This window comes from Pleurodeles waltl, chromosome 7 (genome assembly GCF_031143425.1).
Source record: "Pleurodeles waltl isolate 20211129_DDA chromosome 7, aPleWal1.hap1.20221129, whole genome shotgun sequence".
Taxonomy (NCBI): Eukaryota; Metazoa; Chordata; class Amphibia; order Caudata; family Salamandridae; genus Pleurodeles; species Pleurodeles waltl.
Genome location: NC_090446.1, coordinates 523,344,410 through 523,488,588, shown reverse-complemented (window position 1 = coordinate 523,488,588; position 144,179 = coordinate 523,344,410).

Sequence of the window (144,179 nt, the reverse complement as noted above, 5' to 3'; positions counted from 1 at the left end):
TTTTGCAATCTATTGTAAGTTTACACTGCTTGCATTGCTTCCTTTTGCTATTACTGCATATTTTTGGTATTGTGTACATATATCTTGTGTATATTTGGCATCCTCATACTGAAGGTACTCACTGAGATACTTTTGGCATATTGTCATAAAAATAAACTACCTTTATTTTTATTATATCTGTGTATTGTGTTTTCTTATGATATTGTGCATATGACACCAGTGGTATAGTAGGAGCTTTGCATGTCTCCTAGTTCAGCCTAAGCTGCTCTGCTATAGCTACCGTCTATCAGCCTAAGCTGCTAGAAACACCTCTTCTACACTAATAAGGGATAACTGGACCTGGTACAGAGTGTAAGTACCCCTTGGTACCCACTACAAGCCAGGCCAGCCTCCTACATTGGTTGTGCAGAGGTGGGATAAGTACTTGTAACTACTTACCACTTTGTCATTTTGTACTTTTCATGAGAGAACAATATACAAAACAAGTTCAGTGTATGTACACCTAACCAAAAAGTTTTGCTTTTCTTCTCTTACACTATTTGCTAAGTGCTGAAAAGTACTCTTAAACTTTCAAAAAATTTGAAAAAGTTGAAAAAGTTTTTTTCTTCTGTTTCCTTAAAAAGTCCTGAAACTTTTTCTCTCTTTCATCTGTCCCTAAACCTTTTCTATCATGTCTGATGTAGGAACTCCTCTTAATTTGGTCAGCACAGGTTATGACCACATTAACTTTAAGGGCCTAAAGAGTCTCTGCATTAATAGAGGTTTAGTGGTAGGAAAGAACCCCTCTAGAGAATTATTGTCTAACATGCTTATTGAAAATGATAAGGCCTTAGCTGGCACTTCAATTGAGAAGTTAGGAGATAGCTCACACTCTGACTCAGGGGAGCCACTAGTAAGAGTGTTAGAGGGTGCCCTTCCTAACCTGCCCCTTAGCAGACCACCTAGCATAGCTGGTAGTTATGGAAGCTCCCATCACAGTAGTGATGTTTTTGTTCCTGGAGGCCAGGTTGTTAGGGTGCCAACTGTTAGGGACAGTGTTCATTCACATCATTCTTCTGTGTCAAGACATTCCCAACCCACCCACCCTGATGACAAGACGTTAGAAAGGGAACTCAATAAGCTGAGAGTGGAACAGTCCAGACTGAAGCTTAAACAGCAACAGCTGGCTCTAGACAGGGAATCCTTAGACTTAGAAAAAGAGAGACAGAGGTTGGGGTTTGGACCCCATGGTGGCAGCAGCAGTATTCCAGATAGTAATCCTGTGAGAGAACATGATTCTAGGAATCTGCATAAGATGCTTCCCCCTTACAAGGTGGGGGATGACATTAACAAGTGGTTTGCTGCACTTGAGAGGGCCTGTGTGGTACAGGGGGTCCCTCAAAGGCAGTGGGCTGCTATCCTATGGCTATCTTTCAGTGGAAAGGGTAGGGATAGGCTCCTTACTGTGAAGGAAAGTGATGCCAATAACTTTACAGTTTTTAAGAATGCACTCTTGGAGGGATTTGGCTTAACCACTGAACAATACAGGATTAAGTTCAGAGAAACCAGAAGAGTCCTCACAAGACTGGGTAGACTTTGTTGACTATTCAGTGAAGGCCTTGGATGGGTGGTTACATGGCAGTAAAGTTTCTGACTATGAAAGCCTGTACAATCTAATCTTGAGAGAGCATATTCTGAATAACTGTGTGTCTGATTTGTTACACCAATATCTAGAGGACTCAGATCTGACCTCTCCCCAAGAATTGGAAAAGAAGGCAAACAAATGGGTCAGAACAAGAGTAAACAGAAATATTCATACAGGGGGTGACAAGGATGGCAAGAAGAAGGATGGTAAGTCTTCTGACAAGGGTGGGGACAAATCTAAAAATGAGTCTTCATCAGGCCCACAAAAACACTCTGGTGGGGGTGGTGGGCCCAAATCCTCTTCAAATCCAAACAAAGAAAAGAAACCATGGTGCTATTTATGTAAAATAAAAGGCCATTGGACAACAGATCCCAGTTGTCCAAAGAAAAGCACCAAGCCTCCTACCACTACAACCCCTGCTGCTACACCTAGTGCCCCTAGTAATAGCAGTGGTGGTGGGACCAAACATACTAATAACCAATCCAAGGGAGTAGCTGGGCTCACTTTTGGTAACTTAGTTGGGGTTGGTCGGATTAGGGAGACCACAGAGGCTGTGTTAGTCTCTGAGGGAGCTATTGATTTAGCCACCTTGGTTGATTGTCCCCTTAACATAGATAAGTACAAGCAACTACCCCTAATAAATAGTGTTGAGGTTCAGGCCTACAGGGAAACAGGTGCCAGTGTTACAATGGTAATAGAGAAACTGGTCCACCCTGAACAACACCTACTTGGTCACCAATACCAAGTAACCGATGCTCATAACAACACTCTTAGCCACCCTATGGCTGTTGTGAATCTCAACTGGGGGGGGGGGGTTACTGGTCCAAAGAAAGTTGTGGTTGCCTCAGATTTACCTGTAGACTGTCTATTAGGGAACGATTTAGAGACATCAGCTTGGGCAGAAGTGGAGTTGGAGGCTCATGCAGCAATGCTGGGCATTCCAGGACATATTTTTGCTTTGACCAGGGCTCAGGCCAAAAAGCAAAAAGGACAGGGTGACTTGGATCCTGGAAGAATGAACCAAGTGCTCCCTAAAGCTAGGGTTAGTAATGGTAAAACACTACCTACTATCCCTCCCTCTACAGTGGATTCTACTTCTGAGGAAGAAGAATTTCCACCCTGTGCAGAACCTATACCAGAGGAGCTGGAAGCAGACACTGCTGAGCTTTTGGGTGAAGGGGGGCCTGCCAGGGAGGAGCTGGGTGTGTGTAGGAGGCTGGACTGGCTTGTAGTGAGTACCTAGGGGTACTTGCACCTTGCACCAGGCCCAGTTATCCCTTATTAGTGTATAGGGTGTCTAGCAGCTTAGGCTGATAGATAATGGTAGCTTAGCAGAGCAGCTTAGGCTGAACTAGGAGACGAGTGAAGCTCCTACAGTACCACTTAGTGTCATATGCACAATATCATAAGAAAACACAATACACAGTTATACTAAAAATAAAGGTACTTTATTTTTATGACAATATGCCAAAGTATCTCAGAGTGTACCCTCAGTGAGAGGATAGGAAATATACACAAGATATATATACACAATAGCAAAAATATGCAGTATAGTCTTAGAAAACAGTGCAAACAATGTATAGTTACAATAGGATGCAATGGGGACACATAGGGATAGGGGCAACACAAACCATATACTCCAAAAGTGGAATGCGAACCACGAATGGACCCCAAACCTATGTGACCTTGTAGAGGGTCGCTGGGACTATTAGAAAATAGTGAGAGTTAGAAAAATAACCCTCCCCAAGACCCTGAAAAGTGAGTGCAAAGTGCACTAAAGTTCCCCTAAGGATAAATAAGTCGTGTTAGAGGAATAATGCAGGAAAAACACAAACCAACAATGCAACAACGATGGATTTCCAATCTTGGGTACCTGTGGAACAAGGGGACCAAGTCCAAAAGTCACAAGCAAGTCGGAGATGGGCAGATACCCAGGAAATGCTAGCTGTGGGTGCAAAGAAGCTTCTACTGGACAGAAGAAGCTGAGGTTTCTGCAGGAACAAAAAGGGCTAGAGACTTCCCCTTTGGTGGACGGATCCCTCTTACCTTGGAGAGTCGTGCAGAAGTGTTTTCCCGCCGAAAGAACGCCAACAAGCCTTGCTAGCTGCAAATTGTGCGGTAAGCGTTTTTGGACGCTGCTGTGGCCCAGGAGAGACCAGGAGGTCGCAAATTGGACCAGAAGATAGAGGGGACATGGAGCAAGACAAGGAGCCTTCTTAGCAGCAGGTAGCACCCGGAGAAGTGCCAGAAACAGGCACTACAAAGATGTGTGAAACGGTGCTCACCCAAAGTCGCACAAAGAAGTCCCACGTCGCCGGAGAACAACTTAGGAGGTCGTGCAGTACAGGTTAGAGTGCTGTGGACCCAGGCTGGACTGTGCACAAAGGATTTCTGCAGGAAGTGCACGGAAGCCGGAGTAGCTGCAAAAGTTGCGGTTCCCAGCAATGCAGTCTAGCGAGGTGAGGCAAGGACTTACCTCCACCAAACTTGGACTGAAGAGTCACTGGACTGTGGGGGCCACTTGGACAGAGTTGCTGGATTCGAGGGACCTCGCTCGTCATGCTGAGAGGAGACCCAAGGGACCGGTAATGCAGCTTTTTGGTGCCTGCGGTTGCAGGGGGAAGATTCCGTCGACCCACAGGAGATTTCTTCAGAGCTTCTAGTGCAGAGAGGAGGCAGACTACCCCCACAGCATGCACCACCAGGAAAACAGTCGAGAAGGCGGCAGGATCAGCGTTACAGAGTTGCAGTAGTCGTCTTTGCTACTATGTTGCAGTTTTGCAGGCTTCCAGCGCGGTCAGCAGTCGATTCCTTGGCAGAAGGTGAAGAGAGAGATGCAGAGGAACTCGGATGAGCTCTTGCATTCGTTATCTAAAGTTTCCCCAGAGACAGAGACCCTAAATAGCCAGAAAAGAGGGTTTGGCTACCTAGGAGAGAGGATAGGCTACTAACACCTGAAGGAGCCTATCAGAAGGAATCTCTGACGTCACCTGGTGGTACTGGCCACTCAGAGCAGTCCAGTGTGCCAGCAGCACCTCTGTTTCCAAGATGGCAGAGGTCTGGAGCACACTGGAGGAGCTCTGGACACCTCCCAGGGGAGGTGCAGGTCAGGGGAGTGGTAACTCCCCTTTCCTTTGTCCAGTTTCACGCCAGAGCAGGGCTAAGGGGTCCCCTGAACCGGTGTAGACTGGCTTATGCAGAATTGGGCACATCTGTGCCCAAGAAAGCATTTCCAGAGGCTGGGGGAGGCTACTCCTCCCCTGCCTTCACACCATTTTCCAAAGGGAGAGGGTGTAACACCCTCTCTCAGAGGAAGTTCTTTGTTCTGCCATCCTGGGCCAGGCCTGGCTGGACCCCAGGAGGGCAGATGCCTGTCTGAGGGGTTGGCAGCAGCAGTAGCTGCAGTGAAACCCCGGGAAAGGCAGTTTGGCAGTACCAGGGTCTGTGCTACAGACCACTGGGATCATGGGATTGTGCCAACTATGCCAGGATGGTATAGAGGGGGCAATTCCATGATCATAGACATGTTACATGGCCATATTCGGAGTTACCATTGTGAAGCTACATATAGGTAGTGACCTATATGTAGTGCACACGTGTAATGGTGTCCCCGCACTCACAAAGTCCGGGGAATTGGCCCTGAACAATGTGGGGGCACCTTGGCTAGTGCCAGGGTGCCCTCACACTAAGTAACTTTGCACCTAACCTTTACCAGGTAAAGGTTAGACATATAGGTGACTTATAAGTTACTTAAGTGCAGTGTAAAATGTCTGTGAAATAACGTGGACGTTATTTCACTCAGGCTGCAGTGGCAGGCCTGTGTAAGAATTGTCAGAGCTCCCTATGGGTGGCAAAAGAAATGCTGCAGCCCATAGGGATCTCCTGGAACCCCAATACCCTGGGTACCTCAGTACCATATACTAGGGAATTATAAGGGTGTTCCAGTAAGCCAATGTAAATTGGTAAAATTGGTCACTAGCCTGTTAGTGACAATTTGGAAAGAAATGAGAGAGCATAACCACTGAGGTTCTGATTAGCAGAGCCTCAGTGAGACAGTTAGTCACTACACAGGTAACACATTCAGGCACACTTATGAGCACTGGGGCCCTGGGTTACCAGGGTCCCAGTGACACATACAACTAAAACAACATATATACAGTGAAAAATGGGGGTAACATGCCAGGCAAGATGGTACTTTCCTACACAACCCCCCCCCCAAACGATGGACAATAAGACTAGCCATGACCTGATGAGTCTTCATTGTCTAAGTGGAAATATCTGGAGAGTCCATCTGCATTGGAGTGGCTACTCCCAGGTCTATGTTCCACTGTATAGTCCATTCCCTGTAGGGATATGGACCACCTCAATAATTTAGGATTTTCACCTTTCATTTGTTTTAGCCAAAGTAGAGGTTTGTGGTCTGTCTGAACAATGAAGTGAGTGCCAAACAGGTATGGCCTCAACTTCTTCAGAGCCCAGACCACAGCAAAGGCCTCCCTCTCTATGGCAGACCAACGCTTTTCTCTAGGGGTCAACCTCCTACTAATAAAAGCAACAGGTTGATCGTGGACCTCAGAATTAAGTTGTGATAGGACTGCCCCTACTCCTAATTCAGATGCATCAGTTTGGACATAGAATATTTTTGAGTAACAAGGGCTTTTCAGGACAGGTGCAGAGCACATGGCCTGCTTCAGCTCCTCAAAAGCTTTCTGACAGTTTGCTGTCCATAATACCTTTTTAGGCATTTTCTTGGATGTGAGGTCATTAAGAGGGGCTGCAATGGAGCCATAGTTCTTAATGAACCTCCTGTAATACCCAGTGAGGCCTAGGAAGGCTCTCACCTGAGTCTGAGTGGTAAGGGGAACCCAATCAATAATTGTTTGGATTTTCCCCTGAAGTGGTGCAATCTGTTCCCCACCAACAAGGTGTCCCATATAAACCACCTTACCCTGCCCTATCTGGCACTTTGAAGCCTTGATAGTGAGGCCTGCCTTTTGCAGGGCCTCCAAAACTTTCCATAGGTGGACCAGGTGATCATCCCAGCTGGAGCTAAAGACAGCTATATCATCCAAACATGCTGCACTGAAAGCCTCCAGCCCTTGCAGGACTGTGTTCACCAACCTTTGAAAAGTGGCAGGTGCATTTTTCAAACCAAAAGGCATTACTGTAAATTGGTAATGGCCTCCAATGGTTGAAAATGCAGTTTTAGGTTTAGCATCTTCTGACAATTTGATCTGCCAATACCCTGCAGTCAAATCAAAAGTGCTTAGATACTTGGCAGATGCCGGTGTATCTATAAGCTCATCTGCCCTGGGTATAGGGTGAGCATCAGTTTTGGTTACCTGGTTGAGACCTCTATAGTCTACACAAAACCGCATTTCCTTCTTTCCATCTTTGGAATGGGGTTTTGGTACAAGTACCACAGGAGAAGCCCATAGACTTTCAGAGTGCTCAACCACTCTAGTTATAACATTTTCTGCACCTCTTGCTTTATGCAGTCCCTGACATGGTCAGGCTGCCTATAGATCTTACTTTTGACAGGTAAACTGTCTCCAGTATCTATAGTGTGCTTACACCAAGAAGTGGTACCTGGCACAGTAGAGAAGAGTTCAGAGAATTGATCTAGGAGATTTATGCAATGGTCTTTCTGCTCAGCAGTAAGACAATCAGCCAAAACTACACCTTCCACAAGAGCATCTTGTTCTGTGGAAGAGAAGAGATCAGGTAGAGGATCACTGTCTTCTTCCTGTCCCTCATCAGTTGCCATGAGCAGGGTGAGATCAGCCCTGTCATAGTAGGGTTTCAGGCGGTTTACATGGAGTACCCTAAGGGGACTTCTTGCAGTGCCTAAGTCAACTAAATAGGTGACTTCACCCTTTTTCTCAACAATTGTGTGGGGTCCACTCCATTTATCTTGGAGTGCTCTTGGGGCCACAGGCTCCAAGACCCACACTTTCTGCCCTGGTTTGTACTGAACCAAAACAGCCTTGTGATCATGCCATTGCTTCTGGAGCTCTTGGCTGGCCTGAAGGTTTTTACTGGCCTTTTTCATATACTCAGCCATCCTTGATCTGAGGCCAAGTACATAATCCACATTATCTTGCTTAGGAGCTTTTAAAGGTTGTTCCCAACCCTCCTTTACAAGTGTGAGTGGACCCCTAACAGGGTGACCAAAAAGAAGTTCAAAGGGGCTGAAGCCCACTCCTTTTTGGGGTACCTCCCTGTAGGCAAAAAGGAGGCATGGTAACAGGATATCCCATCTCCTTCGGAGTTTTTCAGGGAGACCCATAATCATGCCTTTGAGAGTTTTATTAAATCTCTCCACCAGTCCATTTGTTTGTGGATGATAGGGTGTTGTGAACTTGTAAGTTACACCACACTCCTTCCACATGGCCTTTAAGTATGCAGACATTAAATTGCTTCCCCTGTCTGATACTACTTCCTTTGGGAAGCCCACCCTAGAAAATATTCCTAGGAGGGCCTTTGCCACTGCAGCTGCTGTAGTGGTTCTTAAAGGAATTGCTTCAGGATATCTTGTGGCATGGTCCACTACCACCAAGATAAACCTATTGCCTGAAGCAGTAGGAGGGTCAAGGGGGCCAACTATGTCAACCCCTACCCTTTCAAAGGGAACCCCAACCACAGGCAGTGGAATAAGGGGTGCCTTTGGAGTGCCACCTGTTTTGCCACTGGCTTGACAGGTTTCACAGGACTTACAAAATTCCTTTGTGTCCTCAGACATCCTAGGCCAATGAAACAAGGGGACAAGTCTGTCCCAAGTTTTCATTTGTCCCAGGTGTCCAGCTAGGGGAATGTCGTGGGCAAGAGTTAGGAGGAACTTTCTGTACTCCTGAGGAATCACTAATCTCCTGGCAGTTCCAGCTTTAGGATCCCTTGCTTCAGTGTACAAGAGGTTGTCCTCCCAGTAAACTCTCTGAGAGTCATTGACATCCCCATTAGCCTGTTTGACAGCTTGCTGTCTTAGACCCTCTAATGTGGGACAGGTTTGCTGTGCCACACTCAGCTCCTCTCTAGCAGGCCCCCCTTCATCCAAAAGCTCAGCAGTGTCTGCTTCAAGCTCCTCTGGTGTAGGTTCTGCACAGGGAGGGAATTCTTCTTCCTCAGAAGTTGAATCCACTGTAGAGGGAGGGATAGTAGGAAGTGGTTTGCTTCTACTAGCCCTAGCTTTAGGGAGCACTTGGTCCATTGTTCCAGGATCCAAGCTTCCCTGTCCTTTTTGCTTTTTGGCCGGAGCCCTGGTTAAAGCAAAAATATGCCCTGGGATGCCCAGCATTGCTGCATGGGCCTCCAACTCCACATCTGACCAAGCTGATGTCTCCAAATCATTTCCTAGTAGACAGTCTACAGGTAAATCTGTGGCTACCACAACTTTCTTTGGACCAGTAGTCCCCCCCCGCCAGTTGAGATTAACAACAGCCATGGGGTGGCTAAGTGTGTTGTTGTGAGCATCGGTTACTTGGTACTGGTGACCAAGTAGGTGTTGTTCAGGGTGGACCAGTTTCTCTATGACCATAGTCACACTGGCTCCAGTGTCCCTGTAGGCCTGAACCTCAACACCATTTATTAGGGGTAGCTGCTTGTACTTATCCATATTAAGGGGACAAGCAACTAAGGTGGCTAAATCAATAGCCCCCTCAGAGACTAACACAGCCTCTGTGGCCTCCCTAACAAGGCCAACCCCAACTAAGTTACCAATAGTGAGCCCAGCTACTCCCTTGGATTGGCTATTAGTAGGTTTGCTCCCACCACCACTGCCATTAGTAGGGACACTAGGGGTAGCAGTAGGGGTTCTAGTGGTAGGAGGCTTGGTGCTTTTCTTTGGACAACTGGGATCTGTTGTCCAATGGCCTTTTACTTTACATACCGTATTTTCCTGCGTATAAGACGACTTTTTAACCCCTGAAAATCTCCTCAAAAGTCGGGGGTCGTCTTATATGCCGGTATATGGTGTGCTGAAACTTCAGGGACAGGCGCCCTGTAGCTGAGCCACCGTGCGTTGCATTTGGAAATCGATTCCAAGCGTATGATGGGTTCCGCATCCCACAAGATTCAGCTACTTGTGGACACAGAGCTGATTGGTCAACCGTGAGTTGAGCTGTCCTTACCGTGTGCCGCAATCCTCGCTGGCAGTTGTCTGGACAGGCACGTATTCCTGCATGTGCTCCAGGCTATTCCACTTGCACTGTTTTATGTTTACATGTTTGATGACAAACAGCCTTCTGTTTATAAGTGACAGTTTTCCTACTAAGTACCTGCATGTCATAAGCATTTGAATTAAAATTACCATGTTAAAATCAAATCGGATGTTTTAAAAATTTTATTTGGTGTGCGTTGGAAGAGGGGTAGTCTTATACAGCGAGTATAGCCCAAACCCTATATTTTAACAGGAAAAGTAGGGGGTCGTCTTATACGCCCAGTCGTCTTATACGCCGGAAAATACGGTAAATAGCACCATGGTTTCTTTTCTTTGTTTTGATTAAAGGAGGATTTGGATCCACCACCCCCACCAGAGTGTTTTTGTGGGCCTGATGAAGACTAATTTTTTGATTTGTCCCCACCCTTGACAGAAGAGTTACCATCCTTCATTTTGTTGCCATCTTTGTCACCCCCTGTATGAACTTTTCTGTTCACCCTTGTTCTGACCCATTTGTCTGCCTTCTTTCCCAATTCTTGGGGAGAGGTCAGATCAGAGTCCACCAAGTACTGGTGCAACAATTCAGACACACAATTATTAAGAATATGCTCTCTCAGGATCAAGTTATACAGGCTGTCATAATCAGTAACTTTACTGCCATGTAACCACCCCTCCAAGGCCTTCACTGAATGGTCAATGAAATCAACCCAGTCTTGTGAAGACTCCTCTTTGGTCTCTCTGAACTTTATCCTGTACTGTTCAGTGGTTAAGCCATAACCATCCAGGAGTGCATTCTTAAGAACTGTAAAATTATTGGCATCACTTTCTTTCACAGTAAGGAGCCTATCCCTACCTTTTCCACTAAATGATAGCCATAGGATAGCAGCCCACTGCCTTTGAGGGACATCCTGTACAACACAGGCCCTCTCAAGTGCAGCAAACCACTTGTTAATGTCATCCCCCTCCTTATAAGGGGGAACTATCTTATGCAGATTCCTGGAATCATGCTCTTTTGCAGGATGACTATGGGGAATACTGCTGCTGCCACCATGGGTTTCTAAACCCAATTTCTGTCTCTCCTTCTCTACTTCTAAAGTCTGTCTATCCAAATCCAGCTGTTGCTTCTTGAGCTTCAGTCTGGTTTGTTCCACTCTCAATCTATTGAGCTCCCTTTCTAACAATCTGTCATCAGGGTGGGTGGGTGGGACATGCCTTGAAACAGAAGTATGGTGAGAATGGACAGAAGGAGACCTGTCCCTTACAGAGGGCACCCTAACAGCTTGGCTAACAGAAACATCAGTACCACTGTGGTGAGAATAAATGCTTTTGCTATGATGTGAGACAACACTATTTGTATGGTGTGGCTCTACATCATTACCAACTATGCTAGACTGTCTAGTAATGGGCAGGCTAGGAAGTTTATTTCCTGAATCTTTTCCTGGGGGAGTCCCTGGATCAGATTGGGAACCATTAGCTACTTTTTCAACAGATGGGGCACTTCTAGCCTTATCCTGTTCTCTAAGCATGTTAAGTAACAATTCCAAGGAAGGATTCTTCCCTACACTCAAACCTCTCTCTACACAGAGACTCCTTGCTCCTTTCCAGCTAAGGTGGTCATATGCAAGTTTGGACAGATCCACATTTTGGCCTGTGCCAGACATTTTTAGAGAGAGTTAAAGTGATAGTAAAAGATAAAAACTTTGTCAGAGCTTTTAGAAAGACAGAGAAAAAAACTTTTTAAACTTTTTAGAACTTTTTAGAATGTTAGAAGTACTTTTCAGCACTTAGAAAAGAGTGAAAAGAGGAAATGCAAAACTTTTTGGCTATGAGTATATACACTGAACTTGTTTTGTATATTTTTCTCTTATGAAAAGTACAATGACAAGAGTGGTAAGTAGTCTCAAAGCACTTATCCCACCACTGCACAACCAATGTAGGAGGCTGGACTGGCTTGTAGTGAGTACCAAGGGGTACTTGCACCTTGCACCAGGCCCAGTTATCCCTTATTAGTGTATAGGGTGTCTAGCAGCTTAGGCTGATAGATAATGGTAGCTTAGCAGAGCAGCTTAGGCTGAACTAGGAGACGAGTGAAGCTCCTACAGTACCACTTAGTGTCATATGCACAAAATCATAAGAAAACACAATACACAGTTATACTAAAAATAAAGGTACTTTATTTTTATGACAATATGCCAAAGTATCTCAGAGTGTACCCTCAGTGAGAGGATAGGAAATATACACAAGATATATATACACAATAGCAAAAATATGCAGTATAGTCTTAGAAAACAGTGCAAACAATGTATAGTTACAATAGGATGCAATGGGGACACATAGGGATAGGGAAAACACAAACCATATACTCCAAAAGTGGAATGCGAACCACGAATGGACCCCAAACCTATGTGACCTTGTAGAGGGTCGCTGGTACTATTAGAAAATAGTGAGAGTTAGAAAAATAACCCTCCCCAAGACCCTGAAAAGTGAGTGCAAAGTGCACTAAAGTTCCCCTAAGGATAAAGAAGTCGTGTTAGAGGAATAATGCAGGAAAAACACAAACCAACAATGCAACAACGATGGATTTCCAATCTTGGGTACCTGTGGAACAAGGGGACCAAGTCCAAAAGTCACAAGCAAGTCGGAGATGGGCAGATACCCAGGAAATGCCAGCTGTGGGTGCAAAGAAGCTTCTACTGGACAGAAGAAGCTGAGGTTTCTGCATTCCTGATAATTAAATACATAACACACACACACACACACACAAATATTTTCAATGAAAAAACAAAGTTTAAATCTTTGTCATAGTTAGGAAAACTGTAATTCTTCTTCCTACACAAACCAAGCTTAAAATACATAAACAAAACAAATTCTTCAGTTATAGTTATACATTGCATTCAGAATTTACACACCACCTTAGAATTTAAATAATTTTAGTTATTCTTTTACTTTAAAGTGTATTCAACTAGTATAACAACAGGAGACTTAAACAATGAGGGCTGTTCAGGCACCAGCAAAATAGCCAAAAGGCACCTTTCAACTGTACTGTGCCCAGAGCAAAACCTTTGCTTGGAGAGGAATTTCATTTTGAACAAAACATCATATAATTTGCCTGAATGGGGCCTATCTGGCGAGTACCACCTCAAGCCACAAACATGTCCCAATGACAGGCATAAACAGTTTCTGTCGAGAAACGCCTGGCTGCCAAGATGACATCAACCACCTCCGATGGAAGATTGAAGGAGTTCAGCTGTTTCTGCTCAATCTTCAAGCATGAATGTGACGGTTGTGAAGAACTGGGTGCAGTACCTTGCTGTGACAGCAGGTCCTCTTGGAGGGGCAGCCTGATTGAAGGATAGATACTGAAGCCCAGAAGTCCCGGATCCCAAATTCTCTGAGCCCAATCTGGAGCTACTAGGATGACTTGGAGCAGGTCTGTCTTAATGTTCTTGAGATCTCGCGACAGGAGTGGTATCGACTGAAAGAGTTCCACTCGAAGAGAAACTTGTGTCCAAGTGAGAGACACCTTGGACACTCCAATGTGGAGAAGTGGTGACACTGTGGCCCTCATTACAATCCGGGCGGTCTGTGTTAAAGCGGCGGTAATACCGCCAACAGGCCGGCGGTAAAAAAATGAGATCACAACCACGGCGGAAACCGCCAACACAGACAGACACTTTAACACTCTGACCGCCACGGCAGTAGCAACACACACTGCAGCGGTATCCGCCAACAGACAGGCGGAAGACAATGTACCGCCCTCCCCATCACAACCCGCCAATCCGCCATCTTTTCCGTGGCGGTACCAACGCCATCAAAAGCATGGCGGAAACAGAACACAGAAGGGAAACCACTCACCTCTCGACACTCAACGAAGAACCAGGACGCCATAGAGCCCGAGCTGCACATACTGCCCATGCTGGTCTACCTCCTCATCTATCAGAATACGAAAGGTGATGGCGACGACCACGGTGAGTACTGCACCTAGTACACAGGGGAGGAGGGGAGGAAAAAAAGAGTGACACGCAACACGCAACACCCCCACCCCCACTCCCACCCTCACCCACAACACCATACACACAAACACATGCAGCAACATTACATTAACACCCCTTAACCCCCCTGGAAGAACACAGGGACAAAAGGAATAGAGTTAAACAGTGATATTTTAGAAATAGGCCGATATACGTAATAAATAGAAAAACAGTACATAAAAAAATATACAATATGTACATAAGACGGTACATTGTCCATTCAAAATGTCCGTGGGCCGCTGGGCCAAAAATCATGGGCCAAGCCCCCACTTGACTCCTGCCTCAATACGGAGAGAACACTGCAGGGGCATCAGGTCGAAAACACACAGGCACCTCAGGGGGATGGGGAAGGGGGGCACCTCAGCCGGAAGAAGGAATAACGCTACTGCTCCTCGAGGGGGCACCATGCCCATTGCTTGGTCCTGAGGAGTGCAAAGTCACTGTCTCACAAGTCTCTCAAGTGGGTGGTTTGCCCACTGCTTGGTCCTGGGGAGTGCAAAGCCACAGTCTCACAAGTCTCTCAAGTGGGTGGTTTGCCCACTGCTTGGTCCTGGGGAGTGCAAAGCCACAGTCTCACAAGTCACTCAAGTGGGTGGTTTGTCCACTGCTTGGTCCTGGGGAGTGCATGGCCACAGTCTCTCAAGTAGATGGCTTCTTCCACTGGTTCTGGAGGGGGCCTTGTGCCCAGTGTGCTTCATCCTGCCAAGGATAGGGTGAGTGGATGCATTTCTCCACTGGTTCTGGAGGGGGCCTTGAGCCCAGTGTGCTTCATCCTGGCAAGGATAGGGTGAGTGGATGCCTTTCTCCACTGGTTCTGGAGGGGGCCTTGTGCCGAGTGTGCTTCATCCTGCCAAGGATAGGGAGAGTGGATGCATATCTACACTGGTTATGGAGGGGGCCTTGTGCCCAGTGTGCTTCATCCTGCCAGGGATAGGGTGAGTGGATGCATATCTCCACTGGTTCTGGAGGGGGCCTTGTGCCCAGGTGCCCAGTGTGCTTCATCCTGGCAAGGACAGGGTGAGTGGATGCATATCTCCACTGGTTCTGTAGGGGGCCTTGTGCCCAGTGATGCAACACTTGGAGTGTGGCAGTTCACAGTCCCTCACCTAGGTGTCTGAGGCACAAGATTTTCAGGGAACAGGTTGCATGATAGTCTATGGAGGCAGGGCTAGACTCCATCCTGCGGCGGCTAAGGGTGCAAACTGTTGGTAGTGCCGGTGCTGGTGGGGGTGCTGCCAGTAATGGTGGGAGGCTCCAGCCCTTCTCCTGTAGCCTCGGACGGCTGCCCACTGGGGCTGCTGCTGCTGGTAGTGGTCCTACTGTCAGCGATGCAGGTGGCGGTGCTTGCAGCGGGGCCTGTGGCGGAGCTAGCGGCGGTGCAGGTGGCAGTGCGGCCAGAGGTGGAGGGAGGCTCCAGCCCTTCTCCTGCAGCCTCGGACGGCTGCCCACTGGGGCTGCTGCTGCTGACAGTAGTGGTGCTAGCGGCGGTGCAGGTGGCGGTGCTAGTGGCGGGGCTGCTGGCGGTGCTGGCCGCGGTTCAGGTGGCAGGGCTGGCGGTTGTGCTGGTTGCCACCAGGCCTTAACCTGCAGCCTCCGACGGCTGAAGTGCCTTGCCTGGTGTTTTCTGCCCCTTCCTCACCTTGGCAGATGGTGGTGTGACCTTGAGTCTGGCAGCTGGAGTTTTTGAGGAGGCCTTTCCCGGTGGTTCATGGTCCTTGGCCTTGCTGCATGCTGTCCCCCTCTTCACCTTGGCAGGTGGCGGGATGGTTTTGTCCTTTGCAGGGGTTGGTGGCACACTGGCTGGGCTGACGGCTGCCCCCTTTGAGCCTCTGTGAGTTGCAGGTACCACAGCGGACGTCGACTTGGTGGCTGTGGTGCTGGCCTAGGTTCTGAACACCCTGGTCCGAGGGGAAGGAGGGGGGTAGGGGTAGGGAAAAGATCAATGTTTGCCAGGAAAAGCTTCTTAGACACACTGGGGCGGGAAGAGGGTTTGGGAGTGGAGGAAGAGGGAGTGGTTGTAGGAGGTGTCTGTCTGCTGTGTTTGGGTGCAGGTGCAAGGGCTGGATGCTATTGTGAGGTGGATGGCTGTTGGGTGTGTGGGTGCTTACGTTTGTGTACTTTGGGAGGAGGGGTTACAGACACACTGGGAGAGGACACAGAGGACTGTATGAGTGGAGACGCTACTGGGAGGGAGGTGGACGAGGAGGAGGAGGAGGGGGACACAGTGGAGGCAGTAGATGTTGGTGTGTCTGCATGGGAATGGTGCTTGTGTGAGTGCCTGTGAGATGAAGTGTGGTGCTAGTGCCTGAGCCACTTTTGTGTGGTGATTTGGGTGAATGCTGGTCTGAAGGTGTGCTTGGGATACGCTGGGGTTGAGGGGATTGGGTCTGGGTAGAGGAAGTTGGAGGGGGGAGGCTAGTGACAGGTACAAGGGCTGCCATCAGGGAGTTGGCCAGAGCCTGAAATGCTCTCTGCTGGGCCGCCACACCAGAGTGAATGCCCTCCAGGTATGCATTTGTTTGTTGAAAATGCCTCTCGACACCCTGGATGGCATTCAGTATGGTTGACTGCCCAACAGTGGGGGATCTCAGGAGGTCAATAGCCTCCTCACTGAGGGCAGCAGGGCTGACGGGGGCAGGGCCTGAGGTGCCTGGGGCGAATGAGATGCCCACCCTCCTAGGTGAGCGGGCACGGGAAGCACGCTGAGGGGCTGCTGGGAGGGCGGTGCTGGTACGGGGGTGGCAGCTGTACCTGTTGTTGGGGAGGGCACAGAGGTGTCCGCCACCACCAGGGAGCTTCCATTGGAGGAGGAGTCGCTTTCTGTGGTCTCCCCTCCTGTCCCAGTCATGTTGCTCCCCTCGCCCTCCGTCCCACTGGTGCCATCACCCTCAGTGGATTCGGCCTCCAGGCCCATGAGGGATGCAGTTCCCTCCGTTGCCGGTGCCTCTGCTCCACCACCAGATGATGCTAATGCACACAAGGACAGGGTGACAAAACAAAAAGGGGGGGGAGAGACAGAGGATACACTTGGTCAATGCCAGCAACACCATTACCGTTGGCATACACAACACACAGGGAGCAGCCCTATGCACTAGGGGCCAGATGTAGCAAAAATCCAAATTGCGACTTGCAATTTGCAAGTCCCTGCGACTCGCAAATTGCAAGTCGCTATTTGGTATGCAGAAAGGTGTCTCAGACACCTTCTGCAACTCGCAATGGGGTCGCAAAGACCCACCTCATTAATATTAATGAGGTGGGTCGCAGTTTGCGACCCCATTGCGAGTATGGGCTCTCACGGGGATGGTGGCCTGCTGGAGACAGCAGACCACCATGTCCGTGACTGCTTTTTAATAAAGCAGTTTTTTTTTTCTAAGTGCAGCCCGTTTTCCTTAAAGGAAAACGAGCTGCACTTTGGAAAAAATCCCAAAACCTTTTGTTTCGGTATTTTTCAGGGCAGGTAGTGGTCCATTGGACCACTGCCTGCTCTGAAAAATTATTATTTTTCCAGACACAAAGGGGAAGGGGTCTCATGGGGACCCCTTCCCGTTTGCGACTGGATTACCATCCACTTCAAGTGGATGGTTACTGCGCTTTCATTTGCGACCGCGAAATGAATAGAATTGCGAGTCGCAAGTAGGAAGGGAACACCCCTTTCTATTTGCGAGTCGGAAATGCATTTTGCGAGTCAGATCCGACTCGCAAAATGCATTTCTGCATACCGGAGAGGCTTTTGCGCTTCGCAAATGGCGTTTTTCGCTGTTTGCGAGGCGCAAAACCCTTTCTACATCTGGCCCTAGGCCATGTACTACCAGTTACTAAGATAGTTACCAGCCCATGGGGTACAATGCCTACCGCCATTAGCTGTGCACCTGAAACCCACAGGACCCTGCCCAGTAGTAGATGCCCACTAACACTATTGGGGTAGGAATGATTCTGAGCCTACCCAACAAGGGACCTACCCTGCCATCTTCGCCCTGGTCTAGGGGCAACCATAGCCCACATCCCCCACCAAGGTAACTCTTAATGCGTGCAAAGTCAGAATTCAGAATCTGTACTCACTCCCTTGTGGCTGCTGTGATGCCTTCATAGGAGGCTGGACTGGCTTGTAGTGAGTACCAAGGGGTACTTGCACCTTGCACCAGGCCCAGTTATCCCTTATTAGTGTATAGGGTGTCTAGCAGCTTAGGCTGATAGATAATGGTAGCTTAGCAGAGCAGCTTAGGCTGAACTAGGAGACGTGTGAAGCTACTACAGTACCACTTAGTGTCATATGCACAATATCATAAGAAAACACAATACACAGTTATACTAAAAATAAAGGTACTTTATTTTTATGACAATATGCCAAAGTATCTTAGAGTGTACCCTCAGTGAGAGGATAGGAAATATACACAAGATATATATACACAATAGCAAAAATATGCAGTATAGTCTTAGAAAACAGTGCAAACAATGTATAGTTACAATAGGATGCAATGGGGAAACATAGGGATAGGGGCAACACAAACCATATACTCCAGAAGTGGAATGCGAACCACGAATGGACCCCAAACCTATGTGACCTTGTAGAGGGTCGCTGGGACTATTAGAAAATAGTGAGAGTTAGTAAAATAACCCACCCCAAGACCCTGAAAAGTGAGTGCAAAGTGCACCAAAGTTCCCCTAAGGACAAAATAGTCGTGTTAGAGGGAGAATGCAAGGAAAACACAAATCAGCAATGCAACAACGATGGATTCCTGTCTGAAGGTACCTGTGGAACAAGGGGACCAAGTCCAAAAGTCACAAGCAGCTCGGAGATGGGCAGATGCCCAAGAAATGCCAGCGGTTGGTGCAAAGAAGCTCTTACTAGGCTGAAGAACTGTGAATACTGCAGGAACGACAAGGGCTAGAGACTTCCCCTTTGGAGGATGGATCCCCCACGCCTTGGAGAGTCGTGCAGAAGTGTTTTCCCGCCGGATGGACGCCAACAAGCCTTGCTACACGCAAATCGTGCGTTTGGCGTTTTTGGACGCTGCTGGGGCCCAGGAGGGACCAGAAGGTCGCAAATTGGACCTGCAGAGAGAGGGGACGTCGAGCAAGACAAAGAGCCCTCACTGAAGCAGGTAGCACCCGGAGAAGTGCCAGAAACAGGCACTACGAGGATGTGTGAAACGGTGCTCGCCGAAGTTGCACAAAGGAGTCCCACGTCGCCGGAGACCAACTTAGAAAGTCGTGCAATGCAGGTTAGAGTGCCGTGGACCCAGGCTTGGCTGTGCACGAAGGATTTCCGCCGGAAGTGCACAGGGGCCGGAGTAGCTTGCAAAGTCGCGGTTCCCAGCAATGCAGCCCAGCGAGGTGAGGCAAGGACTTACCTCCACCAAACTTGGGCTGAAGAGTCACTGGACTGTGGGGGTCACTTGGACGGTGTCGCTGGATTCGAGGGACCTCGCTCGTCGTGCTGAGAGGAGACCCAAGGGACCGGAGATGCAGCTTTTTGGTGCCTGCGGTTGCAGGGGGAAGATTCCGTCGACCCACGGGAGATTTCTTCGGAGCTTCTGGTGCAGAGAGGAGGCAGACTACCCCCACAGCATGCACAAGCAGGAAAACAGTCGAGAAGGCGGCAGGATCAGCGTTACAGAGTTGCAGTAGTCGTCTTTGCTACTATGTTGCAGGTTTGCAGGCTTCCAGCGCGGTCAGCGGTCGATTCCTTATCAGAAGGTGAAGAGGGAGATGCAGAGGAACTCGGCTGAGCTCATGCATTCGTTATCTGAAGTTTCCCCAGAGACAGAGACCCTAAATAGCCAGAAAAGAGGGTTTGGCTACCTAGGAGAGAGGAAAGGCTACTAACACCTGAAGGAGCCTATCACAAGGAGTCTCTGACGTCACCTGGTGGCACTGGCCACTCAGAGCAGTCCAGTGTGCCAGCAGCACCTCTGTTTCCAAGATGGCAGAGGTCTGGAGCACACTGGAGGAGCTCTGGACACCTCCCAGGGGAGGTGCAGGTCAGGGGAGTGGTCACTCCCCTTTCCTTTGTCCAGTTTCGCGCCAGAGCAGGGGCTAAGGGGTCCCTGAACCGGTGTAGACTGGCTTATGCAGAATTGGGCACATCTGTGCCCAACAAAGCATTTCCAGAGGCTGGGGGAGGCTACTCCTCCCCTGCCTTCACACCATTTTCCAAAGGGAGAGGGTGTCACACCCTCTCTCAGAGGAAGTTCTTTGTTCTGCCATCCTGGGCCAGGCCTGGCTGGACCCCAGGAGGGCAGATGCCTGTCTGAGGGGTTGGCAGCAGCAGCAGCTGCAGAGAAACCCCAGGAAGGGCAGTCTGGCAGTACCAGGGTCTGTGCTACAGACCACTGGGATCATGGAATTGTACCAACAATGCCAGGATGGCATAGAGGGGGCAATTCCATGATCATAGACATGTTATATGGCCATATTCGGAGTTACCATGGTGAAGCTACATATAGGTAGTGACCTATATGTAGTGCACGCGTGTAATGGTGTCCCCGCACTCACAAAGTTCAGTGAATTGGCTCTGAACAATGTGGGGGCACCTTGGCTAGTGCCAGGGTGCCCTCACACTAAGTAACTTTGCACCTAACCTTTACCAGGTAAAGGTTAGACATATAGGTGACTTATAAGTTACTTAAGTGCAGTGTAAAATGGCTGTGAAATAACGTGGACGTTATTTCACTCAGGCTGCTGTGGCAGGCCTGTGTAAGAATTGTCAGAGCTCCCTATGGGTGGCAAAAGAAATGCTGCAGCCCATAGGGATCTCCTGGAACCCCAATACCCTGGGTACCTCAGTACCATATACTAGGGGATTATAAGGGTGTTCCAGTAAGCCAATGTAAATTGGTAAAAATGGTCACTAGCCTGTCAGTGACAATTTGGAAAGAAATGAGAGAGCATAACCACTGAGGTTCTGATTAGCAGAGCCTCAGTGAGACAGTTAGTCACTACACAGGTAACACATACAGGCACACTTATGAGCACTGGGGCCCTGGGTTACCAGGGTCCCAGTGACACATACAACTAAAACAACATATATACAGTGAAAAATGGGGGTAACATGCCAGGCAAGATGGTACTTTCCTACACAACCCCCCCCCAAACGAAGGACAATAAGACTAGCCATTACCTGATGAGTCTTCATTGTCTAAGTGGAAATATCTGGAGAGTCCATCTGCATTGGAGTGGCTACTCCCAGGTCTATGTTCCACTGTATAGTCCATTCCCTGTAGGGATATGGACCACCTCAACAATTTAGGATTTTCACCTTTCATTTGTTTTAGCCAAAGTAGAGGTTTGTGGTCTGTCTGAACAATGAAGTGAGTGCCAAACAGGTATGGCCTCAACTTCTTCAGAGCCCAGACCACAGCAAAGGCCTCCCTCTCAATGGCAGACCAACGCTTTTCTCTAGGGGTCAACCTTCTACTAATAAAAGCAACAGGTTGATCCTGGCCCTCAGAATTAAGTTGTGATAGGACTGCCCCTACTCCTAATTCAGATGCATCAGTTTGGACATAGAATTTTTTAGAGTAACAAGGGCTTTTCAGGACAGGTGCAGAGCACATGGCCTGCTTCAGCTCCTCAAAAGCTTTCTGACAGTTTGCTGTCCATAATACCTTTTTAGGCATTTTCTTGGATGTGAGGTCATTAAGAGGGGCTGCAATGGAGCCATAGTTCTTAATGAACCTCCTGTAATACCCAGTGAGGCCTAGGAAGGCTCTCACCTGAGTCTGAGTGGTAGGGGGAATCCAATCAATAATAGTTTGGATTTTCCCCTGAAGTGGTGCAATCTGTTCCCCACCAACAAGGTGTCCCAGATAAACCACCTTACCCTGCCCTATCTGGCACTTTGAAGCCTTGATAGTGAGGCCTGCCTTTTGCAGGGCCTCCAAAACTTTCCATAGGTGGACCAGGTGATCATCCCAGCTGGAGCTAAAGACAGCTATATCATCCAAATATGCTGCACTGAAAGCTTCCAGCCCTTGCAGGACTGTGTTCACCAACCTCTGAAAAGTGGCAGGTGCATTTTTCAAACCAAAAGGCATTACAGTAAACTGGTAATGTCCTCCAATGGTAGAAAATGCAGTCTTAGGTTTAGCATCTTCTGACATTTTGATCTGCCAATACCCTGCAGTCAAATCAAAAGTGCTTAGATACTTGGCAGATGCCAGTGTATCTATTAGCTCATCTGCCCTGGGTATAGGGTGAGCATCTGTTTTGGTTACCAAGTTGAGACCTCTATAGTCTACACAAAACCTCATTTCCTTCTTTCCATCTTTAGAATTGGGTTTTGGTACCAGTACCACAGGAGAAGCCCATGGACTGTCAGAGTGCTCAACCACTCCTAGTTCCAACATCTTCTGAACTTCTTGCTTTATGCAGTCCCTGACATGGTCAGGCTGCCTATAGATCTTACTTTTGACAGGTAAACTGTCTCCAGTATCTATAGTGTGCTCACACCAAGAAGTGGTGCCTGGCACAATGGAGAAGAGTTCTGAAAATTGTCCTAGGAGATTTATGCAATTATCTTTCTGCTCAGCAGTAAGACAATCAGCCAAAACTACCCCTTCCACAAGAGCATCTTGTTCTGTGGAAGAGAAGAGATCAGGTAGAGGATCACTGTCTTCTTCCTGTCCCTCATCTGTTGCCATGAGCAGGGTGAGATCAGCCCTGTCATAGTAGGGTTTCAGGCGGTTGACATGGAGCACCCTAAGGGGACTCCTGGCAGTGCCTAAGTCAACCAAGTAGGTGACTTCACCCTTCTTTTCAACAATTGTGTGTGGACCACTCCATTTATCTTGGAGTGCTCTTGGGGCCACAGGCTCCAAGACCCACACTTTCTGCCCTGGTTGGTACTGAACCAAAACAGCCTTCTGATCATGCCATTGCTTCTGGAGCTCTTGGCTGGCCTGAAGGTTTTTACTGGCCTTTTTCATGTACTCAGCCATCCTTGATCTGAGGCCAAGTACATAATCCACAATATCCTGCTTAGGAGCTTTTAAAGGTTGTTCCCAACCCTCCTTCACAAGTGTGAGTGGACCCCTAACAGGGTGTCCAAAAAGAAGTTCAAAGGGGCTGAAGCCCACTCCTTTCTGGGGTACCTCCCTGTAGGCAAAAAGGAGGCATGGTAGAAGGATATCCCATCTCCTGCGGAGTTTTTCAGGGAGTCCCATAATCATGCCTTTGAGAGTTTTATTAAATCTCTCCACCAGTCCATTTGTTTGTGGATGATAGGGTGTTGTGAACTTGTAAGTTACACCACACTCCTTCCACATGGCCTTTAAGTATGCAGACATGAAATTGCTTCCTCTGTCTGATACTACTTCCTTTGGGAAGCCCACCCTGGAAAATATTCCCAGGAGGGCCTTTGCCACTGCAGGAGCTGTAGTGGTCCTTAAAGGAATAGCTTCAGGATATCTTGTGGCATGGTCCACTACCACCAAGATAAACCTATTGCCTGAAGCAGTAGGAGGGTCAAGGGGGCCAACTATGTCAACCCCTACCCTTTCAAAGGGAACCCCAACCACAGGCAGTGGGATAAGGGGTGCCTTTGGAGTGCCACCTGTCTTGCCACTGGCTTGACAGGTTTCACAGGACTTACAAAAATCTTTTGTGTCCTCAGACATCCTAGGCCAATGAAACAGTGGTACCAATCTGTCCCAAGTTTTCATTTGACCCAGGTGCCCAGCTAAGGGAATGTCATGTGCCAGTGTTAGGAGGAACTTTCTGTACTCCTGAGGAATCACTAATCTCCTGGCAGCTCCAGGTTTAGGATCCCTTTGCTCAGTGTACAAGAGGTTGTCCTCCCAGTAAACTCTGTGTGAGTCACTGACATCCCCATTAGCCTGTTTGACAGCTTGCTGTCTGAGACCCTCTAATGTGGGACAGGTTTGCTGTGCCACACTCAGCTCCTCTCTGGCAGGCCCCCCTTCACCCAAAAGCTCAGCAGTGTCTGCTTCCAGCTCCTCTGGTGTAGGTTCTGCACAGGGAGGGAATTCTTCTTCCTCAGAAGTAGAATCCACTGTAGAGGGAGGGATAGTAGGAAGTGGTTTGCTTCTACTAGCCCTAGCTTTAGGGAGCACTTGGTCCATTGTTCCAGGATCCAAGCTTCCCTGTCCTTTTTGCTTTTTGGCCTGAGCCCTTGTCAAAGCAAAAATATGCCCTGGGATGCCCAGCATTGCTGCATGGGCCTCCAACTCCACATCTGACCAAGCTGATGTCTCCAAATCGTTCCCTAATAGACAGTCTACAGGTAAATCTGAAGCTACCACAACTTTCTTTGGACCAGATACTGTAGGAGGCTGGACTGGCTTGTAGTGAGTACCAAGGAGTACTTGCACCTTGCACCAGGCCCAGTTATCCCTTATTAGTGTATAGGGTGTCTAGCAGCTTAGGCTGATAGATAATGGTAGCTTAGCAAAGCAGCTCAGGCTGAACTAGGAGACGTGTGAAGCTACTACAGTACCACTTAGTGTCATATGCACAATATCATAAGAAAACACAATACACAGTTATACTAAAAATAAAGGTACTTTATTTTTATGACAATATGCCAAAGTATCTTAGAGTGTACCCTCAGTGAGAGGATAGGAAATATACACAAGATATATATACACAAGAGCAAAAATATGCAGTATAGTCTTAGAAAACAGTGCAAACAATGTATAGTTACAATAGGATGCAATGGGGAAACATAGGGATAGGGGCAACACAAACCATATACTCCAGAAGTGGAATGCGAACCACGAATGGACCCCAAACCTATGTGACCTTGTAGAGGGTCGCTGGGACTATTAGAAAATAGTGAGAGTTAGCAAAATAACCCACCCCAAGACCCTGAAAAGTGAGTGCAAAGTGCACCAAAGTTCCCCTAAGGACAAAATAGTCGTGTTAGAGGGAGAATGCAAGGAAAACACAAATCAGCAATGCAACAACGATGGATTCCTGTCTGAAGGTACCTGTGGAACAAGGGGACCAAGTCCAAAAGTCACAAGCAGCTCGGAGATGGGCAGATGCCCAAGAAATGCCAGCGGTTGGTGCAAAGAAGCTCTTACTAGGCTGAAGAACTGTGAATACTGCAGGAACGACAAGGGCTAGAGACTTCCCCTTTGGAGGATGGATCCCCCACGCCTTGGAGAGTCGTGCAGAAGTGTTTTCCCGCCGGATGGACGCCAACAAGCCTTGCTACACGCAAATCGGGCGTTTGGCGTTTTTGGACGCTGCTGGGGCCCAGGAGGGACCAGGAGGTCGCAAATTGGACCTGCAGAGAGAGGGAATGTCGAGCAAGACAAGGAGCCCTCACTGAAGCAGGTAGCACCCGGAGAAGTGCCAGAAACAGGCACTACGAGGATGCGTGAAACGGTGCTCGCCGAAGTTGCACAAAGGAGTCCCACGTCGCCGGAGACCAACTTAGAAAGTCGTGCAATGCAGGTTAGAGTGCCGTGGACCCAGGCTTGGCTGTGCACACAGGATTTCCGCCGGAAGTGCACAGGGGCCGGAGAAGCTTGCAAAGTCGCGGTTCCCAGCAATGCAGCCCAGCGAGGTGAGGCAAGGACTTACCTCCACCAAACTTGGGCTGAAGAGTCACTGGACTGTGGGGGTCACTTGGACGGTGTCGCTGGATTCGAGGGACCTCGCTCGTCGTGCTGAGAGGAGACCCAAGGGACCGGAGATGCAGCTTTTTGGTGCCTGCGGTTGCAGGGGGAAGATTCCGTCGACCCACGGGAGATTTCTTCGGAGCTTCTGGTGCAGAGAGGAGGCAGGCTACCCCCACAGCATGCACAAGCAGGAAAACAGTCGAGAAGGCGGCAGGATCAGCGTTACAGAGTTGCAGTAGTCGTCTTTGCTACTATGTTGCAGGTTTGCAGGCTTCCAGCGCGGTCAGCGGTCGATTCCTTATCAGAAGGTGAAGAGGGAGATGCAGAGGAACTCGGCTGAGCTCATGCATTCGTTATCTAAAGTTTCCCCAGAGACAGAGACCCTAAATAGCCAGAAAAGAGGGTTTGGCTACCTAGGAGAGAGGAAAGGCTACTAACACCTGAAGGAGCCTATCAGCAGGAGTCTCTGACGTCACCTGGTGGCACTGGCCACTCAGAGCAGTCCAGTGTGCCAGCAGCACCTCTGTTTCCAAGATGGCAGAGGTCTGGAGCACACTGGAGGAGCTCTGGACACCTCCCAGGGGAGGTGCAGGTCAGGGGAGTGGTCACTCCCCTTTCCTTTGTCCAGTTTCGCGCCAGAGCAGGGGCTAAGGGGTCCCTGAACCGGTGTAGACTGGCTTATGCAGAATTGGGCACCTCTGTGCCCAACAAAGCATTTCCAGAGGCTGGGGGAGGCTACTCCTCCCCTGCCTTCACACCATTTTCCAAAGGGAGAGGGTGTCACACCCTCTCTCAGAGGAAGTTCTTTGTTCTGCCATCCTGGGCCAGGCCTGGCTGGACCCCAGGAGGGCAGATGCCTGTCTGAGGGGTTGGCAGCAGCAGCAGCTGCAGTGAAACCCCAGGAAGGGCAGTTTGGCAGTACCAGGGTCTGTGCTACAGACCACTGGGATCATGGAATTGTACCAACAATGCCAGGATGGCATAGAGGGGGCAATTCCATGATCATAGACATGTTACATGGCCATATTCGGAGTTACCATGGTGAAGCTACATATAGGTAGTGACCTATATGTAGTGCACGCGTGTAATGGTGTCCCCGCACTCACAAAGTTCAGGGAATTGGCTCTGAACAATGTGGGGGCACCTTGGCTAGTGCCAGGGTGCCCTCACACTAAGTAACTTTGCACCTAACCTTTACCAGGTAAAGGTTAGACATATAGGTGACTTATAAGTTACTTAAGTGCAGTGTAAAATGGCTGTGAAATAACGTGGACGTTATTTCACTCAGGCTGCAGTGGCAGGCCTGTGTAAGAATTGTCAGAGCTCCCTATGGGTGGCAAAAGAAATGCTGCAGCCCATAGGGATCTCCTGGAACCCCAATACCCTGGGTACCTCAGTACCATATACTAGGGAATTATAAGGGTGTTCCAGTAAGCCAATGTAAATTGGTAAAAATGGTCACTAGCCTGTCAGTGACAATTTGGAAAGAAATGAGAGAGCATAACCACTGAGGTTCTGGTTAGCAGAGCCTCAGTGAGACAGTTAGGCACCACACAGGGAACATACACATGCACACCTATGAGCACTGGGGCCCTGTGTGACAGGGTCCCAGTGACACATACATATAGGCCACAAACCTATGAGCACTGGGGTCCTGACCAGCAGGATCCCAGTGACACATAACAACCATACTGAAAACATGGTGTTTTCACTATGAGCACTGAGGCCTGGCTATCAGGATCCCAGTGAGACAGTGAAAACAGTGACAAACACCCTGACATACACTCACAAACAGGCCAAAAGTGGGGGTAACAAGGCTAGAAAGAGGCTACCTTCTCACACAACCCCCCCCCCAAACGAAGGACAATAAGGCTAACCTTGGCCAGTTGAGACTTTATTGTCTAAGTGGTGATAAGTAGAGAGTAGCTCTGCAATAGACTGGTTACTCCCTTTATCATCCACTATATGGTTACTTCCCTGTGGGGATGTAAACCACCCTGTTTGAAGTTTTTTAGCTAAGCAACAATGTGAAGATGTATTTTCAGAGTTTCTATCAGTAAGTTTTAGTTTAGAGCAGTGGGAATTGTCCACTGAACCTATTTGTAGTGATGGAAATGCCAGACAGGGATGCTGTCTCAGAAAAGCCATAGCTGGGCAAAAACTTTGTCCATCTGGCTGGAAGAGAGAACAGGGATGCTGTTTCTCTTGAGTTGGAGCAGGGCAGGGATGCTGTCCTATGAGCTCCACACTAGGGCAGGGATGCTGTCCTAAGTGTTGTGAGGTAGTGCAGGGTTTCTGCACTAAAGTTTCTCTGGAAGGGTTGGAGGGATGCTCCATGTTAACTAAAATGGTGCTGTTTTTCTCACCAATGTTAGTTATCCCACAGAGAGGTACTTCCACCTCAGGGAGTCCAGCTTTGCCAGCTGATGATTCCCTTAGAACAGGTGCCACCCCAGGAGAGGTTTCTCCCACCACAGGAATAGTATCCTGAATGGTAGGGTGGTTAGGGGATACTGTGATACCCTTTTTACCTGTTGATGGAGAGGGATCCTGAGTTTTCAGGCCTTCTCTCCTTTGCTTTTTCATTTCACTTGAAATGAGAGGGAACAATTCCTCAGGGATGCCCAGCATGGCTGCATGGGCATAAAACTCTACATCAGCCCAACCTGAGGCCTCTAGGTCATTACCTAAGAGACAGTCTACAGGTAAGCTAGGTGATACCACCACCTGCTTAGGGCCAGTAACTCCACCCCAACTAAACTGAATTATAGCTAAGGGAAGAAACTTAGTGGAGTTATGGACATCAATAATCTTATACTGTTGTCCAATGATGTGTTGTTCAGGAGGCACTAGGTTTTCAGTCACCAAAGTGAAACTGGCACCTGTGTCCCTGTAGGCCAAGGCCTCAACACCATTTATTGAAACTGTCTGCCTGTACTTATCCATTGTAAGGGGACAAGCAGCCAGTGTGGCAAGGCCAATGCCACTAGGTGTGACAGAAACTGTCTTGGGACTGATTACATCAGTTTCCACTATGGACCCATAAGTGAACCCAACTACACCCTTTGCTTGACTGTTGCCAGCAGTCCCACCACTAGTACCACTACTGCTAGGGGCACCAGAGCTTGATGTATTAGTGGTGGTAGGCTCAGGGGGTTTACCTGGACAGGACTTATCCCTTGGCCTATGGCCTCTGTTTTTACACACAAAGCACCAAGGCTTTTTAATGTGTGCAGGTTGGGAAGAAGAGGAAGAATTTGTTTTATCCCCACCCTCTGAAGAGTGTTTAAGATTTGAAGTGGGATCTTTGGTTTTACCCTTATCCCCATGCTTATCTTGAGATTTTTCACCATCTTTCTTCTTATTGCCATCTTTGTCACCCCCTGTATGAACTTTTCTGTTCACCCTTGTTCTGACCCATTTGTCTGCCTTCTTTCCCAATTCTTGGGGAGAGGTCAGATCAGAGTCTACCAGGTACTGGTGCAACAAATCAGACACACAATTATTAAGTATATGCTCTCTCAGGATTGTGTTATACAGGCTTTCATAATCAGTAACTTTACTGCCATGTAACCACCCCTCCAAGGCCTTCACTGAATGGTCAATGAAATCAACCCAGTCTTGTGAAGACTCCTTTTTGGTCTCTCTGAACTTTATCCTGTACTGTTCAGTGGTTAAGCCATAACCATCCAGGAGTGCATTCTTAAGAACTGTAAAATTATTGGCATCATTTTCTTTCACAGTAAGGAGCCTATCCCTACCTTTTCCACTAAATGATAGCCATAGGATAGCAGCCCACTGCCTTTGAGGGACATCCTGTACAGCACAGCCCCTCTCAAGTGCAGCAAACCACTTGTTAATGTCATCCCCCTCCTTATAAGGGGGAACTATCTTGTGCAGATTCCTGGAATCATGCTCTTTTGCAGGATGACTATGGGGAATACTGCTGCTGCCACCATGGGTATCTAAACCCAACTTCTGTCTTTCCCTCTCTATTTCTAAAGACTGTCTATCCAAATCCAGCTGTTGCTTCTTGAGCTTCAGTCTGGTTTGTTCCACTCTCAATCTATTGAGCTCCCTTTCTAACAATCTGTCATCAGGGTGGGTGGGAGGGACATTTCTAGATACAGAGGTATGATGGGAATGAACAGAAGGAGACCTGTCCCTTACAGAGGGCACCCTAACAGCTTGGCTACCAGTATAATGTGAGAGCACATCATCAGTATGATGTGATTCAACCTCTGTACCAACTATGCTAGACTGTCTAGTAATGGGCAGGCTGAGAAGTTTCTTTCCTGAACCTTTTCCTGGGGGAGTCCCTGGATCAGATTGAGAACCATTAGCTACTTTTTCTACAGATTGGGCACTTATGGCCTTATCCTGCACTCTAAGCATATTAATTAACAGTTCTAAAGAAGGATTCTTCCCTACACTCAAACCTCTCTCTATGCAGAGACTCCTTGCTCCTTTCCAGCTAAGGTGATCATATGCAAGTTTGGACAGTTCAACTTTTTGGCCTGTGCCAGACATTTTTTAGAGAGAGTTAAAGTGATAGACAAAGAGAAAAAAGTTTTCAGAACTTTTTGGAAAGACAGAAAAAACTTTTTAAACTTTTAAGAACTTTTTGAAAGTTTAGAAGTACTTTTCAGCACTTAGAAAAGAGTGAAAAGAGGAAATGCAAAACTTTTTGGCTATGTGTATATACACTGACCTTGTTTTGTATATTTTTCTCTTATGAAAAGTACAATGACAAGAGTGGTAAGTAGTCTCAAAGCACTTATCCCACCGCTGCACAACCAATGTAGGAGGCTGGACTGGCTTGTAGTGAGTACCAAGGAGTACTTGCACCTTGCACCAGGCCCAGTTATCCCTTATTAGTGTATAGGGTGTCTAGCAGCTTAGGCTGATAGATAATGGTAGCTTAGCAAAGCAGCTCAGGCTGAACTAGGAGACGTGTGAAGCTACTACAGTACCACTTAGTGTCATATGCACAATATCATAAGAAAACACAATACACAGTTATACTAAAAATAAAGGTACTTTATTTTTATGACAATATGCCAAAGTATCTTAGAGTGTACCCTCAGTGAGAGGATAGGAAATATACACAAGATATATATACACAAGAGCAAAAATATGCAGTATAGTCTTAGAAAACAGTGCAAACAATGTATAGTTACAATAGGATGCAATGGGGAAACATAGGGATAGGGGCAACACAAACCATATACTCCAGAAGTGGAATGCGAACCACGAATGGACCCCAAACCTATGTGACCTTGTAGAGGGTCGCTGGGACTATTAGAAAATAGTGAGAGTTAGCAAAATAACCCACCCCAAGACCCTGAAAAGTGAGTGCAAAGTGCACCAAAGTTCCCCTAAGGACAAAATAGTCGTGTTAGAGGGAGAATGCAAGGAAAACACAAATCAGCAATGCAACAACGATGGATTCCTGTCTGAAGGTACCTGTGGAACAAGGGGACCAAGTCCAAAAGTCACAAGCAGCTCGGAGATGGGCAGATGCCCAAGAAATGCCAGCGGTTGGTGCAAAGAAGCTCTTACTAGGCTGAAGAACTGTGAATACTGCAGGAACGACAAGGGCTAGAGACTTCCCCTTTGGAGGATGGATCCCCCACGCCTTGGAGAGTCGTGCAGAAGTGTTTTCCCGCCGGATGGACGCCAACAAGCCTTGCTACACGCAAATCGGGCGTTTGGCGTTTTTGGACGCTGCTGGGGCCCAGGAGGGACCAGGAGGTCGCAAATTGGACCTGCAGAGAGAGGGGACGTCGAGCAAGACAAGGAGCCCTCACTGAAGCAGGTAGCACCCGGAGAAGTGCCAGAAACAGGCACTACGAGGATGCGTGAAACGGTGCTCGCCGAAGTTGCACAAAGGAGTCCCACGTCGCCGGAGACCAACTTAGAAAGTCGTGCAATGCAGGTTAGAGTGCCGTGGACCCAGGCTTGGCTGTGCACACAGGATTTCCGCCGGAAGTGCACAGGGGCCGGAGAAGCTTGCAAAGTCGCGGTTCCCAGCAATGCAGCCCAGCGAGGTGAGGCAAGGACTTACCTCCACCAAACTTGGGCTGAAGAGTCACTGGACTGTGGGGGTCACTTGGACGGTGTCGCTGGATTCGAGGGACCTCGCTCGTCGTGCTGAGAGGAGACCCAAGGGACCGGAGATGCAGCTTTTTGGTGCCTGCGGTTGCAGGGGGAAGATTCCGTCGACCCACGGGAGATTTCTTCGGAGCTTCTGGTGCAGAGAGGAGGCAGGCTACCCCCACAGCATGCACAAGCAGGAAAACAGTCGAGAAGGCGGCAGGATCAGCGTTACAGAGTTGCAGTAGTCGTCTTTGCTACTATGTTGCAGGTTTGCAGGCTTCCAGCGCGGTCAGCGGTCGATTCCTTATCAGAAGGTGAAGAGGGAGATGCAGAGGAACTCGGCTGAGCTCATGCATTCGTTATCTAAAGTTTCCCCAGAGACAGAGACCCTAAATAGCCAGAAAAGAGGGTTTGGCTACCTAGGAGAGAGGAAAGGCTACTAACACCTGAAGGAGCCTATCAGCAGGAGTCTCTGACGTCACCTGGTGGCACTGGCCACTCAGAGCAGTCCAGTGTGCCAGCAGCACCTCTGTTTCCAAGATGGCAGAGGTCTGGAGCACACTGGAGGAGCTCTGGACACCTCCCAGGGGAGGTGCAGGTCAGGGGAGTGGTCACTCCCCTTTCCTTTGTCCAGTTTCGCGCCAGAGCAGGGGCTAAGGGGTCCCTGAACCGGTGTAGACTGGCTTATGCAGAATTGGGCACCTCTGTGCCCAACAAAGCATTTCCAGAGGCTGGGGGAGGCTACTCCTCCCCTGCCTTCACACCATTTTCCAAAGGGAGAGGGTGTCACACCCTCTCTCAGAGGAAGTTCTTTGTTCTGCCATCCTGGGCCAGGCCTGGCTGGACCCCAGGAGGGCAGATGCCTGTCTGAGGGGTTGGCAGCAGCAGCAGCTGCAGTGAAACCCCAGGAAGGGCAGTTTGGCAGTACCAGGGTCTGTGCTACAGACCACTGGGATCATGGAATTGTACCAACAATGCCAGGATGGCATAGAGGGGGCAATTCCATGATCATAGACATGTTACATGGCCATATTCGGAGTTACCATGGTGAAGCTACATATAGGTAGTGACCTATATGTAGTGCACGCGTGTAATGGTGTCCCCGCACTCACAAAGTTCAGGGAATTGGCTCTGAACAATGTGGGGGCACCTTGGCTAGTGCCAGGGTGCCCTCACACTAAGTAACTTTGCACCTAACCTTTACCAGGTAAAGGTTAGACATATAGGTGACTTATAAGTTACTTAAGTGCAGTGTAAAATGGCTGTGAAATAACGTGGACGTTATTTCACTCAGGCTGCAGTGGCAGGCCTGTGTAAGAATTGTCAGAGCTCCCTATGGGTGGCAAAAGAAATGCTGCAGCCCATAGGGATCTCCTGGAACCCCAATACCCTGGGTACCTCAGTACCATATACTAGGGAATTATAAGGGTGTTCCAGTAAGCCAATGTAAATTGGTAAAAATGGTCACTAGCCTGTCAGTGACAATTTGGAAAGAAATGAGAGAGCATAACCACTGAGGTTCTGGTTAGCAGAGCCTCAGTGAGACAGTTAGGCACCACACAGGGAACATACACATGCACACCTATGAGCACTGGGGCCCTGTGTGACAGGGTCCCAGTGACACATACATATAGGCCACAAACCTATGAGCACTGGGGTCCTGACCAGCAGGATCCCAGTGACACATAACAACCATACTGAAAACATGGTGTTTTCACTATGAGCACTGAGGCCTGGCTATCAGGATCCCAGTGAGACAGTGAAAACAGTGACAAACACCCTGACATACACTCACAAACAGGCCAAAAGTGGGGGTAACAAGGCTAGAAAGAGGCTACCTTCTCACAGATACCCCCCCCCAGTTGAGATTTACAACAGCCATGGGGTGGCTTTGTGTTATGTTGTGAGCATCGGTTACTTGGTACTGGTGTCCAAGTATGTGTTGTTCAGGGTGCACCAGTTTCTCAATCACCATTGTGACACTGGCACCTGTGTCCCTGTAGGCCTGGACCTCAACACCATTTATTAGTGTTAGTTGCTTGTACTTCTCCAAGTTATGGGGGCAAGCAACCAAAGTGGCTAAGTCAATAGCCCCTTCAGAGACTAAAGTAGCCTCTGTGGTCTCCCTAATCAGACCAACCCCAACTAAATTACCAAAAGTGAGCCCAGCTACTCCCTTGGATTGGCTATTAGTAGGTTTGCTCCCACCACCACTGCTATTAGTAGGGACACTAGGTGTAGCAGTAGGGGTTGTAGTGGTAGGAGCTGTGGTGCCTTTCTTTGGACAACTGGGATCTGTTGTCCAATGGCCTTTTATCTTACATAAATAGCACCATGGTTTCTTTTCCTTGTTCTGATTAAAGGAGGATTTGGGCCCACCACCCCCACCAGAGTGTTTTTGTGGGCCTGATGAAGACTCATTTTTAGATTTGTCCCCACCCTTGTCAGAAGACTTACCATCCTTCTTTTTGTTGCCATCTTTGTCACCCCCTGTATGAACTTTTCTGTTCACTCTTGTTCTGACCCATTTGTCTGCCTTCTTTCCCAATTCTTGGGGAGAGGTCAGATCAGAGTCCACCAAGTACTGGTGCAACAAATCAGACACACAATTATTAAGAATATGCTCTCTCAGGATTAAGTTATACAGGCTGTCATAATCAGTAACTTTACTGCCATGTAACCACCCCTCCAAGGCCTTCACTGCCTGGTCAATGAAATCAACCCAGTCTTGTGAAGACTCCTTTTTGGTATCTCTGAACTTGATCCTGTACTGTTCAGTGGTTAAGCCATAACCATCCAGGAGTGCATTCTTAAGAACTTGGAAATTGTTAGCATCATTTTCTTTTACAGTAAGGAGCCTATCCCTACCTTTTCCAGTAAATGATAGCCATAGGATAGCAGCCCACTGCTTTTGAGGGACATCCTGTACAGCACAGGCCCTCTCAAGTGCAGCAAACCACTTGTTAATGTCATCCCCCTCCTTGTAAGGGGGAACTATCTTATGCAGATTCCTGGAATCATGCTCTTTTGCAGGATGACTATGGGGAATACTGCTGCTGCCACCATGGGTATCTAAACCCATTTTCTGTCTTTCCCTCTCTATTTCTAAAGACTGTCTATCCAAATCCAGCTGTTGCTTCTTGAGCTTCAGTCTGGTTTGCTCCACTCTCAATCTATTGAGCTCCCTTTCCAACAATCTGTCATCAGGGTGGGTGGGAGGGACATTTCTAGATACAGAGGTATGATGGGAATGAACAGAAGGAGACCTGTCCCTTACAGAGGGCACCCTAACAGCTTGGCTACCAGTATAATGTGAGAGCACATCATCAGTATGATGTGATTCAACCTCTGTACCAACTATGCTAGACTGTCTAGTAATGGGCAGGCTAAGAAGTTTCTTTCCTGAACCTTTTCCTGGGGGAGTCCCTGGATCAGATTGAGAACAATTAGCTACTTTTTCCACAGATTGGGCACTTATGGCCTTATCCTGTACTCTAAGCATATTAATTAACAGTTCTAAGGAAGGATTCTTCCCTACACTCAAACCTCTCTCTATGCAGAGACTCCTTGCTCCTTTCCAGCTAAGGTGATCATATGCAAGTTTGGACAGTTCAACTTTTTGGCCTGTGCCAGACATTTTTTAGAGAGAGTTAAAGTGATAGCAAAAGAGAAAAAAGTTTTCAGAACTTTTTGGAAAGACAGAAAAAAACTTTTTAAACTTTTAAGAACTTTTTGAAAGTTTAGAAGTACTTTTCAGCACTTAGAAAAGAGTGAAAAGAGGAAATGCAAAACTTTTTGGCTATGTGTATATACACTGACCTTGTTTTGTATATTTTTCTCTTATGAAAAGTACAATGACAAGAGTGGTAAGTAGTCTCAAAGCACTTATCCCACCACTGCACAACCAATGTAGGAGGCTGGACTGGCTTGTAGTGAGTACCAAGGGGTACTTGCACCTTGCACCAGGCCCAGTTATCCCTTATTAGTGTATAGGGTGTCTAGCAGCTTAGGCTGATAGATAATGGTAGCTTAGCAGAGCAGCTTAGGCTGAACTAGGAGACGTGTGAAGCTACTACAGTACCACTTAGTGTCATATGCACAATATCATAAGAAAACACAATACACAGTTATACTAAAAATAAAGGTACTTTATTTTTATGACAATTTGCCAAAGTATCTTAGAGTGTACCCTCAGTGAGAGGATAGGAAATATACACAAGATATATATACACAATAGCAAAAATATGCAGTATAGTCTTAGAAAACAGTGCAAACAATGTATAGTTACAATAGGATGCAATGGGGAAACATAGGGATAGGGGCAACACAAACCATATACTCCAGAAGTGGAATGCGAACCACGAATGGACCCCAAACCTATGTGACCTTGTAGAGGGTCGCTGGGACTATTAGAAAATAGTGAGAGTTAGTAAAATAACCCACCCCAAGACCCTGAAAAGTGAGTGCAAAGTGCACCAAAGTTCCCCTAAGGACAAAATAGTCGTGTTAGAGGGAGAATGCAAGGAAAACACAAATCAGCAATGCAACAACGATGGATTCCTGTCTGAAGGTACCTGTGGAACAAGGGGACCAAGTCCAAAAGTCACAAGCAGCTCGGAGATGGGCAGATGCCCAAGAAATGCCAGCGGTTGGTGCAAAGAAGCTCTTACTAGGCTGAAGAACTGTGAATACTGCAGGAACGACAAGGGCTAGAGACTTCCCCTTTGGAGGATGGATCCCACACGCCTTGGAGAGTCGTGCAGAAGTGTTTTCCCACCGGATGGACGCCAACAAGCCTTGCTACACGCAAATCGTGCGTTTGGCGTTTTTGGACGCTGCTGGGGCCCAGGAGGGACCAGAAGGTCGCAAATTGGACCTGCAGAGAGAGGGGACGTCGAGCAAGACAAAGAGCCCTCACTGAAGCAGGTAGCACCCGGAGAAGTGCCAGAAACAGGCACTACGAGGATGCGTGAAACGGTGCTCGCCGAAGTTGCACAAAGGAGTCCCACGTCGCCGGAGACCAACTTAGAAAGTCGTGCAATGCAGGTTAGAGTGCCGTGGACCCAGGCTTGGCTGTGCACGAAGGATTTCCGCCGGAAGTGCACAGGGGCCGGAGTAGCTTGCAAAGTCGCGGTTCCCAGCAATGCAGCCCAGCGAGGTGAGGCAAGGACTTACCTCCACCAAACTTGGGCTGAAGAGTCACTGGACTGTGGGGGTCACTTGGACAGTGTCGCTGGATTCGAGGGACCTCGCTCGTCATGCTGAGAGGAGACCCAAGGGACCAGAGATGCAGCTTTTTGGTGCCTGCGGTTGCAGGGGGAAGATTCCGTCGACCCACGGGAGATTTCTTCGGAGCTTCTGGTGCAGAGAGGAGGCAGACTACCCCCACAGCATGCACAAGCAGGAAAACAGTCGAGAAGGCGGCAGGATCAGCGTTACAGAGTTGCAGTAGTCGTCTTTGCTACTATGTTGCAGGTTTGCAGGCTTCCAGCGCGGTCAGCGGTCGATTCCTTATCAGAAGGTGAAGAGGGAGATGCAGAGGAACTCGGCTGAGCTCATGCATTCGTTATCTGAAGTTTCCCCAGAGACAGAGACCCTAAATAGCCAGAAAAGAGGGTTTGGCTACCTAGGAGAGAGGAAAGGCTACTAACACCTGAAGGAGCCTATCACAAGGAGTCTCTGACGTCACCTGGTGGCACTGGCCACTCAGAGCAGTCCAGTGTGCCAGCAGCACCTCTGTTTCCAAGATGGCAGAGGTCTGGAGCACACTGGAGGAGCTCTGGACACCTCCCAGGGGAGGTGCAGGTCAGGGGAGTGGTCACTCCCCTTTCCTTTGTCCAGTTTCGTTCCAGAGCAGGGCTGGGCGATCCCTGAACCGGTGTAGACTGGCTTATTCAGAGATGGGCAGCATCTGTGCCCATCAAAGCATTTCCAAAGGCTGGGGGAGGCTACTCCTCCCCAGCCTTGACACCTTTTTCCAAAGGGAGAGGGTGTCACACCCTCTCTCAGAGGAAATCCTTTGTTCTGCCTTCCTGGGCCAGGGCTGCCTGGACCCCAGGGGGGCAGAAACCTGTCTGAGGGGTTGGCAGCAGCAGCAGCTGCAGTGAAACCCCGGGAAAGGTAGTTTGGCAGTACCTGGGTCTCTGCTAGAGACTCGGGGATCATGGAATTGTCTCCCTAATGCCAGAATGGTATTGGGGTGACAATTCCATGATCTTCGACATGTTACATGGCCATGTTCGGAGTTACCATTCTGATGCTATACATAGGTAGTGACCTATGTATAGTGCACGCGTGAAATGGTGTCCCCGCACTCACAAAGTCTGGTGAATTTGCCCTGAATGATGTGGGGGCACCTTGGCTAGTGCCAGGGTGCCCACACACTAAGGAACTTTGCACCCAACCTTCACCAGGTGAAGGTTAGACATATTGGTGACTTATAAGTTACTTAAGTGCAGTTGTAAACGTGGACGTTATTTCACTCAGGCTGCAGTGGCAGGCCTGTGTAAGAATTGTCAGAGCTCCCTATGGGTGGCAAAAGAAATGCTGCAGCCCATAGGGATCTCCTGGAACCCCAATACCCTGGGTACCTCAGTACCATATACTAGGGAATTATAAGGGTGTTCCAGTGTAGTGTGGTTGGTTTTACATATCCTTTGCACGTTAGCTTGAGGCTTTAGGCCTTTGTGCACATTGCCCTGGATGTATTTTATTCATTTGCTGGCAGCTTAGAGCCTCTGTGCACTTTGCTCTAGATGCTTTTTATTAGGCTTTGTACTGTTATTTTTCAAATAACCAGTTCTACGGTGTTGTTTTTTATTCATATCACACTGTTTTGCCTACTTCAGCAATGGAGTTCTCCATAACATATTCACTCTGTGCTTCAGTCAAGGATACAGTCTGGTACATTGCCGATAGACGTGGTAGGAGTTTAGACTTGGCATTCCTGCGTAGGGACATTTTGTGATCACGATGACATGTTAGTTCTAAAATCACTTCCTTGTCCCAATACAAGGAAGAGGGAGATTCCGACCAGGGAACCACAACTAGACGCTGACTGCCTCGTTGCAGATGCTTAACCAAGATCACAGGCCTTTGCTCAGGTATGAGGGCTGATGTCTCCCCATTGATACGGACAGGCAAGCTAGAAGCTTAACATGCTGTGCTCTAAATAGAACAAGCAGAGGGAGAGTAGAAACTGTTAGGCACTATGATAGCTTTGTTCTTATGTTTTACTCTCCTGGTGACTATTTCAATCCTACTGTGTTGTATTGTTCTGGTTATTGTGGCTCACGCCTTATTATCTAAAATACAGTCGTTTTATTAAAACATTATATAAAACTTATACTGTCTTTGTCATTTGTATATGAGATCATATTGTAAATGAGAGAGTTGGTTTGGGTCTTAGTGACCACGACTTCCCTGAAAAGTTCCAAAGATGTCATGCGCTCGGCTGCCTAATCATTTCTTCCCCGTGGGAGAAATGAGGCACTGCTAGTTAGCCGGAGCAAAAACCGGATTTAGGGTGACAGAGTTCCTTACACGTGGGTCAGACTCAGTCCCCCACACCGTTATCGATCCTGCTGCCTAGAAATCCAGTAGTCTCATTTAGGATAATGAGAGCCAACGCTCCGCCAACGTTTGATCTGGCTCTAATGTTTAGGTCCGACTGACTCTCTTGGTCTCATATATATTTTGACTCCTCGGTTCCGTACGCGGAGACGTCCGTGGGGCTGAGGGTTTCCGCCACCACGGGATAGGTACATCCTATTGCTTAGTGGTTGGTTGTTCAAGCTTGAACTTTGAAAGGAAAACCCCGATATTGGTGTGCCTTCTCTGATCTAGAGCTATTTTTTACAAATGGCGAATCCTAATATAGTGAATATAGCTATCAATATGCGTCATCCGCTCACAAGACATCTGATAGTACATGGACTGACGGTCCAGGGGGGTCCGGTCACTTTTGCGGTGGACGCCCATGCAGCCTATAGAACAGAACTTTTTTATTCTTGGGTCGTATTTCCAGCAGTGGATGGGGGTACAAATACTTTTCACGAATACACTGTTGCGAATGTCCCTGGACAGTGCAGGGCTTACACATACTTAGAGATACCTCTATCTTATCAAGAACACCATAATTGGCTTGATGGCGCCCTCCCACATACAGTAGCACAAGTGAGGTAGGTCCGTTGAGTAATGATGGTCCGACCTGGCCTTTATTGGCTACTTACACACCATATCCTGCGGTTGCAAATTTGGCAGTGGCTGACGTGCGTCATTTATATATAGACTTAGCAACTACATACAGAAGACTGGTTCAGTTTGTAATGCAAGCATTAAATACTAATCTCAAGGGAGAGGCAGTAGCACTAGCAGTGCGAATGCGTCTTCGGGACGTTCCGCAGATTAATCAGGAGCGGGAACTTCCGAGAATAATAGCAGAAACATATTCCAGTATTGGTCGCAATAGCCTACGGGCTAGACCACAAAAACCCCAATTACAGGGTAAAAATAATAAAGATAATGCTAAACAGCAGCAACCTGAGGGTACTAAAAAGCGCTGGGAAAAGAAACAGCAAACACCTAAAAAAGATGGGGGGCAGTCTCCGCAATCGGAGACCCCGCAGAATAGGTATGATCTCAGAAATAGGGATACTTTGAAGACGCCTGATAGATATCAATATACTGATACACGCCAATCTCGTTCCTTTCAGGACTCCTCAGAGAAGAGAAGTGAGAGAGGTGGGTGGTCAGAGCGGAGGACAGAGTACGTGAAACTGAGACAGGATTCACAACGCTCGGCGGAGTTTTCTATTAAACAAGAAGAGAAACCGCTGCAACAAAAACAGCAATTTAAAAAGAAGAAAGTGGCAGCAGTCTCAGTTAGACATGCCGCTCAAGAAGAGAGTTCTCTTGACGAACAAGACATGGGCGTTAGCACTGTTAGACAGTGCGGCAGAGGTCACAATAGTTCGCCGGAGTCTTCTAGAGCATCTGGAGGTGAAAGCAACTGATGACTTCATACAAGTCGAAACGGCGGATATGCGAGTCTCTGATCCTGATAGGGTTTATCAAGTGACTCTACGATTAGAAGGGGACATTGACCGCATTGTACACGCCATCTTTTGGGACCATGTGGTAAAATCATATGATGTTCTGCTGGCCGAACAGGATTGGCCTCCTGACTTTGTTCGCGACTGTCCGGTTGGGGAGGAGTTTATTACACCTTCCTTCTCACCACTTGTTCCGAGAGAACTAGCGGAGTCCTATAGTAAAACATGGACTCTAGCACAGGCTCCCGCCCTATATAGAAATAACGTGGGGTGGGATAGACAATCACCTTATCATGTAATTCCAATAAAGGGCGAACCTCAGCCACAGCCGCAGTATCCTATCAAATTTGAGGCAAGGGCACCGGTTAGGAAAATTCTTACACAATTGGAGTACCAGGGTGTAATTGAGCCCTGTGTCTCGCCGATGAATAATCCCTTATTTCCGTTTGCTAAACCGGACCATTCATATAGGATAGTGGTGGATTACAGACATTTGAATAGTCATACACGCACATATGCAATACAGAATTCACATAGCGCAGCGCTTATGAATAATATAGTGCGTAAGAAATACAAAACAACGTTAGATATCTCAAATTGATTTTTCTGCCAAAATATAGCGCCCGAAAGTCGGGGACTATACCAGTTTCAGTGCGTTTGGCTCTCAGAACATTTTTGGGCGTTTGCCTCAGGGGTATAAGAATAGCCCAGGACTGTTTTCGGCTCGTGTGACTGAAATGCTGCATGGGTTGGACCCTGAAGCGTTATCATATGTTGATGACATATATCTGACAGACGATGAGATTCTGCAACATCTAAGGCGTGTATCGCGCATTGTTGTGGGGTTTGCTGATATTGGCTATAAGTTTAATTTTAAGAAATCGAAGATTGCCTTCCTCAGCGTCATTTTCCTGGGATATGAGCTGTCGAGTGAGGGCAAGAGATTAGCGCCACATTTTTTGGAGAAATGTGCTTTATTGCAGCCTCCTAATATGGTTCGGAAGCTCCAGTCATTGTTGGGGTTTCTGAATTTTGGCAGAACTTACATTCCTGATTATGCGACGCGTATAAAACCCTTATACGAATTGATTCGCCCAGATTTTTCAAGTAGATTTTGGACAATTGAGCATACACACATACTACGAGAGTTACAGACTGATCTCTTAGCAGTTAAACACTTACACACACGGGACAATAAGACACATTTAGTCATCAGGGTGATACCTGGGGCTGTTGGGTTTACGTATGTCACCTTTAATGAGGGTGAGACAGTCCCGATTGCATACAAGTCCCACTTGTATTCTGCTGCAGAACAACGGTTTGCACAGACTGAGAAAATACTCACTGCAGTACAAATGGCTGTGATTAAAGAAAGACCGCTTGCCCAGGGCCAACGCATCATTGTCGTTTCCCCGATTCCGGCCTTAGAGGCAGTTACAAAAGCGAGTGTTCCTAATTCGAAAGCTTTACACCCGCGATGGATACAATGGGCTACGTCTTTAACGGCCACTGATGTAGATTACATATTTGACCCTAAACTGCAGACTCAAGAATTTCTTCAATATGAAATGGAGTACCCAGTCCCTGCTGGCACATTGCCTATTGACCAATATCAGGTGGTCATGTATACCGATGGCTCTGCGCAACCAGCGGTTGGGACTAAACAACAGTATTCTGCTGCATGTGCGGTGGTGAGCGGCACTATGGAGGGGGAAGTGTTCTGCCCCCGACATACTTATACTAAAACATTGGGAGATTGCACGGCACAGCTGGCTGAGCTCAAAGCTCTATTGTTAGCGTTGGAGCAGGCGGATCCGGCGATTTTGACCTTGCTGGTCTGTGACTCCTACTACTGTGTTCAGTCTTTCAATGAATATCTGCACTATTGGAAATTGAATGGGTTCAGAGATTCTAAGGGCAACACCATTAAACATAAATTGTTGTGGGGTAAGGTTGCGGATCTGAAAGAAACGCTTCCTAAGGTCCATGTTGTGCATTCACTTGGACACCAGAGCGTTGGAATACATGTTGCTGGGAATACTTTGGCTGATGAAGCCGCAAAGTCGGCAGTGGCTGTCGCCACTGTGGCCGCAGTGACTCGTTCGAGTTCCAAACCAGACACAGAGATTTCGGCTGCCATAAAGGCTACGGCTGATGGCACGCCATTTCCTAAAGGATTTCCTTCTAAATATAGTTACTGCTTGAATAGTGCGCTGAATGCTACTGTTAATATTCCAGGCATTGGTGTACGTGAACTACCCAATAACATTGTGAGACCTCGATTGATTTCTGCAGCACATGAGGGGGTGGCGTCTGCACATGCTGGTGTGGCTGCCACGATCTCACTTTTACAGGCTCGTTACTGGTGGCCTGGTCTCAAAGAGACAAAGCAATATGTCCTTTGTTGTGACATTTGTCAACAGATTAAAGCTTCGTCGGCTAGACGCCCGCAGCAGACGCCCCTTCTGATTTCAAATAAGCCTTTACAGTGTGTGTACTTGGATCATTGTGGTCCGCTGACACCAGTGCATACAAATATATATTGGCTGCTGTAGATTCGTGCTCCAGATTTGTGTGGGTATGGCCACAACGCTCGGCTGACGCTCAAACTGTTATTAAAGATTTGCGCATCTTTGTCGATACATTTGCAGTTGCGGCTTTTCATTCGGACCAGGGCCCTGCTTTTGCCTCTAAGGCATTCAGGGACACCATGGCTTAGTTGGGGGTCCAACTCCAATTCTCGTCTCCATTTCATCCCGAGGGAAATTCTGTCGTGGAGCGTTTGAATCGTGATTTAAAGCAATCCTTAACGGCCAGAGTTATAGGTACGGGTCGTGGTTGGCTAGCCCACCTGTATGGACTACAGAGAGCACTTAATAACTTGCCTAGAAGGTCACTGGGGGGTCGTACTTCATATGAGTGCCTGTTTGGAACACGAATGTATGTTCCTGATCTAGATGGTCCTGGTGTGGAGGCGGCAGATACGCCCTTTGACATAAATGATTGTGTCACTGTTTTGCAGGATTTACAACAATTCCATGAAGATAACTCTTCTGCGAGTGCTGCCTCCTCAGGAATTAAGGATGAGCCAGTAACACCTACTGGTTGGATACCCAGGATTGGGGATCTAGTGCGTGAAAAGGTCGCAGTAAAGAAAGAATTTGGTCCTTCTTTTCGAGCACCTGTCCCGGTGTTAGGGGTAAGCGGCACGAGAACTGTGATTTTACCGCCGCTGCAAGGGGCCAAAGGAAATCGCTTTGTTTCCATTGATAATGTCAAGTTACAACATGTGGCCGATTCTGCACAGCAGACCAAGAGGGACACCCAGTAGTCCCGGAATCCCTCTCACTACTGGGGAAGAAGTCCCGCTGCAGGTGATTTACACCGACGCTGTTTCCTCTCCGAGCTTGGGGAGGGTGGATGATGATCTTGCGATTATTCCACAGACGACGATTAATATGGAATCTTTTGATCAAGTTGCTGTACGTTCTACTGATGTTTCTGAACATGTGGTTTATAGCGTGCCTAGGCGAGAGCCTCCATCTGCTTCTTTGTTCACAATTGCACCTTTTGCAAGAACTGCCTCTGGCTGCTTCAACGACGCTGATGATGCAGTGTCCAGCTCCTCGTCCTCGATGTCTTCTGTCCGAGGTCCACGTAAGCTGCTGGGTTGGCTTAAACGCACATATTTTGTTTTACCTTGGAACTATTTGTGGCTTTTTATGGCTGTAATGACTCTCTTTTTATGGTTGGGATTTGTGGTTACTTTTTTTCTAGTATTACATGGTCATTTTCTTCCTGATCGATCTGACATTGAGCACGTGGAGACTGTGTTAAAACCACATTTTTCGTCTCATATGGTTCGAAGAGACTTGTCCTATGTGAACATTTCTGCGATACCGATTCCGGATGGGATTGTGTGGGATAAAGTCATGTTTGATATATATGGTCCCACTGAATTGATTCAAATACTGTATGTCCTCAAATTGTCAATGAATAATATTGTTATACCAGGCATTGTTTCTGATGATTGGGATGTGAAGACAGTAGATTCTATGCTGACAGATTTGCAATATTATACTGTCTATGACGATGAAGATGCTTACCAATTTAGAGATAATCATGGTGACATGTTTTGTTACAACTATTATGGACACCACTTTATTCATAAAGCTAGTAGCCCTAAGTCCATATTTAATTATGTGCAATGGGAACATTGCTCGACTCCTCCACAAGGGAGTTCGAAAACGTATTATGATAAATTTGCATATTTTTCTGGGCATAATCAACGACATGCTAGGTCTTACTATTTTAAAGTTACTCTGCATTCTAATAAGCAAATGTTATTGACCGATACTAAATTACTGTATTAAAATTTGTTTGTATCTAAACTTTCGGTCGAGGGGTATGAATTCTGGTTTAAGATTGTTGACTTGAAAAGTGTTTGGGGTTTGAAAAATTGGCTGATGCAAGGCAGGGACACATTGTTTAGAGCATGTATTATCCCTGTGCAGATGATTTTCCTCAATGACACAGTACAACAGACTAGCTGTTTGGGCTTGGCAACAATTAGAGAGTTAAATTTGCCTAGTATACCTGTCCCTTCCAAATTAAACAACTGGCAGCACTATGTGAATGCTACTTTTAGTGAATTTACACATTGGGTCCAGAATGGTACGCTTAACACTTCATCGATACATCCGGGCGTGTGGTTATTATGGCCTGTAGACACTAATGAGTGTCATCAACGTTTTGTCACCTCTTTGGGGGGGTTCAGGACTAGTAGGGCAGACCCTCGTTACATTTCACCAGAACATGCTGATATTATAACTACATACAGCGTGGGAAAGCTTTGTCGGCAATGGTTGAAGTCATTCACGCTGGATGCAGTTAAGTCACATCTCACGTTACTGTCTAATGATACTGATTTACAAGATTTTTTGTCAGGTCCCAAAGTACCACGGTGTAGGAGGCTGGACTGGCTTGTAGTGAGTACCAAGGGGTACTTACACCTTGCACCAGGCCCAGTTACCCCTTATTAGTGTATAGGGTGTATAGCAGCTTAGGCTGATAGATAATGGTAGCTTAGCAGAGCAGCTTGGGCTGAACTAGGAGACGTGTGAAGCTCATACAGTACCACTAGTGTCATATGCACAATATCATAAGAAAACACAATACACAGATATACTAAAATAAAGGTACTTTATTTTTATGACAATATGCCAAAAGTATCTCAGTGAGTACCCTCAGTATGAGGATAGCAAATATACACAAGATATATGTACACAATACCAAAAATATGCAGTATAGTATTAGAAAACAGTGCAAACAATGTATAGTTACAATAGGATGCAATGGGGACACATAGGGATAGGGGCAACACAAACCATATACTCCAAAAGTGGAATGTAAACCACGAATGGACCCCAAACCTATGTGACCATGTGGAGGGTCGCTGGGACTGTAAGAAAACAGTGAGGATTAAAAAAAAAGCCCACCCCAAGACCCTGAAAAGTGAGTGCAAAGTGCACTAAAGTTCCCCAAAGAGCACAGAAGTTGTGATAGGGAAATTCTGCAGGAAAGACCAACACCAGCAATGCAACAACGATGGATTTCCTAACGAGGGTACCTGTGGAACAAGGGGACCAAGTCCAAAAGTCACAAGCAAGTCGGAGATGGGCAGATGCCTAGGAAATGCCAGCTGTGGGTGCAAAGAAGCTGCTACTAGGACGTAGAAGCTGAGGATTCTGCAGGAACGACAAGGGCTAGAAACTTCCCCTTTGGAGGATGGATGTCACACGTCGTGAAGAGTCGTGCAGAAGTATTTTCCTGAAGAAAGACCGCAAACAAGCCTTGCTAGCTGCAAGTCATGTGGTTAGGGTTTTTGGATGCTGCTGTGGCCCAGGAGGGACCAGGATGTCGCCAATTGCGTCTGGGGATAGAGGGGGCGCCCAGCAAGACAAAGAATCCTCTCAGAAGCAGGCAACACCCGTAGAAGTGCCGGAACAGGCACTACGAAGAGGAGTGAAACGGTGCTCACCCAAAGTTGCACAAAGGAGGCCCACGCCGCTGGAGGACAACTTAAAAGGTCGTGCAATGCAGGTTAGAGTGCCGTGGACCCAGGCTTGGCTGTGCACAAAGGATTTCTGCCGGATGTGCACAGAGGCCGGAGTAGCTGCAAAAGTCGCGGTTCCTAGCAATGCAGTCTGGCGTGGGGAGGCAAGGACTTACCTCCACCAAACTTGGACTGAAGAGTCACTGGACTGTGGGAGTCACTTGGACAGAGTTGCTGGATTCAAGGGACCTCGCTCATTGTGCTGAGAGGAGACCCAGGGGACCGGTAATGCAGATCTTTGGTGCCTGCAGTAGCAGGGGGAAGATTCCATCGACCCACAGGAGATTTCTTCGGAGCTTCTAGTGCAGAGAGGAGGCAGACTACCCCCCCAGCATGCACCACCAGGAAAAACGTCGAGAAGGCGGCAGGATCAGCGTTACAGAGTTGCAGTAGTCGTCTTCGCTACTTTGTTGCAGTTTTGCAGGCTTCCAGCGCGGTCAGCAGTTGATTCCTTGGCAGAAGGTGAAGAGAGAGATGCAGAGGAACTCTGATGAGCTCTTGCATTCGTTATCTAAGGAAATCCCCAAAGCATAGACCCTAAATAGCCAGAAAAGAGGGTTTGGCTACTTAGGAGAGAAGATAGGCTAGCAACACCTGAAGGAGCCTATCAGAAGGAGTCTCTGACGTCACCTGCTGGCCCTGGCCACTCAGAGCAGTCCAGTGTGCCAGCAGCACCTCTGTTTCCAAGATGGCAGAGGTCTGGAGCACACTGGAGGAGCTCTGGGCACCTCCCAGGGAAGGTGCAGGTCAGGGGAGTGGTCACTCCCCTTTCCTTTGTCCAGTTTCGCGCCAGAGCAGGGCTGAGGGGTCCCTGAACCGGTGTAGACTGGCTTATGCAGAAATGGGCACCATGTGTGCCCATGAAAGCATTTTCAGAGGCTGGGGGAGGCTACTCCTCCCCTGCCTTAACACCATTTTCCAAAGGGAGAGGGTGTAACACCCTCTCTCTGAGGAAGTCCTTTGTTCTGCCATCCTGGGCCAAGCCTGGCTGGACCCCAGGAGGGCAGAAACCTGTCTGAGGGGTTGGCAGCAGCAGCAGCTGCAGTGAAACCACGGGAAAGGCAGTTTGGCAGTACCAGGGTCTGTGCTAGAGACCCGGGGGATCATGGGATTGTGCCAACTATGCCAGGATGGCATAGAGGGGACAATTCCATGATCATAGACATGTTACATGGCCATATTCGGAGTTACCATTGTGAAGCTACATATAGGTAGTGACCTATATGTAGTGCACGCATGTAATGGTGTCCCCGCACTCCCAAAGTCCTGGGAATTGGCCCTGAACAATGTGGGGGCACCTTGGCTAGTGCCAGGGTGCCCACACACTAAGTAACTTAGCACCCAACCTTTACCAGGTAAAGGTTAGACATATAGGTGACTTATAAGTTACTTAAGTGCAGTGTAAAATGGCTGTGAAATAACGTGGACGTTATTTCACTCAGGCTGCAGTGGCAGGCCTGTGTAAGAATTGTCAGAGCTCCCTATGGGTGGCAAAAGAAATGCTGCAGCCCATAGGGATCTCCTGGAACCCCAATACCCTGGGTACCTTAGTACCATATACTAGGGAATTATAAGGGTGTTCCAGTAAGCCAATGTAAATTGGTAAAATTGGTCACTAGCCTGTTAGTGACAATTTGAAAGAAATGAGAGAGCATAACCACTGAGGTTCTGAATAGCAGAGCCTCAGTGAGACAGTTAGTCATAACACAGGTAACACATTCAGGCACACTTATGAGCACTGGGGCCCTGGCTGGCAGGGTCCCAGTGACACATACAACTAAAACAACATATATACAGTGAAAAATGGGGGTAACATGCCAGCCAAGATGGTTCTTTCCTACACAACCCCCCCCCCCCTCCAAACGAAGGACAATAAGACTAGCCATGACCTGATGAGTCTTCATTGTCTAAGTGGAAATATCTGGAGAGTCCATCTGCATTGGAGTGGGTACTCCCAGGTCTATGTTCCACTGTATAGTCCATTCCCTGTAGGGATATGGATAACCTCAACAATTTAGGATTTTCACCTTTCATTTGTTTTAGCCAAAGTAGAGGTTTGTGGTCTGTTTGAACAATGAAGTGAGTGCCAAACAGGTATGGCCTCAACTTCTTCAGTGCCCAGATCACAGCAAAGGCCTCCCTATCTATGGTAGACCAACGCTTTTCTCTAGGGGTCAACCTCCTGCTGATAAAAGCAACAGGTTGATCCTGGCCCTCAGAATTAAGTTGTGAAAGGACTGCCCCTACCCCTAATTCAGATGCATCAGTTTGGACAATGAATTTTTTGGAGTAACAGGGGCTTTTCAGGACAGGTGCAGAGCACATGGCCTGCTTCAGCTCCTCAACAGCTTTCTGACACCTAGCTGTCCACAATACCTTTTTAGGCATTTTCTTTGAAGTGAGGTCATTCAGAGGGGCTGCAATGGAGCCATAGTTCTTTATGAACCTCCTATAGTACCCAGTGAGGCCTAAAAAGGCTCTCACCTGAGTCTGAGTAATAGGGGGAACCCAATCTATAATAGTTGGATTTTCCCCTGAAGTGGTGCAATCTGTTCTCCACCAACCAGGTGTCCCAGATAAACCACCTTCCCCTGCCCTATCTGGCACTTTGAAGCCTTGATAGTGAGGCCTGCCTTTTGCAGGGCCTCCAAAACTTTCCATAGGTCGACCAGGTGATCATCCCAACTGGAGCTAAAGACAGCTATATCGTCCAGATATGCTGCACTAAAAGCTTCCAGCCCTTGCAGGACTGTATTCACCAACCTTTGAAAAGTGGCAGGTGCATTTTTCAATCCAAAAGGCATTACTGTGAATTGGTAATGGCCTCCAATGGTTGAAAATGCAGTTTTTGCTTTTGCATCTTCTGATAATTTGATCTGCCAATACCCTGCAGTCAAGTCAAAAGTGCTTAGATACTTGGCAGATGCCAGTGTATCTATGAGCTCATCTGCCCTGGGTATAGGGTGAGCATCAGTTTTGGTTACCTGGTTGAGACCTCTGTAGTCTACACAAAACCGCATTTCCTTCTTTCCATCCTTGGAATGAGGTTTTGGTACAAGTACCACAGGAGAGGCCCATGGACTTTCAGAGTGCTCAACCACTCCCAGTTCTAACATTTTCTGCACCTCTTGCTTTATGCAGTCTCTGACATGGTCAGGCTGCCTATAGATTTTACTTTTGACAGGCAAGCTGTCTCCAGTATCTATATTGTGCTCACACCAAGATGTGGTACCTGGCACAGTAGAGAAGAGTTCAGAAAACTGACCCAGGAGATTTATGCAGTGGTCTTTTTGCTCAGCAGTAAGACAATCTGCAAGTACTACCCCTTCCACCAGAGCATCTTGTTCTGTGGAAGAGAAGAGATCAGGGAGAGGGTCACTCTCTTCTTCCTGTCCCTCATCAGTTGCCATGAGCAGGGTGAGATCAGCCCTGTCATAGTAGGGTTTCAGGCGATTGACATGGAGCACCCTAAGGGGACTCCTGGCAGTGCCTAAGTCAACTAAGTAGGTGACTTCACCCTTTTTCTCAACAATTGTGTGGGGTCCACTCCATTTATCTTGGAGTGCTCTTGGGGCCACAGGCTCCAAGACCCACACTTTCTGCCCTGGTTGGTACTGAACCAAAACAGCCTACTGGTCATGCCATTGCTTCTGGAGCTCTTGGCTGGCCTAAAGGTTTTTACTGGCCTTTTTCATGTACTCAGCCATCCTTGATCTGATGCCAAGTACATAGTCCACTATGCCTTGCTTTGGAGCTTTTAAAGGTTGTTCCCAACCCTCCTTAACAAATGTTAGAGGACCTCTCACAGGGTGTCCAAAGAGGAGTTCAAAGGGGCTGAAGCCCACTCCTTTTTGGGGTACCTCCCTGTAAGCAAAAAGGAGGCATGGTAGAAGGATATCCCATCTCCTGCGGAGTTTTTCAGGGAGTCCCATAATCATGCCTTTGAGAGTTTTGTTAAATCCCTCCACCAGTCCATTTGTTTGTGGATGATAGGGTGTGGTGAACTTGTATGTAACACCACACTCCTTCCACATGGCCTTTAAGTAAGCAGACATGAAATTGCTTCCCCTGTCTGATACCACCTCTTTTGGGAAGCCCACCCTGGAAAAGATTCCCAGGAGGGCCTTTGCCACTGCAGGAGCAGTAGTGGTCCTTAGAGGAATTGCTTCAGGATATCTGGTGGCATGGTCCACTACCACCAAGATAAGCCTATTGCCTGAAGCAGTAGGAGGGTCAAGGGGGCCAACTATGTCAACCCCTACCCTTTCAAAGGGAACCCCAACCACAGGCAGTGGGATAAGGGGTGACTTTGTAGTGCCACCTGTCTTGCCACTGGCTTGACAGGTTTCACAGGACTTACAAAATTCCTTTGTGTCCTCTGACATTCTAGGCCAATGAAACAAGGGAACAAGCCTGTCCCAAGTTTTCATTTGCCCCAAATGTCCAGGTAAGGGAATGTCGTGGGCTAGAGTTAGGAGGAACTTTCTGTACTCCTGAGGAATCACCAATCTCCTGGCAGCTCCAGGTTTTGGATCCCTTGCTTCAGTGTACAAGAGGTTGTCCTCCCAGTAAACTCTGTGAGAGTCACTGACATCCCCATTTGCTTGTTTGACAGCTTGCTGTCTTAGACCCTCTAGTGTGGGACAGGTCTGCTGTGCCACACTCAGCTCCTCCCTGGCAGGCCCCCCTTCACCCAAAAGCTCAGCAGTGTCTGCTTCCAGCTCCTCTGGTGTAGGTTCTGCACAGGGTGGAAATTCTTCTTCCTCAGAAGAAGAATCCACTGTAGAGGGAGGGATAGTAGGTAGTGCTTTACTTCTACTAGCCCTAGCTTTAGGGAGGACTTGGTCCATTGTTCCAGGATCCAAGACACCCTGTCCTTTTTGCTTTTTGGCCTGAGCCCTTGTCAAAGCAAAAATATGCCCTGGAATGCCCAGCATTGCTGCATGGGCATCCAACTCCACATCTGACCAAGCTGATGTCTCTAAATAATTTCCAAGTAGACAGTCTACAGGTAAATCTGAGGCAACCACAACTTTCTTTGGACCAGTAACCCCCCCCCCCAGTTGAGATTTACAACAGCCATGGGGTGGCTAAGTGTGTTGTTGTGAGCATCGGTTACTTGGTACTGGTGACCAAGTAGGTGTTGTTCAGGGTGGACCAGTTTCTCTATTACCATTGTAACACTGGCACCTGTGTCCCTGTAGGCCTGAACCTCAACACCATTTATTAGGGGTAGTTGCTTGTACTTATCCATGTTAAGGGGACAAGCAACCAAGGTGGCTAAATCAATAGCCCCCTCAGAGACTAACACAGCCTCTGTGGTCTCCCTAACAAGACCAACCCCAACTAAGTTACCAAAAGTTACCCCAGCTACTCCCTTGGATTTGGCTATTAGTAGGTTTGCTCCCACCACCACTGCTATTAGTAGGGACACTAGGTGTAGCAGTAGGGGTTGTAGTGGTAGGAGGCTTGGTGCTTTTCTTTGGACAACTGGGGTCTGTTGTCCAATGGCCTTTTATTTTACATAAATAGCACCATGGTTTCTTTTCTTTGTTTTGATTAGAAGAGGATTTGGACCCACCACCATTTTTAGATATGTCCCCACCCTTGTCAGAAGACTTACCATCCTTCTTCTTATTGCCATCTTTGTCACCCCCTGTATGAACTTTTCTGTTCACCCTTTTTCTGACCCATTTGTCTGCCTTCTTTCCCAATTCTTGGGGAGAGGTCAGATCAGAGTCCACCAGGTACTGGTGCAACAAATCAGACACACAATTATTAAGAATATGCTCTCTCAGGATTAAGTTATACAGGCTTTCATAATCAGTAACTTTACTGCCATGTAACCACCCCTCCAAGGCCTTCACTGAATGGTCAACAAAGTCTACCCGGTCTTGTGAAGACTCCTTTTTGGTCTCTCTGAACTTCATCCTGTACTGTTCAGTGGTTAAGCCATAACCATCTAGGAGTGCATTCTTAAGAACTGCAAAATTATTGGCATCACTTTCTTTTACAGTAAGGAGCCTATCCCTACCCTTTCCACTAAATGATAGCCATAGGATAGCAGCCCACTGCCTTTGAGGGACATCCTGTACAACACAGGCCCTCTCAAGTGCAGCAAACCACTTGTTAATGTCATCCCCCTCCTTATAAGGGGGAACTATCTTATGCAGATTCCTAGAATCATGCTCTTTTGCAGGATGACTATGGGGAATACTGCTGCTGCCACCATGGGTTTCTAAACCCAATTTCTGTCTTTCTCTTTCCACCTCTAAAGACTGCCTATCCAAATCCAGCTGTTGCTTCTTGAGCTTCAGTCTGGTTTGTTCCACTCTCAATCTATGAGCTCCCTTTCTAACACTCTGTCATCAGGGTGGGTGGGTGAGGCATGTCTAGAGACAGAAGTATGCTGAGATTGAACAGAAGGAGACCTGGCCCTAACAGATGGCACCTTAATAGCTTGACTAACAGAAACAGCACTTCTACTATGATGAGAAGGGATACTCTTACTGTGATGTGAGACAACACTATCAGTATGGTGTGACTCTACATCAGTACCAGCTATGCTAGGTGGCTTGCTAGGGGGCAGCCTTGGAAGTTTCCCTCCCACATCTTTTGCTAGGGGTGCCCCAGAATCAGAGTGGGAACCATCAGCTAACTTTTCAACAGAAGTGCCACCTCTGGCCTTATCCTGTTCAACAAGCATATTCACCAACAGTTCTCTAGGGGGATTCTTCCCTACACTTAAACCTCTTTCTATGCAGAGACTCCTTGCTGCTTTCCAGCTAAGGTGATCATAAGCAAGTTTGGACAGATCAACAGTTTGGCCTGTGCCAGACATTTTAGAAAGTGTTTAAGTGATAGAAAAAGTGAGAAAAAAGTTTTTAGAACTTTTTAAAGAACAGGAAAAAAAACTTTAAAAACTTTTTAAGAACTTTTTGAAAGTTTAGAAGTACTTTTCAGCACTTTTGAAAAGAAGTGAGAAAAGAAAAGCAAAACTTTTTGGTTAGGTATACATACACTGAACTTGTTTTGTATATTTTTCTCTTATGAAAAGTACAATGACAAAAGTGGTAAGTAGTTGCAAGCACTTATCCTCACCGCTGCACAACCAATGTAGGAGGCTGGACTGGCTTGTAGTGAGTACCAAGGGGTACTTACACCTTGCACCAGGCACAGTTATCCCTTATTAGTGTATAGGGTGTCTAGCAGCTTAGGCTGATAGATAATGGTAGCTTAGCAGAGCAGCTTGGGCTGAACTAGGATACGTGTGAAGGTCATACAGTACCACTAGTGTCATATGCACAATATCATAAGAAAACACAATACACAGATATACTAAAAATAAAGGTACTTTATTTTTATGACAAGATGCCAAAAGTATCTCAGTGAGTACCCTCAGTATGAGGATAGCAAATATACACAAGATATATGTACACAATACCAAAAATATGCAGTATAGTATTAGAAAACAGTGCAAACAATGTATAGTTACAATAGGATGCAATGGGGACACATAGGGATAGGGGCAACACAAACCATAATCTCCAAAAGTGGAATACGAACCACGAATGGACCCCAAACCTATGTGACCTTGTAGAGCGTCGCTGGGACTGTAAGAAAACAGTGAGGGTTAGAAAAATAGCCCACCCCAAGACCCTGAAAAGTGAGTGCAAAGTGCACTAAAGTTCCCCAAAGAGCACAGAAGTCGTGATAGGGGAATTCTGCAGGAAAGACCAACACCAGCAATGCAACAACGATGGATTTACAAACGAGGGTACCTGTGGAATAAGGGGACCAAGTCCAAAAGTCACAAGCAAATCGGAGATGGGCAGATGCCCAGGAAATGCCAGCTGTGGGTGCAAAGAAGCTGCTACTAGGACGTAGAAGCTGTGGATTCTGCAGGAACGACAAGGGCTAGAAACTTCCCCTTTGGAGGATGGATGTCCCACTTCGTGAAGAGTCGTGCAGAAGTGTTTTCCTGAAGAAAGACGGCAAACAAGTCTTGCTAGCTGCAAGTCGTGCGGTTAGGGTTTTTGGATGCTGCTGTGGCCCAGGAGGGACCAGGATGTTGCCAATTGCGTCAGGGGACAGAGGGGGCGGCCAGCAAGACAAAGAGCCCTCTCAGAAGCAGGCAGACCCCGCAGAAGTGCCAGAACAGGCACTACGAAGAGGAGTGAAATGGTGCTCACCCGAAGATGCACAAAGGAGTCCCACGCCGCCGGAGGACAACTTAGAAGGTCGTGCAATGCAAGTTAGAGTGACGTGGACCCAGGCTTGGCTGTGCACAAAGGATTTCCGCCGGAAGTGCACAGAGGCCGGAGTAGCTGCAAAAGTTGTGGTTCCCAGCAATGCAGTCTGACGTGGGGAGGCAAGGACTTACCTCCACCAAACTTGGACTGAAGAGTCACTGCACTGTGGGAGTCACTTGGACTGAGTTGCTGGATTCGAGTGACCTCGCTCGTCGTGCTGAGAGGAGACCCAAGGTACCGGTGATGCAGTTCTTTGGTGCCTGCGGTTGCAGGCGGACGATTCCGTCGACCCACGGGAGATTTCTTCGGAGCTTCTAGTGCAGAGAGGAGGCAGACTACCCCCACAGCATGCACCACCAGGAAAACAGTCGAGAAGGCGGCAGGATCAGCGTTACAGAGTTGCAGTAGTCGTCTTCGCTACTTTGTTGCAGTTTTGCAGGCTTCCAGCGCGGTCAGCAGTCGATTCCTTGGCAGAAGGTGAAGAGAGAGATGCAGAGGAACTCTAATGAGCTCTTGCATTCGTTATCTAAGGAAATCCCCAAAGCAGAGACCCTAAATAGCCAGAAAAGAGGGTTTGGCTACTTAGGAGAGAAGATGGTCTAGCAACACCTGAAGGAGCCTATCAGAAGGAGTCTCTGACGTCACCTGCTGGCCCTGGCCACTCAGATCAGTCCAGTGTGCCAGCAGCACCTCTGTTTCCAAGATGGCAGAGGTCTGGAGCACACTGGAGGAGCTCTGGGCACCTCCCAGGGGAGGTGCAGGTCAGGGGAGTGGTCACTCCCCTTTCCTTTGTCCAGTTTCGCGCCAGAGCAGGGCTGAGGGGTCCCTGAACCTGTGTAGACTGGCTTATGCAGAAATGGGCACCATGTGTGCCCATGAAAACATTTCCAGAGGCGGGGGAGGCTACTCCTCCCCTTCCTTAACACCATTTTCCAAAGGCAGAGGGTGTAACACCCTCTCTCTGAGGAAGTCCTTTGTTCTGCCATCCTGGGCCAAGCCTGGCTGGACCCCAGGAGGGCAGAAACCTGTCTGAGGGGTTGGCAGCAGCAGCAGCTGCAGTGAAACCCCGGGAAAGGCAGTTTGGCAGTACCAGGGTCTGTGCTAGAGACCCGTGGGATCATGGGATTGTGCCAACTATGCCAGGATGGCATAGAGGGGGCAATTCCATGATCATAGACATGTTACATGGCCATATTCAGAGTTACCATTGTGAAGCCACACATAGGTAGTGACCTATATGTAGTGCACGCATGTAATGGTGTCCCCGCACTCACAAAGTCCGGGGAATTGGCCCTGAACAATGTGGTGGCACCTTGGCTAGTGCCAGGGTGCCCACACACTAAGTAACTTAGCACCCAACCTTTACCAGGTAAAGGTTAGACATATAGGTGGCTTATAAGTTACTTAAGTGCAGTGTAAAATGGCTGTGAAATAACGTGAACGTTATTTCACTCAGGCTGCAGTGGCAGGCCTGTGTAAGAATTGTCAGAGCTCCCTACGGGTGGCAAAAGAAATGCTGCAGCCCATAGGGATCTCCTGGAACCCCAATACCCTGGGTACCTTAGTACCATATACTAGGGAATTATAAGGGTGTTCCAGTAAGCCAATGTAAATTGGTAAAATTGGTCACTAGCCTGTTAGTGACAATTTGAAAGAAATGAGAGAGCATAACCACTGAGGTTCTGAATAGCAGAGCCTCAGTGAGACAGTTTGTCATAACACAGGTAACACATTCAGGCACACTTATGAGCACTGGGGCCTTGGCTGGCAGGGTCCCAGTGACACATACAACTAAAACAACATATATACAGTGAAAAATGGGGTAACATGCCAGGCAAGATGGTACTTTCCTACACACGGAAGAAAAGGTTCTTATACAAAGTTTATAATGAGATTTGGAAGCTTTCACAACAGGAGGCTGCAGCCCGGTTGAGGCAGATTGATCAGGAAAACCTGATGCAGACTTAGTCTGTTGTTTATAATGGCATGCATACCCTTTCTGACCGTGTTTACACGATTGACAGCATTGTTTCCTCTGCTATTGACATTATTAGATCTGACATGTCTTCTTTATATCATGGGCAGAGTCAGACGCGGTCCATCATGCAGCTGGGTTGGACTCTTCAGACCTTGAAGGCAGGTCGCGTTCCATGGCAGCACATTCGTGCCAGAGAGATCTTTATCTCCTTTAATTTGACTCGTCAACAACAGCTGATGGCTAAAAAGGAAGCGACGTATGTTATGTTGAATATTGAGAAATTGGAGAAACTGCCTTTCACGGTAGCTGAGATTCCGTCAGCTGAGTGGTTGATTCATGGGGTTATTAATCTGCCTATCTCCACTCTGCAATTTACTTCTTGTTTGAAGCACATTCCGGTGGGTAGATATGAACTATTGGGAGACAGTTACATACACGAGGTGTGGGAGCTTCCCTTTCAATACAGATGTGTTAATGGTTTGAGGGAGGTTTTTCTTAGCGGTAGTGAATGCGAAGCTTCTGTCAGCCATTCCATGGTTTGTAAACAGCTGTCCTTGCACAGAGTGTGTAACGCTTCGATTGCTAACTTAGTTTGTTATCTGAAGGGAGTTCCAGTCCCGGTTATTAAAAACACTTTCCAGGTGCTTTCTAACGGCAGTTACATTGTTCTTAACAGCGGACGCTGCTGTGGCATGCGTGCCGGAATAGTTTACGTTGTCGTTGTCAACAAGGCCGTTACGTGCTGCGGGAATGTGTTGTTTCCCCCCACTCAAATTAGGGAGGTAGCGGACATCTGGCCTCATATTGCTACTTCCAAGGTTAATTTCGACAAGTTGAGTCGGCTGAAAGCTTTATTGTTTCAAAAGCATGTGGCCCTTACATCTGCTAGCGAGACCTACGCACTTCAGGTGGCAAGGTCATCCCCGGAGATACAGTCCCTTTTGAATACTAACTTTCCGAGTCACTTCAGTGAACTTGTGGGACGTATATTTAATGCATCCAGCACTGCTGGTATTGCACATTTTTTCAAAGCCGTTGGTGTTGGTTTTGCTCACACCTTCTCTTCCATATTTGGTTTGATACCTTCGGCTATACACTCTATTTTCGGAAGCATTTTTGGGGGTTTCCCGATTACTTTGGCTTTATTGGCTGGAGTCTTGCTGTTGTTGCTCTTTTTTCGCAATGGCTGTCCCGCCACGACGAGATCCTATATTGCTGCTCCCGTTAGCGCAGCTGTGTCGTGAACGCATGATGCAGCGTTTTGGAGCAACACTCCTGGGCCATTTGGAGTGTGACTGGTCTCTGTCTTTCAGACCGGTTTTGGATTGTGTGCAACCCGTGTTTCTGTGCCTTTGTTGCTCGTTTGAACATGCACTGGCTCTCTGTCTCTCACTGCAGCGCCCTCCAGTGGTCGATCCTGATCTGTTGATGTTCCCGATTAGGGCTCATTCCCAGACTTGTGCACTACGGTTGCGTTTGCTTCGTGAGGCAGTTTATGAGATTCCCTTCCTGGAGTTAGAAGGTTTTGTCTCATTCATAGGCCCTGCACGGGGTGCTGCCCTGAATGGTTTTGGGGCTTTGGAACACACCTGCTCCATGGTACTTTGTGGCGTGGATCTTCCGTTATTGACATACATCGAAGTGGAGGAGATCCTACTTTCTATTGCTTCTGTTTAACAATTGGATTTTTTTTTTTCCCCTCCTTCAAAATTGACATTATATTGAATTTGGCTTTATTGTCACATGTTTTCCAAATTTATGACTCTGTTGTCTTCTGACCTTGTCGAAATATGTATATAATTTTAGGTATTGTTTATATCTGGGGCATATTTTTATATTATTGGAACCACTTGCTACGGACAAGGGGAGGGTGTAGTGTGGTTGGTTTTACATATCCTTTGCACGTTAGCTTTAGGCTTTAGGCCTTTGTGCACTTTGCCCTGGATGTATTTTATTCATTTGCTGGCAGCTTAGAACCTCTGTGCACTTTGCTCTAGATGCTTTTTATTAGGCTTCGTACTGTTATTTTTCAAATAGCCAGTTCTACGGTGTTGTTTTTTATCCATATCACACTGTTTTGCCTACTTCAGCACTGGAGTTCTCCATAACATATTCACTCTGTGCTTCAGTCAAGGATACAGTCTGGTACATTGCCGATAGACGTGGTAGGAGTTTAGACTTGGCATTCCTGCGTAGGGACATTTTGTGATCACGATGACATGTTAGTTATAAAATCACTTCCTTGTCCCAATACAAGGAAGAGGGAGATTCGGACCAGGGAACCACAACTAGACGCTGACTGCCTTGTTGCAGATGCTTAACCAAGATCACAGGCCTTTGCTCAGGTATGAGGGCTGATGTCTCCCCATTGATACCGACAGGCAAGCTAGAAGCTTAACATGCTGTGCTCTAAATAGAACAAGCAGAGGGAGAGTAGAAACTGTTAGGCACTATGATAGCTTTGTTCTTATGTTTTACTCTCCTGGTGACTATTTCAATCCTACTGTGTTGTATTGTTCTGGTTATTGTGGCTCACGCCTTATTATCTAAAATACAGTCGTTTTATTAAAACATTATATAAAACTTATACTGTCTTTGTCATTTGTATATGAGATCATATTGTAAATGAGAGAGTTGGTTTGGGTCTTAGTGACCACGACTTCCCTGAAAAGTTCCAAAGATGTCATGCGCTCGGCTGCCTAATCATTTCTTCCCCGTGGGAGAAATGAGGCACTGCTAGTTAGCCGGAGCAAAAACCGGATTTAGGGTGACAGAGTTCCTTACACGTGGGTCAGACTCAGTCCCCCACACCGTTATCGATCCTGCTGCCTAGAAATCCAGTAGTCTCATTTAGGATAATGAGAGCCCACGCTCCGCCAACGTTTGGTCTGGCTCTAATGTTTAGGTCCGACTGACTCTCTTGGTCTCATATATATTTTGACTCCTCGGTTCCGTACGCGGAGACGTCCGTGGGGCTGAGGGTTTCCACCACCACGGGATAGGTACATCCTATTGCTTAGTGGTTGGTTGTTCAAGCTTGAACTTTGAAAGGAAAACCCCGATATTGGTGTGCCTTCTCTGATCTAGAGCTATTTTTTACAAATGGCGAATCCTAATATAGTGAATATAGCTATCAATATGCGTCATCCGCTCACAGGCCATCTGATAGCACATGGACTGACGGTCCAGGGGGGTCCGGTCACTTTTGTGGTGGACGCCCATGCAGCCTATAGAACAGAACTTTTTTATTCTTGGGTCGTATTTCCAGCAGTTGATGGGGGTACACATACTTTTCACAAATACACTGTTGCGAATGTCCCTGGACAGTACAGAGCTTACGCATACTTAGAGATACCTCTATCTTATCAAGAACACCATAATTGGCTTGATGGCGCCCTCCCACATACAGTAGCACAAGTGAGTTTAGGTCCAGAGAGTTGGTTTGGATCTTAGTGACCACGACTTCACTGAGAAGTTCCAAAGATGTCATGCGCTCGGCTGCCCAATCATTTCTTCCCCGTGGGAGAAATGAGGCACTGCTAGTTAGCCGGAGCAAAAACCGGATTTAGGGTGACAGAGTTCCTTACACGTGGGTCAGACTCAGTCCCCCACACCGTTATCGATCCTGCTGCCTAGAAATCCAGTAGTCTCATTTAGGATAATGAGAGCCCACGCGACACCAGTATGCCAATGTGAATTGGTGAAATTGGTCACTAGCCTGTTAGTGACAATTTGGAAAGCAGAGAGAGCATAACCACTGAGGTTCTGGTTAGCAGAGCCTCAGTGAAACAGTTAGTCATCACACAGGGAACACAAACAGGGCACACTTATGAGCACTGGGGCCCTGTCTGGCAGGGTCTCCGTGACACATACACTAAAACAACATATATACAGTGAAATATGGGTGTAACGTGCCAGGCACGATGGTACTTTCCTACAGACAGGAGGAAGAGAGTGACCCTCTCCCTGATCTCTTCTCATCCACAGAAGAGGATGCTCTAGTGGAAGGAGTAGTTTTGGCAGACTGTCTTACTGCAGAACAGAAAGACAACTGCGTAAATCTCCTTGGACAGTTTTCTGAACTCTTTTCAACTGTGCCAGGCACCACATCTTGGTGTGAACACACAATTAATACTGGAGACAAAATGCCTGTCAAGAGTAAAATCTATAGGCAGCCTCACCATTCCAGAGACTGCATAAAGCAAGAAGTTCAGAAAATGCTTGACCTAGGAGTGGTTGAACCTTCAGAAAGTCCATGGCGTCTCCTGTGGTGCTTGTAGCAAAGCCTCACTAAAAAAATGGAAAAAGGGATATGAGGTTTTGTGTAGATTACAGAGGTCTGAACCAGGTAACACAAACTGATGCTCACCCTATACCCAGGGCAGATGAGCTCATAGATACACTGGCATCTGCCAAGTATCTAAGCACCTTTGATTTGACTGCAGGGTTTTGGCAGATCAAATTGGCAGAGGATGCTAAACCTAAAACTGCATTTTCAACTATAGGAGGGCACTATCAATTTACAGTGATGCCCTTTGGTTTGAAAAATGCACCTGCCACTTTTCAGAGGTTGGTGAACACAGTCCTGCAAGGGTTGGAGGCTTTTAGTGCAGCATATCTAGATGATATTGCTGTCTTTAGCTCCACCTGGGATGATCACCTGGTCCACCTTTGGAAAGTTTTGGAGGCCCTGCAAAAGGCAGGCCTCACTATCAAGGCCTCAAAGTGCCAGATAGGGCAGGGAAAGGTGGTTTATCTAGGACACCTTGTAGGCGGAGAACAGATTGCACCACTTCAGGGGAAAATCCAGACAATCATGGATTGGGTTCCCCCTACAACACAGACCCAGGTGAGAGCCTTCCTAGGCCTCAGTGGGTATTACAGGAGATTCATTAAAAACTATGGCTCCATTGCAGCCCCACTTAATGATCTCAGCAGTAAAAAGATGCCTAAAAAGGTATTGTGGACAGCTAGCTGTCAGAAAGCTTTTGAGGAGCTGATACAGGCCATGTGCACTGCACCTGTCCTAAAAAGCCCATGTTACTCCAAGAACTTCATTGTTCAAACTGATGCATCTGAATTAGGGGTAGGGGCAGTCTTATCACAACTGAATTCTGAGGGCCAGGATCAACCAGTTGCTTTTATCAGCAGAAGGTTGACCCCTAGAGAAAAGTGTTGGTCTGCCATAGAGAGGGAGGCCTTTGCTGTGGTCTGGGCACTGAAAAGGTTGAGATTATACCTGTTTGGCACTAACTTTATTGTTCAGGCAGACCAAACACCTCTACTTTGGCTAAAACAAATGAAAGGTGAAAATCCTAAATTGTTGAGGTGGTCCATATCTCTACAGGGAATGGACTATACAGTGGAACATAGACCTGGGAGTACCCACTCCAATGCAGATGGACTCTCCAGATATTTCCACTTAAACAATGAAGACTCATCAGGTCATGGCTAGTCTTATTGTCCTTTGTTTGGGGGGGGGGGTTGTGTAGGAAAGTACCATCTTGCCTGGCATGTTACCCCTATATTTCACTGTATATATGTTGTTTTAGTCTATGTGTCACTGGGACCTTGCCAGGCAGGGCCCCAGTGCTCATAAGTATGTGCCCTGTATGTGTTCCCTGTGTGATGCCTAACTGTCTCACTGAGGCTCTGCTAACCAGAACCTCAGTGGTTATGCTCTCTCTGCTTTCCAAATTTGTCAATAACAGGCTAGTGACCAATGTCACCAATTTACATTGGCATACTTGTACACCCATATAATTCCCTAGTATATGGTACTGAGGTACCCAGGGTATTGGGGTTCCAGGAGATCCCTATGGGCTGCAACATTTCTTTTGACACCCATAGGGAGCTCTGACAATTCTTACACAGGCCTGCCAGTGCAGCCTGAGTGAAATAACTTCCACGTTATTTCACAGCCGTTTACCACCGCACTTAAGTAACTTATAAGTCACCTATATGTCTAACCTTCACCTGGTGAAGGCTGGGTGCAAAGTTACTTAGTGTGTGGGCACCCTGGCACTAGCAAAGGTGCCCCCACATCGTTCAGGGCAAATTCCCCGGACTTTGTGAGTGCGGGGACACCATTACACGTGTGCACTGTACATAGGTCACTACCTATGTACAGCGTCACAATGGTAACTCCGAACATGTCCATGTAACATGTCTAAGAACATGGAATTGTCACTCCAATGCCATTCTGGCATTGGGGGGACAATTCCATGATCTCCCGGGTCTCTAGCACAGAACCCGGGTACTGCCAAACTGCCTTTCCGGGGTTTCCACTGCAGCTGCTGCTGCTGCCAACCCATCAGACAGGTTTCTGCCCTCCTGGGGTCCAGGCATCCCTGGCCCAGGAAGGCAGAACAAAGGATTTCCTCTGAGAGAGGGTGTAACACCCTCTCCCTTTGGAAATAGATGTGAAGGCTGGGGAGGAGTAGCCTCCCCCAGCCTCTGGAAATGCTTTGATGGGCACAGATGGTGCCCATCTCTGCATAAGCCAGTCTACACCGGTTTAGGGATCCCCCAGCCCTGCTCTGGCCCAAAACTGGACAAAGGAAAGGGGAGTGACCACTCCCCTGACCTGCACCTCCCAGGGGAGGTGCCCAGAGCTCCTCCAGTGTGTCCCAGACCTCTCCCATCTTGGAAACAGAGATGTCTGTGGTACACTGGACTGTTCTGAGTAGCCAGTGCCAGCAGGTGACGTCAGAGGCTCCTTCTGATAGGCTCGTACCTCTCTTGGTAGCCAATCCTCCTTCCTAGGTAGCCAAACCTCCTTTTCTGGCTATTTAGGGTCTCTGCTTTGGGGAATTCTTCAGATAACGAATGCAAGAGCTCACCAGAGTTCCTCTGCATCTCCCTCTTCACCTTCTGCCAAAGGATCGACCACTGACTGCTCAGGACGCCTGCAAAACCGCAACAAAGTAGCCAGACGACTACTAGCAACCTTGTATTGCTTCATCCTGCTGGCTTTCTTGACTGTTTCCAGGTGGTGCATGCTCTGGGGGTTGCCTGCCTCCTTCTTGCACCAGGAGCTCTGAAGAAATCTCCTGTGGGTCGACGGAATCTTCCCCCTGCAACCGCAGGCAACAAAAGACTGCATCACCGGTCCTCTGGGTCCCCTCTCAGCACGACGAGCGTGGTCCCTGGAACTCAGCAACTCTGTCCAAGTGACTCCCACAGTCCAGTGACTCTTCAGTCCAAGTTTGGTGGAGGTAAGTAGTCCTTGCCTCCCCATGCTAGACTGCATTTTTTACAGCTGCTTGGGCTCCTGTGCACTCTGCCAGGATTTCCTTCATGCACAGCCAAGCCTGGTTCCCCGACACTCTAACCTGTAGTGCACAAACTTCTGAGTTGTCCTCCGGCATCGTGGGACTCCCTTTTGTGACTTCGGGTGGACTCCAGTTCACTTTTATTCTAAGTGCCTGTTCCTGTACTTCTGCAGGTGCTGCCTGCTTCTGTGAGGGCTCCCTCACTTGCTGGGCATCCCCTCTGTCTCTTCATCCAAGTGGCGACATCCTGGTCCCTCCTGGGCCACAGCAGCATCCAAAAACCCTAACCGCAACCGTTGCAGCTAGCAAGGCTTGTTTGTGTTCTTTCTGCATAGGAACACCTCTGCAAGCTTCTTCACGATATGGGACATCCATCCTCCAAAGGGAAAGTTCCTAGTCCTCTTCGTTCTTGCAAAACACCAGGCTTCTTCCATCCGGTGGCAGCTTCCTTGCACCCTCAGCTGGCATTTCCTGGGCTCCTGCCCACTCTTGACACTCTCGCGACTCTTGGACTTGGTCCCCTTGTCTTACAGGTACTCAGGTCCAGAAATCCACTGTGGTTGCATTGCTGGTGTTTGTTCTTCCTGCAGAATCCCCCTATCACGACTTCTGTGCTCTCTGGGGGTTGTAGGTGCACTTTACACCTACCTTTCAGGGTCTTGGGGTGGGTTATTTTTCTAACCCTCACTGTTTTTTTACAATCCCAGTGACCCTCTAAAAGCTCACATAGGTTTGGGGTCCATTCGTGATTCGCATTCCACTTTTGGAGTATATGGTTTGTGTTGCCCCTATACCTATGTGCTCCTATTGCAATCTATTGTAAGTTTACACTGCTTGCATTACTTCCTTTTGCTATTATCTGCATAATTGTGATTTGTGTACATATAGCTTGTGTATCTTTCTCATCCTCATACTGAGAGTACTCACTGAGATACTTTTGGCATATTGTCATAAAAATAAAGTACCTTTATTTTTAGTATATCTGTGTATTGTGTTTTCTTATGATATTGTGCATATGACACCAGTGGTATAGTAGGAGCTTTACATGTCTCCTAGTTCAGCCTAAGCTGCTTTGCCATAGCTAAATTCTGTAGGAGGCTGGACTGGCTTGTAGTGAGTACCAAGGAGTACTTGCACCTTGCACCAGGCCCAGTTATCCCTTATTAGTGTATAGGGTGTCTAGCAGCTTAGGCTGATAGATAATGGTAGCTTAGCAGAGCAGCTTAGGCTGAACTAGGAGACGTGTGAAGCTACTACAGTACCACCTAGTGTCATATGCACAATATCATAAGAAAACACAATACACAGTTATACTAAAAATAAAGGTACTTTATTTTTATGACAATATGCCAAAGTATCTTAGAGTGTACCCTCAGTGAGAGGATAGGAAATATACACAAGATATATATACACAATAGCAAAAATATGCAGTATAGTCTTAGAAAACAGTGCAAACAATGTATAGTTACAATAGGATGCAATGGGGAAACATAGGGATAGGGGCAACACAAACCATATACTCCAGAAGTGGAATGCGAACCACAAATGGACCCCAAACCTATGTGACCTTGTAGAGGGTCGCTGGGACTATTAGAAAATAGTGAGAGTTAGAAAAATAACCCTCCCCAAGACCCTGAAAAGTGAGTGCAAAGTGCACCAAAGTTCCCCTAAGGACAAAATAGTCGTGTTAGAGGGAAAATGCAAGGAAAACACAAATCAGCAATGCAACAACGATGGATTCCTGACTGAGGGTACCTGTGGAACAAGGGGACCAAGTCCAAAAGTCACAAGCAGCTCGGAGATGGGCAGATGCCCAAGAAATGCCAGCGGTTGGTGCAAAGAAGCTCTTACTAGGCTGAAGAACTGTGAATACTGCAGGAACGACAAGGGCTAGAGACTTCCCCTTTGGAGGATGGATCCCCCACGCCTTGGAGAGTCGTGCAGAAGTGTTTTCCCGCCGGATGGACGCCAACAAGCCTTGCTACACGCAAATCGTGCGTTTGGCGTTTTTGGACGCTGCTGGGGCCCAGGAGGGACCAGGAGGTCGCAAATTGGACCTGCAGAGAGAGGGGACGTCGAGCAAGACAAAGAGCCCTCACTGAAGCAGGTAGCACCTGGAGAAGTGTACAGATGAAATTAGCAGTAGTCCAGAAGCCTCTGTATGTCATGGTCAATCCATCTTTAATGTAGCGAAAAACAGCATGCAAATTCCTTCATTCGAAATAATGAAAAGAGAACAACAGCCATGAGGGGGGTACACATACTTTTCACAAATACACTGTTGCGAATGTCCCTGGACAGTACAGAGCTTACGCATACTTAGAGATACCTCAAACTAGAGATATTATAACTGGCATAACTAAACAAACACAAGCAGTGAAGATTGAGGCGACAAATCCAGTAGAGGAGGTCAGATTCAGGTATAACAACGAAGGACAGCCTTGAAAAAGTCAAGGGGAATATACCCCCCATGACGAAACACGTGTTGGCTGTTCCTCATGGCTGTTGTTCTCTTTTCATTATTTCGAATGAAGGAATTTGCATGCTGTTTTTCGCTACATTAAAGATGGATTGACCATGACATACAGAGGCTTCTGGACTACTGCTAATTTCATCTGTACAATTAATCTGCTTATTTACTAATGGACTGTGTATTACTAATATAGTGGCTAATTTATGTTTATAGAGTGCCTAGGTCCTTTTTTCTAAAGTTCTGTATATCTGTGTTCTCATAGATTTTGGGGGTAGGGAAGAATCCTCTAGGGCCGGGAGCACCTAAGCTCATAATGTAAGGGGACTGTTGGGAGCGCTTCTTTTTCCTTGTTCCCCTTGTAATGTCTTCCCATTCTGTTAATAGCACCTGGAGAAGTGCCAGAAACAGGCACTACGAGGATGCGTGAAACGGTGCTCGCCGAAGTTGCACAAAGGAGTCCCACGTCGCCGGAGACCAACTTAGAAAGTCGTGCAATGCAGGTTAGAGTGCCGTGGACCCAGGCTTGGCTGTGCACGAAGGATTTCCGCCGGAAGTGCCCAGGGGCCGGAGTAGCTTGCAAAGTCGCGGTTCCCAGCAATGCATCCCAGCGAGGTGAGGCAAGGACTTACCTCCACCAAACTTGGGCTGAAGAGTCACTGGACTGTGGGGGTCACTTGGACGGTGTCGCTGGATTCGAGGGACCTCGCTCGTCGTGCTGAGAGGAGACCCAAGGGACCGGTAATGCAGCTTTTTGGTGCCTGCGGTTGCAGGGGGAAGATTCCGTCGACCCACGGGAGATTTCTTCGGAGCTTCTGGTGCAGAGAGGAGGCAGACTACCCCCACAGCATGCACAAGCAGGAAAACAGTCGAGAAGGCGGCAGGATCAGCGTTACAGAGTTGCAGTAGTCGTCTTTGCTACTATGTTGCAGGTTTGCAGGCTTCCAGCGCGGTCAGCGGTCGATTCCTTATCAGAAGGTGAAGAGGGAGATGCAGAGGAACTCGGCTGAGCTCATGCATTCGTTATCTAAAGTTTCCCCAGAGACAGAGACCCTAAATAGCCAGAAAAGAGGGTTTGGCTACCTAGGAGAGAGGAAAGGCTACTAACACCTGAAGGAGCCTATCAGCAGGAGTCTCTGACGTCACCTGGTGGCACTGGCCACTCAGAGCAGTCCAGTGTGCCAGCAGCACCTCTGTTTCCAAGATGGCAGAGGTCTGGAGCACACTGGAGGAGCTCTGGACACCTCCCAGGGGAGGTGCAGGTCAGGGGAGTGGTCACTCCCCTTTCCTTTGTCCAGTTTCGCGCCAGAGCAGGGGCTAAGGGGTCCCTGAACCGGTGTAGACTGGCTTATGCAGAATTGGGCACATCTGTGCCCAACAAAGCATTTCCAGAGGCTGGGGGAGGCTACTCCTCCCCTGCCTTCACACCATTTTCCAAAGGGAGAGGGTGTCACACCCTCTCTCAGAGGAAGTTCTTTGTTCTGCCATCCTGGGCCAGGCCTGGCTGGACCCCAGGAGGGCAGCTGCCTGTCTGAGGGGTTGGCAGCAGCAGCAGCTGCAGAGAAACCCCAGGAAGGGCAGTCTGGCAGTACCAGGGTCTGTGCTACAGACCACTGGGATCATGGAATTGTACCAACAATGCCAGGATGGCATAGAGGGGGCAATTCCATGATCTTAGACATGTTACATGGCCATATTCGGAGTTACCATGGTGAAGCTACATATAGGTAGTGACCTATATGTAGTGCACGCGTGTAATGGTGTCCCCGCACTCACAAAGTTCAGTGAATTGGCTCTGAACAATGTGGGGGCACCTTGGCTAGTGCCAGGGTGCCCTCACACTAAGTAACTTTGCACCTAACCTTTACCAGGTAAAGGTTAGACATATAGGTGACTTATAAGTTACTTAAGTGCAATGTAAAATGGCTGTGAAATAACGTGGACGTTATTTCACTCAGGCTGCAGTGGCAGGCCTGTGTAAGAATTGTCAGAGCTCCCTATGGGTGGCAAAAGAAATGCTGCAGCCCATAGGGATCTCCTGGAACCCCAATACCCTGGGTACCTCAGTACCATATACTAGGGAATTATAAGGGTGTTCCAGTAAGCCAATGTAAATTGGTAAAATTGGTCACTAGCCTGTTAGTGACAATTTGAAAGTTCTGGTTAGCAGAGCCTCAGTGAGACAGTTAGGCACCACACAGGGAACATATACATGCACACCTATGAGCACTGGGGCCCTGTGTGACAGGGTCCCAGTGACACATACATATAGGCCACAAACCTATGAGCACTGGGGTCCTGACTAGCAGGATCCCAGTGACACATAACAACCATACTGAAAACATGGTGTTTTCACTATGAGCACTGAGGCCTGGCCATCAGGATCCCAGTGAGACAGTGAAAACAGTGACAAACACCCTGACATACACTCACAAACAGGCCAAAAGTGGGGGTAACAAGGCTAGAAAGAGGCTACCTTCTCACACCTTCTATCAGCCCAAGCTGCTAGAAACACCTCTTCTACACTAATAAGGGATAACTGGACCTGGCACAAGGTGTAAGTACCTCTGGTACCCACTACAAGCCAGGCCAGCCTCCTACACCCTCCCAGTATAAGTATATATCTGGGTATGGGGTTGTCCCTAAGGGTTAGTTTAGTGTCTGTCTAACAGTTGTCCCTCGATATTTGCAGGTGACTCTGGTTACCCCAACCTCTCATGGCTACTGTCCCCAGTGAGGAATGCCAGGACAAGGGCAGAGGGACGTTACAATGAAGCACATGGGCGTACAAGGAGGATTATTGAAAGGACCTTCGTCCTCCTGAAGGCCAAGTTCCGGTGCCTCCAGCTGACAGGTGGATCCTTGTACTACTCATCCAAGAAAGTGTGCCAGATCATCGTTGCATGTTGCATGTTGCACAACCTGGCCTTGAGACGCCAGTTGCCTTTTCTGCAGGAAGATGAGTCTGGAGATGGTCTTGTGGCAGTGGTGGAGACTGTGGACAGAGAGGGAGAGGAGGCAGAGGAAAAAGATGTTGACAACAGAAGTAATATTATTCAACAGTATTTCCAGTGACACACAGGTAAGACACTGTAACTTCAGTTAACTTTCCAGTTTTATGTTGGACATTGTACATGGCAGCCTGATTTCCCTATGTCTATGGCCACTTACTGTAGTACCCTTTGGTATCTCTATTTTCAGATATCTGTGCCCCACTCTGCCTCCTGCTATGTGTACTGCTGCCCACCAAACGTCATTCCAAAGTATATTTAACTGTACATATGACTTGCAATGCTTTGCTAATGTTGAACTAATACATATTTGAATCGTTGGACAGACTCCAGATTTGTATTTGTTTCAAGGGTGGTTATTTAAGTGCTCAAAAGTATAGGGGGATGTGCAATGGGCTGGGATGATGACGGAGGAAAGTCCAAGGTAGAGTCCAGTCTCTTGGTATCACAGGTGCATTGTCCAATGGGGCATAGGAAGGGGAGTAATGGCAGTTCAAGGTGGACAGGGTGACAGAGTGGGACAGAAGGATGACAATCACGAGAGTCCTATTTCCTGGCGGGGGTCTTGGTAGTGTTCTCTGACCTCTGGTTGGATGCAGTGACCGTTTGCGGGTGATTCTACTTCTGCAGGGGGTGGGGTGCTGGTGGCCTGTTGGTCCTGTGGTGAGGCCTCCTGTCCACTAGCACTGGTGGAGGTGGAGGGCTGTTCTTCGGTGTGGCTAGTGTCAGGGGCCCTTTGGTGTGCCACTGTCTCGCCCTCATGGTCTTGCCAATGTCAGTCAGCACCCCTGCAATGGTGACCAGGATGGTGTAGATGTTTATGAGGTCCTCCCTGATCCCCAGGTACTGTCCCTCCTGCAGCCGCTGGGTCTCCTGCAACTTGTACAGTATCTGGCCCATGGTCTCCTGGGAATGGTGGTATGCTCCCAGGATGTTGGTGAGGGCCTCGTGGATACTGGGTTCCCTGGGCCTGTCCTCCCCCATTCACATAGCAGTCTTCCCAGTTCCCCTGTAGTCCTGAACCTCTGTCCCCTGAACCGTGTGCCCACTGCCACTGACCTAAGGTCCTTGATTGTCCTGTGTTTGTGGGGTTGCCTGGGGTCCCTGTAGTGGTGGACACACTGCTGATTGACGTGTCCTGGGGACAGTGGCATGGGCCCGCTGGGTGGGTGGTGTGCTGGTGTTTCCTGAGGGGGAGGCTCTGTGGTGGTATGGGAGTGTGGCAGGGTAACCAACTGTCCAGAGGTCCCTGATGGGCCAGGTTTGTCATCGTGTTCCAGGCGTGCAGAGCTGCTGTCATCACTGTGGGCTTCCTCTGGGGGAGACTGGATGTTGCTGGCACCTCCTCTCCGATGACGTTGAGTAGGGGATGGAAATGCAGTGTGATTGTATCTGTGTGTGCCATCTTCTGCATGGGTGTGTTTCCCTGTATGGTTGTGATTGTCCTGTCAGCGTTGCCTTGTGTGTGTGGTGATTTTGTGGGCTGGTGATTCTCTCTAATGGGCATGCTGTGGTGATGGGTGTCCATGCAGGGCTGTGATGGGGATCCATGGATTGGTGTTACATGCAGGGCTTGGTTTTGGATGGGTGGGTTGTGATAGTGGGGTATATGTGAGGTGGTGGATTGATGGGGGTGAGGGTAGGGGTAGGAGTTTGTGATGGCATGCAGGTAGGATGGGGGATATAGTAGTACAGATTTGACTTACCAGAGTCTAGTCCACCTGCTACTCCTGCGAGGCCCTCAGGATGCATTATTGCCAAGACTTGCTCCTCCCATGTTGTTAGTTGTGGGGGAGGAGGTGAGGGTCCACTGCTAGTCCTCTGTGCAGCTACCTGGGGGCATATTTATACTCCGTTTGCGCCGAATTTGCGTCTTTTTTTCGACGCAAATTTGACGCAAAACTAACTCCATATTTATACTTTGGCGTTAGATGCGTCTAGCGCCAAAGTTCATGGAGTTAGCGTCATTTTTTTGCGTGAACACCTTCCTTGCGTTAATGATATGCAAGGTAGGAGTTCCCGTCTTAAAAAATGACTCCGATGCATATGCGTCGTATTTATACTCCCGGGCAAAAATGACGCCCAGGAGTGGGCGGGTCTAAAAAACCCGCATTAGCGCCGGATTTTAGCGCCTGGGTCAGGGCAGGCGTTAAGGGACCTGTGGGCTCAGAATGAGCCCAGAGGTGCCCTCCCCTGCCCCCAGGGACACCCCCTGCCACCCTTGCCCACCCCAGGAGGACACCCAAGGATGGAGGGACCCACCCCAGGGACATTAAGGTAAGTCCAGGTAAGTATTTTTTAAATTTTTTTTTGTGGCATAGGGGGGCCTGATTTGTGCCCCCTACATGCCACTATGCCCAATGACCATGCCCAGGGGACAGAAGTCCCCTGGGCATGGCCATTGGGCAAGGGGGCATGACTCCTGTCTTTGCTAAGACAGGAGTCATTTCAATGGGGGATGGGCGTCGTAAAAAAATGGTGCAAATCGGGTTGTGGCGATTTTTTTGCCTCAGCCTGACTTGCACCATTTGTGGACGCCCATACGCCATTTTCCCCCTACGCCGGCGCTGCCTGGTGTACGTTGTTTTTTTTAACGCACACCAGACAGCGCCGGCGGCTAACGCCGGCTAACGTCATTGAATAAATACGGCGCACGCATGGCACTTCAGAATGGCGTTAGCCGGCGCTAATTTTTTTGGCGCAAAACAGCGTTAGCGCATTTTTGCGTCAAAAAGTATAAATATGGCCCCTGGTGTCTTGCAACCATGGAACGCACCTTCCCCCATAGGTCGTTCCACCTCTTCCTGATGTCATCCCTTGTTCTGGGGTGATGTCCCACGGCGTTGACCCTGTCCACGATTCTCCATAGCTCCATCTTCCTAGCAATGCACGTCTGCTGCACCGGTGATCCGAATAGCTGTGGCTCTACCTGAATTATTTCCTCCACCTTGACCCTTAGCTCCTCCTCTGAAAACCTGGGGTGTCTTCGGGGTGCTATGGATGTGGTGTGAGTGGTATGTGTGAGGATGTGTGGGCTGATGTGTGGGGTGTCGTGTTGTGAGGTGCGTGGATGGTGTATGGGTGATGATGTATTGTGCCTCTGATTGAGTGGGTGCTCTTGGCTTGTGTCTCTCTGCTTGCTATCTTTTTTTTTCACTGTAAGGGGTTGTGGGTAATGTGGGTGTGTGTTTTAAATTGGATTGGGTGTGTGGGTGTGGTGTGTGTATGTGTGTCAGGTGTGTGTAGTTTGAATTGTCCAATGTGGTGGTGTCTTGTAAGTGTCTGTGTATTTTGAGCGCGGCTGTGTGTAACGCAATGGTTTACTGCGATTGAAAGACCTCCGCAGTGATTTGTGGGTCGTGATACTGTGGGCATATTCCTGTTGGCGTAACGGTGTGGGTTTTGCTATTGCCAGTTTATCACTGAACTTTGGGCTGGCGGACTTGTGTGGGTGTCCGTATAGTGGTGGATTTCTTAGTGTGGGTCAATACCCGTGGCAGTCACGGTATGTTGGCGGCTGCGGCACGGCGGTAGGCGGCATTTACCACCAGGGTCGTAATGAGGGCCTGTGTGTTCTCTGTGGTGGCGCACAGATTAAGACAATGTTCACTCCAGCTGCAGAAAAGACCTTGCACTACTTCTGGGTGTAACTGCCACTCATGATCTGTTAGGTGTCAATGGCTGAGCTCATTCGCAATGGCGTTTAAAGATCATACCATGTAGTTCATAACAAGGAAAATTCCTTGGTGGTCCAGCCATTTCCAGAGGTGCAGAGCCTCTTGGCACAGGGTCCGTGACCCCACTCCACCAGTTGCAGTACCACATGGTAGAGCTGTTGCCCTTGGTGTTGTCTGTGAGAACCTGTAAAAGCCTCCCATTGATGGATGGAAGGAAGGCTTTCAACACCAAGTGGGTGGCCCTCAGCTTCAGGAAGTTGATGTGGAGCCAGAAGCTTCTGATCTCCACCTCTCCCAGATGGCCACCCCAATCCAGAATCAATGCACTGGTCACCAATGTAAGATGTGAATGGAAAAGGAGAGGGGTCTGCTGCTGACCCAATCGTGGTCCAGCAACCACCACTGCAAGGCTTTTACTGTCTCCTCCAAAACCCGAGCATTGTGAGAAGGGTTCCCTTGATGTCGGGCCCACTGAGACTTCAGATCGCACTGCAGAGTCTGCAAATGCCACCTGGGGTGCATAACCAGAAGGATGCAGGAGACCGTCAGACCCAGCAGCCTAAGATTCAACTTCACTGATATCCAGGACAGAGGATAGAGGCTGAAAGGTCAAGGTCATAGCCTGATTGTTCTGGAAATCTGAAAATGCTCCTTTTCCCATCATAATTGCAGCTAGTGCTGATGGGCTTTCAGGACTGGTATATGGAAACAGGCATCCTTCAGGTTCAACACAACCATCCAGTCTCCAGGGTCGAGGGCAGACAAGACCTGGGCCAGTATAAGCATCTTAAATTTCACCTTCTGGAGAAAGACATTCATAGGGTGCAGGTTTAAAATCAGACAAAGGTCTCCATCCTTCTTCAGCACTGGAAAGTAGCAGGAGTAATAACTACATCCTACTTCTGGAGCTGGAACCCTCTTGATAGCCCATTTGATCAAAAGGGCTAGCACTTCCTGGCACAAAATGGAAAGATGGTCCTACTTCGCTCGGTAGAAGGTGCAGCGGTGCAGAAAGGAAAGATATGGCGTCCTGCTACCACACAATTTTCTGGACCCACCTGTCAGATTTTATGGCCTGCCATTCCAGCAAGGATTGTTGGGTCCGCACTCCAACTGGGTAGCTGTGCTCCACTAAGCGCAAACTAAAGGGGTTTGGCTGGTGGGGCTGCAGTGAGGGCAGTGGACTGGGTGGCTGGACGACCTTGACTGAGCAGGAGGTGGCACTGCAACTGTGAAACTTCTGGGTGCTGTGCTCATGTTGGATTAGCTGACGGTATGGGTTACCTCTGCCAAAGCTATTAACGGAACTGTAAGGCTGAGGAGGCTGGTGATGTGGGGCAGATAAAAAGGGACAATACTGTACATTGCTAAAATTGCAGTGTAATTTGGCAGCAAATGGTGACACTGGGAATTGGTGGTGTCCAAGCCACAGCAAATTGTGAACTTGGCTAAGTGACAACTGACCTGAATGGCCTGGGACAGGATGGTTGGAGATCGTCAGAAACACCTGGAGGGATGTCACAGGGTAGTGTGAGTGGCAGGAAGGGGCTGAGCCCCACTGAGATTTCTTGTGTTTTTGCTTTGAATTACCCGAAGATTTCGATCAAGAGGAAAATAGATCCCTGGAATGACTTTATGATGGCCACAGAGTCCCGGGGGGAGGGGGTGGGTGGGAATAGAGCCCCAGCAGGTAACTGGCAATTACTGACCTGAGCACCAAACTGGTGGATGAGAAAGCTCTCTTTTCAAATGTCTCCATCAGTTTGATTCCCCACTGGGAGGAGTACTTGGGAATGTCTTGGAATTGGCCTTGCTTAAAGGTGCCTGCATCACCAAGCTTTCAGGTGAAGGGTGATGAGATAGAAATTCAAGGTCACCCTCGGCATGGCAGTGGTGCCGTGAAATTTGGTAGTTGACTGGGGCACCAGAGCAAGGTTTGGCCCATGCCTCCAACAAAGTATCCCTAAAAGCCTCGTTAAATGGTGGTAAGGGCTCAGTAGATGTCTGTCCCGGGCAGAGCCTCATTAAGTACATTGGTCTTTTTTTAGCACCATAGAGGGGTACTGGAGGTCAATGATTTTGGCCACCCTGTGCATAGCTATGGTCTAGAAAACACTCTCCTCAGTGGCAGGGCCAAGGTAGGTAACAAGGCAACTAGCCTCCTGCAGGTCATCATACCAATTCTCCTCATGATAAGGTTGCCCAATCACATCACCCGCATTGTAATCGTTATCATAATCCATGCCGAACTGGAAATGCAGGCTGTGCTGTTGTCATGGAGGCAGATGAAGTGGGAAAGCGAAGTATCAATGGTGGCAAGTGTGACTTCGATCAAGGGCCTTTTCTTCTGGAGTTGACGGAGTTGGCAGCGGCATTGATGCTTGGGAAACTAGCAAAGACTGTGGGGTGGAAGGTGGACTCAAGAGTGGAGCTTGATGTAGCTCTGTTATCGGCTTGAAATGTCCAGCTGGAGGTGAGGGTGAACCTGACTGTGTTAAACCAGGTGGTGAACCTCTCAGCTCCATGGGGCTCGCAGACACACCAGTAGAAATCAGCAAATATTTGAAGATTTGTAACATGCTGTGTGGAACTCTTCATTTGCTGACAAGTGGCAGACAGCTCCAGAAACCAAGGTTGTGGCGGATCAATTTACAGGACCGGGTCCGAAGTCGAACAACTTCAGGAGTGAGAGCAAGATGTATGGTGCCACCCCCACAAAGACACAGGGGAGTGTGAGTGGTGGGAAGGGACTGAGTCCCACTGAGATTTCTTGCTTTTTTTCTTTGACTTACTTATGATTTCGATTGAGAGGAAAATTGAACCCTGTAATGACTCTGACAGCTTTGGGTTCTTAAGCAAAACTGAGACAGAACTTTCAACTTGTACTGGTTTCGTTATGAGTATACAGGTGCTTGGCAAAGTAGAGTTCCATCTTGTGGTCTAGTATAGCCTTTGGGTCAGCAACACTCAGTCAATACAGGGTTTGAAGTTGTGGCTCGACCACAAGCACCACAGACAAATTTGGTGAGGATCTGTCACAAACATTTGTCTGCGACAGTCCTTACCGGTCTTAAAACCTGTTGTTTTGGGAGGTGACATGACCCTTGCAAATTGTAAAACACATTTTTTGAGTGAGGTAGGCTCTCAATGAGATAAGAGGTAGCTCAGTATACACATATGGTGGTGCAGAAAGCGCAGGAGTGGCAAGAATAAAGGCTCTGCACACCATTTCTGGAGCACAACAGCATCAACTACCCGTGCAGAGAGGTGCTGCTGAAATTTTCCGGATTCAACCTGACTCCTGGGGAATACTCAAAAGGTGAGGAATGTGCAGTTAGAAGTCTCTGTCAGAAGCGACTAATAATTGCATTCAAAGTCAATCGGTGTGACAGAATCAACAAGTGTATTCCCAACTGGCGATGCTTTACAGACGATGCTTGTATATGCCAGACTATTTATAGGTTTCAGCTAAAGTTTGTCACTTTGCTTCGACAATATCAGAAAACCCATCAGCTGTTCTCCAACAAAGAAGTAATAATCTTCACCAAAAAGGCGACTATTTTAAGACAATAGCACATCCAAACCATTTTATAAGTCAAATTGTTTTGATAAAGAGAAAAGTCAAATGCTTTATTTTAGTGATCAACCTAAAATTCCTGTTATCTCTATCAGCACTTCAAGGATGAAGGGGTCCCTCTTTTGAAAGACATTCTGAGGCAGGATGGCTGAATGGTCAGACTAGACCTAAATGATGCCTAATTGACCATTCTGGTTTTCTCCCCTCAATACTTGCAGTTTCTACGAAAGAGACAAAGATGTGAGTTTTCAAATCTCTTCAGTGGTTGAATACTTGAGCACCCACAAATGAGATTGATCATTTATACAGAAGTCTAAATAACCAGGTCTCAAGACTGTCAACGGCTCAGGTCTTAGGTGTGACTTCTTCAGGATCTGGGGCTTCTGATCGGTGGACCAAAGTCAGATTTGATTCCCAAGAAACAAAAAACATCCTGGGTTTTAGGATTGACTCAGCATCCATTAGATTGGAAAATCCTGCCACTAAAGAAAGAGATCCTGTCAACCTTGAAGAAGAATCAATTTTCTCTCAGATAACCGGCAAATATAGTTGTGATCCTAGCTCCATTGACCAAAGCCATTTTTCCCGGGCATTTCCATTACTGTACCCTTCAGCTCTTAAAGATCCTCCACATAAAATGGTTCCTGTCTTACTTGGACCCGATTCCTTTACCCTAGGGTGCCCAGACAGAGCAGCAATGGTGGTTGCACCATATGGAACTGTGGAACAGCTGAGCAAATTGTAGATCCAGAAGAATAGGCTGGGGAGCCCGGAGTGGCTCTGCGTCTACAGAGACACATTGTCTGCACAGGAATTGACTTTCCTTATAAACTGTTTAGAACATCTATTAATTAATCTGTAGCCAGTTGTTGGACAAAAGACAAAGTTGACAGTTGCATTCTAATGAAGATTGACAACATCTCAGAAGTACTCTACAAAAACAAGTTTGGGTCAACAAAATTAAAGAGGTTGGCAGATCTGGCCAGAAACAGGGTGTCACTCACTGCACAATTTCTATTGGTCGAACCAGCACACTAGAAGACTGGCACTTCCAGTATTTTAGCAATGCCAGCCACTGGTAGTTGAATCCTCAGATTTTCCTGGGGCTAACAAGAGTATTCGGATCATCAGCAAAATGTATATTTCCCTTTTTTACTGAACCATCAGCTTCAGGCTTTCTATAGAGGGAGACTGAACACCAAAACAAAACCGTAAGATAACTTCCTACAGGAGCATGTATGCTTTTCCTCCATTCAAAATGACTTCATGTGTGACAGCCTAGTTGAGAACTAGAAGATTTAGGGCCTGACTTAGATTTTGGTGGAGGGGTTTCTACGTCACAACGGTGACAGCTATCCCGTCTGCTGAAATCTAAATCCCATAGGGTATAATGGGATGTAGATTTCAGAGGATGGGATATCCGTCACATTTGTGACAGAGTAACCCTTCTACCAAACTCCAGATCAGGCCCTTAATCATGGTGACTCTCTTTCGGAGAACACAGGTCTGGTTTTCAATGTTATTGTAACTGTCTGTGGCATCTCCGATTCTTCTTCCTCTGCTTCCAGGGACAGTTTAATTCCCTGATCACTTCAGGTTAATTCAGTCTAGAACCAACATGGAGATGAGGGCCAATGCCAGGTGCTTCACAATCAGCTACTTTCTACATTCATTAGGCATTGGTTCCAGGAAAAGATACAAGTATGTGTGAACAAAATGGTCCAACTGCTGTATGGAAAGGATTTCAGTCCTGTGAGGACATTGTTAACCCTTACAGATGTTAATTTGGTGGGTCATAAGATGAATTCCTCCAGTACCCTAGTGTGAGTTAATCCTTTGGTGAAGAAGCTTCTACAAGACATTTCCTTATCACTTCTTCCATATCCTCAATATGCCACTCTGTGGGACGTTAACATGTAGATAAAATACTCCCAAGATTGAACAACCAACATTGACCTGAGTTGTAAACAATTTTCAGCTAAACTGACCATGGTTTTGTTCCTTATTGCTGTCACAGAGTTTCAGATGTAAACGTTCTGGATCTGGTAATTACACTACTTACTTCTGAAGGATTTACATTTGTCATCAGAGGAAGAATCAAGTTCTCTTATGAAGACAGACTTTCTGAGGAAAGACCTAGGGAAGTTAAAAAGTTGTTGTTATCTAGTACCACATTAACAAGCTTGGTAAAATTAATCATGTCAGATCGTTTTGGTGTGTACTCAGTCAGAGAGCAATGATCGCCAAATCCTACCTGGTAAGTACTCATTTAGAAAATATAATGGAGGCTTCAGACTGGACTTCTGACTCAATGTATAAAAGTTTTTTTTCACAAAGCTTTGAACTTGCATAATACTCACTTCTGGTCCTGTCATAGAATGCAAAATATCCTAACTTTCACATCTAAATGTTTTTATATATTGGCTACTGTGAAAGTAGAGTCAGAGAAGCAACCTAAACACTTTCTTCCCTTTACTTAATAGAATTAATAATTTAGCAAGTGAAAGCAAGGAAATTTAGACAGACCTAAAGCTCCACTTGGCAGATGGTGCTGTTTTACCAGACCAGTTCTACTGCTGTTCAGAAACTACCATCAGAAGAACCATGGGCAAAAGAAGAGCTCAAGGAAATAATGTCAGGTCAAGTACCACACTCATTCATATCTGGAAGGCAAATTTATCTTTTATTTCCTTCTCAGTTGGTCCAAGACAATGTAGGATTGCTATAGGTTTGAAGGATACCTCCTGCAAAGCAGCCATCCCAGCTAGCAGCCAACCACAAGTATGCAGATTATTTCACAATACAAAAATGGGCAAATAGAACAGAATGTTCCAGAAATATTGCTTACAAATGTACAAAACTAAAATTCAAAATCAACTCAGGATCTAGGTGTAAAGAAAGGGCTGTCAGGCTGTTTGATCTGATTTCACTTCACCCACAAAACCACACATACTTCAAGAAGGCCCCCTTGCTCTTCGGTAATTGCAAGCTCACCTGTTGTGCCCCACCTGGTAGACCAACACGAGGAGCCTGGCCGGAACTGATAGGAGGTATAGGGCAAGCAGATGGGCTGAATGTATGGACCACGAGAGATGGCTGAGGCCAGTTGCATGAGGGCGATGTCATATCCGGAGAAGGCAACTTCATAGTTCTCGTGGAGAAGGAGTTGCTTCACGCCACGTGCAACAGAGGAGTCAGGCTTATAAAGTTGGTAGACTCCGAGTAGAACCTGCCAGCGGCTGAGGTCTATACTTTTGTTCCTGAAAAAGAGGCCCATTTGCTGTAAATCATATGCTCTAAAGACTCCCTTCAATACCTCTATCACTTCTATGCAGTACATCATGCCCTCCTTTTCCATGGCTTCCACACTAAAGATCACACACCAGATTCTTATTGTATTGAACGTCTTATAATATATACACTGTCCACTACATGACACTTCCTCATCCTGAGCTACCCTAAACCTCCATCTCCACAAAAAGGTAATGGATAGGACGCATCAGACCCACATAAATATTGCTTTGAAGCATTTAATTAATTTTGTTCTATTGGTTATAAACTTGTCCCTGCCAATTTAGAAGGAGACAACCATAAGCAAGTCAGTTTTCAACCCAGTTCCCAAAAAATTCTGAGCTGCTATGCTTAATTCATTTGAACAGGAACAAGTAGCTTCATGTCTGTTTTATCATTTTTGGCAACATCTGTGATGTGCAGTAGCTTCTGAACCCAAGTGTCGACTTTTGCCAGAAAAGTATGGGCCAGAAATGCTCAAATTAGCTATTGCCACTGGGAATTCCTCTGGTAAGCATTCAGTTTCATCATGATCAAAGTATTAGTCTGTGCCCTAATAGCAGGCAGCCAGACAAATGTAAAATTGGTAGGGTTCTGCCCTAAAGCAATCATCAAGCTTGAACAGTTAAGCTACGGCTCTTCTGAATAGGACCAAAAGCAACACCACATGGGTTTCAACCCAACTGGGCCACTGTATTGAGATGCAGCATGGTTTCTGATGCACTTAGGAAGACCATCCTCAACAGTAAAACGTGGTTGATGTAAATGCTTTTCTTCTATATCATCAGGCAAGGTAACTAACCGTAAAGCAGTGCTGCCTTGACCTTGCATAGGCGCAGCAGTCCAGACCAAACTAGTCTCTAAAGCATACACAGAAGTGAGGCTGATAAAATACAAGTACAGAGATCTGTCCAAAAACAACTTTAAAACAGAAGATCCTTCTTTGAAAAAAGAATTGCTCATTTTTTTAATTTTAAAATCATTTTTACTGACATATTTATAAGACAAGAATTATAGACATAGTGGAAACAGAAAGGAACAGCTGCTTGGTGGGGTATTAGAAATGAAGTAGAATACATCAGTATTTACTTTGGCATAGAAGCATCATGGGATCGAAGTGCCATAATATAGCAAAATATTGTGATGGTATTAATACAAAGGGGCATATTTAAGAAAAGTGGTGCTGCACACAGTGCAGTGCCACTTTTCTTGCATCCCTTAGCACCCCCTAACGCCACCATGTTTGGGCTATATTTAAAATATAGCGCACCATGGCAGTAGTTAGGGGACTAGCGTCAGAATTTTTACACTAGTCCAGTGCTTTGAAGGATTAGCGTAAAAATGTTTTGATGCTAATCCTGCAAAGCACCCAGAAGCACATTGCAACCAATGGAAGCCTCATTTTAACACCTTTGCATACATTATGTCTGGCACTGGCATAATATAGCGCAAAGGGTTAAAAAGTGGTGCAGTGCATGCATTCTGCCACTTTGTAACTCTCGCGGTGTTTCTTGCCTTCTAAAGCCACATTACTGTAAAAAAATCACATTAATGTGGCGTTAGAATGGGGCTAGTGGCTCTTAAATATGACTCAAATTGCCTTATATCTTATATATTGGAGGAGAGAGAAAAGGGCTATGAGGGTATGGTAGATTTAAGACCAATTGGCATACCCTAAGATAGTAATCGAGGTTTGTAGAAGAAGAGAGATGGAGAAGTGAGAGGATATATAGGAGGAAGAAAGCAAAAAAGCAAGGGCGAGAAAGATGAAATAGTGGGGGTGCCTGGGGCAGTGAAGGGATTAATGAGGAGGTAGAGGGGAATGGGGAGGGTATGTGGGGTGGAAGGTAAGGGAGAGGTTGGAGAGAGATGGCATCTAAGCTGGAGTCATGTTGGCGATGAATGAATCCAATCTGGACCGTATTTTTTTCTTTTCTTTCTTTTTTTTCTTTGAAGAGGTTTTTAGGTTAGTGTTTAAAGAGTTATCTTCTCCCCAATTAAATTGAACCCATTCCCACCAGGCCGAAGTTTAGAGACGTCCTTCTATTCAGATAGAATGGCTTTAAGGCCAGTTGAGACAAGACTATCCCATAAAATGCAATCTTCTTTGCCCAGCCTAGAGTCTGTGTCAGGGGGAGGATGTCAAGCACAATGGAGGCCAGGTTAAGGGTCTAGTTTACTTGTAAAATTTGCAAGATGGTTTTGCCAAGTTCTGACTAGAATTTATTTAAGAAGGCACAGTAGAATACCATGTGTGGTAGGTCACCTGACTCTTTTTCATAGCTCCAGCAAGTGTCAGAGTTGCAAAGACCTAGTTTAAAATGGTTAGCTGAGGTCCAGTGGGCCATAAAGCAGTCCAGAATCTACATTTAGCTAGGGAGGGTGTAATCTTGTTTAGAAGTGAGCTTAGCCCAGGTGGAAGGTGTGAGAAAGTAGCCTCTTTCTAGCCTTGTTACCCCCACTTTTGGCCTGTTTGTGAGTGTATGTCAGGGTGTTTTCACTGTCTCACTGGGATCCTGCCAGCCAGGGCCCAGTGCTCATAGTGAAAACCCTATGTTTTCAGTATGTTTGTTATGTGTCACTGGGACCCCAGTGCTCATAAGTTTGTGGCCTATATGTGTGTGTTCCCTGTGTAGTGCCTAACTGTCTCACTGAGGCTCTGCTAACCAGAATCTCAGTGGTTATGCTCTCTCATTTCTTTCCAAATTGTCACTAACAGGCTAGTGACCATTTTTACCAATTTACATTGGCTTACTGGAACACCCTTATAATTCCCTAGTATATGGTACTGAGGTACCCAGGGTATTGGGGTTCCAGGAGATCCCTATGGGCTGCAGCATTTCTTTTGCCACCCATAGGGAGCTCTGACAATTCTTACACAGGCCTGCCACTGCAGCCTGAGTGAAATAACGTCCACGTTATTTCACAGCCATTTTACACTGCACTTAAGTAACTTATAAGTCACCTATATGTCTAACCTTTACCTGGTAAAGGTTAGGTGCAAAGTTACTTAGTGTGAGGGCACCCTGGCACTAGCCAAGGTGCCCCCACATTGTTCAGAGCCAATTCCCTGAACTTTGTGAGTGCGGGGACACCATTACACGCGTGCACTACATATAGGTCACTACCTATATGTAGCTTCACAATGGTAACTCCGAATATGGCCATGTAACATGTCTATGATCATGGAATTGCCCCCTCTATGCCATCCTGGCATAGTTGACACAATCCCATGATCCCAGTGGTCTGTAGCACAGACCCTGGTACTGCCAAAACTGCCCTTCCTGGGGTTTCACTGCAGCTGCTGCTGCTGCCAACCCCTCACACAGGCATCTGCCCTCCTGGGGTCCAGCCAGGCCTGGCCCAGGATGGCAGAACAAAGAACTTCCTCTGAGAGAGGGTGTGACACCCTCTCCCTTTGGAAAATGGTGTGAAGGCAGGGGAGGAGTAGCCTTCCCCAGCCTCTGGAAATGCTTTGTTGGGCACAGATGTGCCCAATTCTGCATAAGCCAGTCTACACCGGTTCAGGGGACCCCTTAGCCCTGCTCTGGCGTGAAACTGGACAAAGGAAAGGGGAGTGACCACTCCCCTGACTTGCACCTCCCCTGGGAGGTGTCCAGAGCTCCTCCAGTGTGCTCCAGACCTCTGCCATCTTGGAAACAGAGGTGCTGCTGGCACACTGGACTGCTCTGAGTGGCCAGTGCCACCAGGTGACGTCAGAGACTCCTTGTGATAGGCTCCTTCAGGTGTTGCTAGCCTATCCTCTCTCCTAGGTAGCCAAACCCTCTTTTCTGGCTATTTAGGGTCTCTGTCTCTGGGGAAACTTTAGATAACGAATGCAAGAGCTCAGCCGAGTTCCTCTGCATCTCTCTCTTCACCTTCTGATAAGGAATCGACTGCTGACCGCGCTGGAAGCCTGCAAAACTGCAACAAAGTAGCTAAGACGACTACTGCAACTCTGTAACGCTGATCCTGCCGCCTTCTCAACTGTTTTCCTGTTTGTGCATGCTGTGGGGGTAATCTGCCTCCTCTCTGCACCAGAAGCTCCAAAGAAATCTCCCGTGGGTCGACGGAATCTTCCCCCTGCAACCGCAGGCACCAAAAAGCTGCATTACCGGTCCCTTGGGTCTCCTCTCAGCACGACGAGCGAGGTCCCTCGAATCCAGCAACTCTGTCCAAGTGGCCCCCACAGTCCAGTGACTCTTCAGTCCAAGTTTGGTGGAGGTAAGTCCTTGCCTCACCTCGCTAGACTGCATTGCTGGGAACCGCGATTTTTGCAGCTACTCCGGCCTCCTTGCACTTCCGGTGGAAATCCTTTGTGCACAGTCCAGCCTGGGTCTACGACACTCTAACCTGCATTGCACGACCTCCTAAGTTGTTCTCCGGCGACGTGGGACTTCTTTGTGCGACTTCGGGTGAGCACCATTTCACGCATCCTCGTAGTGCCTGTTTCTGGCATTTCTCCGGGCTACCTGCTGCTGAGAGGGCTCCTTTTCTTGCTCGACGTCCCCTCTCTCTCCTGGTCCAATTTGCGACCTCCTGGTCCCTCCAGGGCCACAGCAGCGTCCAAAAACACTAACCGCACGATTTGCAGCTAGCAAGGCTTGTTGGCGTTCTTTCGGCGGGAAAACACTTCTGCACAACTCTACAACGCAAGAGGGATCCGTCCTCCAAAGGAGAAGTCTCTAGCCCTTTGCGTTCCTGCAGAAACCGCAGCTTCTTCTGTCCGGTAGAAGCTTCTTTGCACCCGCAGCTGGCATTTCCTGGGCATCTGCCCATCTCCGACTTGCTTGTGACTTTTGGGCTTGGTCCCCTTGTTCCACAGGTACCCTAGATTGGAAATCCACAGTTGTTGCATTGTTGGTTTGTGTCTTTCCTGCATTATTCCTCTAACACGACTTCTTTGTCCTTATGGGGAACTTCAGTGCACTTTGCACTCACTTTTCAGGGTCTTGGGGAGGGTTATTTTTCTAACTCTCACTATTTTCTAATAGTCCCAGCGACCCTCTACAAGGTCACATAGGTTTGGGGTCCATTCGTGGTTCGCATTCCACTTTTGGAGTATATGGTTTGTGTTGCCCCTATCCCTATGTTTCCCCATTGCATCCTATTGTAACTATACATTGTTTGCACTGTTTTCTAAGGCTATACTGCATATTTTTGCTATTGTGTATATATATCTTGTGTATATTTCCTATCCTCTCACTGAGGGTACACTCTAAGATACTTTGGCATATTGTCATAAAAATAAAGTACCTTTATTTTTAGTATAACTGTGTATTGTGTTTTCTTATGATATTGTGCATATGACACTAAGTGGTACTGTAGTAGCTTCACACGTCTCCTAGTTCAGCCTAAGCTGCTCTGCTAAGCTACCATTATCTATCAGCCTAAGCTGCTAGACACCCTATACACTAATAAGGGATAACTGGGCCTGGTGCAAGGTGCAAGTACCCCTAGGTACTCACTACAAACCAGTCCAGCCTCCTACATTGGTTGTGCAGCGGTGGGATAAGTGCTTTGAGACTACTTACCACTCTTGTCATTGTACTTTTCATAAGAGAAAAATATACAAAACAAGGTCAGTGTATATACACATAGCCAAAAAGTTTTGCATTTCCTCTTTTCACTCTTTTCTAAGTGCTGAAAAGTACTTCTAAACTTTCAAAAAGTTCTTAAAAGTTTAAAAAGTTTTTTTTCTGTCTTTCTAAAAAGTTCTGAAAACTTTTTTCTCTTTTTCTATCACTTTAACTCTCTCTAAAAATGTCTGGCACAGGCCAAAATGTTGATCTGTCCAAACTTGCATATGATCACCTTAGCTGGAAAGGAGCAAGGAGTCTCTGCATAGAGAGAGGTTTGAGTGTAGGGAAGAATCCTTCCTTGGAACTGTTACTTAACATGCTTAGAGAACAAGATAAGGCTATAGGTGCCCCATCTGTTGAAAAAGTACCTAATAGTTCCCAATCTGATTCAGGGACTCCCCCAGGAAAAGATTCAGGAAAGAAACTTCCTAGCCTGCCCATTACTAGACAGTCTAGCATAGTTGGTAATGATGATGTACAAATAGTGTTGTCTCACATCATAGCAAAAGCATTTATTCTCACCATACTGGTAGTAATGTTTCTGTTAGCCAAGCTGTTAGGGTGGCTTCTGTAAGGGACAGGTCTCCTTCTGTTCATTCCCATCATACCTCTGTATCTAGGAATGTCCCTCCCACCAACCCTGATGACAGAATGTTAGAGAGGGAACTCAATAAGTTGAGGGTGGAACAAACCAGACTGAAGCTTAAGAAGCAACAGCTGGATTTGGATAGACAGTCTTTTGAACTAGAGAAGGAAAGACAGAAGTTGGGTTTAGAAACCCATGGTGGCAGCAGCAGTATTCCCCATAGTCATCCTGCAAAAGAGCATGATTCCAGAAATCTGCACAAGATAGTTCCCCCTTATAAGGAGGGGGATGACATTAACAAGTGGTTTGCTGCACTTGAGAGGGCCTGTGTTGTACAGGATGTCCCTCAAAGGCAGTGGGCTGCTATCCTATGGCTATCATTTAGTGGAAAAGGTAGGGATAGGCTCCTTACTGTGAAAGAAAATTATGCTAATAATTTCCAAGTTCTTAAGAATGCACTCCTGGATGGTTATGGCTTAACCACTGAACAATACAGGATAAAGTTCAGAGAGACCAAAAAGGAGTCTTCACAAGACTGGGTTGATTTCATTGACCATTCAGTGAAGGCCTTGGAGGGGTGGTTACATGGCAGTAAAGTTACTGATTATGACAGCCTGTATAACTTGATCCTGAGAGAGCATATTCTTAATAATTGTGTGTCTGATTTGTTGCACCAGTACCTGGTAGACTCTGATCTGACCTCTCCCCAAGAATTGGGAAAGAAGGCAGACAAATGGGCCAGAACAAGGGTGAACAGAAAAGATCATACAGGGGGTGACAAAGATGGCAATAAGAAGAAAGATGGTGAAAAATCTCAAGATAAGCATGGGGATAAGGGTAAAACCAAAGATCCCACTTCAAATCTTAAACACTCTTCAGAAGGTGGGGATAAAACTAATTCTTCCTCTTCTTCTCAACCTGCACACATTAAAAAGCCTTGGTGCTTTTTGTGTAAAAACAGAGGCCATAGGCCAGGGGATAAGTCCTGTCCAGGTAAACCCCCTGAGCCTACCACCACTAATACATCAAGCTCTAGTGCCCCTAGCAGTAGTGGTACTAGTGGTGGGACTGCTGGCAACAGTCAAGCAAAGGGTGTAGTTGGGTTCACTTATGGGTCCATCATAGAAACTAGGGTAGTCAGTCCCAAGACAGTTTCTGTCACACCTAGTGGCATTGGCCTTGCCACACTGGCTGCTTGTCCCCTTACAATGGATAAGTACAGGCAGACAGTTTCAATAAATGGTGTTGAGGCCTTGGCCTACAGGGACACAGGTGCCAGTATCACTTTGGTGACTGAAAACCTAGTGCATCCTGATCAACACATCATTGGACAACAGTATAAGATTATTGATGTCCATAACTCCACTAAGTTCCTTCCCTTAGCTATAATTCAGTTTAGTTGGGGTGGAGTTACTGGCCCTAAGCAGGTGGTGGTATCAACTAGCTTACCTGTAGATTGTCTCCTAGGTAATGACCTAGAGGCCTCAGGTTGGGCTGATGTAGAGTTTTATGCCCATGCAGCCATGCTGGGCATCCCTGAGGAATTGTTCCCTCTCATTTCTACTGAAATGAAAAAGCAAAGGAGAGAAGGCCTGAAAACTCAGGATCCCTCTCCAACAACAGGTAAAAAGGGTATCACAGTATCCCCTAACCACCCTACCATTCAGGATACCATTCCTGTGGTGGGAGAAACCTCTCCTGGGGTGGCACCTGTTCCAAGGGAATCATCAGCTGGCAAAGCTGGACTCCCTGAGGTAGAAGTACCTCTCTGTGGGATAACTAACATTGGTGAGAAAAAGAGCACCATTTTAGTTAACATGGAGCATTCCTCCAACCCTCCCAGAGAAACTTTAGTGCAGAAACCCTGCACTACCTCACAACACTTAGGACAGCATCCCTGCCCTAGTGTGGAGCTCATAGGACAGCATCCCTACCCTGCTCCAACTCAAGAGAAACAGCATCCCTGTTCTCTCTTCCAGCCATATGGACAAAGTTTTTGCCCAGCTATGGCTTTTCTGAGACAGCATCCCTGTCTGGCATTTCCATCATTACAAATAGGTTCAGTGGATAATTCCCACTGCTCTAAACTAAAACTTACTGATAGAAACTCTGAAAATACATCTTCACATTGTTGCTTAGCTAAAAAACTTCAAACAGGGTGGTTCACATCCCCACAGGGAACTAACCATATAGTGGATGATAAAGGGAGTAACCAGTCTATTGCAGAGCTACTCTCTACTTATCACCACTTAGACAATAAAGTCTCAACTGGCCAAGGTTAGCCTTATTGTCCTTCGTTTGGGGGGGCGGTTGTGTGAGAAAGTAGCCTCTTTCTAGCCTTGTTACCCCCACTTTTGGCCTGTTTGTGAGTGTATGTCAGGGTGTTTTCACTGTCTCACTGGGATCCTGCCAGCCAGGGCCCAGTGCTCATAGTGAAAACCCTATGTTTTCAGTATGTTTGTTATGTGTCACTGGGACCCTGCTAGTCAGGACCCCAGTGCTCATAAGTTTGTGGCCTATATGTGTGTGTTCCCTGTGTAGTGCCTAACTGTCTCACTGAGGCTCTGCTAAGCAGAATCTCAGTGGTTATGCTCTCTCATTTCTTTCCAAATTGTCACTAACAGGCTAGTGACCATTTTTACCAATTTACATTGGCTTACTGGAACACCCTTATAATTCCCTAGTGTATGGTACTGAGGTACCCAGGGTATTGGGGTTCCATGAGATCCCTATGGGCTGCAGCATTTCTTTTGCCACCCATAGGGAGCTCTGACAATTCTTACACAGGCCTGCCACTGCAGCCTGAGTGAAATAACGTCCACGTTATTTCACAGCCATTTTACACTGCACTTAAGTAACTTATAAGTCACCTATATGTCTAACCTTTACCTGGTAAAGGTTAGGTGCAAACTTACTTAGTGTGAGGGCACCCTGGCACTAGCCAAGGTGCCCCCACATTGTTCAGAGCCAATTCCCTGAACTTTGTGAGTGCGGGGACACCATTACACGCGTGCACTACATATAGGTCACTACCTATATGTAGCTTCACAATGGTAACTCCGAATATGGCCATATAACATGTCTATGATCATGGAATTGCCCCCTCTATGCCATCCTGGCATAGTTGGCACAATCCCATGATCCCAGTGGTCTGTAGCACAGACCCTGGTACTGCCAAAACTGCCCTTCCTGGGGTTTCACTGCAGCTGCTGCTGCTGCCAACCCCTCAGACAGGCATCTGCCCTCCTGGGGTCCAGCCAGGCCTGGCCCAGGATGGCAGAACAAAGAACGTCCTCTGAGAGAAGGTGTGACACCCTCTCCCTTTGGAAAATGGTGTGAAGGCAGGGGAGGAGTAGCCTCCCCCAGCCTCTGGAAATGCTTTGTTGGGCACAGATGTGCCCAATTCTGCATAAGCCAGTCTTCACCGGTTCAGGGGACCCCTCAGCCCTGCTCTGGCGTGAAACTGGACAAAGGAAAGTGGAGTGACCACTCCCCTGACCTGCACCTCCCCTGGGAGGTGTCCAGAGCTCCTCCAGTGTGCTCCAGACCTCTGCCATCTTGGAAACAGAGGTGCTGCTGGCACACTGGACTGCTCTGAGTGGCCAGTGCCACCAGGTGACGTCAGAGACTCCTTGTGATAGGCTCCTTCAGGTGTTGCTAGCCTATCCTCTCTCCTAGGTAGCCAAACCCTCTTTTCTGGCTATTTAGGGTCTCTGTCTCTGGGGAAACTTTAGATAACGAATGCAAGAGCTCAGCCGAGTTCCTCTGCATCTCTCTCTTCACCTTCTGATAAGGAATCGACTGCTGACCGCGCTGGAAGCCTGCAAAACTGCAACAAAGTAGTTAAGACGACTACTGTAACTCTGTAACGCTGATCCTGCCGCCTTCTCGACTGTTTTCCTGCTTGTGCATGCTGTGGGGGTAGTCTGCCTCCTCTCTGCACCAGAAGCTCCGAAGAAATCTCCCGTGGGTCGACGGAATCTTCCCCCTGCAACCGCAGGCACCAAAAAGCTGCATTACCGGTCCCTTGGGTCTCCTCTCAGCACGACGAGCGAGGTCCCTCGAATCCAGCAACTCTGTCCAAGTGGCCCCCACAGTCCAGTGACTCTTCAGTCCAAGTTTGGTGGAGGTAAGTCCTTGCCTCACCTCGCTAGACTGCATTGCTGGGAACCGCGACTTTTGCAGCTACTCCGGCCTCCGTGCACTTCCGGCGGAAATCCTTTGTGCACAGTCCAGCCTGGGTCCACGGCACTCTAACCTGCATTGCACGACCTCCTAAGTTGTTCTCCGGCGACGTGGGACTTCTTTGTGCGACTTCGGGTGAGCACCGTTTCATGCATCCTTGTAGTGCCTGTTTCTGGCACTTCTCCGGGTACTACCTGCTGCTGAGAGGGCTCATTGTTTTGCTCGACGTCCCCTCTCTCTCCTGGTCCACTTTGCGACCTCCTGGTCCCTCCAGGGCCACAGCAGCGTCCAAAAACGCTAACTGCACAATTTGCAGCTAGCAAGGCTTGTTGGCGTTCTTTCGGCGGAAAAACACTTCTGCACGACTCTACAAGGCAAGAGGGATGTGTCTTCCAAAGGAGAAGTCTCTAGCCCTTTGCTTTCCTGCAGAAACCGCAGCTTCTTCTGTCCGGTAAAAGCTTCTTTGCACCCGCAGCTGGCATTTCCTGGGCATCTGCCCATCTCCGACTTGCTTGTGACTTTTGGACTTGGTCCCCTTGTTCCACAGGTACCCTAGATTGGAAATCCACAGTTGTTGCATTGTTGGTTTGTGTCTTTCCTGCATTATTCCTCTAAGACGACTTCTTTGTCCTTAGGGGAACTTCAGTGCACTTTGCACTCACTTTTCAGGGTCTTGGGGAGGGTTATTTTTCTAACTCTCACTATTTTCTAATAGTCCCAGCGACCCTCTACAAGGTCACATAGGTTTGGGGTCCATTCGTGGTTCGCATTCCACTTTTGGAGTATATGGTTTGTGTTGCCCCTATCCCTATGTTTCCCCATTGCATCCTATTGTCACTATACATTGTTTGCACTGTTTTCTAAGACTATACTGCATATTTTTGCTATTGTGTATATATATCTTGTGTATATTTCCTATCCTCTCACTGAGGGTACACTCTAAGATACTTTGGCATATTGTCATAAAAATAAAGTACCTTTATTTTTAGTATAACTGTGTATTGTGTTTTCTTATGATATTGTGCATATGACACTAAGTGGTACTGTAGTAGCTTCACACGTCTCCTAGTTCAGCCTAAGCTGCTCTGCTAAGCTACCATTATCTATCAGCCTAAGCTGCTAGACACCCTATACACTAATAAGGGATAACTGGGCCTGGTGCAAGGTGCAAGTACCCCTAGGTACTCACTACAAACCAGTCCAGCCTCCTACAGAAGGCCAATTTAATGACTTATTATGTGTATTGTTTGTATTGTCTAAGAGTGAGTTGTGGGAGTGAGGATAGAGTACATTTTGGAAGCTATGTGTCTCCCTTTAACTAAGGTCCTCATAGTGTTGGGGAGGTTGGGAGGTCTTGGGATTCATGTCTGGAAATGATGGCTTTAATTTTTAGAAAGTGGTAAAAATCTACATCTTCTAGTTCAAATTTGGTTTTGAGGTGAGACAAGGTGTAGGAGGCTGGCCTGGCTTATAGTGGGTACCTTGTGGTACTTACGCCTTGTGCCAGGTCCAGTTATCCCTTATTAGTAGAATAGAGGTGTTTCTAGCAGCTTAGGCTCATAGAGGTAGCTAGGGCAAAGCAGCTTAGGCTGAACTAGGAGACATGCAAAGCTCCTACTATACCACTTATATCATATAGCGCAATATCACAAGAAAACACAATACTCAGAGTTACTTAAAATAAAGGTACTTTATTTTAGTGACAATATGCCAAAAGTATCTCAGGGGATACCCTCACTTAGGAGGTAAGTAATATACACACATTATATGTACACAAACCCAAAACAGGTAAGTAACAGTAAGAAAAGTAGTGCAAATAATGTAGAATCACAATAGGATGCAATAGGTAGACATAGGCCTAGGGGCAACACAAACCATATTCTCCAAAAATGGAATGCGAATCACGAATGGACCCCAGGCCTAGTGTAGGTTGTAGAGGGTCGCTGGGACTGTAAGAAAACAGTAAGGGTGTCCAAGATACCCAACCCCAAGACCCTGAAAAGTGGGAGTAAAGTTACCCTACTACCCCAGAAAGACAGTATAGTCGAGATAGGGGATTCTGTAAGAACCACAACCACCAGCAAAACACTGAAGACGGATTCCTGGACCTGACGACCAGTAAAAGAAGGGGACCAAGTCCAAGAGCCACGCAAGGGTCCAGAAGGGGCAGGAGCCTACTAAAATCAGAAAGAAGGTGCAAAAGGGCTGCCTCTGGGTGGAAGAAGCCAAAGATTCTGCAACAATGGAAGGTGCCAGGAACTTCTACTTTGGTCACAAGATGTCCCACGGTGTGGTGGAGGATGCAAAAGTGTTCCTACGCAGGAATACCGCAAACAAGCCTTGCTAGCTGCAAGAGTGGCAGTTGAGTATTTTGGGTGGTGCTGGGGACCAGGAAGGACCAGGATGTCTCCCCTTGAAGGAGAAGACAGAGGGGGCGCTCAGCAAGTCAGAGAGCCCCCACAGAAGCAGGCAGCACCCACAGAAGAACCAGAACAGGCACTTAGAAGATCTAAGGACAGAGGTCGACTCAGAGTCACAAAGGAGGGTCCCACGACGTCGGAGTCCAACTCAGCGAGTTGGGCAATGCAGGATGGAGTGCTGGGGACCCAGGCTAGGCTGTGCAGAAGGAATCCTTGGAAAAGTGGACAGAAGCCGGAGCAGCTGCAGATCACGCAGTACACAGGATTACTGTCTGGTGTGGGGAGTGTAGGAAAGTACCATCTTGCCTGGCATGTTACCCCCATTTTTCACTGTATATATGTTGTTTTAGTTGTATGTGTCACTGGGACCCTGGTAACCCAGGGCCCCAGTGCTCATAAGTGTGCCTGAATGTGTTACCTGTGTAGTGACTAACTGTCTCACTGAGGCTCTGCTAATCAGAACCTCAGTGGTTATGCTCTCTCATTTCTTTCCAAATTGTCACTGACAGGCTAGTGACCATTTTTACCAATTTACATTGGCTTACTGGAACACCCTTATAATTCCCTAGTATATGGTACTGAGGTACCCAGGGTATTGGGGTTCCAGGAGATCCCTATGGGCTGCAGCATTTCTTTTGCCACCCATAGGGAGCTCTGACAATTCTTACACAGGCCTGCCACTGCAGCCTGAGTGAAATAACGTCCACGTTATTTCACAGCCATTTTACACTGCACTTAAGTAACTTATAAGTCACCTATATGTCTAACCTTTACCTGGTAAAGGTTAGGTGCAAAGTTACTTAGTGTGAGGGCACCCTGGCACTAGCCAAGGTGCCCCCACATTGTTCAGAGCCAATTCACTGAACTTTGTGAGTGCGGGGACACCATTACACGCGTGCACTACATATAGGTCACTACCTATATGTAGCTTCACCATGGTAACTCCGAATATGGCCATGTAACATGTCTATGATCATGGAATTGCCCCCTCTATGCCATCCTGGCATAGTTGGCACAATCCCATGATCCCAGTGGTCTGTAGCACAGACCCTGGTACTGCCAAACTGCCCTTCCTGGGGTTTCACTGCAGCTGCTGCTGCTGCCAACCCCTCAGACAGGCAGCTGCCCTCCTGGGGTCCAGCCAGGCCTGGCCCAGGATGGCAGAACAAAGAACTTCCTCTGAGAGAGGGTGTGACACCCTCTCCCTTTGGAAAATGGTGTGAAGGCAGGGGAGGAGTAGCCTCCCCCAGCCTCTGGAAATGCTTTGTTGGGCACAGATGTGCCCAATTCTGCATAAGCCAGTCTACACCGGTTCAGGGACCCCTTAGCCCCTGCTCTGGCGCGAAACTGGACAAAGGAAAGGGGAGTGACCACTCCCCTGACCTGCACCTCCCCTGGGAGGTGTCCAGAGCTCCTCCAGTGTGCTCCAGACCTCTGCCATCTTGGAAACAGAGGTGCTGCAGGCACACTGGACTGCTCTGAGTGGCCAGTGCCACCAGGTGACGTCAGAGACTCCTGCTGATAGGCTCCTTCAGGTGTTAGTAGCCTTTCCTCTCTCCTAGGTAGCCAAACCCTCTTTTCTGGCTATTTAGGGTCTCTGTCTCTGGGGAAACTTTAGATAACGAATGCATGAGCTCAGCCGAGTTCCTCTGCATCTCTCTCTTCACCTTCTGATAAGGAAACGACCGCTGACCGCGCTGGAAGCCTGCAAACCTGCAACATAGTAGCAAAGACGACTACTGCAACTCTGTAACGCTGATCCTGCCGCCTTCTCGACTGTTTTCCTGCTTGTGCATGCTGTGGGGGTAGCCTGCCTCCTCTCTGCACCAGAAGCTCCGAAGAAATCTCCTGTGGGTCGACGGAATCTTCCCCCTGCAACCGCAGGCACCAAAAAGCTGCATTACCGGTCCCTTGGGTCTCCTCTCAGAACGACGAGCGAGGTCCCTCGAATCCAGCGACGCTGTCCAAGTGACCCCCACAGTCCAGTGACTCTTCAGCCCAAGTTTGGTGGAGGTAAGTCCTTGCCTCACATTGCTGGCTGTATTGCTGGGAATCGCGACTTTGCAGCTACTCCGGCCCCTGTGCACTTCCGGCGGAAATCCTTTGTGCACAGCCAAGCCTGGGTCCACGGCACTCTAACCTGCATTGCACGACTTTCTAAGTTGGTCTCCGGCGACGTGGGACTCCTTTGTGCAACTTCGGCGAGCACCGTTTCACGCATCCTCGTAGTGCCTGTTTCTGGCACTTCTCCGGGTGCTACTTGCATCAGTGAGGGCTCTTTGTCTTGCTCGACGTCCCCTCTCTCTTCAGGTCCAATTTGCGACCTCCTGGTCCCTCCTGGGCCCCAGCAGCGTCCAAAAACGCCAAATTCACGATTTGCGTGTAGCAAGGCTTGTTGGCGTCCTTCCGGCGGGAAAACACTTCTGCACAACTTTCCAAGGCGAGAGGGATCCTTCCACCAAAGGAGAAGTCTCTAGCCCATTTCGTTCCTGCAGAAACCTCAGCTTCTTCTGTCCAGTCGAAGCTTCTTTGCACCCGCAGCTGGCATTTCCTGGGCATCTGCCCATCTCCGACTTGCTTGTGACTTTTGGACTTGGTCCCCTTGTTCCACAGGTACCCTAGATTGGAAATCCACAGTTGTTGCATTGCTGGTTTGTGTCTTTCCTGCATTATTCCTCTAACACGACTATTTTGTCCTTAGGGGAACTTTAGTGCACTTTGCACTCACTTTTCAGGGTCTTGGGGAGGGTTATTTTTCTAACTCTCACTATTTTCTACTAGTCCCAGCTACCCTCTACAAGGTCACATAGGTTTGGGGTCCATTCGTGGTTCGCATTCCACTTCTGGAGTATATGGTTTGTGTTGCCCCTATCCCTATGTTTCCCCATTGCATCCTATTGTAACTATACATTGTTTGCACTGTTTTCTAAGACTATACTGCATATTTTTGCTATTGTGTATATATATCTTGTGTATATTTCCTATCCTCTCACTGAGGGTACACTCTAAGATACTTTGGCATATTGTCATAAAAATAAAGTACCTTTATTTTTAGTATAACTGTGTATTGTGTTTTCTTATGATATTGTGCATATGACACTAAGTGGTACTGTAGTAGCTTCACACGTCTCCTAGTTCAGCCTAAGCTGCTCTGCTAAGCTACCATTATCTATCAGCCTAAGCTGCTAGACACCCTATACACTAATAAGGGATAACTGGGCCTGGTGCAAGGTGCAAGTACCCCTTGGTACTCACTACAAGCCAGTCCAGCCTCCTACATTGGTTGTGCAGTGGTGGGATAAGTGCTTGAGACTACTTACCACTCTTGTCATTGTACTTTTCATAAGAGAAAAATATACAAAACAAGGTCAGTATATATACACATAGCCAAAAAGTTTTGCATTTCCTCTTTTCACTCTTTTCTAAGTGCTGAAAAGTACTTCTAAAACTTTCAAAAAGTTCTTAAAAGTTTAAAAAAGTTTTTTCTGTCTTTCCAAAAAGTTCTGAAAACTTTTTTCTCTTTTTCTATCACTTTAACTCTCTCTAAAAAATGTCTGGCACAGGAAAAAATGTTGAACTGTCCAAACTTGCATATGATCACCTTAGCTGGAAAGGAGCAAGGAGTCTCTGCATAGAGAGAGGTTTGAGTGTAGGGAAGAATCCTTCCTTAGAACTGTTAATTAATATGCTTAGAGTACAGGATAAGGCCATAAGTGCCCAATCTGTAGAAAAAGTAGCTAATGGTTCTCAATCTGATCCAGGGACTCCCCCAGGAAAAGGTTCAGGAAAGAAACTTCTCAGCCTGCCCATTACTAGACAGTCTAGCATAGTTGGTACAGAGGTTGAATCACACCATACTGATGGTGTGCTCTCACATTATACTGGTAGCCAAGCTGTTAGGGTGCCCTCTGTAAGGGACAGGTCTCCTTCTGTTCATTCCCATCATACCTCTGTATCTAGAAATGTCCCTCCCACCCACCCTGATGACAGATTGTTAGAAAGGGAGCTCAATAGATTGAGAGTGGAACAAACCAGACTGAAGCTCAAGAAGCAACAGCAGGATTTGGATAGACAGTCTTTAGAATTAGAGAAGGAAAGACAGAAGTTGGGTTTAGATACCCATGGTGGCAGCAGCAGTATTCCCCATAGTCATCCTGCAAAAGAGCATGATTCCAGGAATCTGCACAAGATAGTTCCCCCTTATAAGGAGGGGGATGACATTAACAAGTGGTTTGCTGCACTTGAGAGGGCCTGTGCTGTACAGGATGTCCCTCAAAAGCAGTGGGCTGCTATCCTATGGCTATCATTTAGTGGAAAAGGTAGGGATAGGCTCCTTACTGTAAAAGAAAATGATGCCAATAATTTCCAAGTTCTTAAGAATGCACTCCTGGATGGTTATGGCTTAACCACTGAACAGTACAGGATAAAGTTCAGAGAGACCAAAAAGGAGTCTTCACAAGACTGGGTTGATTTCATTGACCAGGCAGTGAAGGCCTTGGAGGGGTGGTTACATGGCAGTAAAGTTACTGATTATGACAGCCTGTATAACTTGATCCTGAGAGAGCATATTCTTAATAATTGTGTGTCTGATTTGTTGCACCAGTACTTGGTGGACTCTGATCTGACCTCTCCCCAAGAATTGGGAAAGAAGGCAGACAAATGGGTCAGAACAAGAGTGAACAGAAAAGTTCATACAGGGGGTGACAAAGATGGCAACAAAAAGAAGGATGGTAAGTCTTCTGACAAGGGTGGGGACAAATCTAAAAATGAGTCTTCATCAGGCCCACAAAAACACTCTGGTGGGGGTGGTGGGCCCAAATCCTCCTTTAATCAGAACAAGGAAAAGAAACCATGGTGCTATTTATGTAAAATAAAAGGCCATTGGACAACAGATCCCAGTTGTCCAAAGAAAGGCACCACAGCTCCTACCACTACATCCCCTACTGCTACACCTAGTGTCCCTACTAATAGCAGTGGTGGTGGGAGCAAACCTACTAATAGCCAATCCAAGGGAGTAGCTGGGCTCACTTTTGGTAATTTAGTTGGGGTTGGTCTGATTAGGGAGACCACAGAGGCTACTTTAGTCTCTGAAGGGGCTATTGATTTAGCCACTTTGGTTGCTTGCCCCCATAACTTGGAGAAGTACAAGCAACTAACCCTAATAAATGGTGTTGAGGTCCAGGCCTACAGGGACACAGGTGCCAGTGTCACAATGGTGATTGAGAAACTGGTGCACCCTGAACAACACATACTTGGACACCAGTACCAAGTAACCGATGCTCACAACATAACAAAAAGCCACCCCATGGCTGTTGTAAATCTCAACTGGGGGGGGGGTAACTGGTCCAAAGAAAGTTGTGGTAGCTTCAGATTTACCTGTAGACTGTCTATTAGGGAATGATTTGGAGACATCAGCTTGGTCAGATGTGGAGTTGGAGGCCCATGCAGCAATGCTGGGCATCCCAGGGCATATTTTTGCTTTGACAAGGGCTCAGGCCAAAAAGCAAAAAGGACAGGGAAGCCTGGATCCTGGAACAATGGACCAAGTGCTCCCTAAAGCTAGGGCTAGTAGAAGCAAACCACTTCCTACTATCCCTCCCTCTACAGTGGATTCTACTTCTGAGGAAGAAGAATTCCCTCCCTGTGCAGAACCTACACCAGAGGAGCTGGAAGCAGACACTGCTGAGCTTTTGGGTGAAGGGGGGCCTGCCAGAGAGGAGCTGAGTGTGGCACAGCAAACCTGTCCCACATTAGAGGGTCTCAGACAGCAAGCTGTCAAACAGGCTAATGGGGTTGTCAGTGACTCTCATAGAGTTTACTGGGAGGACAACCTCTTGTACACTGAGCATAGGGATCCTAAACCTGGAGCTGCCAGGAGATTAGTGATTCCTCAGGAGTACAGAAAGTTCCTCCTAACACTGGCACATGACATTCCCTTAGCTGGGCACCTGGGTCAAATGAAAACTTGGGACAGATTGGTACCATTGTTTCATTGGCCTAGGATGTCTGAGGACACAAAGGAATTGTGTAAGTCCTGTGAAACCTGTCATGCCAGTGGCAAGACAGGTGGCACTCCAAAGGCACCCCTTATCCCACTGCCTGTGGTTGGGGTTCCCTTTGAAAGGGTAGGGGTTGACATAGTTGGCCCCCTTGACCCTCCTACTGCTTCAGGCAATAGGTTTATCTTGGTGGTAGTGGACCATGCCACAAGATATCCTGAAGCTATTCCTTTAAGGACCACTACAGCTCCTGCAGTGGCAAAGGCCCTCCTGGGAATATTTTCCAGGGTGGGCTTCCCAAAGGAAGTAGTATCAGACAGAGGAAGCAATTTCTTGTCTGCATACTTAAAGGCCATGTGGAAGGAGTGTGGTGTAACTTACAAGTTCACAACACCCTATCATCCACAAACAAATGGACTGGTGGAGATATTTAATAAAACTCTCAAAGGCATGATTATGGGACTCCCTGAAAAACTCCGCAGGAGATGGGATATCCTTCTACCATGCCTCCTTCTTGCCTACAGGGAGGTACCCCAGAAAGGAGTGGGCTTCAGCCCCTTTGAACTTCTTTTTGGACACCCTGTTAGGGGTCCACTCACACTTGTAAAGGAGGGTTGGGAACAACCTTTAAAAGCTCCTAAGCAGGATATTGTGGATTATGTACTTGGCCTCACATCAAGGATGGCTGAGTACATGAAAAAGGCCAGTAAAAACCTTCAGGCCAGCCAAGAGCTCCAGAAGCAATGGCATGATCAGAAGGCTGTTTTGGTTCAGTACCAACCAGGGCAGAAAGTGTGGGTCTTGGAGCCTGTGGCCCCAAGAGCACTCCAAGATAAATGGAGTGGACCCCACACAATTGTTGAAAAGAAGGGTGAAGTCACCTACTTGGTTGACTTAGGCACTGCCAGGAGTCCCCTTAGGGTGCTCCATGTCAACCGCCTGAAACCCTACTATGACAGGGCTGATCTCACCCTGCTCATGGCAACAGATGAGGGACAGGAAGAAGACAGTGATCCTCTACCTGATCTCTTCTCTTCCACAGAACAAGATGCTCTTGTGGAAGGTGTAGTTTTGGCTGATTGTCTTACTGCTGAGCAGAAAGATAATTGCATAAATCTCCTAGGACAATTTTCAGAACTCTTCTCTACTGTGCCAGGCACCACCTCTTGGTGTGAGCACACTATAGATACTGGAGACAGTTTACCTGTCAAAAGTAAGATCTATAGGCAGCCTGACCATGTCAGGGACTGCATAAAGCAAGAAGTTCAGAAAATGTTAGAACTAGGAGTGGTTGAGCACTCTGACAGTCCATGGGCTTCTCCTGTGGTACTGGTACCAAAACCCAATTCTAAAGATGGAAAGAAGGAAATGAGGTTTTGTGTAGACTATAGAGGTCTCAACTTGGTAACCAAAACTGATGCTCACCCTATACCCAGGGCAGATGAGCTTATAGATACACTGGCATCTGCCAAGTATCTAAGCACTTTTGATTTGACTGCAGGGTATTGGCAGATCAAATTGTCAGAAGATGCTAAACCTAAGACTGCATTTTCTACCATTGGAGGACATTACCAGTTTACTGTAATGCCTTTTGGTTTGAAAAATGCACCTGCCACTTTTCAGAGGTTGGTGAACACAGTCCTGCAAGGGCTGGAAGCTTTCAGTGCAGCATATTTGGACGATATAGCTGTCTTTAGCTCCAGCTGGGATGATCACCTGGTCCACCTATGGAAAGTTTTGGAGGCTCTGCAAAAGGCAGGCCTCACTATCAAGGCTTCAAAGTGCCAGATAGGGCAGGGTAAGGTGGTTTATCTGGGACACCTTGTTGGTGGGGAACAGATTGCACCACTTCAGGGGAAAATCCAAACTATTATTGATTGGGTTCCCCCTACCACTCAGACTCAGGTGAGAGCCTTCCTAGGCCTCACTGGGTATTACAGGAGGTTCATTAAGAACTATGGCTCCATTGCAGCCCCTCTTAATGACCTCACATCCAAGAAAATGCCTAAAAAGGTATTATGGACAGCAAGATGTCAGAAAGCTTTTGAGGAGCTGAAGCAGGCCATGTGCTCTGCACCTGTCCTGAAAAGCCCTTGTTACTCTAAAAAATTCTATGTCCAGACTGATGCATCTGAATTAGGAGTAGGGGCAGTCCTATCACAACTTAATTCTGAGGGCCAGGATCAACCTGTTGCTTTTATTAGTAGAAGGTTGACCCCTAGAGAAAAGCGTTGGTCTGCCATTGAGAGGGAGGCCTTTGCTGTGGTCTGGGCTCTGAAGAAGTTGAGGCCATACCTGTTTGGCACTCACTTCATTGTTCAGACAGACCACAAACCTCTACTTTGGCTAAAACAAATGAAAGGTGAAAATCCTAAATTGTTGAGGTGGTCCATATCCCTACAGGGAATGGACTATACAGTGGAACATAGACCTGGGAGTAGCCACTCCAATGCAGATGGACTCTTCAGATATTTCCACTTAGACAATGAAGACTCATCAGGTAATGGCTAGTCTTATTGTCCTTCGTTTGGGGGGGGGTTGTGTAGGAAAGTACCATCTTGCCTGGCATGTTACCCCCATTTTTCACTGTATATATGTTGTTTTAGTTGTATGTGTCACTGGGACCCTGGTAACCCAGGGCCCCAGTGCTCATAGGTGTGCCTGAATGTGTTACCTGTGTAGTGACTAACTGTCTCACTGAGGCTCTGCTAATCAGAACCTCAGTGGTTATGCTCTCTCATTTCTTTCCAAATTGTCACTGACAGGCTAGTGACCATTTTTACCAATTTACATTGGCTTACTGGAACACCCTTATAATTCCCTAGTATATGGTACTGAGGTACCCAGGGTATTGGGGTTCCAGGAGATCCCTATGGGCTGCAGCATTTCTTTTGCCACCCATAGGGAGCTCTGACAATTCTTACACAGGCCTGCCACTGCAGCCTGAGTGAAATAACGTCCACGTTATTTCACAGCCATTTTACACTGCACTTAAGTAACTTATAAGTCACCTATATGTCTAACCTTTACCTGGTAAAGGTTAGGTGCAAAGTTACTTAGTGTGAGGGCACCCTGGCACTAGCCAAGGTGCCCCCACATTGTTCAGAGCCAATTCACTGAACTTTGTGAGTGCGGGGACACCATTACACGCGTGCACTACATATGGGTCATTACGTATATGTAGCTTCACCATGGTAACTCCGAATATGGCCATGTAACATGTCTATGATCATGGAATTGCCCCCTCATTGCCATCCTGGCATAGTTGGCACAATCCCATGATCCCAGTGGTCTGTAGCACAGACCCTGGTACTGCCAAACTGCCCTTCCTGGGGTTTCACTGCAGCTGCTGCTGCTGCAAACCCCTCAGACAGGCAGCTGCCCTCCTGGGGTCCAGCCAGGCCTGGCCCAGGATGGCAGAACAAAGAACTTCCTCTGAGAGAGGGTGTGACACCCTCTCCCTTTGGAAAATGGTGTGAAGGCAGGGGAGGAGTAGCCTCCCCCAGCCTCTGGAAATGCTTTGTTGGGCACAGATGTGCCCAATTCTGCATAAGCCAGTCTACACCGGTTCAGGGACCCCTTAGCCCCTGCTCTGGCGCGAAACTGGACAAAGGAAAGGGGAGTGACCACTCCCCTGACCTGCACCTCCCCTGGGAGGTGTCCAGAGCTCCTCCAGTGTGCTCCAGACCTCTGCCATCTTGGAAACAGAGGTGCTGCAGGCACACTGGACTGCTCTGAGTGGCCAGTGCCACCAGGTGACGTCAGAGACTCCTGCTGATAGGCTCCTTCAGGTGTTAGTAGCCTTTCCTCTCTCCTAGGTAGCCAAACCCTCTTTTCTGGCTATTTAGGGTCTCTGTCTCTGGGGAAACTTTAGATAACGAATGCATGAGCTCAGCCGAGTTCCTCTGCATCTCTCTCTTCACCTTCTGATAAGGAAACGACCGCTGACCGCGCTGGAAGCCTGCAAACCTGCAACATAGTAGCAAAGACGACTACTGCAACTCTGTAACGCTGATCCTGCCGCCTTCTCGACTGTTTTCCTGCTTGTGCATGCTGTGGGGGTAGCCTGCCTCCTCTCTGCACCAGAAGCTCCGAAGAAATCTCCCGTGGGTCGACGGAATCTTCCCCCTGCAACCGCAGGCACCAAAAAGCTGCATTACCGGTCCCTTGGGTCTCCTCTCAGAACGACGAGCAAGGTCCCTCGAATCCAGCGACGCTGTCCAAGTGACCCCCACAGTCCAGTGACTCTTCAGCCCAAGTTTGGTGGAGGTAAGTCCTTGCCTCACCTCGCTGGGTTGCATTGCTGGGAATCGCGACTTTGCAGCTACTCCGGCCCCTGTGCACTTCCGGCGGAAATCCTTTGTGCACAGCCAAGCCTGGATCCACGGCACTCTAACCTGCATTGCACGACTTTCTAAGTTGGTCTCCGGCGACGTGGGACTCCTTTGTGCAACTTCGGTGAGCACCGTTTCACGCATCCTCGTAGTGCCTGTTTCTGGCACTTCTCTGGGTGCTACCTGCTTCAGTGAGGGCTCTTTGTCTTGCTCGACGTCCCCTCTCTCTTCAGGTCCAATTTGCGACCTCCTGGTCCCTCCTGGGCCCCAGCAGCGTCCAAAAACGCCAAACGCACGATTTGCATGTAGCAAGGCTTGTTGGCATCCTTCCGGCAGGAAAACACTTCTGCACGACTCTCCAAGGCGAGCGGGATAGGTCCACCAAAGGGGAAGTCTCTAGCCCGTTTCGTTCCTGCAGAAACCTCAGCTTCTTCTGTCCAGTCTTAGCTTCTTTGCACCCGCAGCTGGCATTTCCTGGGCATCTGCCCATCTCCGACTTGCTTGTGACTTTTGGACTTGGTCCCCTTGTTCCACAGGTACCCTAGATTGGAAATCCACAGTTGTTGCATTGCTGGTTTGTGTCTTTCCTGCATTATTCCTCTAACACGACTATTTTGTCCTTAGGGGAACTTTAGTGCACTTTGCACTCACTTTTCAGGGTCTTGGGGAGGGTTATTTTTCTAACTCTCACTATTTTCTACTAGTCCCAGCGACCCTCTACAAGGTCACATAGGTTTGGGGTCCATTCGTGGTTCGCATTCCACTTCTGGAGTATATGGTTTGTGTTGCCCCTATCCCTATGTTTCCCCATTGCATCCTATTGTAACTATACATTGTTTGCACTGTTTTCTAAGACTATACTGCATATTTTTGCTATTGTGTATATATATCTTGTGTATATTTCCTATCCTCTCACTGAGGGTACACTCTAAGATACTTTGGCATATTGTCATAAAAATAAAGTACCTTTATTTTTAGTATAACTGTGTATTGTGTTTTCTTATGATATTGTGCATATGACACTAAGTGGTACTGTAGTAGCTTCACACGTCTCCTAGTTCAGCCTAAGCTGCTCTGCTAAGCTACCATTATCTATCAGCCTAAGCTGCTAGACACCCTATACACTAATAAGGGATAACTGGGCCTGGTGCAAGGTGCAAGTACCCCTTGGTACTCACTACAAGCCAGTCCAGCCTCTTACAGGGAGGCAAGGACTTACCTCCACAAAATTTGGACAGAAGGGCCACTGGACTGTGGGAGACACTTGGATCCAGCTTCTGTGTTCCAGGGACCACGCTCATCAGGATGAGAGGGGACCCAGAGGATTGGTGATGCAGAAGTTTGGTACCTGCGTTGGCAGGGGGAAGATTCCGTCGACCCACAGGAGATTTCTTCTTTGCTTCCAGTGCAGGGTGAAGGCAGACACCCCTCAGAGCATGCACCACCAGGAAACAGTCTAGAAAGCCGGCAGGATAAGGCGCTGCAATGTTGCTGGTAGTCGTTGTAGGAAAGTACCATCTTGCCTGGCATGTTACCCCCATATTTCACTGTATATATGTTGTTTTAGTCTATGTGTCACTGGGACCCTTCCAGGCAGGGCCCCAGTGCTCATAAGTATGTGCCCTGTATGTGTTCCCTGTGTGATGCCTAACTGTCTCACTGAGGCTCAGATAACCAGAACCTCAGTGGTTATGCTCTCTCTGCTTTTCAAATTTGTCAATAACAGGCTAGTGACTAAATTTACCAATTCACATTGTCATACTGGTACACCCATATTATTCCCTAGTATATGGTACTGAGGTACCCAGGGTATTGGGGTTCCAGGAGATCCCTATGGGCTGCAGTATTTTTTTTGACACCCATAGGGAGCTCTGACAATTCTTACACAGGCCTGCCAGTGCAGCCTGAGTGAAATAATGTCCACGTTATTTCACAGCCATTTACCACTGCACTTAAGTAACTTATAAGTCACCTATATGTCTAACCTTCACCTAGTGAAGGTTGGGTGCAAAGTTACTTAGTGTGTGGGCACCCTCGCACTAGCCAAGGTGCCCCCACATCGTTCAGGGCAAATTCCCCGGACTTTGTGAGTGCGGGGACACCATTACACGTGTGCACTGTACATAGGTCACTACCTATGTACAGCGTCACAATGGTAACTCCGAACATGGCCATATAACATGTCTAAGATCATGGAATTGTCACCCCAATGCCATTCCATGCCACAATTCCATGATCCCCTGGGTCTCTAGCTTAGAACCCAGGTACTGCCAAACTGCCTTTCCGGGGTCTACACTGCAACTGCTGCCAACCCCTCAGACAGGTTTCTGCCCTCCTAGGGTCCAGGCAGCCCTGGCCCAGGAAGACAAAACAAAGGATTTCCTCTGAGAGAGAGTGTCACACCCTCTCCCTTTGGAAATTGGTGTGAAGGCTGGGGAGTAGTAGCCTCCCCCAGCCTCTGGAAATGCTTTGATGGGCACAGATGGTGCCCATCTCTGCATAAGCCAGTCTACACCAGTTTAGGGATCCCCCAGCCCTGCTCTGGCGCGAAACTGGACAAAGGAAAGGGGAGTGACCACTACCCTGACCTGCACCTCCCAGGGGAGGTGCCCAGAGCTCCTCCAGTGTGTCCCAGACCTCTGCCATCTTGGAAACAGAGGTGTCTGTGGCACACTGGACTGCTCTGAGTGGGCAGTGCCAGCAGGTGATAAAAGAGGCTCCTTCTGATAGGCTCTTACCTCTCTTGGTAGCCAATCCTCCTTCCTTGGTAGCCAAACCTCCTTTTCTGGCTATTTAGGGTCTCTGCTTTGGGGAATTCTTCAGATAACGAATGCAAGAGCTCATCAGAGTTGCTCTGCATCTCCTTCTTCACCTTCTGCCAAAGGATCGACCGCTGACTGCTCAGGACGCCTGCAAAACTGCGACAAAGTAGCAAGACGACTACTAGCAACCTTGTATCGCCTCATCCTGCCGGCTTTCTCGACTGTTTCCAGGTGGTGCATGCTCTGGGGGTAGCCTGCCTCCTCTCTGCACCAGGAGCTCTGAAGAAATCTCCCGTGGGTCAACGGAATCTTCCCCCTGCAACAGCAGGCACCAAAAGACTGCATCACTGGTCCTCTGGGTCCCCACTCAGCATGACGAACGTGGTCCCTGGAACTCAGCAACTCTGTCCAAGTGACTCCCACAGTCCAGTGACTCTTCAGTCCAAGTTTGGTGGAGGTAAGTCCTTGCCTCCCCATGCTAGACTGCAGTGCTGGGTTGTGAGAAGGTAGCCTCTTTCTAGCCTTGTTACCCCCACTTTTGGCCTGTTTGTGAGTGTATGTCAGGGTGTTTGTCACTGTTTTCACTGTCTCACTGGGATCCTGATGGCCAGGCCTCAGTGCTCATAGTGAAAACACCATGTTTTCAGTATGGTTGTTATGTGTCACTGGGATCCTGCTAGTCAGGACCCCAGTGCTCATAGGTTTGTGGCCTATATGTATGTGTCACTGGGACCCTGTCACACAGGGCCCCAGTGCTCATAGGTGTGCATGTATATGTTCCCTGTGTGGTGCCTAACTGTCTCACTGAGGCTCTGCTAATCAGAACCTCAGTGGTTATGCTCTCTCATTACTTTCAAATTGTCACTAACAGGCTAGTGACCAATTTTACCAATTTACATTGGCTTACTGGAACACCCTTATAATTCCCTAGTATATGGTACTGAGGTACCCAGGGTATTGGGGTTGCAGGAGATCCCTATGGGCTGCAGCATTTCTTTTGCCACCCATAGGGAGCTCTGACAATTCTTACACAGGCCTGCCACTGCAGCCTGAGTGAAATAACGTCCACGTTATTTCACAGCCATTTTACACTGCACTTAAGTAACTTATAAGTCACCTATATGTCTAACCTTTACCTGGTAAAGGTTAGGTGCAAAGTTACTTAGTGTGAGGGCACCCTGGCACTAGCCAAGGTGCCCCCACATTGTTCAGAGCCAATTCCCTGAACTTTGTGAGTGCGGGGACACCATTACACGCGTGCACTACATATAGGTCACTACCTATATGTAGCTTCACAATGGTAACTCCGAATATGGCCATGTAACATGTCTATGATCATGGAATTGCCCCCTCTATGCCATCCTGGCATAGTTGGCACAATCCCATGATCCCAGTGGTCTGTAGCACAGACCCTGGTACTGCCAAACTGCCCTTCCTGGGGTTTCACTGCAGCTGCTGCTGCTGCCAACCCCTCAGACAGGCATCTGCCCTCCTGGCGTCCAGCCAGGCCTGGCCCAGGATGGCAGAACAAAGAACTTCCTCTGAGAGAGGGTGTGACACCCTCTCCCTTTAGAAAATGGTGTGAAGGCAGGGGAGGAGTAGCCTCCCCCAGCCTCTGGAAATGCTTTGTTGGGCACAGATGTGCCCAATTCTGCATAAGCCAGTCTACACCGGTTCAGGGACCCCTTAGCCCCTGCTCTGGCACGAAACTGGACAAAGGAAAGGGGAGTGTCCACTCCCCTGACCTGCACCTCCCCTGGGAGGTGTCCAGAGCTCCTCCAGTGTGCTCCAGACCTCTGCCATCTTGGAAACAGAGGTGCTGCTGGAACACTGGACTGCTCTGAGTGGCCAGTGCCACCAGGTGACGTCAGAGACTCCTTGTGATAGGCTCCTTCAGGTGTTAGTAGCCTCTCCTCTCTCCTAGGTAGCCAAACCCTCTTTTCTGGCTATTTAGGGTCTCTGTCTCTGGGGAAACTTTAGATAACGAATGCATGAGCTCAGCCGAGTTCCTCTGCATCTCCCTCTTCACCTTCTGATAAGGAATCGACCGCTGACCGCGCTGGAAGCCTGCAAACCTGCAACATAGTAGCAAAGACGACTACTGCAACTCTGTAACGCTGATCCTGCCGCCTTCTCGACTGTTTTCCTGCTTGTGCATGCTGTGGGGGTAGTCTGCCTCCTCTCTGCACCAGAAGCTCCGAAGAAATCTCCCGTGGGTCGACGGAATCTTCCCCCTGCAACCGCAGGCACCAAAAAGCTGCATTACCTGTCCCTTGGGTCTCCTCTCAGCACGACGAGCGAGGTCCCTCGAATCCAGCGACACCGTCCAAGTGACCCCCACAGTCCAGTGACTCTTCAGCCCAGGTTTGGTGGAGGTAAGTCCTTGCCTCACCTCGCTGGGCTGCATTGCTGGGAACCGCGACTTTGCAAGCTACTCCGGCCCCTGTGCACTTCCGGCGGAAATCCTTCGTGCACAGCCAAGCCTGGGTCCACGGCACTCTAACCTGCATTGCACGACTTTCTAAGTTGGTCTCCGGCGACGTGGGACTCCTTTGTGCAACTTCGGCGAGCACCGTTTCACGCATCCTCGTAGTGCCTGTTTCTGGCACTTCTCCGGGTGCTACCTGCTTCAGCGAGGGCTCTTTCTCTTGCTCGACGTCCCCTCTCTCTGCAGGTCCAATTTGCGACCTCCTGGTCCCTCCTGGGCCCCAGCAGCGTCCAAAAACGCCAAACGTACGATTTGCGTGTAGCAAGGCTTGTTGGCGTCCATCCAGCGGGAAACCACTTCTGCACGACTCTCCAAGGCGTGGGGGATCCATCCTCCAAAGGGGAAGTCTCTAGCCTTTGTCGTTCCTGCAGTATTCACAGTTCTTCAGCCTAGTAAGAGCTTCTTTGCACCAACCGCTGGCATTTCTTGGGCATCTGCCCATCTCCGAGTTGCTTGTGACTTTTGGACTTGGTCCCCTTGTTCCACAGGTACCCTCAGTCAGGAATCCATCGTTGTTGCATTGCTGATTTGTGTTTTCTTTGCATTTTCCCTCTAACACGACTATTTTGTCCTTAGGGGAACTTTGGTGCACTTTGCACTCACTTTTCAGGGTCTTGGGGAGGGTTATTTTGCTAACTCTCACTATTTTCTAATAGTCCCAGCGACCCTCTACAAGGTCACATAGGTTTGGGGTCCATTCGTGGTTCGCATTCCACTTCTGGAGTATATGGTTGTGTTGCCCCTATCCCTATGTTTCCCCATTGCATCCTATTGTAACTATACATTGTTTGCACTGTTTTCTAAGACTATACTGCATATTTTTGTTATTGTGTATATATATCTTGTGTATATTTCCTATCCTCTCACTGAGGGTACACTCTAAGATACTTTGGCATATTGTCATAAAAATAAAGTACCTTTATTTTTAGTATAACTGTGTATTGTGTTTTCTTATGATATTGTGCATATGACACTAAGTGGTACTGTAGTAGCTTCACACGTCTCCTAGTTCAGCCTAAGCTGCTCTGCTAAGCTACCATTATCTATCAGCCTAAGCTGCTAGACACCCTATACACTAATAAGGGATAACTGGGCCTGGTGCAAGGTGCAAGTACCCCTTGGTACTCACTACAAGCCAGTCCAGCCTCCTACATTGGTTGTGCAGCGGTGGGATAAGTGCTTGAGACTACTTACCACTCTTGTCATTGTACTTTTCATAAGAGAAAAATATACAAAACAAGGTCAGTGTATATACACATAGCCAAAAAGTTTTGCATTTCCTCTTTTCACTCTTTTCTAAGTGCTGAAAAGTACTTCTAAACTTTCAAAAAGTTCTTAAAAGTTTAAAAAGTTTTTTTTCTGTCTTTCCAAAAAGTTCTGAAAACTTTTTTCTCTTTGTCTATCACTTTAACTCTCTCTAAAAATGTCTGGCACAGGCCAAAATGTGGAACTGTCCAAACTTGCATATGATCACCTTAGCTGGAAAGGAGCAAGGAGTCTCTGCATAGAGAGAGGTTTGAGTGTAGGGAAGAATCCTTCCTTAGAACTGTTAATTAATATGCTTAGAGTACAGGATAAGGCCATAAGTGCCCAATCTGTAGAAAAAGTAGCTAATGGTTCTCAATCTGATCCAGGGACTCCCCCAGGAAAAGGTTCAGGAAAGAAACTTCTCAGCCTGCCCATTACTAGACAGTCTAGCATAGTTGGTACAGAGGTTGAATCACACCATACTGATGGTGTGCTCTCACATTATGCTGGTAGCCAAGCTGTTAGGGTGCCCTCTGTAAGGGACAGGTCTCTTTCTGTTCATTCCCATCATACCTCTGTATCTAGAAATGTCCCTCCCACCCACCCTGATGACAGATTGTTAGAAAGGGAGCTCAATAGATTGAGAGTGGAACAAACCAGACTGAAGCTCAAGAAGCAACAGCTGGATTTGGATAGACAGTCTTTAGAAGTAGAGAGGGAAAGACAGAAGTTGGGTTTAGATACCCATGGTGGCAGCAGCAGTATTCCCCATAGTCATCCTGCAAAAGAGCATGATTCCAGGAATCTGCACAAGATAGTTCCCCCTTATAAGGAGGGGGATAACATTAACAAGTGGTTTGCTGCACTTGAGAGGGCCTGTGCTGTACAGGATGTCCCTCAAAAGCAGTGGGCTGCTATCCTATGGCTATCATTTAGTGGAAAAGGTAGGGATAGGCTCCTTACTGTGAAAGAAAGTGATGGCAATAATTTTACAGTTCTTAAGAATGCACTCCTGGATGGTTATGGCTTAACCACTGAACAGTACAGGATAAAGTTCAGAGAGACCAAAAAGGAGTCTTCACAAGACTGGGTTGATTTCATTGACCATTCAGTGAAGGCCTTGGAGGGGTGGTTACATGGCAGTAAAGTTACTGATTATGAAAGCCTGTATAACACAATCCTGAGAGAGCATATACTTAATAATTGTGTGTCTGATTTGTTGCACCAGTACCTGGTAGACTCTGATCTGACCGCTCCCCAAGAATTGGGAAAGAAGGCAGACAAATGGGTCAGAACAAGGGTGAACAGAAAAGTTCATACAGGGGGTGACAAGGATGGCAATAAGAAGAAAGATGGTGAAAAATCTCAAGATAAGCATGGGGATAAGGGTAAAACCAAAGATCCCACTTCAAATCTTAAACACTCTTCAGAGGGTGGGGATAAAACAAATTCTTCCTCTTCTTCCCAACCTGCACACATTAAAAAGCCTTGGTGCTTTGTGTGTAAAAATAGAGGCCATAGGCCAGGGGATAAGTCCTGTCCAGGTAAACCCCCTGAGCCTACCACCACTAATACATCAAGCTCTAGTGCCCCTAGCAGTAGTGGTACTAGTGGTGGGACTGCTGGCAATAGTCAAGCAAAGGGTGTAGTTGGGTTCACTTATGGACCCATAGTGGAAACTGATGTAATCAGTCCCAAGACAGTTTCTGTCACACCTAGTGGCATTGGCCTTGCCACACTGGCTGCTTGTCCCCTTACAATGGATAAGTACAGGCAGACAGTTTCAATAAATGGTGTTGAGGCCTTGGCCTACAGGGACACAGGTGCCAGTTTCACTTTGGTGACTGAAAACCTAGTGCCTCCTGAACAACACATCATTGGACAACAGTATAAGATTATTGATGTCCATAACTCCACTAAGTTTCTTCCCTTAGCTATAATTCAGTTTAGTTGGGGTGGAGTTACTGGCCCTAAGCAGGTGGTGGTATCACCTAGCTGACCTGTAGACTGTCTCTTAGGTAATGACCTAGAGGCCTCAGGTTGGGCTGATGTAGAGTTTTATGCCCATGCAGCCATACTGGGCATCCCTGAGGAATTGTTCCCTCTCATTTCAAGTGAAATGAAAAAGCAAAGGAGAGAAGGCCTGAAAACTCAGGATCCCTCTCCATCAACAGGTAAAAAGGGTATCACAGTATCCCCTAACCACCCTACCATTCAGGATACTATTCCTGTGGTGGGAGAAACCTCTCCTGGGGTGGCACCTGTTCCAAGGGAATCATCAGCTGGCAAAGCTGGACTCCCTGAGGTGGAAGTACCTCTCTGTGGGATAACTAACATTGGTGAGAAAAACAGCACCATTTTAGTTAACATGGAGCATCCCTCCAACCCTCCCAGAGAAACTTTAGTGCAGAAACCCTGCACTACCTCACAACACTTAGGACAGCATCCCTGCCCTAGTGTGGAGCTCATAGGACAGCATCCCTGCCCTGCTCCAACTCAAGAGAAACAGCATCCCTGTTCTCTCTTCCAGCCAGATGGACAACGTTTTTGCCCAGCTATGGCTTTTCTGAGACAGCATCCCTGTCTGGCATTTCCATTACTACAAATAGGTTCAGTGGACAATTCCCACTGCTCTAAACTAAAACTTACTGATAGAAACTCTGAAAATACATCTTCACATTGTTGCTTAGCTAAAAAACTTCAAACAGGGTGGTTTACATCCCCACAGGGAAGTAACCACATAGTGGATGATAAAGGGAGTAACCAGTCTATTGCAGAGCTACTCTCTACTTATCACCACTTAGACAATAAAGTCTCAACTGGCCAAGGTTAGCCTTATTGTCCTTCGTTTGGGGGGGGGTTGTGTGAGAAGGTAGCCTCTTTCTAGCCTTGTTACCCCCACTTTTGGCCTGTTTGTGAGTGTATGTCAGGGTGTTTGTCACTGTTTTCACTGTCTCACTGGGATCCTGATGGCCAGGCCTCAGTGCTCATAGTGAAAACACCATGTTTTCAGTATGGTTGTTATGTGTCACTGGGATCCTGCTAGTCAGGACCCCAGTGCTCATAGGTTTGTGGCCTATATGTATGTGTCACTGGGACCCTGTCACACAGGGCCCCAGTGCTCATAGGTGTGCATGTATATGTTCCCTGTGTGGTGCCTAACTGTCTCACTGAGGCTCTGCTAATCAGAACCTCAGTGGTTATGCTCTCTCATTACTTTCAAATTGTCACTAACAGGCTAGTGACCAATTTTACCAATTTACATTGGCTTACTGGAACACCCTTATAATTCCCTAGTATATGGTACTGAGGTACCCAGGGTATTGGGGTTGCAGGAGATCCCTATGGGCTGCAGCATTTCTTTTGCCACCCATAGGGAGCTCTGACAATTCTTACACAGGCCTGCCACTGCAGCCTGAGTGAAATAACGTCCACGTTATTTCACAGCCATTTTACACTGCACTTAAGTAACTTATAAGTCACCTATATGTCTAACCTTTACCTGGTAAAGGTTAGGTGCAAAGTTACTTAGTGTGAGGGCACCCTGGCACTAGCCAAGGTGCCCCCACATTGTTCAGAGCCAATTCCCTGAACTTTGTGAGTGCGGGGACACCATTACACGCGTGCACTACATATAGGTCACTACCTATATGTAGCTTCACAATGGTAACTCCGAATATGGCCATGTAACATGTCTATGATCATGGAATTGCCCCCTCTATGCCATCCTGGCATAGTTGGCACAATCCCATGATCCCAGTGGTCTGTAGCACAGACCCTGGTACTGCCAAACTGCCCTTCCTGGGGTTTCACTGCAGCTGCTGCTGCTGCCAACCCCTCAGACAGGCATCTGCCCTCCTGGCGTCCAGCCAGGCCTGGCCCAGGATGGCAGAACAAAGAACTTCCTCTGAGAGAGGGTGTGACACCCTCTCCCTTTGGAAAATGGTGTGAAGGCAGGGGAGGAGTAGCCTCCCCCAGCCTCTGGAAATGCTTTGTTGGGCACAGATGTGCCCAATTCTGCATAAGCCAGTCTACACCGGTTCAGGGACCCCTTAGCCCCTGCTCTGGCACGAAACTGGACAAAGGAAAGGGGAGTGACCACTCCCCTGACCTGCACCTCCCCTGGGAGGTGTCCAGAGCTCCTCCAGTGTGCTCCAGACCTCTGCCATCTTGGAAACAGAGGTGCTGCTGGAACACTGGACTGCTCTGAGTGGCCAGTGCCACCAGGTGACGTCAGAGACTCCTTGTGATAGGCTCCTTCAGGTGTTAGTAGCCTCTCCTCTCTCCTAGGTAGCCAAACCCTCTTTTCTGGCTATTTAGGGTCTCTGTCTCTGGGGAAACTTTAGATAACGAATGCATGAGCTCAGCCGAGTTCCTCTGCATCTCCCTCTTCACCTTCTGATAAGGAATCGACCGCTGACCGCGCTGGAAGCCTGCAAACCTGCAACATAGTAGCAAAGACGACTACTGCAACTCTGTAACGCTGATCCTGCCGCCTTCTCGACTGTTTTCCTGCTTGTGCATGCTGTGGGGGTAGTCTGCCTCCTCTCTGCACCAGAAGCTCCGAAGAAATCTCCCGTGGGTCGACGGAATCTTCCCCCTGCAACCGCAGGCACCAAAAAGCTGCATTACCGGTCCCTTGGGTCTCCTCTCAGCACGACGAGCGAGGTCCCTCGAATCCAGCGACACCGTCCAAGTGACCCCCACAGTCCAGTGACTCTTCATCCCAAGTTTGGTGGAGGTAAGTCCTTGCCTCACCTCGCTGGGCTGCATTGCTGGGAACCGCGACTTTGCAAGCTTCTCCGGCCCCTGTGCACTTCCGGCGGAAATCCTTCGTGCACAGCCAAGCCTGGGTCCACGGCACTCTAACCTGCATTGCACGACTTTCTAAGTTGGTCTCCGGCGACGTGGGACTCCTTTGTGCAACTTCGGCGAGCACCGTTTCACGCATCCTTGTAGTGCCTGTTTCTCACACTTCTCCGGGTGCTACCTGCTTCAGCGAGGGCTCTTTGTCTTGCTCGACGTCCCCTCTCTCTGCAGGTCCACTTTGCGACCTCCTGGTCCCTCCTGGGCCCCAGCAGCGTCCAAAAACGCCAAACGTACGATTTGCGTGTAGCAAGGCTTGTTGGCGTTCATCCGGCGGGAAAACACTTCTGCACGACTCTCCAAGGCGTGGGGGATCCATCCTCCAAAGGGGAAGTCTCTAGCCCTTGTCGTTCCTGCAGTATTCACAGTTCTTCAGCCTAGTAAGAGCTTCTTTGCACCAACCGCTGGCATTTCTTGGGCATCTGCCCATCTCCGACTTGCTTGTGACTTTTGGACTTGGTCCCCTTGTTCCACAGGTACCCTCAGTCAGGAATCCATCGTTGTTGCATTGCTGATTTGTGTTTTCTTTGCATTTTCCCTCTAACACGACTATTTTGTCCTTAGGGGAACTTTGGTGCACTTTGCACTCACTTTTCAGGGTCTTGGGGAGGGTTATTTTGCTAACTCTCACTATTTTCTAATAGTCCCAGCGACCCTCTACAAGGTCACATAGGTTTGGGGTCCATTCGTGGTTCGCATTCCACTTCTGGAGTATATGGTTTGTGTTGCCCCTATCCCTATGTTTCCCCATTGCATCCTATTGTAACTATACATTGTTTGCACTGTTTTCTAAGACTATACTGCATATTTTTGCTATTGTGTATATATATCTTGTGTATATTTCCTATCCTCTCACTGAGGGTACACTCTAAGATACTTTGGCATATTGTCATAAAAATAAAGTACCTTTATTTTTAGTATAACTGTGTATTGTGTTTTCTTATGATATTGTGCATATGACACTAAGTGGTACTGTAGTAGCTTCACACGTCTCCTAGTTCAGCCTAAGCTGCTCTGCTAAGCTACCATTATCTATCAGCCTAAGCTGCTAGACACCCTATACACTAATAAGGGATAACTGGGCCTGGTGCAAGGTGCAAGTACCCCTTGGTACTCACTACAAGCCAGTCCAGCCTCCTACATGGGTACCGTGTGATTTGCAGCTTCTCCGGCTCCTGTGCACTCTTCCAGGATTTCCTTTGTGCACAGCCAAGCCTGGGACCCCGGCACTCCAACCTGCAGTACACAACCTTCTGAGTTGTCCTCCGGTGTCGTGGGACTCCCTTTTGTGTCTTTGTGTGGACTCCGGTTCACTCTTCTTCCAAGTGCCTGTTCAGGTACTTCTGCGGATGCTGCCTGCTTCTGTGAGGGTTCCCTGAGTTGCTGGGCGCCCCCTCCGTCTTCTCCTTCAACTGGCGACATCCTGGTCCCTTCTGGGCCACAGCAGCACCCAAAAAACTCTACCGTGCCCCTTGCAGCTAGCAAGGCTTATTTGCAGTCATTCTGCGTGGGAACACCTCTGCAAGTTTCATCTTGTGGTGGGACATCAGTCTTCCAAAAGAGAAGTCCCTAGCTCTCTTCTTTCTTGCAGAACTCCAAGCTTCTTCCATCCGGTGGCAGCTTCCTTGCACCCTCAGCTGGAATTTCCTGGGCTCCTGCCCACACTCAACACTGTTGTGACTATTGGACTTGGTCCCCTTGTCTTACAGGTACTCAGGTCCGGAAATCCACTGTTGTTGCATTGTTGGTGTTTGTTCTTCCTGCAGAATCCCGCTGTCACGACTTCTGTGCTCTCTAGGGGTAGTAGATGCACTTTACACCTACCTTTCAGGGTCTTGGGGTGGGCTATTTTACTAACCCTCACTAATTTCATACAGTCCCAGCGACCGACCCTCCACAAGCTCACATAGGTTTGGGGTCCATTCGTGGTTCGCATTCCACTTTTGGAGTATATGGTTTGTGTTGCCTCTATACCTATGTGCTCCTATTGCATCTAGTGTAATTCTGCACTGTTTGCATTAGTTTTCTTGCTATTACTTACCTAATTTTGGTTTGTGTACATATATCTTGTCTATATATCTTAACTTAATACTGAGGGTACTCACTGAGATATTTTTGGCATATTGTCATAAAAATAAAGTACCTTTATTTTTAGTAACTCTGTGTATTGTGTTTTCTTATGATATTGTGCATATGACACCAGTGGTATAGTAGGAGCTTTGCATGTCTCCTAGTTCAGCCTAAGCTGCTTTGCCATAGCTACCATCTATCAGCCTAAGCTTCTAGAAACACCTCGTCTACACTAATAAGGGATAACTGGACCTGTCACAAGGTGTAAGTACCTCTGGTACCCACTACAAGTCAGGCCAGCCTCCTACATTGGTTGTGCAGCGGTGGGATAAGTACTTGTAACTACTTACCACTTTCTCATTGTGTACTTTTCATAAGAGAATAATATACAAAACAGTTCAGTGTATGTACACCTGTAGGAGGCCGGACTGGCTTGTAGTGAGTACCTAGGGTTACTTGCACCTTGCACCAGGCCCAGTTATCCCTTATTAGTGAATAGGGTGTCTAGCAGCTTAGGCTGATAGATAATGGTAGCTTAGCAGAGCAGCTTAGGCTGAACTAGGAGACGTGTGAAGCTACTACAGTACCACTTAGTGTCATATGCACAATATCATAAGAAAACACAATACACAGTTATACTAAAAATAAAGGTACTTTATTTTTATGACAATATGCCAAAGTATCTTAGAGTGTACCCTCAGTGAGAGGATAGGAAATATACACAAGATATATATACACAATAGCAAAAATATGCAGTATAGTCTTAGAAAACAGTGCAAACAATGTATAGTTACAATAGGATGCAATGGGGAAACATAGGGAGAGGGGCAACACAAACCATATACTCCAAAAGTGGAATGCGAACCACGAATGAACCCCAAACCTATGTGACCTTGTAGAGGGTCGCTGGGACTATTAGAAAATAGTGAGAGTTAGAAAAATAACCCTCCCCAAGACCCTGAAAAGTGAGTGCAAAGTGCACTAAAGTTCCCCTAAGGACAAAGAAGTCGTGTTAGAGGAATAATGCAGGAAAGACACAAACCAACAATGCAACAACTGTGGATTTCCAATCTAGGGTACCTGTGGAACAAGGGGACCAAGTCCAAAAGTCACAAGCAAGTCGGAGATGGGCAGATGCCCAGGAAATGCCAGCTGCGGTTGCAAAGGAGCTTCTACTGGACAGAAGAAGCTGCGGTTTCTGCAGGAACAAAAAGGGCTAGAGACTTCTCCTTTGGTGGACGCATCCCTCTTGCCGTGGAGAGTCGTGCAGAAGTGTTTTCTCGCCGAAAGAATGCCAACAAGCCTTGCTAGCTGCAAATCGTGCGGTTAGTGTTTTTGGACGCTGCTGTGGCCCTGGAGGGACCAGGAGGTCGAAAATTGAACCAGGAGAGAGAGGGGACGTCGAGCAAGACAAGAAGCCCTCTCAGCAGCAGGTAGCTCCCGGAGAAGTGCCAGAAACAGGTACTACAAGGATGCGTGAAACGGTGCTCACCCGAAGTCGCACAAAGGAGTCCCACGTCGCCGGAGACCAACTTAGAACGTCGTGCAATGCAGGTTAGAGTGCCGTGGACCCAGGCTTGGCTGTGCACAAAGGATTTCCGCCGGAAGTGCACAGGGGCCGGAGTAGCTGCAAAAGTCGCGGTTCCCAGCAATGCAGCCCAGCGAGGTGAGGCAAGGACTTACCTCCACCAAACTTGGACTGAAGAGTCACTGGACTGTGGGGGTCACTTGGACAGAGTTGCTGGATTCGAGGGACCTCGCTCGTCGTGCTGAGAGGAGACCCAAGGGACCGGTAATGCAGCTTTTTGGTGCATGCAGTTGCAGGGGGAAGATTCCGTCGACCCACAGGAGATTTCTTCGTAGCTTCTGGTGCAGAGAGGAGGCAGACTACCCCCACAGCATGCACAAGCAGGAAAACAGTCGAGAAGGCGGCAGGATCAGCGTTACAGAGTTGAAGTAGTCGTCTTTGCTACTATGTTGCAGGTTTGCAGGCTTCCAGCGCGGTCAGCAGTCGATTCCTTGGCAGAAGGTGAAGAGAGAGATGCAGAGGAACTCGGATGAGCTCTTGCATTCGTTATCTAAAGTTTCCCCAGAGACAGAGACCCTAAATAGCCAGAAAAGAGGGTTTGGCTACCTAGGAGAGAGGATAGGCTAGCAACACCTGAAGGAGCCTATCACAAGGAGTCTCTGACGTCACCTGGTGGCACTGGCCACTCAGAGCAGTCCAGTGTGCCAGCAGCACCTCTGTTTCCAAGATGGCAGAGGTCTGGAGCACACTGGAGGAGCTCTGGACACCTCCCAGGGGAGGTGCAGGTCAGGGGAGTGGTCACTCCCCTTTCCTTTGTCCAGTTTCGCGCCAGAGCAGGGCTAAGGGGTCCCCTGAACCGGTGTAGACTGGCTTATGCAGAATTGGGCACCTCTGTGCCCAACAAAGCATTTCCAGAGGCTGGGGGAGGCTACTCCTCCCCTGCCTTCACACCATTTTCCAAAGGGAGAAGGTGTCACACCCTCTCTCAGAGGAAGTTCTTTGTTCTGCCATCCTGGGCCAGGCCTGGCTGGACCCCAGGAGGGCAGATGCCTGTCTGAGGGGTTGGCAGCAGCAGCAGCTGCAGTGAAACCCCAGGAAGGGCAGTTTGTCAGTACCAGGGTCTGTGCTACAGACCACTGGGATCATGGGATTGTGCCAACTATGCCAGGATGGCATAGAGGGGGCAATTCCATGATCATAGACATGTTACATGGCCATATTCGGAGTTACCATTGTGAAGCTACATATAGGTAGTGACCTATATGTAGTGCACGCGTGTAATGGTGTCCCCGCACTCACAAAGTCAGGGAAATTGGCCCTGAACAATGTGGGGGCACCTTGGCTAGTGCCAGGGTGCCCTCACACTAAGTAACTTTGCACCTAACCTTTACCAGGTAAAGGTTAGACATATAGGTGACCTATAAGTTACTTAAGTGCAGTGTAAAATGGCTGTGAAATAACGTGTACGTTATTTCACTCAGGCTGCAGTGGCAGGCCTGTGTAAGAATTGTCAGAGCTCCCTATGGGTGGCAAAAGAAATGCTGCAGCCCATAGGGATCTCCTGGAACCCCAATACCCTGGGTACCTTAGTACCATATACTAGGGAATTATAAGGGTGTTCCAGTAAGCCAATGTAAATTGGTAAAATTGGTCACTAGCCTGTTAGTGACAATTTGGAAAGAAATGAGAGAGCATAACCACTGAGGTTCTGGTTAGCAGAGCCTCAGTGAGACAGTTAGGCACCACACAGGGAACACATACATATAGGCCACAAACTTATGAGCACTGGGGTCCTGACTAGCAGGGTCCCAGTGACACATAACAAACATACTGAAAACATAGGGTTTTCACTATGAACACTGGGCCCTGGCTAGCAGGATCCCAGTGAGACAGTGAAAACACCCTGACATACACTCACAAACAGGCCAAAAGTGGGGGTAACAAGGCTAGAAAGAGGCTACTTTCTCACAACACCTAACCAAAAAGTTTTGCTTTTCTCCTCTTAAACTTTTTACAAAGTGCTGAAAAGTATTCTAAAACTTCTAAAAAGTTTCCAAAAGGTATTTTCTCTGTTCTTTAAAAGTTCTGAAACTTTTTCTTCCTTCTCGCTATTTCTAAACCTTTTACTATCATGTCTGAAGTAGAGTCAGCTCTTAAAATGGTCAATACAACTTATGACAATTTGAATTATAGGAGGCTAAGGAGTCTCTGCTTAGAGAGAGGTTTAGTGATAGGAAAGAACCCTACCAAAGCATTTCTATTTAACATGCTTATTGTGAATGATGAGTCCCAAGCAGGCACTTCAAATGAGAGATTAATAGAAGGTTCCCTATCTGAGTCAGACGATCTCCTTGAGGGAGGGAGGGAGGGTTCTGATCAGGATTTGCCCTCTAACAAGACACCCAGTAATGTTGGTAGTAATGGAGGTTCCCATCACAGTGGGGAAGTCTTTATTCCTAGAGGCCAAGTTGCTAGGGTTCAGTCAGTTAGGGACAGATCCCCCTCTGTTGTTTCCAATTTATCTTCTGTGTCCAAGCATTCCCAATCCACCCACCCTGAAGACAACATGTTAGAAAGGAAACTCAAAAAGTTGAGGGTTGAAGAGACCAGACTGAAGCTTTAATAGCAACAGCTAGCCTTAGATAGGGAATCCCTAGACCTGGAGAAAGAGAGACAGAGATTTGGGTTTGGACCCCATGGTGGCAGCAGCAGTATTCCTGATAGTAATCCTGTTAGAGAGCATGATTCCAGGAATCTGCACAAGATAGTCCCTACTTACAAGGAGGGGGATGACATCAACAAGTGGTTTGCTGCACATGAGAGGGCCTGTATGGTACAGGGGGTCCCTCAAAGGCAGTGGGCTGCTATATTGTGGCTATCTTTCACTGGAAAAGGTAGGGATAGGCTCCTTACTGTTAGAGAAAGTGATGCTAACAATTTTGCAGTTTTGAAGGATGCACTCTTGGATGGATTTGGCTTAACCACTGACCAATACAGGATTAAGTTCGGAGACACCAGAAAAGAGTCCTCACAAGACTTGACAGACTTTGTAGACTGTTCAGTGAAGGCCTTGGAGGGGTTGTTCCATGGCAGTAGAGTTTCTGACTATGAAAGCCTGTATAATCTTATTCTGAGAGAGCATATTCTGAATAACTGTGTGTCTGATTTGTTACACCAATATCTAGTGGACTCAGATCTGACCTCTCCCCAAGAATTGAGAAAGAAGGCAGACAAATGGGTCACAACAAGAGTGAACAGAAAAGTTCATACAGGAGGTGACAAGGATGGTAAGTCTTCTGACAAGGGTGGGGACAAAATTAAAAATTAGGCTTCATCAGGATCATAAAAATTCTCTGGTGGGGGTGGTGGGTCCAAATCGTCTTCCAATAATTAACCTAAAAAGCCTTGGTGTTATTTGTGTAAAGTCAAAGGCCATTGGACAACCAATGCCAGTTGTCCAAAGAAAAACACCAAACCTCCAACTACCACAACCCCTACTGCAAATTCTAGTGCCCCTAGTAATAGAAGTGGTGGTGGGAGCAAACCTACTAATAGCCAATCCAAGGGAGTAGCTGGGATCACTTTTGGTAATTTGGTTGGGGTTGGTCTTGTTAGGGAGACCACAGAGGCTGTGTTAGTCTCTGAAGGTGCCATTGATTTGGCCACCTTAGTTGCTTGTCCCCTTAATATGGATAAGTACAAGCAACTTCCCCTAATAAATGGTGTGGAGGTTCAGGCCTACATGGACACAGGTGCCAGTGTTATCATGGTAATAGAGAAACTGGTACACCCTGAACAACACCTACTTGCTCACCAGTACCAAGTGACAGACACTCATAACAACCCTCTTAGCCACCCCATGGCTGTTGTGAATCTCAACTGGGGGGGGGTTACTGGTCCAAAGAAAGTTGTGGTTGTCTCAAATTTACCTGTAGACTGTCTACTAGGGAACGATTTAGAGACATCAGCTTGGGCAGAAGTGGAGTTGGAGGCTCATGCAGCAATGCTGGGCATTCCTGGGCATATTTTTGCTTTGACAAGGGCTCAGGACAAAAAGCAAGAAGGACAGGTAAACTTGGATCCTGGAACAATGGACCAAGTGCTCCCTAAAGCTAAGGGTAGCAAGGGTAAATCCCTACCAACTATCCCTCCCTCTTCAGATGATTCTCCTTCTGAGGAAGAAGAATTTCCTCCCTGTGCAGAACCTTCACCATACTGCTGAGCTTTTAGGTGGAGGGGGGGCCTGCCAGGGAAGAGCTGTGTGTGGCACAGCAAACCTTTCCCACATTAGAGGGTCTCAGACAGCAAGCTGTCAAGCAGCAAAATGGGGATGTCAGTGACTCACATACAGTTTACTGGGAGGACAACCTCTTGTACACAGAGGCAAGGGACCCAAAACCTGAAACAGCCAGGAGATTGGTCATTCCCCTGCAGTACAGAGAGTTCCTCCTAACTCTGGCACATGACATTCCTTTGGCTGGGTATTTGGGCCAGATCAAAACATGGGAAAGGCTTGTCCCCCTGTTTCACTGGCCTAGGATGTCAAAGGACACTAAAGAATTTTGCAAGTCTTGTGTGCCCTGCCAAGCCAGTGGCAAGACTGGTGGCACACCAAAGGCACCCTTTATTACATTACCTGTGGTTGGGGTCCCCTTTGAAAGGTTAGGGGTTGACATAGTTGGCCCCCTTGACCCTCCTACTGCTTCAGGCAATAGGTTTATCTTGGTGGTTGTGGACCATGCCACAAGATATCCTGAAGCAATTCCTCTAAGGACCACTACAGCTCCTGCAGTGGCAAAGGCCCTCCTGGGAATCTTTTCCAGGGTGGGTCTCCCAAAAGAGGTTGTATCAGACAGGGGTAGCAACTTTATGTCTGCATACTTGAAAGCTATGTGGAAGGAATGTGGTGTAACCTACAAATTCACCACTTCTTATCATCTACAGACTGAAGGACTGGTAGAGAGGTTTAATAAAACTCTCCAAGGTATGATAATGGGACTCCCTGAAAAACTCAGGTGGAGATGGGATGTCCTGTTACCTTGCCTCCTTTTTGCTTACAGGAAGGTACCCCAGAAAGGAGTGGGCTTCAGCCCCTTTGAACTCCTCTTTGGGCACCCTGTAAGAGGTCCACTAACACTTGTGAAGGAGGGTTGGGAACTACCTTTAAAAGCTCCCAAACAGGACATAGTGGACTATGTACTTGGCCTAAGATCCAGAACGGCCGAGTACATGAAAAAGGCGAGTAAAAACCTTCAGGCCAGCAAAGAGCTCCAGAAGCAATGGCATGACCCGAAAGCTGTTCTGATTTAGTACCAACCAGGACAGAAGGTGTGAGTATTGGAGCCTGTGGCCCCAAGAGCACTCCAGGACAAATGGAGTGGAATCCATCTAATTGTTGAGAAAAAGGGTGAGGTTACCTATCTGGTAGACCTGGGCACTGCCAGGAGTCCCCTAAGGGTGATTCATGTCAACCGCCTAAAACCCTACTGTAGGAGGCTGGACTGGCTTGTAGTGGGTACCAGAGGTACGTACACCTTGTGCCAGGTCCAGTTATCCCTTATTAGTGTAGAAGAGGTGTTTCTAGCAACTAAGGCTGATAAAAGGTAGCTATGGCAAAGCGGATTAGGCTGAACTAGGAGACATGTAAAGCTCCTACTATACCACTGGTGTCATGTGCACAATATCTTAAGAAAACACAAAACACAGATATACTAAAAATAAAGGTACTTTATTTTTATGACAATATGCCAAAAGTATCTCAGTGAGTACCCTCAGTATGAGGATGACAAATATACTCAAGATATATGTACACAATACCAAAAATATGCATTAATAGCAAAAGGAAGTAACGCAAGCAGTGTAAAGTTACAATAGATCGTAATAGGAGCACATAGGTATAGGGGCAACAAAAACCATATACTCCAAAAGTGGAATGCGAACCACGAATGGACCCCAAACCTATGTGAGCTTGTAGAGGGTCGCTGGGACTGTAAGAAAACAGTGAGGGTTATAAAAATAGCTAACCCCAAGACCCTGTAAGGTAGGTGTAAAGTGCACCTACAACCCCCAGAGGGCACAGAAGTCGTGATAGGGGAATTCTGCAAGGAAAACCAACACCAGCAATGCAACAACAGTGGATTTCCAGACCTGAGTACCTGTAAGACAAGGGGACCAAGTCCAAGAGTCGCAACAGTGTCAAGAGTAGGCAGGAGCCCAGGAAATGCCCGCTGAGGGTGCAAGGAAGCTGCCACAGGATGGAAGAAGCTTGGTGTTTTGCAAGAACGAAGAGGACTAGGAACTTCTCCTTTGGAGGATTGCTGTCCCACCTTGTGAAGAAGCTTGCAGAGGTGTTCCCATGCAGAAAGGCCACAAACAAGCCTTGCTAGCTGCAAGGTTTGCGGTTAGGGTTTTTGGATGCTACTGTGGCCCAGGAGGGACCAGGATATCGCCACTTGGATGAGGAGACAGAGGGGGCACCCAGCAAGTCAGGGAACCCTCACAGAAGCAGGCAACACCCGCAGAAGTACCGGAACAGGCACTTAGAAGAGGACTGAACCGGAGTCCACGCGAAGTCACAAAAGGGAGTCCCACAACGCCGGAGGACAACTCAGAAGGTTGTGCACTGCAGGTTAGAATGTTGGGGACCCAGGCTTGTCTGTGCACAAAGGAAATCCTGGAAGAGTGCACAGGAGCCGGAGCAGCTGCAAATCAAGCGTTACCCAGCAATGCAGTCTAGCATGGGGAGGCAAGGACTTACCTCCACCAAACTTGGACTGAAGAGTCACTGGACTGTGGGAGTCACTTGGACAGAGTTACTGAGTTCCAGGGACCACGTTCGTCGTGCTGAGAGAGGACCCAGAGGACCGTTTATGCAGTCTTTTGTTGCCTGCGGTTGCAGGGGGAAGATTCCATCGACCCACTGGAGATTTCTTCAGAGCTCCTGGTGCAGAAAGGAGGCAGGCTATCCCCAGAGCATGAACCAGCAGGAAACAGTCGAGAAAGCCGGCAGGATGAAGCGATACAAGGTTGCAGTAGTCGTCTTTGCTACTTTGTTGCAGTTTTGCAGGCGTCCTGAGCAGTCAGCAGTCGATCCTTTGGCAGAAGGTGAAGAGGGAGATGCAGAGGAACTCTGGTGAGCTCTTGCATTCGGTATCTGAAGAATTCCCCAAAGCAGAGAATCTAAATAGCCAGAAAAGGAGGTTTGGCTACCTAGGAATGAAGATTGGCTACTAAGAGAGGTAAGAGACTATCAGAAGGAGTCTCTGACGTCACCTGCTGGCACTGGCCACTCAGAGCAGTCCAGTGTGCCAGCAACACCTCTGTTTCCAAGATGGTAGAGGTCTGGGGCACACTGGAGGAGCTCTGGGCACCTCCCCTGGGAGGTGCAGGTCAGGGGAGTGGTCACTCCCCTTTTGTGAGAAAGTAGCCTCTTTCTAGCCTTGTTACCCCCACTTTGGGCCTGTTTGTGAGTGTATGTCAGGGTGTTTTCACTGTCTCACTTGTATCCTGCTTGCCAGGGCCCAGTGCTCATAGTGAAAACCCTATGTTTTCAGTATGTTTGTTATGTGTCACTGGGACCCTGCTAGTCAGGACCCCAGTGCTCATAAGTTTGTGACCTATAGGTATGTGTTCCCTGTGTGATGCCTAACTGTCTCACTGCTCTCTCTTTACAAATTGTCACTAACAGGCTAGTGACCAATTTTACCAATTTACATTGGCTTACTGGAACACCCTTATAATTCCCTAGTATACGGTACTGAGGTACCCAGGGTATTGGGGTTCCAGGAGATCCCTATGGGCTGCAGCATTTCTTTTGCCACCCATAGGGAGCTCTGACAATTCTTACACAGGCCTGCCACTGCAGCCTGAGTGAAATAACGTCCACGTTATTTCACAGCCATTTTACACTGCACTTAAGTAACTTATAAGTCACCTATATGTCTAACCTTTACCTGGTAAAGGTTGGGTGCTAAGTTACTTAGTGTGTGGGCACCCTGGCACTAGCCAAGGTGCCCCCACATTGTTCAGGGCCAATTCCCCGGACTTTGTGAGTGCGGGGACACCATTACACGCGTGCACTACATATAGGTCACTACCTATATGTAGCTTCACAATGGTAACTTCGAATATGGCCATGTAACATGTCTATGATCATGGAATTGCCCCCTCTATACCATCCTGGCATAGTTGGCACAATCCCATGATCCCAGTGGTCTGTAGCACAGACCCTGGTACTGCCAAACTGCCTTTCCCGGGGTTTCACTGCAGCTGCTGCTGCTGCCAACCCCTCAGACAGGCATCTGCCCTCCTGGGGTCCAGCCAGGCCTGGCCCAGGATGGCAGAACAAAGGACTTCCTCTGAGAGAGGGTGTTACACCCTCTCCCTTTGGAAAATGGTGTGAAGGCAGGGGAGGAGTAGCCTCCCCCAGCCTCTGGAAATGCTTTCATGGGCACACATGGTGCCCATTTCTGCATAAGCCAGTCTACACCGGTTCAGGGACCCCTTAGCCCTGCTCTGGCGCGAAACTGGACAAAGGAAAGGGGAGTGACCAGTCCCCTGACCTGCTCCTCCCCTGGGAGGTGTCCAGAGCTCCTCCAGTGTGCTCCAGACCTCTGCCATCTTGGAAACAGAGGTGCTGCTGGCACACTGGACTGCTCTGAGTGGCCAGTGCCATCATGTGACGTCAGAAACTCCTTCTGATAGGCTCCTTCAGGTGTTGCTAGCCTATCCTCTCTCCTAGGTAGCCAAACCCTCTTTTCTGGCTATTTAGGGTCTCTGTCTCTGGGGATTCCTTAGATAACGAATGCAAGAGTTCATCCGAGTTCCTCTGCATCCCTCTCTTCACCTTCTGCCAAGGAGTCGACTGCTGACCACGCTGGAAGCCTGCAAAACTGCAACATAGTAGCAAAGACGACTACTGCAACTCTGTAACGCTGATCCTGCCGCCTTCTCGACTGTTTTCCTGGTGGTGCATGCTGTGGGGGTAGTCTGCCTCCTCTCTGCACTAGAAGCTCCGAAGAAATCTCCCGTGGGTCGACGGAATCGTCCCCCTGCAACCGCAGGCACCAAAGAACTGCATCACATGTACCTTGGGTCTCCTCTCAGCACGACGAGCGAGGCCCCTTGAATCCAGCAACTCTGTCCAAGTGACTCCCACAGTCCAGTGACTCTTCAGTCCAAGTTTGGTGGAGGTAAGTCCTTGCCTCCCCATGCCAGACTGCATTGCTGGGAACCGTGACTTTTGCAGCTACTCCGGCCTCCCTGCACTTCCGGCGGAAATCCTTTGTGCACAGTCCAGCCTGGGTCCACGGCACTCTAACCTGCATTGCACGACCTCCTAAATTGTTCTCCGGCGACGTGGGACTCCTTTGTGCGACTTCGGGTGAGCACTGTTTCACGCATCCTCGTAGTGCCTGTTTCTGGCACTTCTGCGGGTGCTGCCTGCTGCTGATAGGGCTCCTTGTCTTGCTCGGCGCCCCCTCTGTCCCCAGACGCAATTGGCGACATCCTGGTCCCTCCTGGGCCACAGCAGCATCCAAAAACACTAACCGCACGATTTGCAACTAGCAAGGCTTGTTGGCGGTCTTTCGGCGGGAAAACACTTCTGCACGACTGTCCACGGCGTGAGGGATCTGTCCTCCAAAGGGGAAGTCTCTAGCCTTTGTCGTTCTTGCAGAAACCAATGCTTCTACTGTCCAGTAGCAGCATCTTTGCACCCACAGCTGGCATTTCCTGGGCATCTGCCCATCTCCGACTTGCTTGTGACTTTTGGACTTGGTCTCCTTGTTCCACAGGTACCCTCGACTGGAAATCCATCATTGTTGCATTGTTGGTTTGTGTCTTTCCTGCAGAATTCCCCTATCACGACTTCTATGTCCTTTGGGGAACTTTAGTGCACTTTGCACTCACTTTTCAGGGTCTTGGGGTGGGCTATTTTTCTAACCCTTACTATTTTCTAATAGTCCCAGCGACCCTCTACAAGGTCACATAGGTTTGGGGTCCATTCGTGGTTCGCATTCCACTTTTGGAGTATATGGTTTGTGTTGCCCCTATCCCTATGTGTCCCCATTGCATCCTATTGTAACTATAAATTGTTTGCACTGTTTTCTAATACTATTACTGCATATTTTGGTATTGTGTACATATATCTTGTGTATATTTGCTATCCTCATACTGAGGGTACTCACTGAGATACTTTTGGCATATTGTCATAAAAATAAAGTACCTTTATTTTTAGTAGATCTGTGTATTGTGTTTTCTTATGATATTGTGCATATGACACTAAGTGGTACTGTAGGAGCTTCACTCGTCTCCTAGTTCAGCCTAAGCTGCTCTGCTAAGCTACCATTATCTATCAGCCTATGCTGCTAGACACCCTATACACTATTAAGGGATAACTGGGCCTGGTGCAAGGTGCAAGTACCCTTAGGTTCTCACTACAAGCCAGTCCAGCCTCCTACATTGGTTGTGCAGCGGTGGGATAAGTGCTTTGAGACTACTTACCACTCTTGTCATTGTACTTTTCATAAGAGAAAAATATACAAAACAAGTTCAGTGTATGTACACATAACTAAAAAGTTTTGCATTTCCTCTTTTCACTCTTTTCTAAAGTGCTGAAAAGTACTTCTAAACTTTCTAAAAGTTCTTTAAAAGTTTAAAAAGTTTTTTTTCTGTCTTTCTAAAAGCTCTAAAAACTTTTTTATCACTTTTTCTGTCACTTAAACTCTTTCTAAAATGTCTGGCACGGGCCAAAATGTTGATCTGTCCAAACTTGCATATGACCACCTTAGCTGGAAAGGAGCAAGGAGTCTCTGTGTAGAAAGAGGTTTGAGTGTAGGGAAGAATCCTTCCTTGGAATTATTACTTAACATGCTTAGAGAACAAGATAAGGCCAGAAGGGCCCCATCTGTTGAAAAAGTAGCTAATGGTTCCCAATCTGATCCAGGGACACCCCTAGGAAAAGATTCAGGAAAGAAACTTCAGAGCCTGCCCATTACTAGACAGTCTAGCATAGTTGGTACTGATGTTGAGTCACACCATACAGATAGTGTTGTCTCACATCATAGCAAGAGCATTCATTCTCACCACAGTAGAACTGATGTTTCTGTTAACCAAGCTGTTAGGATGCCTTCTGTAAGGGACAGGTCTCCTTCTGTCCATTCTCACCACACTTCTGTGTCAAGGAATGCCCCTCCCACCCACCCTGATGACAGATTGTTAGAAAGGGAGCTCAATAGATTGAGAGTGGAACAAACCAGACTGAAGCTCAAGAAGCAACAGCTGGATTTGGATAGACAGTCCTTAGAAGTAGAGAAGGAGAGACAGAAACTGGGTTTAGAAACCCATGGTGGCAGCAGCAGTATTCCCAATAGTCATCCTGCAAAAGACCATGATTCTAGGAATCTGCACAAGATAGTTCCCCCTTATAAGGATGGGGATGACATTAACAAGTGGTTTGCTGCTCTTGAGAGGGCCTGTGTTGTACGGGATGTCCCTCAAAGGCAGTGGGCCGCTATCCTATGGCTATCATTTAGTGGAAAAGGTAGGGATAGGCTCCTTACTGTGAAAGAAAGTGATGCCAATAATTTTACAGTTCTTAAGAATGCACTCCTGGATGGTTATGGCTTAACCACTGAACAATACAGGATAAAGTTCAGAGAGACTAAAAAGGAGTCTTCACAAGACTGGGTTGATTTCATTGACCATTCAGTGAAGGCCTTGGAGGGGTGGTTACATGGCAGTAAAGTTGCTGATTATGACAGCCTGTATAACTTGATCCTGAGAGAGCATATTCTTAATAATTGTGTGTCTGATTTGTTGCACCAGTACCTGGTGGACTCTGATCTGACCTCTCCCCAAGAATTGGGAAAGAAGGCAGACAAATGGGTCAGAACAAGGGTGAACAGAAAAGTTCATACAGGGGGTGACAAAGATGGCAATAAGAAGAAAGATGGTGAAAAATCTCAAGATAAGCATGGGGATAAGGGTAAAACCAAAGATCCCACTTCAAATCTTAAACACTCTTCAGAGGGTGGGGATAAAACTAATTCTTCCTCTTCTTCTCAACCTGCACACATTAAAAAGCCTTGGTGCTTTGTGTGTAAAAACAGAGGCCATAGGCCAGGGGATAAGTCCTGTCCAGGTAAACCCCCTGAGCCTACCACCACTAATACATCAAGCTCTAGTGCCCCTAGCAGTAGTGGTACTAGTGGTGGGACTGCTGGCAACAGTCAAGCAAAGGGTGTAGTTGGGTTCACTTATGGGTCCATCATAGAAACTGGGATAGTCAGTCCCAAGACAGTTTCTGTCACACCTAGTGGCATTGGCCTTGCCACACTGGCTGCTTGTCCCCTTACAATGGATAAGTACAGGCAGACAGTTTCAATAAATGGTGTTGAGGCCTTGGCCTACAGGGACACAGGTGCCAGTATCACTTTGGTGACTGAAAACCTAGTGGCTCCTGAACAACACATCATTGGACAACAGTATAAAATTATTGATGTCCATAACTCCACTAAGTTTCTTCCCTTAGCTATAATTCAGTTTAGTTGGGGTGGAGTTACTGGCCCTAAGCAGGTGGTGGTATCACCTAGCTTACCTGTAGACTGTCTCTTAGGTAATGACCTAGAGGCCTCAGGTTGGGCTGATGTAGAGTTTTATGGCCATGCAGCCATGCTGGGCATCCCAGAGGAATTGTTCCCTCTCATTTCTACTGAAATGAAAAAGCAAAGGAGAGAAGGCCTGAAAACTCAGGATCCCTCTCCATCAACAGGTAAAAAGGGTATCACAGAATACCCTAACCACCCTGCCATTCAGGATACCATTCCTGTGGTGGGAGAAACCTCTCCTGGGGTGGCACCTGTTCCAAGGGAATCATCAGCTGGCAAAGCTGTACTCCCTAAGGTAGAAGTACCTCTCTGTGGGATAACTAACATTGGTGACAAAAAGAGCACCATTTTAGTTAACATGGAGCATCCCTCCAACCCTCCCAGAGAAACTTTAGTGCAGAAACTCTGCACTGCCTCACAACACTTAGGACAGCATCCCTGCCCTAGTGTGGAGCTCATAGGACAGCATCCCTGCCCTGCTCCAACCCAAGAGAAACAGCATCCCTGTTCTCTCTTCCAGCCATATGGACAAAGTTTTTGCCGAGCTATGGCTTTTCTGAGACAGCATCCCTGTCTGGCATTTCCATCACTACAAATTTGTTCAGTGGGCAATTCCCACTGCTCTAAACTAAAACTTACTGATAGAAACTCTGAAAATACATCTTCACATTGTTGCTTAGCTAAAAAACTTCAAACAGGGTGGTTTACATCCCCACAGGGAAGTAACCATATAGTGGATGATAAAGGGAGTAACCAGTCTATTGCAGAGCTACTCTCTACTTATCACCACTTAGACAATAAAGTCTCAACTGGCCAAGGTTAGCCTTATTGTCCTTCGTTTGGGGGGGGGGGAGTTGTGTGAGAAAGTAGCCTCTTTCTAGCCTTGTTACCCCCACTTTGGGCCTGTTTGTGAGTGTATGTCAGGGTGTTTTCACTGTCTCACTTGTATCCTGCTTGCCAGGGCCCAGTGCTCATAGTGAAAACCCTATGTTCTCAGTATGTTTGTTATGTGTCACTGAGACCCTGCTAGTCAGGACCCCAGTGCTCATAAGTTTGTGACCTATAGGTATGTGTTCCCTGTGTGATGCCTAACTGTCTCACTGAGGCTCTGCTAACCAGAACCTCAGTGGTTATGCTCTCTCTTTACAAATTGTCACTAACAGGCTAGTGACCAATTTTACCAATTTACATTGGCATACTGGAACACCCTTATAATTCCCCAGTATATGGTACTGAGGTACCCAGAGTATTGGGGTTCCAGGAGATCCCTATGGGCTGCAGCATTTCTTTTGCCACCCATAGGGAGCTCTGACAATTCTTACGCAGGCCTGCCACTGCAGCCTGAGTGAAATAACGTCCACGTTATTTCACAGCCATTTTACACTGTACTTAAGTAACTTATAAGTCACCTATATGTCTAACCTTTACCTGGTAAAGGTTGGGTGCTAAGTTACTTAGTGTGTGGGCACCCTGGCACTAGCCAAGGTGCCCCCACATTGTTCAGGGCCAATTCCCCGGACTTTGTGAGTGCGGGGACACCATTACACGCGTGCACTACATATAGGTCACTACCTATATGTAGCTTCACAATGGTAACTCCGAATATGGCCATGTAACATGTCTATGATCATGGAATTGCCCCCTATATACCATCCTGGCATAGTTGGCACAATCCCATGATCCCAGTGGTCTGTAGCACAGACCCTGGTACTGCCAAACTGCCTTTCCCGGGGTTTCACTGCAGCTGCTGCTGCTGCCAAACCCTCAGACAGGCATCTGCCCTCCTGGGGTCCAGCCAGGCCTGGCCCAGGATGGCAGAACAAAGGACTTCCTCTGAGAGAGGGTGTTACACCCTCTCCCTTTGGAAAATGGTGTGAAGGCAGGGGAGGAGTAGCCTCCCCAGCCTCTGGAAATGCTTTCATGGCACACATGGTGCCCATTTCTGCATAAGCCAGTCTACACCGGTTCAGGGACCCGTTAGCCCTGCTCTGGCGCGAAACTGGACAAAGGAAAGGGGAGTGACCACTCCCCTGACCTGCACCTCCCCTGGGAGGTGTCCAGAGCTCCTCCAGTGTGCTCCAGACCTCTGCCATCTTGGAAACAGAGGTGCTGCTGGCACACTGGACTGCTCTGAGTGGCCAGTGCCATCAGGTGACGTCAGAGACTCCTTCTGATAGGCTCCTTCAGGTGTTGCTAGCCTATCCTCTCTCCTAGGTAGCCAAACCCTCTTTTCTGGCTATTTAGGGTCTCTGTCTCTGGGGATTCCTTAGATAACGAATGCAAGAGCTCATCCGAGTTCCTCTGCATCTCTCTCTTCACCTTCTGCCAAGGAATCGACTGCTGACCGCGCTGGAAGCCTGCAAAACTGCAACATAGTAGCAAAGACGACTACTGCAACTCTGTAACGCTGATCCTGCCGCCTTCTCAACTGTTTTCCTGGTGGTGCATGCTGTGGGGGTAGTCTGCCTCCTCTCTGCACTAGAAGCTCCGAAGAAATCTCCCGTGGGTCGACGGAATCGTCCGCCTGCAATCGCAGGCACCAAAGAACTGCATCACCGGTACCTTGGGTCTCCTCTCAGCACGATGAGCGAGGTCCCTTGAATCCAGCAACTCTGTCCAAGTGACTCCCACAGTCCAGTGACTCTTCAGTCCAAGTTTGTTGGAGGTAAGTCCTTGCCTCCCCACGCCAGACTGCATTGCTGGGAACCGCGACTTTTGCAGCTACTCCGGCCTCCGTGCACTTCCAGCGGAAATCCTTTGTGCACAGTCCAGCCTGGGTCCACGGCACTCTAACTTGCATTGCACGACCTCCTAAGTTGTTCTCCGGCGACGTGGGACTCCTTTGTGCGACTTTGGGTGAGCACCGTTTCACGCATCCTTGTAATGCCTGTTTCTGGCACTTCTGCTGGGGCTGCCTGCTGCTGAGAGGGCTCCTTGTCTTGCTCGACGCCCCCTCTGTCCCCAGACGCAATTGGCGACATCCTGGTCCCTCCTGGGCCACAGCAGCATCCAAAAACACTAACTACATGATTTGCAGCTAGCAAGGCTTGTTGGCGGTCTATATGCGGGAAAACACTTCTGCACGACTCTCCACGGCGTGATGGATCCGTCCTCCAAAGGGAAAGTCTCTAGCCTTTGTCGTTCTTGCAGAAACCTACGCTTCTACTGTCCAGTAGCAGCATCTTTGCACCCACAGCTGGCATTTCCTGGGTATCTGCCCATCTCCGACTTGCTTGTCACTTTTGGACTTGGTCCCCTTGTTGCACAGGTACCCTCGACTGGAAATCCATCGTTGTTGCATTGTTGGTTTGTGTCTTTCCTGCAGAATTCCCCTATCACGACTTCTATGTCCTTTGGGGAACTTTAGTGCACTTTGCACTCACTTTTCAGGGTCTTGGGGTGGGCTATTTTTCTAACCCTTACTATTTTCTAATAGTCCCAGCGACCCTCTACAAGGTCACATAGGTTTGGGGTCCATTCGTGGTTCGCATTCCACTTTTGGAGTATATGGTTTGTGTTGCCCCTATCCCTATGTGTCCCCATTGCATCCTATTGTAACTATACATTGTTTGCACTGTTTTCTAATACTATTACTGCATATTTTGGTATTGTGTACATATATCTTGTGTATATTTGCTATCCTCATACTGAGGGTACTCACTGAGATACTTTTGGCATATTGTCATAAAAATAAAGTACCTTTATTTTTAGTATATCTGTGTATTGTGTTTTCCTATGATATTGTGCATATGACACTAAGTGGTACTGTAGGAGCTTCACTCGTCTACTAGTTCAGCCTAAGCTGCTCTGCTAAGCTACCATTATCTATCAGCCTATGCTGCTAGACACCCTATACACTAATAAGGGATAACTGGGCCTGGTGCAAGGTGCAAGTACCCTTAGGTACTCACTACAAGCCAGTCCAGCCTCCTACACCTTTCCTTTGTCCAGTTTCGAGCCAGAGCAGGGCTGGGGAATCCCTAAACTGGTGTAGACTATCTTATGCAGAGATGGGCAGCATCTGTGCCCATCAAAGCATTTCCAGAGGCTGGGGGAGGCTACTCCTCCCCAGCCATCATACCTATTTCCAAAGGGAGAGGGTGTTACACCCTCTCTCAGAGGAAATCCTTTGTTCTGCCTTCCTGGGCCAGGGCTGCCTGGACCCCAGGGGGCAGAAACCTGTCTGAGGGGTTGGCAGCAGCAGCAGCTGCAGTGGAGACCCCGGAAAGGCAGTTTGGCAGTACCCGGGTTCTGTGCTAGAGACCCGGGAGATCATGGAATTGTCTCCCCAATGCCAGAATGGCATTGGGTGACTGTAGGAAAGTACCATCTTGCCTGGCATGTTATCCCCATTTTTCACTGTATATATGTTGTTTTAGTTGTATGTGTCACTGGGACCCTGCGAGCCAGGGTCCCAGTGCTCATAAGTGTGCCCTGAATGTGTTACCTGTGTTATGACTAACTGTCTCACTGAGGCTCTGCTATTCAGAACCTCAGTGGTTATGCTCTCTCATTTCTTTTAAATTGTCACTTACAGGCTAGTGACCAATTTTACCAATTTACATTGGCATACTGGAACACCCTTATAATCCCCTAGTATATGGTACTGAGGTACCCAGGGTATTGGGGTTCCAGGAGATCCCTATGGGCTGCAGCATTTCTTTTGCCACCCATAGGGAGCTCTGACAATTCTTACACAGGCCTGCCACTGCAGCCTGAGTGAAATAACGTCCACGTTATTTCACAGCCATTTTACACTGCACTTAAGTAACTTATAAGTCACCTATATGTCTAACCTTTACCTGGTAAAGGTTGGGTGCTAAGTTACTTAGTGTGTGGGCACCCTGGCACTAGCCAAGGCGCCCCCACATTGTTCAGGGCCAATTCCCCAGACTTTGTGAGTGCGGGGACACCATTACATGCGTGCACTACATATAGGTCACTACCTATATGTAGCTTCACAATGGTAACTCCGAATATGGCCATGTAACATTTCTATGATCATGGAATTGCCCCCTCTATGCCATCCTGGCATAGTTGGCACAATCCCATGATCCCACGGGTCTCTAGCACAGACCCGGGTACTGCCAAACTGCCTTTCCTGGGGTTTCACTGCAGCTGCTGCCAACCCCTCAGACAGGTTTCTGCCCTCCTGGGGTCCAGCCAGGCTTGGCCCAGGATGGCAGAACAAAGGACTTCCTCAGAGAGAGGGTGTTACACAATCTCCCTTTGGAAAAAGGTGTCAGGGCTGGGGAGGAGTAGCCTCCCCCAGCCTCTGGAAATGCTTTCATGGGCACAGATGGTTCCCATTTCTGCATAAGCCAGTCTACACCGGTTCAGGGACCCCTCAGCCCTGCTCTGGCGCGAAACTGGACAAAGGAAAGGGGAGTGACCACTCCCCTGACCTGCACCTCCCCTGGGAGGTGCCCAGAGCTCCTCCAGTGTCCTCCAGACCTCTGCCATCTTGGAAACAGAGGCGCTGCTGGCACACTGGACTTCCTTAGATAACGAATGTAAGAGCTCATCAGAGTTCCTCTGCATCTCTCTCTTCACCTTCTGCCAAGGAATCGACTGCTGACCGCGCTGGAAGCCTGCAAAACTGCAACAAAGTAGCGAAGACGACTACTGCAACTCTGTAACGCTGATCCTGCCGCCTTCTCAACTGTTTTCCTGGTGGTGCATGCTGTGGGGGTAGTCTGCCTCCTCTTTGCACTAGAAGCTCCGAAGAAATCTCCCGTGGGTCGACGGAATCGTCCCCCTGCAACCGCAGGCACCAAAGAACTGCATCACCGGTCCCCTGGGTCTCCTCTCAGCACAACGAGCGAGGTCCCTTGAATCCAGCAACTCTGTCCAAGTGACTCCCACAGTCCAGTGACTCTTCAGTCCAAGTTTGGTGGAGGTAAGTCCTTGCCTCCCCACGCCAGACTACATTGCTGGGAACAGCGTCTTTTGCAGCTACTCCGGCTCCTGTGCACTTTCCGAGGGAATCCTTTGTGCACAGCCAAGCCTGGGTCCACGGCACTCTAACCTGCATTGCACGACCTCCTAAGTTGTCCTCTGGTGGCGTGGGACTCCTTTGTGCAACTTCGGGTGAGCACTGTTTCACTCCACTTTGTAGTGCCTGTTACGGCACTTCTGCGGGTGCTGCCTGCTTCTGAGAGGGCTCCTTGTCTTTCTGGGCGGCACCTCTGTCTCCTGATGCAATTGGCGACATCCTGGTCCCTCCTGGGCCACAGCAGCATCCAAAATCCCTAACCGCATGACTTGCAGCTAGCAAGGCTTGTTTGCAGGCTTTTTTCAGGAAAACACTTCTGCACGACTCTTCATGACGTGGTACATTCATGCTCCAAAGGGGAAGTTTCTAGCCTTTGTCGTTCCTGCAGAATCCTCAGCTTCTACTTCCTAGTAGCAGCTTCTTTGCACCCACAGCTGGCATTTCCTGGGCATCTGCCCACTCTCGACTTGATCGTGACTTTTGGACTTGGTCCCCTTGTTCCACAGGTACTCTAGTCTGGAAATCCATTGTTGTTGCATTGCTGGTGTTGGTCCTTCCTGCAGAATTCCCCTATCACGACTTCTGTGCTCTTTGGGGAACTTTAGTGCACTTTGCACTCACTTTTCAGGGTCTTGGGGTGGGCTATTTTTCTAACCCTCACTGTTTTCTTACAGTCCCAGCGACCCTCTACAAGGTCACATAGGTTTGGGGTCCATTCGTGGTTCGCATTCCACTTTTGGAGTATATGGTTTGTGTTGCCCCTATCCCTATGTGTCCCCATTGCATCCTATTGTAACTATACATTGTTTGCACTGTTTTCTAATACTATACTGCATATTTTTGGTATTGTGTACATTTATCTTGTGTATATTTGCTATCCTCATACTGAGGGTACTCACTGAGATACTTTGGCATATTGTCATAAAAATAAAGTACCTTTATTTTTAGTATATCTGTGTATTGTGTTTTCTTATGATATTGTGCATATGACACTAGTGGTACTGTAGGAGCTTCACTCGTCTCCTAGTTCCACCTAAGCTGCTCTGCTAAGCTACCATTATCTATCAGCCTAACCTGCTAGACACCCTATACACTAATAAGGGATACCTGGGCCTGGTGCAAGGTGTAAGTACCCCTTAGTACTCACTACAAGCCAGTCCAGCCTCCTACAGTGACAATGCCATGATCTTAGACATGTTACATGGCCATGTTCGGAGTTACCATTGAGACGCTATACATAGGTAGTGACCTATGTATAGTGCACACGTGTAATTTTTGTCCCCGCACTCACAAAGTCCGTGGAATTTGCTCTGAACAATGTGGGGCACCTTGGCTAGTGCCAGGGTGCCCACACACTAAGTAACTTTGCACCCAACCTTCACCAGGTGAAGGTTAGACATATAGGTGACTTATAAGTTACTTAAGTGCAGTGGTAAATGGCTGTGAAATAACGTGGACATTATTTCACTCAGGCTGCACTGGCAGGCCTGTGTAAGATTTGTCAGATCTCCCTATGGGTGGCAAAAGAAATGCTGCAGCCCATAGGGATCTCCTAGAACCCCAATACCCTGGGTACCTCAGTACCATATACTAGGGAATTATATGGGTGTTCCAGTATGCCAATGTGAATTGGTGAAATTGGTCACTAGCCTGTTAGTGACAATTTGGAAAGCAGAGAGAGCATAACCACTGAGGTTCTGGTTAGCAGAGCCTCAGTGAGACAGTTAGTCATCAAACAGGGAACACATACAGGGCACATACTTATGAGCACTGGGGCCCTGCCTGGCAGGGTCCCAGTGACACATAGACTAAAACAACATATATACAGTGAAATATGGGGATTACCATGCCAGGCAAGATGGTACTTTCCTACTCCTACTATGAAAGGGCTGATCTCACCCTGCTCATGGCAACAGATGAAGGACAGGAAGAAGAGAGTGACCCTCTCCCTGATCTCTTCTCCTCCACTGAAGATGATGCTTTAGTGGAGGGAGTAGTTTTAGCAGATTGTCTGACTGCAGAACAGAAAGACAACGGCATAAATCTCCTTGGACAATTTTCTGAACTCTTTTCAACTGTGCCAGGCACCACATCTTGGTGTGAACACACAATAGGTACTGGAGACAGCTTGCCTGTCAAAAGTCAAATCTATAGGCAGCCTGACCATGTCAGGGACTGCATAAAACAAGAGGTTCAGAAAATGCTTGATCTAGGAGTGGTTGAACCTTCAGAAAGCCTCACTCAAAAGATGGAAAAAGGGAGATGAGGTTTTTTGTTGATTACAGAGGTCTCAATCAGGTTACAAAAACCGATGCTCACCCTATACCCAGGGCAGATGAGCTCATAGATACACTGGCATCTGCCAAGTATCTAAGCACCTTTGATTTGACTGCAGGGTATTGGCAGATCAAATTGGCTGAGGATGCTAAACCTAAAACTGCATTTTCAACTATAGGAGGGCACTACCAATTTACAGTGATGCCCTTTGGTTTGCACCTGCCACTTTTCAGAGGTTGGTGAACACAGTCCTGCAAGGGTTGGAGGCTTTTAGTGCAGCATATCTTGATGATATAGCTGTCTTTAGCTCCACCTGGGATGAGCACATGCTCCACCTTTGGAAAGTTTTGGAGGCCCTGCAAAAGGCAGGCCTCACTATCAAGGACTCAAAGTGCCAGATAGATAGGGCAGGGAAAGGTGGTTTATCTGGGACACCTGGTAGGTGGAAAACAGATTGCACCACTTCAGGGGAAAATCCAGACAATCATGGATTGGGTTCCCCCTACAACACAGACCCAGGTGAGAGCCTTCTTAGGCCTCACTGGGTATTACAGGAGATTCATTAAAATTGATGGCTCTATAGCAGCCCCTCTTAATGATCTCTCAAGTAAAAAAATGCCTAAAAAGGTATTATGGACAGCTAGCTGTCCGAAAGCTTTTGAGGAGCTCAAACAGGCCATGTGCACTGCGCTTGTCCTAAAAAGCCCATGTTACTCCAAGAAATTCATTGTTCAAACTGATGCATCTGAATTAGGGGTAGGGGCAGGCTTATCACAACTGAATTCTGAGGGCCAGGTTCAACCAGTTGCTGTTATCAGCACAAGGTTGACCCCTAGAGAAAAGCGTTGGCCTGCCATAGAGAGGGAGGCCTTTGCTGTGGTCTGGGCACTGAAGAAGTTGAGGCCATACTTGTTTGGCACTCACTTCATTGTTCAGACAGACCACAAACCTCTACTTTGGCTAAAACAAATGAAAGGTGAAACCCTAAATTGTTGAGGTGGTCCATATCTCTACAGGGAATGGACTATACAGTGGAACATGGACCTGGGAGTACCCACTCCAATGCAGATGGACTCTCCAGATATTCCTACTTAGACAAAGAAGACTCATCAGGTCATGGCTAGTCTTATTGTCCTTTGTTTGGGGGGGGTTGTATAGAAAAGTACCATCTTGCCTGGCATGTTACCCCCATATTTCACTGTATATATGTTGTTTTAGTCTATGTGTCACTGGGACCCTGCCAGGCACGGCCCCAGTGCTCATACGTATGTGCCCTGTATGTGTTCCCTGTGTGATGCCTAACTGTCTCACTGAGGATCTGCTAACCAGATCCTCAGTGGTTATGCTCTCTCTGCTTTCCAAATTTGTCACTAACAGGCTAGTGACTAAATATACCAATTCACATTGGCATACTGGTACACCCATATAATTCCCTAGTATATGGTACTGAGGTACCCAGGGTATTGGGGTTCCAGGAGATCCCTATGGGCTGCAGCATTTCTTTCGCCACCCATAGGGAGACCTGACAATTCTTACACAGGCCTGCCAGTGCAGCCTGTTTGAAATAACGTCCACTTTATTTCACAGCCATTTACCACTGCACTTAAGTAACTTATAAGTCACCTATATGTCTAACCTTCACCTAGTGAAGGATGGTTGCAAAGTTACTTAGTGTGTGGGCACCCTGGCACTAGCCAAGGTGCCCCCACATCGTTCAGGGCAAATTCCCCGGACTTTGTGAGTGCGGGGACACCATTACATGCGTGCACTGTACATAGGTCACTACCTATGTACAGCGTCACAATTGTAACTCCGAACATGGCCATGTAACATGTCTAAGATCATGATATTGTCCCCCCAATGCCATTCTGGCCTTGACAATTCCATGATCCCACGGGTCTCTAGCACAGAACCCGTGTACTGCCAAACTGCCTTTTTGGGGTCTCCACTGCAGCTGCTGCTGCTGCCAACCCCTCAGACAGGTTTCTGCCCTCCTGGGGTCCAGGCAGCCCTGGCCCAGGAAGGCAGAACAAAGGACTTCCTCTGACACCTTTGGAAATAGGTGTGAAGTAGCCTCCCCAGCCTCTGGAAATGCTTTGGTGCCCATCTCTGCATAAGGCAGTCTGCACCAGTTCAGGGATCCCCCAGCCCTGCTCTGGCACGAAACTGGACAAAGGAAAGGGGAGTGACCACTCCCCTGACCTGCACCTCCCAAGGGAGGTGCCCAGAACTCCTCCAGTGTATCCCAGACTTCTGCCATCTTGGAAACAGAGGTGTATGTGGCACACTGGACTGCTCTGAGTGGCCAGTGCCAGCAGGTGAGGTCAAAGGCATCCTTCTGATAGGCTCTTACCTCTCTTGGTAGCCAATGCTCCTTCCTAGGTAGCCAAACCTCCTTTTCTGGCTATTTGGGGTCTTTGCTTTGGGGATCTCACCAGATAACGAATGCAAGAGCTCACCAGAGTTCCTCTGCATCTCCCTCTTCACCTTCTGCCAAAGGATCGACCGCTGACTGCTCAGGACACCTGCAAAACTGCAACAAAGTAGCAAGACGACTACTAGCAACCTTGTATCGCTTCATCCTGACGGCTTTCTCGACTGTTTCCAGGTGGTGCATGCTCTGGGGGTAGCCTGCCTCCTCTCTGCACCAGGAGCTCTGAAGAAATCTCCTGTGGGTTGACGGAATCTTCCCCCTGCAACCGCAGGCACCAAAAGACTTCATCACTGGTCCTCTGGGTCCTCTCTCAGCATGACGAGCGTGGTCCCTGGAACTCAGCAACTCTGTACACATGACTACCACAGTCCAGTGACTCTTCAGTCCAAGTTTGGTGGAGGTAAGTCCTTGCCTCCTCACGCTAGATTGCATTGCTGGGTACTGCCTGGTTTGCAGCTGCTATGGCTCCTGTGCACTCTTCCAGGATTTCTTTTGTGCACAGCCAAGCCTGTGTCCCCGACACTACAACCTTCTGAGTTGTCCTCCGGCGTCGTGGGACTCCCTTTTGTGACTTCGGGTGGACTCCGGTTCACTTTTCTTCTAAGTGCCTGTTCAGTTACTTTAGCGGGCGTTGCCTGCTTTTGTGAGGGCTCCCTACATTGCTGGGTGCCCCCTCTGTCTCCTCCTCCAAGTGGCGACATCCTGGTCCCTCCTGGGCCACAGCAGCACCCAAAAACCTCTTCCTCAACCCTTGCAGCTAGCAAGGCTTGTTTGCGGTCTTTTTGCATGGCAATACCTCTGCAAACTTCATTGCGACGTGTGACATCCATCCTCCCAAGGAGAAGTTCCTAGCTCTCTTCTTTCTTGCAGAACTCCAAGCTTCTTCCAATAGGTGGCAGCTTCCTTGCTCCCTCAGCTGGCATTTCCTGGGCTCCTGCCCACTCTCAACACTGTCGCGACTATTGGACTTGGTCCCCTTGTCTTACAGGTACTCAGGTCTGGAAATCCACTGTTTTTGTATTGCTGGTGTTTGTTCTTCCTGCAGAATCCCGCTATCACGACTTCTGTGCACTCTGGGGGTAGTAGGTGCACTTTACACCTACCTTTCAGGGTCTTGGGGTGGGCTATTTTTCTAACCCTCGCTGTTTTCTTACAGTCCCAGCGACCCTCTACAAGCTCACTTAGGTTTGGGGTCCATTCGTGGTTCGCATTCCACTTTTGGAGTATATGGTTTGTGTTGCCCCTCTGCCTATGTGCTCCTATTGCAATCTGCTGTAATTCTACACTGCTTGCAATACTTTTCTTGCTATTACCTGCATAATTTTGGTTTGTGTACATATATCTTTGTGTATATATCTTATCCTCATACTGAGGATACTCACTGAGATACTTTTGGCATATTGTCATAAAAATAAAGTACCTTTATTTTTAGTATATCTGTGTATTGTGTTTTCTTATGATATTGTGCATATGACACCAGTGGTATAGTAGGAGCTTTGCATGTCTCCTAGTTCAGCCTAAGCTGCTCAGCCTAAGCTGCTAGAAACACCTCTTCTACACTAATAAGGGATAACTGGATCTGGTACAAAGTGTAAGTACCCCTTGGTACCCACTACAAGCCAGGCCATCCTCCTACAGGTGTATGTTACAATAAAATGTACACTGGCATCAGTGTGCATTGATTGTGCTGAGAAGTTTGATACCAAACGTCACAGTTTTCAGTGTAGCCATTATGGTGCTGTGGAGTTCGTGCGTGACAGACTCCCAGACCATATACTCTTATGGCTACCCTGCACTTACAAAGTCTAAGGTTTTGCTTAGACACTGTAGGGACATAGTGCTCATGCACTTATGCCCTCACCTATGGTATAGTGCACCCTGCCTTAGGGCTGTAAGGCCTGCTAGAGGGGTGACTTATCTATACCTACAGGCAATGTGAGGTTGGCATGGCACCCTGAGGGGAGTGCCATATCGACTTAGTCTTTTCATCCCCACTAGCACACACAAGCTGGCAAGCAGTGTGTCTGTGCTGAGTGAGGGGTCTCCAGGGTGGCATAAGACATGCTGCAGCCCTTAGAGACCTTCCCTGGCATCAGGGCCCTTGGTACCAGAGGTACCAGTTACAAGGGACTTATCTGGATGCCAGGGTGTGCCAATTGTGGAAACAAAAGTACAGGTTAGGGAAAGAACACTGGTGCTGGGGCCTGATTAGCAGGCCTCAGCACGCTGTCAAATCATAACTTGGCATCAGCAAAGGCAAAAAGTCAGGGGGTAACCATGCCAAGGAGGCATTTCCTTACAAGTAGTGTAAGCACTATTTCACAGCCATTTTCACTGCAACAGGTCACTTATAAGTCAGCTATAGATCGAACCATCAGACCCTGAAGGTTAGGTGCATAGTACCTGTGCGTGAGGGCACTGCTGCACTAGCAGAGATGCCCCCACGTTGTCCAGGCCCACTTTCCTGGCGGGGACGCCATTATAAGCGCGCACTACATGTATGTCAATACATATATGTAGCTTCACAATGGTAACCCCGAATATGGCCATGTGAGGTGTCTAGGAATTGGAAATTATACCCCGAATCCAATTCTGGTACTGG